Raw genomic sequence first — 121,896 nt, 5'->3', positions numbered from 1 at the left:
AAAATAGTCATAAAAACTGGACAATACGAGTCGCTGCAGTGACATTTTAGAGAATTCAAATGTTGGATCAACCGTTGTGTAGGAATAAACAGTTCAAGTTGTCTTCATTACTAAAGTAAATGTTGACAAGTGCTCCTTCTGTATATAGAGTTATTTCTGTAGGAAATTTTATTTGGCTTAAAATTGGTAGTTAAATCTATAAAGCACCGCAAATTCAACAGTTCTAACATCGTTATAAATTTTTCAGACCTTTCTATATATATATTTGCGATGCAAATTTTTGGTCGTTCCCTCTGCGGGACTCGAACTGTTGTGACATCTATGGTAACACCGCCTGCACGAAGTCCAGCGCCCTTGACCACCCGCCCAGCAAGGCTATATAAATTGTAACTTTCGCTGGCCGGGTCATTCCTCCTCGTATGATTAACCTAGGTCTGTAACTAAGTCCACGATGTATGGTAGTATGGGACAGCTCAATTAGATGTTATTATGTAGGATAGAGGATCAAATTAATGATGCATCTCACAACAAATCAATATTATACAAACGTCTCAGAATGTGACGATTCTATTCGCTAGACTGCTCCATCGGATCAAATTGATGCAGGGAAGATAATGTAAACGTATAGAAAGGTCTGAAAAATTCCCAACGATGTTAGAACTGTCAAACTTGCGATGCAAGTATTTGGTCGTTTCCTCTGCGGGATTCAATCGTCTAAATAGAAGTCAAAAATCACTCTTATGAATGGGTAGGAATGTCATTATACCTGTATATAAATACAAAGCAACGTGTACTAATAAATTAATGTGTGCTCTTTGTGGTAAGAAATATATCCCTTTTTACAGTAGATAGTTCTTGATTTTATAATTTAAGTGGTCAAAATATGTCAAATAAACTTCTGTTCCTTCTGATGTACTAAGATAAGCCATAGTCAGGGTATACAAATATTAAGTACATGCAGTTAGTTCATGTATATGTATATGGCCATATTTTATAGAAACCTAGGTACAAAGTATATGAATAGGTAGGGAAAATTTCCAGCCCCACCTGAGGTCAGGTCGCTAATCCGGAATTCCCTGTTTAAAATCTCCCCTGATCCCGGGATCAGTCTATGATTAGCTCCATCATATTCCACTGATGAATAGAAATATATATATATATATATGAAGGTTTAGAATTTAAAGTATCAATAAATTCGACTTCGTCCTGTTACAAGTAATAAATGCCTCATATTAATTAAATAGTACAATGGTGGTTTTATATAATAAAACAACATATACTGAACATTCTTTTGCGTGAGAGCATTGTCGTGAAAGCCGATCTATATTTTGAAAATTGAACAATAACAATAACAAAAACAAAAGACAAAAGACAAACAAACATCAACAGAAAAACAAAATTGCATGGAAAGTCATGGTCAACATATTTGTCGAAATTGAAATGAAACACTTGAACGTCCGGCAGTTTCAACACAGTAAGATAATCTGAACAGTCTATTCATGACCCCGAATGTGTGTAATGGTTAATTATATGAATAGTTTAACACCTGTCGACAAGTGGACATGATTTTTAAGGAACACATAATAGATAAATAGGGGTCTTGTGCTACCTGTTGAACTCTTGTGCTTTTCATGTATTTAAAAATTCAAACGCGACTAATTTATAGCTTCACGTGTTCAGCTTACAGGTCAGTAGTTATGAGCTTTCTAAATATAGCTTGGTCAACTGAAAATCAATTGTTGTTTTGTACAGACACAGTGTAGTGTGTTGTTCGTTGTTGTTTTCATTTGTTTATGCTTTACATGTGAACGGTATTTCAGAAATGCTGTATATATTGGCATTGTCTCAGTTTTTAACGATATTTTTTTTTTACCATAGAATTTTGATCGAAACCAGACAGTTGATAATTTAAAAAAAATGTTACCCACTGGATAGAAAAAGGAACTTCAGGTAACTTCACGGTCAGCCACATGTAAAGGAACAGTCTTGTTTCAGTCATACGTAATTTTAATGCCATGATTGTTTTTTTAATTCTTAATATCATTGTAGGATGAAAATGTATCGATAGATCAATTACATAAATTAATTATTCAAAACAGAAAAAAGCATTGGAGTACGTATACATGTAGCAACAAACTGATAAATCTTATAACAGTGACAATAAATACGATTTCCCTAGAAATCGGTGACCAATATAAGCACCTACAGCTGATGTCAGAGATTATGCCATTTGATAAGTTGTCTTTACTTTCTATTATGCCATATTGTTTGGATAGCAAGACACACACTATTAAACATGTAACGCGTTGAATTAATTGTCAGGGGTTTTATGATTTTGGTAGAACTTGTAGAGTCGTGCATGAACATATATCTATATAAATACCTAATTGCATATTTATTCAGATGATTCCCCTTTCAATAGAATTTTATTATTTTTTTAAAACATTAAGTACCAGTCCATGTAAAATTCAGACACTGACCATATTAAAGTGATTCGTGGTGACGGAAAACCCACCGAACAAACAATGGTTTTTTTTCAATGTACATAATTATGCTATACTTTTACATAACAGCTGTTCTTTCAATATTCAGATCTCTACTTTTGATAAAATCATACATTTATCTCCCACTAAAAGCAACCAAACCGAACAAAATCAAGAACGATAACGCTTACAAAGTGCTAATTTCATGTACAATCTATATAAATTTTATCTCAAAAGCGCAACACCCAAATGAAAAAAAAACTTTGATTATGTGGTCTGTAACAGATTCTGAATAAGAAATAAAACTGAAAGTTGTGGGTTTTTGATATGCATGAACCACATCCTGTCTGATTTTTATAAAGACTGCTACTTAAAACAAATACATAAAACAGAAAATTTAAGAATAAAATATATGTATCATCAAACTCGTGATTTGATCATACAGTATTTTTACAGCTTTAATATAAGGAAATTATTGTCTTCATTGTATTGGGTAGATTACCTATTGTGATAATTTGTTATAGTAAGTAATATAGCACAATAGTCTATTGAGATTATATTAAAGTTTAATATGTTACATGTATCTCATTATTTAATTAAAGCTGTAATACAATGTACATGGGTGTAGTTGTTGGTTTACCAATGACAACTGCTTTACAATTTAAATATCAAAATTGTCATACATGTTCACCCATTTTTTCATATCAGTCCTGGATTTGGCTTTCTATTTGGTTTTCAGATGCTAGTATATCAACTTTGACGAGTAAAAACTGTCCTGTTTTAATTACAAAATGTACATGTATGCATTGCAGAATGACATCTATTCAGCTTCGCCGTGCGATTATAACGAACCTTAGTCAAATACAGGAGGGAATTTTTACTTGTACTACAAGATCATCAGCTTCTGCTGCCATAGAAACTGGCCCTCCAACAGGCAGAGAATCCGTGAAACCTTTCAGGGATATTCCTGGTCCTACTGGGTTATATGATCTCCCTTACATAGGCATTGCATTTAATTTCAAGCCTTTCGGTTAGTAGAGTAATTATGTTTTTCAAGTAGAAAAATGTAAAAGATATTTTGCAAACATACATAATGTAAATATACATTGTTCATGTTTATAAATGCTTTATGCACAGTTTGTCGCAATGCGCATTATTTGAATAAAAAGGTTGAAAAAATATAAGAATGATAATAAAAAGATTGATTTTTTAAGGTGTTAAAAGACAAAGAATTTTTATATTGGACAAAAACATTTAACTACATATACATCTGAAATTCAACATGTTCCGCAAGGTTCCAAACCACTAATGTTAAACTGGCATTAATTTCGGAGTAATGACCTGAACCATTTTGAGATAAGGGTATGGAAAGAAAAAAAAAACGTTTTTGTGGTTTGCAATAACAGTAACTTTTCAATGGATCTTCAGAAATTGTTTATCACAAGATATCATTTACTACAAAAAAGTTTCGATTGATTTCGGATGTTACATACAAAGGTAATCCGAATTCTTTATGAATAAACTCATCAAAAGCAATTTAACTGTTGTACGTTTTTAGTCATGTGCATTTACATTTTAAGGTAAGCACAACCCGGAAGCCATCCATGACGTAGTTGAAGATATGAAAAAGATATATGGGGATATTTTTAAAATGAGATTCGGCAGACAATACATGGTATACGTTCACCATCCGGACGACATAAAATCAGTCTTCCAGAAAAGTTATGACGAACACAGAAGACTTCAACCGGAAATAGCTGCCATTACTGCGGACAGAAATAACAAACCCAAAGGCCTACCTGTCTTGTAAGTATTTAAAACACATTAATATGTGGGACACTGGGTTGCTGGAAAAAGGGCCATGTTTTTAAATGTGGAATGCAAGGGTGTTAGACTTTCGAAGACATCGCAAAGAAAAACCATATTGAAAGCTTTAGGAAATTCATCAACTTACTGAACAGTCGTTAAATTTATCTGAAGGACCGTCATTATTTTTGCTGATTCTAATTATTGATTACTTTTATTTCATCAGGAATGGACAAGAGTGGTTTAATCGCCGAAAACCGGCACAAGACAAAATGCTGCGACCCGCGGTTGTGGCGAGCTATGTTCCTTTAATAGAAAAAGTGACCAATGACTTGGTTGAAGTACTACGTAGCAAGAGAGAAACCCACGATCTCTTGCAAGAGATAACTAACTACACAATTGAAAGTATGTAAAATTTGTACAACGATTACCTTTATTAAAAATATTTTGCCTGTATCATTTTTGAATTTACAATCGTGATTTTTTTAACAAGTCCGACGACAATTATCACCATTATTTCGGGATCACTGTAGTACTGGTGGCAATTTCTGCCAAAACCTTCAAAAGTGCATTCTTCACATGTTGTCGAAAATGTAAACAAAATGAAATAGTAACTGTTCTGTCGTTTAATTTTTTAACGATCTGAAATTTTGTTTTCTTCCTCAAAAGGCCCAATGTAAAAGTTCTTCGCACAAAAGTGAAGCCAATAGCTTGTTTTTCTTTTTTCTTTTTGTTTTTTTTCTTTTTGGCTTATCTTGTTCGTTTTTTTTTTTTTTGGATTCAGCATACATGCAGAATGTAGCTAAGCAATCGTCTTGTGAGTTTTCTGAAATATGATGAATCAGACGAGCATTAAAAGGCGGTTTTAAAATTTTGATATTAATAATAATAACAATAGTTATAATAGTAATAATAATAATGATAATAATAATAAAATGATAAAAATGGCGAGGGAATAATTTTTACGCCTCTAACACAGTTACGATTTGAGCACAGCTCTGATAACATTCAGAAAGAAAAAGAAACTAGTAAGATACAACGAATTATTTCATATAGGAAACTCATTTTAGGGCACTTTTCCATTTAATGAATTTATGAACTTCCATTATTTGGCCTGGAGTTTTATTTAAAAGTAAAAGTACACTCACGGCTAAAACCAGAGGAATTTTCTCCTGCAGTGTACTACCAAAAAAGGTAAATGCAGAAATAATTGTAATTTAATTATGTTTTTATTGCGAAAAATGAAATAGTTAAATATTGCAAGAATCAAAAGTCGCATTTTTTATCTATATTTTAACTTAAGGAGGTAGACCTAGGGTAAGGGACATACATGTGACTCAAAAATCAGTAATTTGTTTGTATCATATTCAATTTCACCAAAGCCTCTCAAGCTTTCGTTTGAAGCAGAATGAAATGAATCCATGTTAATTAGATGCTTACTTAAGATTGACGTAAAATGCTGAATACAAACGTTCCAATGATTTTTAAGGGTTGTGTCTCTTATCGTAGGTCTACCTCCTTAACAGAGTTTACCCCTGATAAGATTAACAGCATCTTCGACTTTTATGACACAATCGAATTAAGTCGGGTGTATGTTCTTTAGTTGCAGTAAGTGGCAGTCATTTGGGTAACAACTTTATCTAGATTTCTAATGCGTACAATTGAGCGTAAATTTTAAAAATAAGAATGATAGATTGCATAGTTAATTTGTTTATGTATGTCTTGAAACAGAGCTAGGTCATATAAGTACTTATGTGGACAGAAATGTGACCACAAAACCGTAATTCATTTTGATTTTTCAGGTGTAGGTATGCTATGTTTCAACAAACGACTCGGATGTCTTCGGTCTGGAGAAAACAAGATTTCAGATGTCACTCTCCACATTAATGAAATGTTCGATGCTGTACAAAAATCTGTCTTCTCACCAACGAAAGGTTACATGTACTTTAGAACCCCTCTGTACAGACAATTTGAAAAGGCCACCCTTGGAATGGCGAAGTAAGTCAATGAAAACGACCAATAAGTACGTACATAAAACTATTCATAAGAATCCAAAGTAACAGATAAAACTTGTGTATGCCAATCATTTCCTACTGTCTAATAGATACAGTGAAACATTAACCCTACCTCATATGGACAGATATTGTAATAAATACAGTGAAACCTTAACGCACCTCATATGGACTGAAATATTGTAATAAATACAGTGAAACCTTAACTCACCTTATATGGACGGAAATATTTTAATAAATACAGTGAAACCTTAACGCACTTCATATGGACTGAAATAGTGTAATAAATTCAGTGAAACCTTAACGCACCTCATATGGACTGAAATATTGTAATGAATACAGTGGAACCTTCACGCACCTTATATGGACTGCAATATTGTAATAAATATAGTGAAACCTTAACGCACTTCATATGGACTGAAATATTGTAATAAATACAGTGAAACCTTAACCGTACTTCATATGGATTGAAATACTGTTCGGTTGAAGTAGTTGTACCAATCTATATGGACATCGGAAGATTTTTAATTTATTTTTATGTTACTTATGTATACAGGGGTAACTCTTTCACTGTACCTGTGTATTATGATGTTTTGGGGCCAGCTGCAGCCTGCCCTGCTGTATGAGGGTTTCCTCGTCGTTCATTGAAGTCCAACGGGTTGTCTTGGGCTGACAATTTCTTCCCGGTGGGATTGTTGTCTCATCGATATATTCACCGTACCTTTTCCCGTTATATTCTTGTTTATATAGATATATTTCCTTGTATTATAAACATTTATACATACCAGTCCCCCTCCTTTCATCTACCATGCATATCTTTTTTTCGTTTTTCTGTGGCATTTCCCTTTCCTGTAGTAAAATCGACGCTTAGTTTAATGAAACTTTTGCATTTTCTGTTTAAGTTTTGAAGCAAATTGGCCAGAGAATTATGTTTACATATGCATATCATATGCGCTTACACGAGCGGACAATAACAAACATAATCGTCATCATGAAATATGTTTCTTTTTTGGTCATATTTGTTGGTATAGGACACAGTGTATATTAGAAAGGTTCTGATCAATTGAGGGTGGAAATAAAAACGGTAGGAAAATAAGTTCCTTTACTTTTCCGTTACTAGACTGAGCTTCTTTCCTTTAGGATTGTTTCGAAAGAAATCAAGGCACAAAGAGCGTTCTTGTCCAAACTCGAAGAGGAGGGTAGATTGGAAGAGTACTTAGAGACTGAGCCAAATTTTATGTACTCATTACTCGCTGACGGACGTCTCACTGACGATGAGGTCAACAGTATAATAAGTGACCTGTTTGGTGCTGGAATCGACTCGGTGAGTTGTGAAAGAGAGCATAAAGGCAATTCAAAAATATCTAATAATTCTTCCTGCCTGTACCTAACTACAAACGTTACAATTTAGCCTCACAATTTTCATCCACATTGCATAGCACGATATGTTTCATCATTATTTATATTCAAATACTAAAACAGGGCACAATGAAGCGAAAATGTGGAATAAAGGGCTAAGTAACACTTTACAGAATTTAATTTTTGACTGATTTATAACATGTAGGTTCGGATAATGTCGAGAGAACAAGCAAGATAGTGGTTTGGAATGGCCTTACTTGCGGTTTTCATTCATGTTAAGTACAATGTTAGGCCTGGGTGCCAATTTTTGAAAGTTTGTTTTTGCTATAATTTGCCAGGTTGACTTTTCAGACTGCAAACACTTTAGTATTCCTGTTGGGCCATTTGGCTTTGAATTCTGACAAACAAGAGACACTCTACAAAGAAATAGAACAGATTGTGGGCGACAGTGATATATTAACTAAAGAACACTTAGCGAGGATGTCCTATCTTAAAGCTTGTGTAAAAGAATCTATGAGGTCAGAAATGTAATAGGCTTGGAAACTGTACGATTGGAATGATTACAGACAAACACAAATATTTTGAACAACATTTTGTAATTATTTAGCAACTAAATGAATACTTCAGAACAAAACGAAACAAAAGTATAAAGAAATGTTGAAAACAGGTTGCGAGAGGCATAACTATGTTCGCCAGTTGATGAACGTCTAGGACTCTTCCTAGTAGTACACTCATAACACAGAAACTTAACTCCTTGTCTTTCAACTCTTTTTACATTATTTAGACAAGATACTATTTTTCTTTGGTATCGGATTACAAGATTAGAATGTCGAAAACATACATGTGTACAAGTAAAGTTAGAATTGCCATGATTACACTAGCAAGAGAAAAATTCTAACCACACTTTACATTTGATATTTGTTTTAACCCTGAAGCAAACTCTGATATTCTGTGGAAGTGGAGAACTTTATTTTTTGTACAATATTAGAATTTTGTTGGCAAAAATTCAAAAGAATATTTGTCAACCATTTATTTTAGGAGAGTTCATCCGACTGCATTTGGGTCTATCCGGATCCCCGAGGAGGATATTACAGTTGGAGGATATCAGATTCCTAAAGATGTAAGATTGTTCAGACAGTTGGGACAAGAATTACATTTGTTATATGCAATCGGTTAATATCTGGGGGTTTCGCTAAACTCTTACGGAATCAGCCGCGTTACGGTGACTGTTATGCTCTAGTTCTGCACCCATCATCAATAGTTTGTCAAAATGGAAATTCAGATTTTTCTAATTTGCCTTTACTTTCTGATGCTTATGGAAAATTGTCCTTAAAGACGTCATACTTTGAAATAACCTTAGATGTAATACACACAGAAAATAAGAAGAAATCATTTTCTCTAAATTTAAAAAAAAGAATAAAACATAAGAACTTTCGACATTGATTGTATACATGTACCAGCTTTTTTTGGTTTCGTTATTATTATTTTTTATTCAAAAGTTTGTCTGTAATTGAATTTACATATTTATGTATTATTCAAACCAAATTCTTAGTTAAATTATAATCATTCCTTATATTTTTTCTACGTTTATAGAGTTCGAGTTGTTTCTTTTTTCAGAGTGTGGTTGTTCTGAATAATCGATCGCTCTGTATGGACGAACGATTCTTTCCGAAAGCCAACGAATTCATTCCAGAGCGCTGGCTTCGAGATACAACGGGCGAGGTAGGAAAAAGTAGGGAGCACATTTTTGCACATAAACCGTTTGGATTTGGTCCAAGATCGTGTGTGGGGCAAAGATTTGCAGAAGTTGAAATTTATATTTCGGCTGTAAAGGTAGGTAAAATATAAAATGCTGGTATACTTACAAAACGGAGTATGCATTGCCTATATATAAAACTACACTGTTTCTAACTGAGCTTTAACAGACTAGAAACTTCATTTTCACCCCTTTAGCTCTATCCATATACGTCTTAGTTTTAGTGGGTTTAATGTTTTGTTTGAAGTTATCTTTCCGGATGGTAGATTTTTTTCAGAACCCAAGACGTGAACTAAAGATAACCATATAAAATATTTGGTGCAACTGACATAAAAATACAAACAAATAATGATTTTCTTCCTTTACTATGGAAAGCTCTCCTTTGATATTTATATATATATATTATTTTCTAAGCGGGTAAGGTTGTAGGGCATTCTTTACATTGTACATTAACGGTAGCCTAAATAAATGTTACATCTGTGTTGAGTAGATGCAGGTAATACTTGTTTATACATTTGGGTATTATACATTAATTTCTTCATATTGTAGATTATAAAGAATTTCAGAATTTCGATGCCACCAGGAGTAGATGAAATTAAATCACACATCCGAATCTTCACAGCACCTGTTGATAAAGTTAAAATGACTTTCACTCAACGAAACAAGTAAATATGTAGTGAATATTAGTTCATTTTCAAATTGTTCTACACGAATGAAGATAAATATCGTATGAAAAATCTCCCAAACCGAGTCATATGCCTAGTATATACATCGTCATCCCGATGTCAGCCAAGGGTCTGATAATTGTGTTGTCAGTATCTGTCGATTAAGTACCATTCTATGTAAGAATCAGGCAATGGGTTTCACATTATGTTCCTCAATTTGGTCTTTTATTTTGCCTCAGATATATTCAATATATCTAGAAAACAACTGAACAGCTATTTAAATTTATCCTGAAACATCTGTGACGTAGATATTTTTTGGCTGCTTATACAAGGAAAGGTGCGGAGAAAATTTTCCGCCATTTTTCCATCAATATCTTAAAAAGGCAAAATTTACAAACACTAAGATGGTTATTTCTGGAGGTTATCGGGTATAAATACTTGGTTAATGCAATAAAATCGCTGCTTTTTTCCTTCATGTGCCACACCTTATGCACATTTTGCCTGATTCTTAGACGGAGAAGTACTTAAAACAACGTTTTCGACTTTTGTAAAAATTACTGACAATAGTATGCATATATTTATTGATTTTCGAAAAAAAAAAAAAAAATAGAAATGTAAATTAAATATGAATTGGTAGTAACGCCATTGTGTGACTTCCTATTGTGTGACATCGATTTACCTATAGTATTTCGAGTGCGTTTGTGTTCGCAACATAACTTATTATAGAGCGCGAACCAAAGAACGAAAAAGTACTTTTTTAAACTACACGATATTTATTCACCAATAGCTAATCTCTACTTACCTCAATGTTAGAAATGCCTGCACTTAAATGAGAAACATGATTTTTATTTATGGCATTGCTCGATCGTGAGAAACGTTGGTACAAGCTTGCGGCAATAGTTCTGCTTATACAAATATGTAAAGTAAATTATAAATAAAAAAATACTACTTTTTAATCTGTTGAGTCCTGCTCATTTACTTTTGTTACTTTGTATGTGTTATTTTGGTGATTGTATGTTCTTTGTTGTATGTGTCTGTTGTCCTTGGACTACATTCTTTTGATTCCTGCTAAAATCATGGTTCCTTTGATTACTCTTTGAAAAATGAAACAGTAATAAAAAGTCATTGCCAGCATTCGAAGCTCTGTTTACATGGTTTAAGGGTGAGTTCACGAATACCTGTTATGAGTACGATTATGCTATTTCAGTACTGCGCATAAATTCGCGCGACTATAACATGTATAATAATAATAATAATAATAATATCCTGTATTTAAACAGGATGACCTATTTAGTTACATAATTAGTTTACAATGGTCCTGCAATAAATACATATTTACAACATAAATTATAAAATTGACATTAAACCGAATGAAAATTACATGATAATATTACTTTTAAAAAAATAATTAACCAAAGCACTGTTCTATATATAAGTTTCTACAATTGTACATTTTTTTTTAAATCATCATAACTCATTACACAGATAGCTACTGGATATAATGGAAGAGCACATAAAACATTCTGTTGTACATTTTGTAAATTAAAATTAATTTTGACTGCTCTGTATGGTGGATTTCTTTCTAACTTGATGAACATATCTAAATACACTTAAACATTTAGGAACGAATAGATTTATGGACCTGAAAACTGAAATTGCATTTCTATATAAAAATAATGAGGAATAGCCATCCATTTAAGTTTGTTCAAAGTACAAAAGATGGAGTCATGACATTTTGCTCATTTTAAATAATCCGAGCTGCTCTTTTTTGTTTAAGTTTAAAAATCTTATCAATATTAGCTATATGTTGTGCACCAGACCAAATAGTACAACAGTGTTTAAAATGAGGAAAAAATACGGAGTTATAAACCTTCAGTAAAGCATTGCTAGACATAAAACTTTAATCTTTGTAACACACCCAGTTATTTCGATATCTTCTTAGTTAAAACATTTATGCGAAAAGATCATGTCAAGGAACAATCAATACTTACTCCTAAGAGTTTTGATACATCAATAGTTTCAAGAATAACATGATTAGTTTCAGTACATGTTTTTGTTACATTTTGACAACCTTTGCTTTCTTCTAGTTAACATTTATTGTGTTTTCTTGTCAATTTATTTCTTCACACCCATTGCTTGTAATTAATCAGATCTTGTTTTAATTTGTATTCAATGGTATCAAATGTTTTTTTTTTCTGAAACAAAAAATCTTGGGATGCATCTTTTGCATATATTGTATCATGTGAATATTTTAAACATTTTGGATCATTATTCACATATAATATGAAATAAAAAGTAAATGTCCAAGTATATAACCTTGTGGGACAGCTTTAGCTATATTTTTAGGCTACTACAAATTACTATTCCAAGCAACACATGGTTGTCTATTACAAAGATAGGATTTAAACCATAAAAAGTGAATTATCACAAATACCAAAAGATTTCAACTTATATAATAATACGTAATGATTTACAGTATCAAAGGCCTTGCTTAGGTCAATAAATAATACATCTGTTAATTTAACATCATCTATATGTTTCAGCCTCTAAATGTGTAAATATGCATTTATGGCAAAGGCCATCAACCACCATATTGTTACTGATCATAACTAGTCAAAGGTACAAACAAGACTAAGTGCATATGAATTTATGAACGGAACAGACCTCTTTTAAATAAATATATATATAGAGACGCACCACCTACCTATTTCACTATAAATGAAACCACCCGAAGATAGAATAGATCGCAATGAAACGGTCATACTGAATTTTTAGAGATTGTAACCGACAAGCCAGTTATAAAAAATAGTTTGGACAATTTTGTGTTCTCTTGTCTTTGTCTTTATAATTTGAAATGAGTGTGTACAATTTAAATAGTTAACTGAACTAAATTTATGCGTTTCGTGTATAATTAGCATTAGAAAACAGAGCTCTAGAAAACTCGTTTGAAATCTTGAACTTACTTTGAAAATAAAAAAAAGAAATATATAAACAATGTAATAGAAGGAGACGATGAACTTTATAGACCTACTTTGTTTTGTTTTGGTATGTGGATTTAAAAAAACTACGTGATTCCAAAGTCATTCAGTTCCATTCATTCCACATGACATTATTTAACGAGGATATTTGTACTGTTAAAAAACTTTAAGTACTTTTAAAGTCGCAAAAATGTTATGCCAACTAAAACAATTCTAGGTTTACTCGAATTGATGGATAATAAGGGGTTGACCATTTGATTTTGAGAGGTAAATAAGTATTTTAATCAAAATAAATATTTCGAGCTCCCCTCAATATCAACTGGTCGTCCCTTTACGTTCGATCAATCATGACGAATGGTTCACTGAACTCATCATAAAATAAGTTTATTAAACCCTTGATTTACCTGGAAATGTAATTTACTGCTATACAGTTAAACCAACAAAGCTGTTACTGATATATCAAAGACTATACCTCCTTTTGGTGATTGTTTGTTTTAAACCTTATGCGACGCTATAAATTTTACTACAAACACTAATTGTTATTCTCTAATTTGACAGTCAACTTATGTACGACATAAATTACAAGATTGTTTATATAAGTAAAATAGCAAACTCATCATACTGACTTAATGACTAACACTCATTTCAGTTTATAGATTTTTAATATGATTTTTTCATGTTGAAATGGTCAAATATTACGTTATCTAATTAAGAAATTATTTATGGTATCATACTCATTTACATATGGATTGAGTCTCTGTATTCAATAAATTTATACTTAATATAAACGCGTGTGTAAATTACTTCAACGCCATACCTAAAATCAATGTCGTTTGTAGTAGTCAACGATAAAAATCCTTGCTAACAATAATTATTTATTATAACATGCCCAAAAGGAGGTTTTTTTTTTGCATCAGAATTGTCACCTGTGTTACCAAGGAAAGGTTTAGGTGCAATAAGACAATACATATTTGTATCAAGTATTATCATTACATATTATGTAATTCATATATGCGTTTATAATTACTTTTTCCTTTCTTTATTCATGTGAAAATCTCTGCTTAAGAAGGCATAACACACACATATATATATATAATGTCTCAGAATGTGACGACTCTATTCGCTACACTTCTCCATCGGATCAAATTGATACAGGGAAGATAACGTTAACTTATAGAAGGGTCTGAAAAATTCCCAACGATGTCAGAACTGTCCAATTTGCGAAGCAAATAAATGCTTTGATCGTTCCCTCCGCGGGACTCGAACTCGTACCGCTGTGACATCTATGGAACACCGCCTGCACTAAGTCCAGCGCCCTAGACCACTCGGCCAGCTAGACTATATTAAAATACAGCTTTCCCTGGCCGGGTCATTCTTCCTCGTATGATTAATCTAGGGCTGTAACATAGTACACGGTGTATGGTTGTATAATATTGATTTGTTGTGACATGCATCATTAATTTGATTCTCCATCCTACATAATAACACCTAAATGAACTGTCCAGTACTACCATACATCGTCCATTACTACCATATATATGTGTGTGTGTGTGTGTGTGTGAGTGAATTGTTGATCAGGATGACAAAACTGATGTCGTTGCTGCAGAGAAACAGGGCACGTAAAGAGGTAAAGGGCAGAAAAGGAAAATTCCTTTGCCCAATGATGCTCGAGTGACATGAGATTACACGTTTAACATTATGTCAAACTAAAGGAAAGCATGATATTTATGATTGATTTATTTAATAAGCAACGTCAATAAATTAATAAAACAAAAAAGGTATTAGTGGGACTGGCACATTTGACTTTACTTTGATTTGATTTACTATTGGTAACCATGGCGACTGTAACACATAAACTTTCAAAGATTTGCAGAGATAATGAAATTAATAATACAAAACTATATTTCGTATAGCAAATTTACAGTTGCAAAGTATTGATGCCTAGAAAGTGTTAGTTTTCGTCAGGCAAAATTGAAGAATTAATGAGTTTAGTAGCAAAAAAAACAAAAAAAAAAAGCAGGATGTTTTCGTATCAATATAATGTGCATGAAAATGGAAAACCTGATTTGCCCCAGGTACCTCTATAAGTTTAAAAATCTCGTTGCTGCTCACATATATCATTTGACGTTTTTAGGACGTCATGTCATTATTTGTTATAAAAGTGCTTTTTACAGGATTTCAAATACATACACGGAAAAGTTGCATTTGCACCATTTAAAAATTGCAACATACACTTAATTTTCGCTAACTTACGAAAGGTTCTAATCTTAGATTATCTACCGTTTCTGCCAAAAAATAATTACGGTTAGGACCATTTTATAATTTACATGAACATATCACAGGTAAAAAGTACTATGTATCGGATTACAATTGAATATTTTGAAATGAAAATCCTGTACGAGGGAAGCTCCTTTTTATGTATCGGATTAAAATTGAGCTCCTTTCGATATTAGGCTCATTGAAAGAGACAAAACATGGTATAAACAGAAACAAAACAGAATATAGTGATGATAATAATAATAACAATAATAATTATAGAATAATAGCAAAATAACAATAATTAAACAAACAGAAATTGTGGGTTTTTTTAATAAAAAAAATGAAAGTCAGGTGATAAATGTTTGACTTTGCCTTGTTGGGTTGGATCAATAAAACTTCCACATGTAGAAACATGAAAGTAAACTATTAACTAAAATATCTAGGCTGAAATCTGAAAGACGGATATACATATCAGTGTTGCATAGAGAGTTATCTCTTCCCTATTTCAATAATAAACACCATCCGACAGTGGTGCGACAAAATCATGACTTTATGTACATTTAATTTTTAAAGATATACTGTTGTTTGGTAAACCATTTATTCGAAATTTACAAGAAAAAATGACATTTAAAATGTTCCATTTAAGGAATCACTAAATTTTATTATCACTTTTTTTCTGTCTACGAAGAAATGACAACAATCATGTGGTGTACACAAAATAAAATATGGAGAAGTTTATTTTCAAGTGTGCACTACGGGCAATGAGGTTATTTTGTCATATAAATTGAAAACAGTCACTCCTTATAGTTTTTTAACTGTAAAAATCTAACGATAGAAACATTAAAAATAGTCGATAACGTCACAGTTACTTTCCAAAAGTTGGTCTCCGATATAAAGGACAAAACATTAATCCAATCAGAAAGCTTTTTAATTTTTCAAAGTAAACTATTAAAGGTAGTTACAAATTTTCGCCAAAAAAGTACGGAACACATGTGTTTGTACATCATTTTATTTTTGCAGCGAGTATTTGCAATATATGAACCATCGAATCTGAGTCTAAATTGTGGGATTTTACATTATTCAGAAATAATGTTACATCGTCTTTTATGTCAGCCGCAAAATGTTTTGGATTTAACAGGTGTTTAAAAAACGCCTCATAAATGTACCCTGTGTTTAAACGAGCATTTACGCCACTACATACACCAATATTGCACTGATTAGGGTCATTGCAATATGCAGCATCAATGAAATTATTGTTCCGTTTTTTACAGGTGTAGTTAAATATACATATAGGCTCTTTCTCGTCTGTTTCTAATTTACAGGGGAATTCGATTCCATGTACAAAATCTAAATCAATTAGTTTGATGGTTCCGTTGACCATAAGAAAATGGCTACGAGCTTTGAAGTCTCCAATTAAAAGAGGCCCTGCTGGCGAATATTGCATATATCTGATTAAATCGGCCAAATTCAGCGCGTGTTTTAATCTTTGTGTTGAGTTGAGTTCCAATAATGTCACATTGAAGTTCTCTCCATACTCGTACACGGCCAATATACCAGAGCTTTTTGGGTATGTTTTATATTCTTCCGATTGCAGGTGTGTAACACAAAAGCCCATCATTTTGATCAGAGCAGGATGATCTAGTTGATCCAACAACATAATTTCTTTCAGAAATAAAAGCTGCCTAAAGTCGGTACTGATGTCCGGTTTTTTGCGAAAGGATAGTCTTGATTACAACTTTCTCTCCATCAACGAGGCCAATGTCGACTGCCTTTGACCTTCCACCTCCAACATCGCGTTTGATTATCTCAATAGTATTGATATTCTGGCAGTTGAATCTGTATTTAGATTGTTTTTGCCGAGAATCCATCATGTGTTTATGCACTTTTTGGCTTTTCCAAAAAAACTGTTCGTGTCAGAACTATTTTTAGCCTTTTTTATATTTAACTTTGATACGCGAACTAACATTGCCACACCATAACAAAACAACAAGAACGAAATAATTCGTTTGAAGGCAACGCACAATTTTCCCTTCATATCAACATTGATTTTTTACTAAAGAAATATCTGTCAATTGGTTTTTATGGCCTCTATCTGTAATACAAGTTAAAAAAGCCTATTTTTACATGGCATAATTTTAAAAAAAGCGATGAAGTTTCATTTCAATATACTCTTATAGTCCTTTCTTTCAAAGAATCCTTATATAGATTGGTGCATGTTTTATTGATGAGGTGTCTGTTATATTAATAACTGAAATTTTTTCCCTTAAATATTAATGCATTTCAGGCGTCAAAACGTTGCTCCAGAAAGAATGTCAAACTGTTAAATTACTGATTGTCGTAATGATATTGAATTAATTGATCATTCAGTTCACATTTTACGCGAAAGATGGAGATTAAAATTTGAAAATAACAAAACACTTTTTAAATCCAAGATAAACATATTTTTTTTAAATATTACATATAGCGTTTTGTTATTTTTTTAGTCCTCAGCTAGACCACCAAGCAGATATTACCTTCATACTAAATAGCATACAATATTAAGAAATGTCCATGTAAAACAAGGCAAATTCTATTATATGGGTAAAAAAACATATTTTTCCCAACTGAAAATATATATAAAGGTATGAAAAATTCCCAACGATGTTAGAACTGTTAAATTTGCGATGCATATTTTTGGTCATTCCTTCCGCGGGATTCGAACTCGTACCGCTGAGACATCTGTGGCAACACCGCCTGCACAAAGTCCAGCGCCCTAGACCACTCGGCCAGCTAGGCTATATAAAAATATAACTTTCGCTAGCCGGGTCATTCCTCCTCGTATGATTAATCTAGGGATGTAACTAAGTACACGATGTATGGTAGTACGGGACAGCTCATTTAGATGTTATGAGCTGTCCCGTACTACTAGTTTACTAGTGCATTGTACAAATGTCTATTACTAAAAATATATTACTTACCTTACAGTCACGGTATGTAATTACATTTTACAATACGAATATATTAGTTGATTATTGAGATTATTCCATTGAAGTTTAAGGGAAATAGTCCGGGTCAAAATCTTGTTAACAGTATAATAAAATGTCGTAGACGAATTTCTCTTATCACGAAAAGACAATATATTCAGATACACAAAGAACAGAGAAAAAGGGAGGATGAATTTAAGATATAGAGTTTGGAAGCAGCTTGTTATCAGAGATAGACAGTGTTTTAAGATCCACTTATCATCTATTATCATACAGATAATAAGATAGCAAGAAGTGATATCACACAGAATGCAATGTGAGCTGGCTTACCAAATCGAGCATTTACTATCTGAAATTATAACAAAAGTAATTAGCAACAAATATTGAAATACTGGTAGTAACACTATCAAATTAGAGAAAACATATCAACAGCTGTTTTGCCAGTAAAAACAACAACAACAATAACAAAATAAACATTTTTAAGCATATAAATATCATTTGTAGCTGTCTGTTAAATGTAAAACACTCTGATATTTATCAATTATGGACTTATAACGCAGTTAATACGTTATATAATCTAGCAGGTCCATATATAAAATATTGACTGAGTGAAACTCCTTGATTAGTATATTACATATATAGATAATGAATTTTGGATATAAACTTGAGGGTTCTGCTTCGTCTGTGGCGCTTCCCCAATGATTGGCTGAGAGTAAGTACGGAACTGGATTGTTTACACCCGGGTCTAAATGTAGTATAGCGTCAATATACATATAAATAGAAACATAGCGCGTCAATATATTCAAAAACAGAAACAATACTTCATGCACGTGGAATATCCTTTACACCATATGATCATAAAAAAAAATGAACAAAGAAGACTTCTATACCATATGTAATGTCAAAGCATATGTGACACAATATCGGAAATATGTTGATTTGTCATGTCTACAAAAGTTAATTGATTGAAAATGATGATGATGATGAAAAATTATATTTTGAAGATACCTTGTTCTTATTTATAGTAGTATTGTTTTTGAGACAACATTTTTTTTCTATTTATTTCATTAATGTCTCCTTACTTTTTAGCTCACCTGGCCGTAGGCCATGCGAGCTATTGCCATCACTTGGCGTCCGTCGTCGTCGTTAACAATTTCTCCATACTTTGTAACTACTGAATAGATTTGCATGAAACTTATAATGACTATTCCTTGGAGTATCCTGCACAAAATGACTGTGTGGATTTTTGATCGGTTAAAACACATGGCCGCCGTTCTTTAAAATAGAACATAGGGGTGATATAGCAGATGTTTGCATATATCTCCGGAACAGTTAGGTATAGCCAACTCTGATAGGAGTAAAAGTATTCAGCATGATAAGATCTACCTGTGGTCAAATTTTGGTAGAAAACTGTTGACCTATGTTGGAGTTATTGCCCTTTTTGGAGTTTTTTTTTGCTATTTTTTATGTTATTACTTTCAAAAATCTTCTCCTCAAAAACTCCTTTACAGAATTCAATGAAAATTGGTATGTTGTTCAAAGTTGTCACACGACTCCATGTTGAGTTATTCGCTTTGCCGTCGACTTTTTCCAAAAACGAATCCTACCATACATACAGGAAGAATGTGTTTAAATAAAAAGGCGTTGTGGTAAATACTTGCTGAGAAAAATGTGACGAAAATTTCAAAAAAAAAAAAATTATAATCCATAAGGACCAGCATCACTTGAAAAGGTTCAACAATTAATTATGTACATAAATAATTTTATAATTTTATATATATACATAAAATTAGTAATGCCATATATATGAAATCTCATTGTGGATTCTGATAACGAACTGTAAACAAAAAGTACTCATAACATCAATAATAAAATCGGAGTAGGAAGCCAAATCCAGCATTGAGAAATACTACGTGTAACAAGTATGTTAATTATTTTTGTAACTTTTAATTTAATTCAATTATTTGGTGTTATCAGGGTTGATTACTTTTTTGTTCTTTTGTTTTCTTTTTGTTTATGTTTTTTTTAATCTTTTTGTTTTTTGTTTTTTGTTTTTTTTTGTTTTTGTTTTTGTTGTTTGTTTTTGTTGTTTTTTGTTTGTTGTTTTGGTTTTTTGGTTTTTTGGTTTTTTGTTTTGCATTTCATATCTTGTTCATTGGAATCGGTCACAACTTTTACATTCTGGATGTCGATTTAACCGTACAGGCAATTTGTAATAATTTGGGTTACATACTACTAATTCAGCCATTAAGCTTTTAGAGCGTACGCAAACATACTGCTACACAAGTACACTTTGTTATATTGCTGTGGAAAAAGTGCACAGCAAATCTGCACATGTGAGTTGTTTTTTTGTTGGGTTTTTTTTTTTTTTTTTTTGCAGAGAATCATATTTTCTTTATTTCTTCATAAAATTGTTACTGTAACTTACTGAGTTAATATCTTTTATGAGTTTTGCATAGAATGCGGGGAATTCCTATTCTATTTTTAGTTCATTTTCGTCACTGTGTCGCACTGCAAGATAGTAAACTCCACATTATATTCTTAGGGCTTTGCAGCTTTTAAGTGATGTATAGTCGTCTTCACTTTGAACTTCAGGTAGAAACTCCATAACACCTAATTTAGTCAAATCAGCATTGGCGCCTATGAGAAGTGTTACTAGGGGTTTGCAGGCAATCAAAACAGTATTCTGATATTGACTACGGTTATAAAAACATTCAAGACGATTAATATCTATTAATGTTTATGTTACAAAATATCAATAATTCAATATTTTCTTACATTTGAGACAGAGTATTGTATTGATTTTCTTAAATGAAAAGGTAAAACAAATTGAGGCTGTTTTATGAAGTATTTGCTCTACGTTCAGCACAGCTGGTTGTCCTTGTTTTCTTAAATAAATCAACAGACGGGAAAATGACCGCAACTAATTCCTAACTTTCCCGCGTAAACTTTCTGGTGGAACATTACTAAATACATTGCCAATAACAAAAAAATCCAAGTTTGTGGTTTTGATGTAGTCTAAAAGATCTCCTTCTGCTTCATTGGCGTTCTTATTTTTCTCCGTATACATTTCATCCTATAAAATATGATAATAGAAGCATCAAAGTTTTGATTAGACATATAAAAAGACCCAAATGATGGGGCAGGGGGTAATACGGCATAAATCTAGTTGGTATCATATATACATGTTATCATCGTGGTTCTTTTTAGTTGTTTAAAACTTAGTTAAATTTTTAAATGTTAACTAAATTAAATGTATAAAATAAAATTAAAATTCTGAATACTTGAAAAATGTAACCCCTACACCAAATGAAAAAAATGAAAAGTGTTTGCGTATGAGACGTTTAAAGTAAGATAAAGCCCTAATGAACAGCAAGCTCATTAGAGACTCCTATGATGGTAAGAGAAAATATAACAAAGCAGGTAAGGGAAGTGTAATGTAGTATAAGTATTTAAATTATAAGATATTGAATATTTTTTCAATGTTTTTACTATTTTAACCGCGAGCTTTCAGAATTTTAAAGTTTAGACCTCATTTAAAGAGACTTTGTTGAACCTTGAATGGTTTTACCTCAACCGCTCTGTCTGATTTGAACAGTTTTTTCATCGTTACAACTGTTGATACTACAGCAAAACACCCAACAAAAGTAACTGTTAATACTGCAATAATTCTTTCAACTACAATAAACCAGAAAAATGGACTTTAATCTTCGATAAATGAAGGGTACCACCAAATTACCGAGCTGATAAAATCTAGAAATAATAAAAAAAATGTACGTATAAACCAGGGCAATATTAGAGTAAAATCAGGAAAGTTGTGGGGGGGGGGGAATCAGCTCTATGCTATATTGTACAACAATGAGGTAAAGCTTTTAAGGAAAACAATATTGATAGTTATAACTTTAATCTTGTGTCGTTGCCCTTTTGTATGATTTCACATGTAACAGAGATGATCGATAGAGACGCTACCTTCACATCTTAAGATGAGGATTTATGTATTTTGAGAAATGCAACATATAAATTGGATTGAATGTAATGAAATGTCAAGGTCTCAAACTTTCTGTAAACGATTACGAAACTTTTATTCAAGGAACAAAATAAAGTTGAAGATAATTTTGCCCTTGGTTTGTCAACCATGAAACAGGTTTGCTTCATGGCCGAGAACAAAAGTTGCTTTAAATAATTGTTTTACAGAATTATAAATGGATCAGTGATGCAGGATATAAAGGTATTAAGGTTTACTGATAATCGAGGAGACTAAAGGTTGTGGTAATGATATTGTCTATGATACTGATACACAAAACCATTCTAAAAGATTTTTTTTGTAACATAGTTATTACGATTTTTTTAAATACTATAGCAATTGAAGTCAATGAACTTACGTATGTAGTCGAGTGCGTCAACTGTTGTGTTTTTCTCGTCATACAGATCAACTGAATATGAAATAAAAGATATAACCACATTTCTCTTTTGCAGCTGAAAATGATTTATTAAGATGGTAGACGCAAGCATGATCGTTTGATGTATTTTGCCACATAGATTGATTTTGGTAAGTGTGGTGGGTTAAAATACGATGTATGCTGTTAAACGAAGACAAGTTTAAAATATAGCTCTTCCAACTCCTGTCGAAACCCCTTATACTTCGTAAATAACAAACATTTGTCATATATCAAAAACGGTTTCGGAACTTCATGTTATATCAAAGTCATCAACCAAATATTTATAGTCATGCAAGTATTAAGGAAATGGCTGATATCAACATTCCTTACCTTCTAAAGACATCATAATTACTTAAATGTGTCATCCTGTATGAAGACATGCAATAATAAATTTAATAAAAAATGATATTTCAAAGACCTTCATACAATGAGTTCAATTGATAGATATAAAAGCATGCATACCAAGAGCTTGAAGTGCAAAATATGTCACTAAGCCTGGATCGTTTCCTTTAATGATTAGGTTAGAACTAGTCCCTTCTATATTTAGCATCAAATTGCCCATAAATGTCACACATCGACCGGTTTCAATAAAAATCTTATATCCTTTACAGATAAAGCCATTCATTAAATCATTTTTACATAAATTTTCGCATTCTTTTTGTGTTGCCAGTAAGTCACGAAGGACTGTTTCTTCAACGTCGTAGATTATATTTGATACAGGGTGAAATACTGTTTCATATACGGTGGCTGAAAGTTAAGAGAACATCTCTGAAGAACAGATCAGTAATAAATTTCATAGTCCTTGCCTCCAAAAAATTCCTTTGTGAAAAATGTTATATATTATACATGTTACTTATACATTTTCAAGAGCATTTTAAAATAAGTCTTAACTTTTTCTTTAGCATTCGATCTTTTCTTATATTATTATATTATCATATTATCATATTAAGCTTTAGTGATTATAACGACCTCTAAACACGACTCCTATACGCTTAGAAAAAGGTTATGTAACCATGATCATACCAAATACTATATGTAGGACTAATATAGCATTTGATTCAATATAAGTATCCATAATAATCTATGATAAATATTTCAACACCATGTTCAATATTTAAAAAAAGTTAAATCAGAATTTTATACTTGATAAAGACATTATTTTTTTGCGTGAAGTTTCCTTTTTTTTCTTTTTAACTTTTAAAGCATTCTGGTTTTGTAAACTGTATTTGTGTACAACATTATTTATGTTATGTGTGATATTCAAAATACATTGGATCAGACTGTAATACTAGGTACATTTCAGAACAGTTGACACCATGTTAAGGGTTCCATAAAATTTACATTACTGTCATTACAAATTGTAACAACTAACTATTCTAAATCAACACCATGTACATGTTATGAAGATATTCTCAAGCAGGAAGAAAATTTAAAAAGAAAACAAAAATTAACTGTTGAAACAAATAAGACAGTTAAATACAAAAAATACCAGTTTTATATATTGTAAATTTCGATATGCTGTACACTTGTTTCAAGGAGTAACCTCTCATCAGTAGCATTAAAATCAAATATATAGGAAGATCATTATCAAAATATTAGTTGTATACAAGAAGTACTCATAACCAAAACTATCGAAAGAGGAAGCCAAATCCATCACCGAGAGGTTCTACCATATGCAATGCAAGGAATGAAGCCTCGGTGAACTATATCATTTTGCAAAATAAAGAAAATGTATCAGTATTGTACTCGTACAATATTCTATGAATCTAGAAATAAGGAACACTACCTCATAATATATACCATAACATTCATCAAATGTTACCTTTCTTACTACAAACAAATGGTAATTTTACAGTACATGCATCGGTCGCCCATGTCACATCGAGGTTCAATATATTGGCATAGACACAATAAACTCCACTGTCATTGATTTTATCCATACTTGCAGCCAGGGTTAATAATTCTTTAACTTCAACATTACTTTTTAATCCCGTCCATACATGTTTTCTTTAAAACACAGGTAAAAGTTGTAATATATTGATAAGGCAACAATGCATGTTTTAGTCTAAAAAGTTTACCATATATTAGAATATTTAAAAAAAAATACTTTTATAGCACGACGTGTCATTTGAGTAATAGTAAAAAAGTAATGTCCTCAAAGTAATAATAATTAAGATGATCTGAATCCGCTGTATCTTTATACAGTCACATGTTCAGAATATTATTTGTTTCTGTGTGAAGTAAAGTCTGTTTATTTTGTTTTTTTGTTTTGTTTTTTGTTTTGTTTTTTTGTTTTTTTTTTTTGCTTTGTTTTTGTTTTTGTATTATTGTTTTGCTATGATATAGCATGTTCGATTATTGCTTGCACTGCTGGTTTCCTGGTGGTATTGTACGATTGGGTCCAGTGTTATACAAAATATCGTATTTTTTCAGGTTTTCAGGCAATTATCCAGCTATAATATTAGTCGACATTCTTTATATAAAATTAGAAGAAAATACATAATTTCAGGATTAATTTTCATAAAAGCCTTTATCATAGTAATCCACGTATATGACGATCAACATCTTATACTGCATATATAAAGTGACATTACAGCTGTGTTTCATCATCTGCATGATTAACCATCAAAATAGTCAACTCATTTATTAAAAGTTCACGTTAAAGATTTCATGCGATTTATGTAATGACAATTACCCCATATTAATATCAGAACCGGTTATCAACAGAGGTTCATAAAAAGGGTTGAACAATGCTGGTGAAAATTCAACCAAAGTGCTCCCTTTCTGCTTACAAATTTGTCCTGCCTCATCGACGTTGACTAATTTGTTGTAATAAGTATAAACATCGGTTTCTGGAATTAACAAAATATCCTCATAAGGAGTATTCAATTGCAACAACTGAAGACCAAAAAATACGACCGACACTATTTATCGTTTAGATGCTAAAATGTTTTGTCAAAGAGCAGACAAATATCTACTGGTGCAAAGCTGTTACTAAATTAGCAGTTTTCATTTGTAATTTGTACTTCATATATGTACGATGAATTATGCGAAGAAAACCACGCGATCTTCGATGGTAGATTTAATTACTTGTTATCTAAAAAGAAACATACATTGCAGTACTTTATCCAACACACTACTTACTTTTACTTACTGCAACATTACAAGCAAATCCCATCAAATCAGAACATTCTTTGGGTTCCCATTGCAAATGCATTTTTTCATCGACATAAACAACCACAATACAATATAAATCATTCGATATGTAATTGTCAACCGGAAGAGGGGTGCTGTATCTTGTTCCTAAAGCTACATTTGACCTCTGAACTTTATGAGCGGTCCAAAAGAAGAAAGGGCTAAAATGCAAGTACGAATTCATTTTGTAAGACAATGAAACATATTTGAAGAAAAGATTGGCGTAAAATAGTCATGATTCTGTTGCAGATGTTTTGATCAGCAAACATTGTTTACGCTTATCACAAGGAAGAGTATTTAAATGGTAATTTCAGATTACGTATTAGTATGTATTTTAATACAGCATATATTTGATAAAATATTGAGCAAAGAAAACACCCAAACTAGACACGGTAAGGCAAATCCTATTGTTTTGTGTATTAAGAATTTACGTTTACTTTAGACTACACTTGATGATCAAAGCTCGTCTTATTGATTTCAAATAAAGCAATTGAATCTAAGTTATTGGAGAATGTTTTATTCCTATCCAACGAAATATTTATGCTTAACTCATGGAAATGTGTCATTACCACGTGTATTGTCGGTATGAAGTGTATAACTATGATTATTGTCCAATGTTTACCGTTGATCAATTTGGTTTTCTTTTTTACCTTTGTGCATGATCGGTGTGTGCAAATGAGAAAGCAGTTTGAATATTGATGACATAATTCTTTATCTGTCAATAAACTCAAAACGAAAAGGATGTGAACTTAATTCTGTCTAATCTTACTCAAGTCAAGATTTTCCTTCACTTGACGTATTCGTCAGATGGTTTTCTACCTTTGTTGACAAAATATAAACTAATTATCGGTACAAGTGTGGAAAAAAGAAAACGTCTAGAAAATGTAGAATTCGTTATCTGTCTAGATTTTTAAATCTTTTTTCTATATTGTTTACTTACCTCATATGACCGACGTCGTTATATGCAAAAAATTCGTTGTAGAAGTCAATCAGTCTATCTCTATGGAAGTACTCCAGAGCCATACCCATCGACTGACAATAAGTACCGGCTTCCTCCCATGTCTTGAGATCACCAAACACAACTGCGTCATAATCTGTGTTCTCCGTTTCTTTAAAAGATCATAATTCGAAAGTCCCAGCGATTGAATAAAATAGACCCTTTCATGTCAACTGCCGGAAAGACGATGAGTGACATACACTTTCGCTAAGATGGGCTTTGGGAAGAACAAAATAATAAACCTCGCAAAAGTGTATATTAAGGAAGATCGTTAAATAACACGAAAGGGTCAATTACTACAATGTGTAATAACGTCAATTTAGATAAATTTTATTTATTTTATTATATTTTATCCTTTAGGAAATAGCATGCATAGGACTAGTAGTTTATAAAGTCTATTTAACAAATCCCCGACAATGGACATTATTAGTCGAATTATTTTGCTCTGTGACAATCATCTCAATATTGGCCTAGGTTTACGTAGATTTTTTTTACATCTTGCAAATAGTACAAAAGCAACTATATAGAATCAACAGAACAACGTAGATTAGTTTATCAATTTACTTGAACTTACCTTTCGAACTTTTCAACATGAGAAAATCAAATAAAATAATAAAAGGAAATCGTTTCTTCATGCTTAGTAAGTTCTGACATTTTCAAATAGAAGAATATACAATTTGAAGTGAGAGAAAAAACGTTCAAGACGTATAAACGCATGTGATAAAATGAATCACTATTTTTTTAAAGGTCAGGTTATTGCAGCTCGTCAATAATTGATGGCAGATAAAGTAGAAACGATTCATGTTTCCTTCATAACACAGTTAAACCAAATAAAAACTTATTGTTCAAATGTCTCCGATAAACCCTACTCAACCCTACCACGGGTTGTCGTGGGTCCATGTAAAAGGAAGTCTGTAATATTCAAGTTCTTGTAAAAAATCAAATCAATGAATGAAAATTCTTTTTTGATGCATCCATCTTCGAAGCTAATTGAGCCACACAAAACATTAATCATTGTTGCTATCATCAAGGTAAGCATGCTAAATAATGACGCCTTAAGTAATAATTAGATAGTTGATTTTTTAATGCCATCCCCTGTGCTACTGAGTACTTTTAAGTGTCATTATCTGTAAGAATCAGGCAGTAAATGGAACATGGTATAAAAAACACCATTTTGATAGTTCAATTCGACTATTTTCAACATCAGAATCAAGGGAAACAGACAAGATTTTTCATATCATACTGGACCATTGAGTTACAATCTCATTGAAATGCACCGAGAATGAACATTTCAAGGGCAGATAACTTTGCCACAAACTTCATTTTCTAAGATTCTATTAAAAGAATTTCGAGCAAAGCCAATAATGTAGAGATCAAATAATGGTCTTTTCAAAGAGAGAAAGAATCCTTGAGTAATATTTTATCGTCAGATGGTGAGGTTTTGACATGCATGTTCATGATTTTTCCATTTTGCCTGATTCTTACAAACACTTACACTTAAAAAGTAGACCGTTTGTAGACATCGAAATCAACAATTCTTTTTTGCAGTTTCATAACAGTTGATCTTTGTCAAATTCCAATCAGTAGCTCTGGCTACTTGCTTGATCAAACAAATATGAAAGTCGTTTGTAGGACTTCGTTTATGCATTATTCCTGTCAAGATTAGTAATAATTGTTCAAATGATTTGTACAAAAAATCACGAGCAAACTTAGAAAATGTTCCGGGCGACGTATGCAAAACGATGTCCAGGTTAGTAAAAAAAAATGTGAGAAAGACAATAATTCGATTTCATATGCAAATATTATCCACATCTTGATAAAAAGCTGTTAATTTTTGTAGTTGAAAAAATTTTTACTGCTTTATTCTTAAAGAAAACTATATTTGAAAATCCATTTCAATAGACACTGTAAGGGATCTGCAGGTGAATACTTGACAATCAACAATGCCTGCGACGTTTAAGTTTGAGAAAGAGTAAAAGATTTACAGAATAGAAATTTGTATATGTTTATTTTAGACATCAGATTTTATATATTTGTGTACGTGTATGCATTGCTTAGATATTGTTGTTATGGTATGTGCTAAAGCTGTGGAATACGTATTGCCATTTTAGCGCGTGTACAAAAGAATTATAAGTTTGTTTTCTTGGTTTGTAATGTGTTGCATGTATTTATATTTTTATAATGTACGTTAATTACGTATTGACTTTTTGCTTGGGGGCAAAACTCGTTTTACATGTACCGCTGTATACGTGCATTTCGGTTGCTACAATGCAATGTTATTTGAAAGTCTTGTCTCTTTTTCACGGTTGGTTTGTCCCGACCGATTAGGTGAATAATATGCTTAATTTAAGCTGAATGAGACTTTACCTACAAAAGCTATTAGCGTATCTTAGTAAGTGACACTGCTGCTGTCCTTCCTGGAAAAATGATTGTCAACCCCAAAATTCATTCACATGGAAAACATAATAAGGACTGACAAGGCATCATGTGTTTAGTAGTGTGTTATACCTTTAGTCAAAATGTATTCAATGGTTTCTGAAGAGTGTTGGATTAGACCTTGGGACAAACAGTTGAACAAACAAATTGACGAATAGCATGGCAACTATATACATGCACTTCCTGCTTTTTGATGTGTGTATAATTAAATGGAAGACAAACGTTTTTGGTTTCACTGAACATATTTCAGCAAATTTTAAAGGAATGCATGATTAAAAGATCTTTCCGTTTTCCTTTTAGGATCTTCGTCTAAACCACCTTGATCTTGATTTCCATCTTCTATACCTGTCACGGACTCTTCTCCAAAATCCTTTCCATTTCCTCCTCTGTAACAACAATATAGAAAAGAAAATGTGAATGTAAGTTTATGATATTTTTTTTAAGTTTACCATAAAAGACAATGTTACAGAACATATTATGGAATTCATGCTCAAAATGACAATTTTAAACACACAATTACATGTAAACACGTTATGCCACCTTCTACAGTTGTCCTGTCCATATTTATGAATAAAAACGAACATTTAGAGTACGCTTGGAAAAAAAATTATATGAAATGGCTTTATTATCATGAATAAGATTATTTTCATAGTTTTCGATTTTGAACCAAAAGTTCCAAAGATTTGTAGTTCTACACACACCATCGAATATTAACCTGATTTCGAACTTAATTTCTAATTACAAATGTAAATTGTTTTGACCAACCTACAATAAAAAAAACTTACTACTTTTCCCCTGATTTTTTTTTCCATTTACTTTTTTCGGTCCCCCTTTTGGCAATTTCGTCTTCGGACTCGACTGGAATACAGATTGATTATCAGTAATAAAGCATTGGTGTACAAGATGATCTTTACAGTAAAAAAAAGGTTGTTAAAAAGTACATTCGCAAGACAAACTGAATTAAATATTCAATAATAAGCCTTAATTTACAAACATGCTTTTATCAACATAACCAATGACAACAATCTATCAAACTACACCTCTAATAGTAGTTAGCATGATCAACGGAGGGGGTTCAGGGAAAGCATTTCACAAAAAGTATTAATTCATTGCATATGATAGTGTTTCATACGACATTTAAGAATAAAGTAAGCATACCTTCTGCTACTCGATCGGTGTTCGTCAATACCTCATCATTTAAATCACTGTTTTCTGACCGTTTATCGATTTCGTCCTCTGCATCAACGGATCTTTCGTCCATCGATTCATTTTCATCTGTCATTTCTTCATTAAGATCATCTTCGTCTACCGACCGGGATCCAAATTCCTCGTCATTTTCATTAACAATTTGTTCTTGTCTTTCGTTTCTATGTAAATCTAAGGAAGAATCATCAAAATCTTCGTCATGTGTCTGACAATGAATTGGACCGACCACAAGGAAAATATGAATTAGGTACGATGTTCTCTGAAAATAAAAATAGAAATGCATATCAGTAACATATTATGGTACAGTTAATAGCATTACATGTTCGAGTGTTTGGATACAAAAATCGAAACGGAAGCAAAACTAAAACAAGTAATCCTAGTTTGTTTTAACTTTTTTTAAACAATCAGTTGACAGTGAAACTGCACTGATTTTTAACTCAAGGTTAACAAATTCATAACCTAAGACACAAATGCCATTTATGACTACACACAAGCGCATTCCTATAATAAGATACACATTGATGACAGGGAAGATTGAAGTAAGGACATGGTTTCGTCTTATTATATCATTTATTGCGCTAATATTAAACTACTGTACATGTTTAATTGTTTACAGGGACAAATACAATCTATTTAATGAGAATATATATCATATTTTGCTTTAAAAAAATATGGAATGAAAATAAATGAAATTGACAAACTGAACATAATTAACATTTGCATTTTTGAATAATCAAAATTTCAATGTTAGTTTAATTGTATATAACTTACCATATTTTACAGTTGATCAGATTGCGGATGTGCCAAGTTAAACAACAAATTGCGATTTAGCCCAATCTACATTAAAGTTTCAGATTTCATTTAAATTACATGATCACGAGGACGTTATTTTCTATATTTTTCATAACTTATACAAGAGAAAGAAATAATAAATCATTAATTTTTGTATTTGAGTCTCTGGGATTTTTGTTGTTGTTTTGTTTTTGTTTTTGTTTTTGTTTTTGTTTTTTTTTTGTCTTTTTTTTGTTTTTTGTTTTTTGTTTTGTCCCTTTTTGGATATTTTCTTTTAATAGTTGTATAGCAAACCGATTACAAAATAATTATAAGAGCCTTAAATGAATTCAAATTTGCGTTATCTTTTTTCATTCCTCATTGAATCATTGAAAGTTGTATGATGTCACAAATTATGCAATATGAGCAAAAATGATAACTGTAGATTCTGTTTAGTCTTTACTGAAAAAAAATGACGTTATGTGTAGCAATTTTGTAAGTTATATCGAAGAGTTCCTATTACGAGTGATTTGATTGGATTTTGGATCCGGGTTAAATTTAGGTAACTCACTAGATGGCGCTGGACGATACCCGCTAAATATGAATGAGTGATGTCAGGGGTTTGAGGGAGCGAGGGTGGACTTGGGAGGATGAATTCCTTTATTCCTTTAAGATTTGAAACATACTTCTTACCATAATGTATGTAAACCATTCTAATAATGTTCAACGCACCTTTATCATTATCAGATCTCCAATAGAATATATTAAAGTATTTGTGGAATGTAAATTCGGGCATATCATATAATTCATATAAAACATCAAAAAAAAAAAAAACAAAAAAAAACAAAAAAAAAACGCAAGATGGTGCATGTATCATACAAAACAACACTATGAAACAGATCATTATTTGAAATTTCATACGAATACGGACTTAACTCTGTGAAAGTCGGTGACTTCGACTTTTCATTTGTTAACATATCTATTTATTTGTAACTGTGCTTCAGTTTGTTCAAGAGTAAGAAGTTTTATTCTACAATGATATAACTCTGGTCAAGTTTAACATAGAAATAAGACTAGTCCCCCTCCACAAGTTCCACGCCGGTCACAATTAGCGAACTGCCAAATAAAATATGTCCATTTCAAATACACTTATCATTAAAAGATGACCTTTTCCTTTCCCTGGACACTAGCAGCATAGCAGGTAGCATCGGGAACCAGTCATTTTTCGAAGCATTTTATAATTTAGTTCATTCCCACAATTCTTGGGATTTATTCGGTTCATGTCTGTGCGTAAGTTTTATTTCTTTTCTGCTATGTGATGTTATGTTCTTTCTATTTTTATTATCTTACTGGATTATACTCACTCGTTATGTGACAGGTGAAATTGGCGGAGGAAGACATGGCTACCCTTCGGGATCAACTGATGTCACTCCCGCTTATTTTTATATTGGTTGTGCTTTAGAGTTTGAATAATGTCAGTGTTTACCTTATTTCCAGTTTGATTTTGAACTATCCGAATTATCCCAATACAAATGCTGCGGCATTTGTTGCCGATTGTCAGATTGATTTTACATCGTATATTATGCGTATTAAGGTAGTTCTAGATACACATTATTAGTATTGCCAGGTAAATACATCTGATCATATAAAACCAGTAATATAATGTCTCCACTGGCTCCATGTTGCTTTCCGCTGTCAATACAAACTGTTGCTGTATGATTTTAAAGCTCTAACCGAGAAGGCACCATATTATATCCAAGAACTAATTAAAATTTACATACCATCGAGCCCCCTTAAGATCGAGAGATAGATCTCTTAGCTATACACCAAAAACAATTTTATTGTGTACATTTCAATGTTAAGTATTTTCGTACTCTTGTGTTTCAAATTAACCGTTTCTAGTGCCAAATTGTTTGTTTTTGCTTGTTCTTTATGTTTTATATATTTTTGTGTGTTCTTTTTACATTGTTCTCTCTGTGATTTGTACAGTTGTATTATCTTAGGAAAAGATAAAAACTCGCCTTTCAGTGTGGTAAATCATATGAGTCGAAGGTAAATTTTCATTTTCGTTCAAAATGAAGTTTCCATTTCATACTTTTCAAAAATTTTGAGTCGAATACGCTACATGTTCACACATAATTAATTTTTTTTAATTTGTTTACAAGTTCAATGCTAACCAAACAATTTTTTTCTCTAATTCTCAATGCCGTAAATGTGTTATTATTTGCTTTCCAGAGATTTTTGTGCCTTTGTCAATGGTACTTTACCAAGTAAATCCTTGCAAAATTATGTAGTTTAAACAGTTGATTGTAGCAAAAGCAAATACGTACGTAGATATTTTTGATAAGGATAAGAAAACGTATGTCTGTTTATGGTTATACTAGTATTAGATTTTTAAAAAAAGTAAGTAGGTAAATACATTTTATTATTATTATTTAAAAATTATTTTGTACATACACTTATGGGAGGGCTTCTCGGTTTTAAACGGGCTAGAATAAAAATGATAGCGTAGCGTACTTTCATAAAAATACCAACATAGTGTGCTAGGGTAGGCAGGTTTGTGGTATCTGCTTACATTTTTATAATCACTTTATTTTATATTCGTATTACTACTTTCGTGACAATCGCTCTATTTCTGGGAATTTTATACTTCGCGTGGTTAATATGCCTCGTTCCAACTATTGTATAGGCTTAATCAAAATAAGACTGGTATTGTTGAAAATACCACGTTGAACATTAACAAATCAAAAGACAACAATGAATTAAGCCCAAGAATAAAGATTTCCATATCTTTGTCGATTCATTTCAATGCAATACATTAAACAAACATATGAAAGACATAATAACTCATAGTCATACACTTTTTATTTCAGTAAATGTTGGCATCTGTTTTGAACCAAATTCATCAATTGCCCCCTCTTCTGGCTTTTCTTTTCATTGCACGCCTCCACCATCCCTTTAAACGATACCTATTATTTGGTCTTTTCCCACCTTTACGTGATGCCTGTCTGATGAAATTTGATTTTCTCACACTTGCCTTATTCTTACTTTTCACAAACCTTGAAATACTGAGCTTTCTGTAGCCTTGACCGAATCTTGCTTTTCTGTAGCTATCTTTATAAACTCTCACCAAGTATTTAAATTTTTCTTTTCTAACTTTTATTTTTCTTCCGAGTCTGCTTTTACTTGGGTTTCCTTTCCGACCTCTAAACATTTTCTTTTTTTGACGATTCCTCATTCTTGAGTTCGATTTTCTTGAATTTAAAATGCGCCTAATTCGTCCTCTTCCTTTCCTTTTAAAACCCAATCTTCCTTTCCACACTTTCCATCCGTTGTACCATGATAAAGTATAATATCCAGACCAATTCCATCGGCTAATTGGGCTTCCTTTTGTTGGAATTCTCCAAACTCGGCTATTCTTCACTCTTGACAGCATTCCCCAACGCACATATGGTTTTCTCCACTTCCGGTCTTTGCGTTGGTTTGAAAACAACCTCCACCGTCGGTTTTTGTTGAACCTTATTGGCCATCTCCATATTCTGCCTTTACTGGTTTTGATAAGCTCTCGCCATCTAAACCACCGTTGTCCTATAGAACCATTCCTGTGTCTACGTCTCCGCCAACCTTTATACTGTCTCTGTCTGTAATAGTCAGTCCTCAATCTCCTGCTATTTTTATTTCTGTGTCGGTACCTGGCCTGGAACATTTGAATAACAGTTTGAATACAAATGTTCCATCTTTTTTTTCTTTTTTAAGGGGGGGGGGGGGTATATGGGTTTCTTAGCTTGCGTTTTGTTTATTTTGCTTTTGCATGCTTGTTTGTTTTATTTGTTAGTTTTTTTTTACACTGTATGACCTTTTGACTTCAGAAAACCGATCAAACAAGAAATATTAGAAAAACATATGTCATTTTCTTAATTAGAAATTAATTGAAACGGACTTTTCCACACTTTATGCCATTTTCAGTTCTTAACATACCGTAAGAGTGAATATTTTTGCAAAACATTATTTGGGTACGGGAAAAAATTGGTACGGGTTACACATTTCAGACCATACTCACCTCTAGACTTCATTGACAATAATTGACGTAAAGTTGAGATATAAGATATAAGGAACATCTGTATCATATGTGATATCAAGCCTCGATCTATACCGGCCTTTGGGGTGATATAGGAGTCTCGGGTTGATACCGCATGTGATACAGATTTTGACTTGTAGCATTCATTATTAACTGATGACTTAAAATACAATGTAAATTGCCCCTTTAATACAACAGGAGGTTTTAGCAACCATAATTTATACAGGGCAATTCTGGCCCTGTATAAAAGTTAAACTTGTCCGCCATTTTGTTTGAAACAGACTATAGAATTTTGTTTGCCAAAACTTACTATAAATTTGCAGTGTTATGTGGAATAGACCATAACTCTCGCTTTGGGATCACTTTATGGCTAAGTTCTATATGTGAAAAAAAACACATTAACACACAAAAAATCATAACTGTATAATGATCTACACATTAATAAAATTCGTGGGAAAAGCTAAAGAATGCATTAAAAACCTAATTTGAGAAGGTATCAGCAAACTTGGTATATTAATATAGATCTATATAGAAAAGAACAGTTGGGGTGAATAAATGCATCAAGAGATCTGGAGTGTTACAGTCTTCACTAGGAAATATGTCATACTGAGCTGTATTTAAAGGTTTGTACAGATAACTCCTGTTATTTTAAGTCATCAGTTAATAAAGGGATCATAAAATGGTTATTTTCATATTAATCCTGTATTATGTCCTCGTACAGTCGTATTGGGTTTCGACCACTTGTATTGGCCCGATGATACGGCATAGTTGTACAATGTTGACATATATTTTTCCTTAGATTATATCTAATTTTAGATTACTGTGCAATATCAGCCATATTAATGTGTTCACAACTAGTACAGTTGTTACCTTTCTAGTCATCTTGAGCTCTTTCCATAGATCTAATATTTGTTTCCTTCCAAGCTGACACTCTAAAAAAAACGTGGAACCGCGATATGATACAATCCTCTTTAATTTCCTTTTTGTAATGAGCATTTTTTACAGTCCCGTGCAGGCCAGGTGTCAAAAGGATAAGCCTGCAGCAGCGCTAAGCATGTCGTACAATGCTCCTAAATAGAATGGGAATACTAGCCGTGAGCTAGGGAGCTCTGCCCAGAATGGAGTATCCCTGGCATGTTAGATGCCGGGATCTTCAGATCATAATACGGAAAACCTGACTGCAAACCATAGTGGTGTACCGTGTTGGGAAAAATGTCGTGTTCCTCGCACGTTAAAGAATCCTGCTGTGGTATTCTAGAATGAGCCTCGGCTTTGCTTCAGGAGGCTAAATTGTCCAACTTTACTCATCTCTCCTTTTTTCCAGTGGCAATCAAAACTAGCCTACACTATTATCCTTTTGTCCCATCCCATTTTTCATTTCATCATCATTAAATTCATGCTCATTTTATCATCTATTACATGTTCACTGCAAAGATACAGCTGAAATATTGCTGTTTGGTAGTCAAACACCAATTAATCAATAAATCAACTTCTTCACCATCGATGGTTTGTGCCTGACAATGACGCCATACTTAGTAATTGTTGAGCAAATACGTTATTTACATGTAAATAGAGTTTGGAATACCCACAATAGTAACAGCTGCATCACGTTTACTTAAATTGTTAATGATAGCAAATACTCAGATGGATGGTAATACTATCAACAGCCCCTCCCCAATAAAAGCAAGAAAAAAATGTTAATTGAGGGCAGTAAAGTGGTACCCCATCACTCCACCATTCGATAACATTAACCTTTTGTCCTCCAAAATGAAATGGATCAAAATTTAAGATAAAAGGTACATAATGGGAATATGTAATAAAAGATTATATAAAAGTTGCATTAAATTCCATTCAGAGGTGTAGAAATAGTGACGGATAAGATTGGTATCCCAATGTTCCAAAAAGTTCATGTTTTGCGAAAGTTAAACCGCCAAATGATTTGAATCAAAATCTAAAATAAAAGATGCACAATTGAACAACTGAAATATGAAATAAAGATTCTGTGAAAGTTTCTTTAAATTCTAGTCAGTTTGTATAGGAGGAATTACGGATAAGAAATGGGTATACGTATCCTTCTGTGTAATGGAAGGAAGGGAGGAAGTACGGACGGACGGAAGGAAGACATACACTCCTATAACTATATATCCCACACTTGCAAAGTGGGTGGTATAATAATGAAAAAAATGGAAGTAAAGTAAGTGTACGTAATTAATTAGTGAACTTACCCCTGGATCTTAGCATCTGTGCTTCTCGTTTACATATCGCCTTACATCTCCAATACCGACACATTCTTGAGCCTAACGTAGTGAAATGTTCTAAATTAATGCATATATATAATATAAAGTAAACATTAAAAAGTTGACACGGTGTGTGATATTATACACGCTGCGTGATATTCTGTCTTGTTTCAAGAAATGGCAATTATTTCCAGACCAAACTATTACTTACAAATATAACTGTATTATGCTGACAGTGTGGATTCTATACTTTATAAATTGTAGCATAAATGTGCACCATTAAGAAATTCTATCTTAAACTCGTATTTGTAAAACCTACTACGATGCTTTTTTTCTTCTATTTCTATTTTCACAAAATGATCGAACGATTTTCATAATTAGTCATTTTAAAGATCGTACGTGCCTTTACAATTAATCTGGCATAATTTGCATCTTCTGAAGGGAATAATATTTAATTTTCCACCACAAGTTTCAACCTTTTCAAAGAATTCCTGCTTTGCCAGCTTCATTTTCTTCCACAGAACATCAAGGGTTGCACGTTTTCTCCTTGTTCTAATTTCTCCATTTACTGCAATACAAATTTAAATTTTATAGTTTTCAGTGAGATTTCTTTCGGAATCTTTCCCCTTTTTCATTTTACACTAGTACCTTGCGTGGAAGGCGTGAGGTATAATGTGATACTAGTACCCTGCTTTGAAAGCGGGAGGTACAACGTGATCTTGGTGTCCGTTTGTTAGTCCGTCCCCACCTCATCCTCCCAAGTCAGGGTTTTGAGTCCACCTTCTTGCATGGAAGGATGTCCCAACCATTTTCGTCACTGTTTTCTATGTACAAATGTAACTACTTAGTACAGTAACTTGATCTTTTGACAGAAGCTAGCTTTATGTAGGTATAAAATATGTCATATCGTTGGATTCGATTTCATACTGTTCAAGCGATATATCGAATTCCTGTTTGACGACTTTGGTTATGTTTTGATTGTATGTTTTAGAAACGGATGTATCATTTAGTGAGCTTTGGTCACAGTTTTATTCTAAGTAAGTTTATTTTCTTTTTGCAACACTGTTTAAAATCTTGCTCTGTCTTAAAGGGGAGAGTTAATCTTCTTTGCACAATATGAACAATACTTAATATAATCGACCGTAGAAAATATGTGAAATAAAAAAGTCAATAGAATACAGAACAATCAAGTCAATATACTTAGGTGGAAAAATTCAGTTCATTGGATAGGAAGTCATTGAGCCATAAAAAAGTCGGGATCCCTCTAAAGCCAGTCAGGAGGACCCCTCTTTTGAGAATATTTTGATCCTCCTCTGGTATATACTCAGTTTGTATATATATTGCTCATTTTGAACGATCCAATAAAAACAAACTTCAAGCAAAACAAGTTAACATGATATACATGTACTACTTGTACATTAATTTGACTGTGTTCTTAAACTTACTTTGGTGGTCGTCATTTGAAGAAGTAATACTTGAATAATCATCCACCAGACGATTTGACCTTTCGTTAACATTCTTTCTGTGAATTTCTGCATATTCATTTGACCTTTGCTGTCTATCAGTATTAATGCCATTGACATTTCCATCTTCATCATCTATTTCGTTGGCAACATAGTCGTCGATTGCTCTGTCCGACAGGTTCATTTCGTCTTCCGCTTCTTTGTTTATTCTTACATTGTTGTCGTCGCTTTTTAGTATTTCAGTAACGTCGTCGGGTTGACCGGAAACTTCTGGATGACTACCAGAAATACCACAGAGCAGCAGCCAGAATGCTAACCTCTTACGGATAAAAATACCACACATCAATTAAAGGACACAATGCACAATTAATATGCATAAATATCAAACGCATCAGGTATATATGCAACTAATTTGACGAATCTGCATTTTCGTTTAATTATTTTATCTTATGGGTATTACAACAGTACATTTAGAAAATTTAATATTTTTTATTATTGTGACAACAGAGTTCTCCTTGAAGTGTTAAAATAGCAATATGAACTTCAAATATATCATTGGAGTAAATGTAGATAACAGACAGACGAACAGTTTATTTAAGTCTCACTTCTCATATACAAATATACAATAATTGTACATGAACACATGAACATTAAAAGTAATAAGAATACAATCAAGAGGCCCGTTTGTAGAGTTATAAGAGACATATATCTACAATAAAAACCTACACTATTTATATACAACATTCCTTCTATGAACTAAAATATCAATGACTGATTTTCTCAGTGTAAAAACATACATCTTCATTTTTCAACAGAAATAATGAAAAAAAAATCGTTTAAATTAGTATAATCAGTATTAAAACAAGCTGGGTTAAATAGCTCATTACGTAATTTGGCATATAATACAAGTAAAACATTCTTCATTTTTAAAACACACTCTAATATCCACTGCTGAACCCTTATATCTACCAGTTTCCATTTTATGGGTGCATGTACGCCACATCTACAATTAGCAAATGCACTTCTATATCTAACTGACATATTACGCCTACATATTGTCCTTTACCGTACTCAATTTTAAACAATCTGTATGTTCTAAGTTTTCAATGGTCATAGGTATATTTACAAATAAAATCAAATCGCACTTTTGTTTAATTTTGGGACGACCATTTATTATTCCGACCCGGGCGACATTCCAATTAATTATATGTAATAAAAAATTTGGATAGTGGAAATACTTAAGAATAAAAATTTGTTGGTTTATTTTATACGTCCGCCCGTCCGTCCGTCGTCAACACTTCGTACAATAATTCCAAAATGCTTTTAGCCATGTAAATAAAACTTTATTCAATTGTTGATAATGATGGAAAGAGCTCACTTTAATTAGGAACTCTTAATTTATGAGTTGTAAGACTTTTTGCATTGAAACATTGAAAGGGTTTTTTTTTTTTTTCAGTTTTTGCGCTCCAACTGAAATACGCTTTCACCAAATGCCATGAAACTTTAGGATATTCTTTGTATCTATGGTCCTACATTTTTATGTAGGGTATATTTAATTCTATAACATTTCGATTTAACGTTTTCGATTTTTGGCACTTTTACATAAAAAGGAGGTGTTTTTTTTTAATTATTCCCGTGCTCAGCCGATGGGTTATCATACATTCATGGCACAGCGCTTTATTGCATGTACCTAGAGCTACATTTGGTAAAACAAATTTCGAAACTGCAAGCAATGATGGGGAAAATAAAAGTACAATGACTTGCATTGATCGATGGCACAGGAAAAACGCTTAAAAGTAGGTGTGGTATACATGAAATGATAATTCAAAATGCAGGTGTAATTTCCAATACTGTAACATGTATAAATCAATGATGTGTACGAATTAATATTGTATGCATAATTATCTATTTGCTAGATAAATAGCAAAGTGATTAATGGAAAATTATGGAAGTCCTTTCCCTACATCAACTAATCAAATGCAGTACACAGTCGTTTTTTACATGTATGAGCATGTATAATGTATAATGTCTAGATATTATATTTCCATGTTATGAGTAAGCATGAAGTCGATCAAAAATTTCGTTTTGTTATTGATTTACATTACCTTATACCATTATAACAAATTAATTAATTACACTTCACTTATCTATGTGTTTTACTTACCATTCTGGATTTAGCTTTGTCAACAATGATGACGATAACGTTTCGAATATCACAGCTATCAGTATATACAGTTTCATTTTAATGACTGGAGTCGAATTGAATCAATGCATACAGTACTTGTCATGAAAATATATTGGAACTATTGTACACGTGTATACATGTCCAACTCGCATATAATTGAAAACAAATTAAGACTCATTGTGTGAAATTGGAAAAAAAAACAGGTATTGCTCTTTTTCAGCCCAGTAAACATAATCATTTAATCAAATGTCTACTTTCATGCAAAATATATGGCTCAACGCAGGTATAACAGATTTACCAGGGGAAACGCCATTAACAGAAACACGTTCAGTACACCGCGGCAGCTCATTGGAGCCTCTGGTTTATACTTAATATAGATTTAGTTTTAAATCTTTTGAAAGTGTCAACCTTTTAATCAACAAATTCCATATGGACATTTTGTGTATTGCACCAGTGGAAAGCTAGAACCTCTTTTTTTTATATTCTCTGGATCCGCGCCCCTGCCCCCCTCCCCCCACACACAAACACACATACACTAATTCCAATCACAAGTAAGTTACTTTTCCTGATCTTTCGACAAATTTAGCCTATATATAACGAGACATACAGATTCTAAAGCAAAAGTTCAGCTTGACTTTAATCAGATCTCATTGAAAGTTTCTTCCCAAACTTCTTCAACCTACAACTACTACATATTGTACACTGTACATTCTGTTTTTCAATTTACATCTCGACGTATTATTTCTAAAATAATGCATCGAAGTACTATAGACAGGCGTAGATCTCCACGTATGTATAAAATGATAATGGTATACACATGCATGTGATATAATTTAAAAGAGCATACGTAATTTGCACTCCTCAACCAAGAAAATGGCTGTATACATGTAAGTTATAGATCGCTGAAAATTAAAGTTTGCTGTTATCCTTAATTGTTTGTTTTAATTTTGTTTTTTTTTTACGGATTTGTTTTCTTTGGGGGGGGGGTAGATTTTTATATTCATTTTTGATTTACAGATTTCTTTTGTTGTTTGTTTATAAGAAATAAATCACGGAAACTCCATTTTACCATTGTTTTACATGTACCACGAGCTGGCCATTTATGTTGCATTACTTGTTTTACCCCGAGCAAGAAAATGGTTAAATAATAATGTAAATGGATAGCCCGTGGTAAAACAATGATTGAATGGGGTTTCCATGATTTATTTATTTCGATTCTGATAGGGATAGTTTCTTCGTATGATTGAATAGACGCAGCCTGTGTGTTGCACGAAATGTTGGTATTCTGTTTATCACTTTTTTACCATGGATGTGGTCTAAAGAGCTTTGAAGCACGTTTGGCATTGAGTATTTCTTTTGCATGCATATGTTTCTTTTCTTTTTTAACGCTCATTAAATTTGTTTCGTTTCTTGTTTTACAATTACCTGGAAAATGGCGGCACTTCAAGTAGGCAATGACTTTTTGGTTTTATTATTATTCAACTGCTTAGCTGTTTGCAATTGTATATAACACATTAAAAAACTGCATTCTCTTTTAATACACAAATCTTTCACATAATCATACGCATACTGTCAGTGAGATCGGTTGAAGGTAATGTCAGTGCCTCAAGACAAGAGACAGGGAAAAGGGGAATAACTCTATACGGCTCATTCATGTGCATGAAATGTAACATTTCTCTTCCATCTGCATACACTTACAGTGCTGCAGACGGCTAAGGATTTTTCGAACTTTAGTGGGCTTAGAGGGTATAAGGCTACATCACATGTCAATGGAAAGATAAATCAATGTAGTCTTTTTTAACTGAAAAGTGTTTAAAAGTTTGCATTAATTTGAAGGGGAGGTCAAAGATCAATCAACGTTGATTAGTGATTTAAGTCAAATTGCTCATTGTATGAATCAGAAAACAAATAACATGTAAAGTTCACATGTACAGAATTTCAAAAATGTGAAAAAGAACTTTTTCCAACAAAAGTTGACAATATGATCACAGAACAAATATGCCTCTGAAATTGGTTGCATTTTAGTGCATTTTCACCATAACCTTGGTTTCCTTGATTACTCTTTCAATGATAAAGAGATAATAAGACACCGCAGAATATTACAATGTATATCTAAATACTCTTTATTGAATAACAAATAAAATAAACTACGTTCTTGATGCGATCTGCAACATGGGCTTTGCAAAATGAGTTTGAAGTTGCAAATTTTCTCATATTTAAACTATCAATCATACTGAAATTGTATAACACAGAATCATTTCTGGACAATTTGTCTAGATTCTGGACTGTTTTATGAACAGAGACTCATGTAAAGTATTGAGTCTACCTTAAGTTTTGATGAAAAGACTTTTAGATTTATTTTGTACATACAAAAATCATACATATTTTTTTTTGCATTTGTCTTTATATCCTTGGATTTCAAATAAAACGTTAATTTTTATTTAAGCATGAATCAGGGATTCTCAAACAAAACATGCGACTCTGGGGTTTATGATAAGGCTGGATTTCGTAATAAATTTGACAATACATAAACTGTGAACTTTGAACTTTGCATGGAAGCATGTGCAAACATGTACATGCATGTTTGTCACAATATTTATGTTTTATGATGTTTAACTATGCACCTGGCTGATGCTTGTAATGCAATATCCTCTGCAGTGGCAGATCCACTATGTGAAAAGGTGGGTGCCAGGTGGGGGTCCTCAGATAAGGATGTCTGTGTTTATCATTTTTTGTCAATTTTACACATGAAAATGACAACATTTCCATTAAAAAGGGAGGGCCAATCCCATGCACCCTCTTTGGATCCGCCGCTGCTCTGAACGGATTATACAAATATACTAAACGAGTTGATAAAAACAAACCAGATTCCTTGTAAAAATTCTAAAGCAAAAAGAAGAAAGAAGTTCAGCCGCAATAGATTTTTTACCTCTCAAAAAGACTTCAGTTTTAGTAGCCGTATGAATAGGACACAATGGTAACATAGTTGTTATAGAATATTAGTTCAAAGGAAACATCGTTCTCCAGGCCAGGGGCGGATCAAGAATATTAGAAAAGAAAGATAGAGGCTCGGATCAAGACGTTTAAAAACGGGATACAATCTATCGTTCACTACATTTACTGTCTATATGTCGTTATAAACTAACTTTTTTTGCGGTGTAAACATGCATTTACAGAGCAGTTGTAGTAAGTGGTTTGTGCATTGAATTGTGCATTACTTTTGTTGTCATATTTTAACAAGGTACATTGTAGGAAAGTTGTTTTGAACATTTACAATGTCATGGTTTTAATTTTTGGGCAGCTAACCATGTCTGTCCGCTTCACGCAAAGAATTCTGATTTTTTTATAATCTAAATACCAATATGAATTAAACTGAATTTGGGATCACAACTATAAAAGCATCTTTGCTACCCTAGAGTTATGATCTTGCCCCTCCCTTCACGCAATGGGAGGGGCAGGACCGTAACCCTTACCTAATGAAGATGCTGTAAAATCGAGGAATTGGAAATAAGCTACTCATGACTTGGAAACTTTTCAGTCTATGTAATAGTAAAGGCCAATTTTATTCGAAATAATTAATTCTTTAAATTTATGTACATGTATGTTAATCTTATGACTATTTTTGTATTTTTGGTGCTTTGTCTTGACTGAATATCAAGTTCTTCATTCCAATTTCCTCAAAACGAACATTGTTGAGTGCTCGATTATTAAATAACAGAAAAAAATATGTCAAACTCTTTTTCCTATCTGCTTTAAAAGCACTTAAAATATTTATAATGTCAAAAAATAACTTACTTTGGATAATGTTCATACTTTTCAGTTGTACCAACAGTTCGGAAACAGAACAGGTTGTCTAGAAAATGATTTCGTATTTTACCATTTTAGTATGAGTAGTTAAAATATGTGAAAATTTACAACTTCAAACACATTTTTTAAAGCTCATGTTGCAGATTGAATCGAGAATGTTGTGTTTGTTTTATTTGTCATTTAGTAGAGAATATTTAGATATATATTGTAATATTCTACAGTGTCTTATCAATAAATGATTTCACTTAAATAACTTATCTAAGTCTATTGGGGTCGATTGATCTTTGACCCCTCCTCTAATTAATGTGAAATAGCAGAAAACTTTACTGTTTTAAACTTTGATAAGTATGATATTCAAAAACTACATTGATTTATCTTTCCATTGACATATAATATAGCCGTATACCCTCTAGGCCCATTAAACTCGAAAACTAAAGCACTTTTTGATACCTGTCTGCAGCACTATTACTTCATATGTACATATGTTAATTCATGCATTCCTATTTGTTTTTTAAATTGTTTTTACTCTCATGCCTCATCTGAGCTTTTAGCAGAGTTTTAGCTGAGACAGTCACATATGATAATGCATAGAGATATTATATTAGAAACTTGTTAATTAGCTAATTTATTGATAAAGTTTTCACATGGCAGAGAACGAAATTACTCAAATTTTCCCAAAAATTGTGATAGATTAAAGTGAAAATTATGCAAATTAATTTTGAATCATTTTCAATGAAGGATTAGAATTTTCAGTTACAAATGTAAGAATTTTCAATGTGAAGTATTTTCAATTGCGAAGTAAGGACAAATGCCCGTAATGTAATAATATGGGGTAGACATTGCCTAAATCAGCAAGCACCGTGAGCTTTGCCATACATGTACCATCTATGCGAGACTCGTGAAAATAATAAAGGGCATTACAGAGAGAGGGGGGTCGATCTTAATGAAAATTTTTGCTTCGCAAGTGCAATATTTTTATTTATATTTAAGCAGCAGGCAAAATCAATATTTCTATTTGAAAATTAAAATTGTTAATTAATGGGGGAGTTTTTTAAAAAAAATGAATAACTTGAACAATTTTTTTCCCAAAATTCCAATCCCATACACCCTTTCTCCTTGCTTTCAAAATAGTCAATAACTTTATAGCACTTTGCAATGCTCATTTTCTATCCCTTAAGGCATCTCTAGCAACATCCATTTCAGTTTTGGCCTGTCTGTTCAATCTGTACCAGAAATATTATAGTTCTCCACTGATGGTGGGAATATTTTACACATATATCTTGGGACGTAAACAAAATTCAGACAACAGCTGCAAATTCTAAACAATAAAATTATTGCCTTTCCTGTCTTAGAAAAGCTACGCTTTGATTTTGATAATATAATCGGAGTTAAATTTTTTTCCAAGGCGGGTTAGGTTCTTGACAACAGCAACAGTGAAACAGCGGAGATACATGTACGTACATCCACATGTTTCTCGAAGTTTTTAAAAACATAACATTCACTTCTTTAAATTAGTATAACAAATTAAAAAATGTAGAAAAATACTTGAAAACAACAGAAAAGATGAGTCTGTTTTTACTGAAACGTAATCTTAACCTATTTTTTTTATATGTTTGATTGAAGGAAATGATGAATTTTCTCCATAAGGACAGTCACTTTTTGTTACTTCCTTGACATTACTTTTTTTTTCGTTAGTATATTGGGGAACCTTAAGGGAAATTTAGAAAGTATGCATAATAATGGTATACATGTAGCTCACACAGCTTCGCGACGCTCAGTATTAATGCTGATTCTGCCCATGTGGGTTGAGAACCACAGTACATCATAAGTTATACTATAAGGAAACAACCTTTGTCATGCCAAACACTGCTTTTATACATTGTATATTAAGTGTGTTAGTTCCTATGTGAAGACCATATGACAAAAACAAAATTAATACCAAGTACATGTAAGTACTATCTCTAATAAAGATAACTGACACATTTTCTCACTCTGTCAGTCTGTTATTAAAATACCCAAATCCTATTAAGATTTTGTGCTGAACTGTATGATCATCATGCTATGTTTCGGATTTCAGTTACATCTAATTAGTTAATTACATGTAATTCAACATACAAACCAATATACAAGTATAATTGATAGTAAAAAAAAATGTTTTTGATTGAAAATATTCTGGACAAAAATGTCCCCACTGGATCCTGTAATTTCACCATAGTACATGTACATGCACAGTTGTCATCACTTTTGTCCAATGAAATACAATGTTGTAAGCTCAACAGGTTACATGTTTGTTGCCATAGATACATGTAAGCATCATATGTATCACATAACTCACATGATGTCAAAACTGTTTGTGTCGAAAAAAATAATTCAACAATTTGACAACAATAGCATAACTATATCCCTTATTAAGCATTTTCAATATTTTAGTTTGGTGAGTATTGGGCTTTCCATCCTTTGTGAGAATATTATCATGAAATTATGGAGGGGAAGGAGGGGGGAGATACCCATATTTACTAATAATTTACAAGTACATGTATTTGTATTTGGCAATGAGTTTATTAACAGCTGAAACATTTTGTGAATGTTTTTATGAGTTTGTGATATTGAAAACCTTTATCTAGTTACATCCATTTCTCATTTATATAAAGATTTCTTTTTTATTAAATTGGTACCATTGTTACCAGCTTTAATATACAGGAAGGGTTGTGATCACCCCAAAGTACTTTAAACCCACCACATTTTTTGGGCCTGTCCCAAGTCAGGAATTTCTAGCCTTTGTATCTATTGTTTTATTTCCACTTTCAGTTCACTTTAATGTTAAGTATTTCAAGGCAACTATCTCTTTACCTGTGTATAATGATAATTTGGAGCCAGCTGCAGCATGCCCTGTGGTGTAGGACTAACGATATACAATGAACATACTTCACGATACGATGCGTATCGTGATACAAGGGTGACAGAATGATACATTATGATATGGTACATTACAATACGGTACACAACAGCATTTTGTCCTATATATTTTCTTCAATTTGGAAAAAAATATTCCACCGATTTAAAAAGGATGAATTTTGTTTTATCGTTTTGCATAGAAACGTCAGTCATATGTATCGTATCAAGACTTAAAATATCACGATAACTCAGCCTTATGATGAACAGGTAAGGAAACTCACTCAAATTCTAGCCAGTCCAGAATACAATTTTTCAATATATTTACTATATGGCTAAATAGATTTTTGCTAAAATTAGCCAGCCCTGCCAAAAAATAGCCAGTCTCGGGCTGGCGTGCACTGGCTACTATTTCTAATTCTGTGAAGAATCATTTCACCCTTACTGTTGTGCGAAGGTTTCCTTGTAGCCTTGAGCAGACATTTTTCATATTGTGTTGTTGTCTTTTTGACATACATGTACTTATTATATGTACATTGTATCTTCAATATCAGAAACGTACAACCATTGAAATATGCCATTGGAGAAATATCACTCCAATGATAATGAGATTAAAGGCTAGGATTTTTATTTAAGAAAATCTGTTCAATGAGTTGTTTTACTTCTTCCAGGCTGAATCAGAAGCTGTGTAACAGCTGTGCTGAAATTAGATTATTTCAAGTAACCTATTTTGGTTATTGTTACAAACAATAAGTTTTGCAATTTCTGGTCATACTTTTCATCTACATATACATTATCAATAACCAGTTTATCAGCAGCTCCATATAGCCTAATAGGGTACAATTTTGTATACCAAATTTGACATTTCTGTCTTAATTGATATCTCTGAGTTAATATATTCACCATGTTTTGTTTTTATTGTAGCATATCCCTGATCAGAGACCAGGCTATGAAGCTTGCATCATAAGCAACCCAACATCTAGAAAAAGACAAAAGGTACTTGTAAATATAGTTGGGTTTTCCCAAACCATGGTAATGCACGAAATGCTTAGCTATTTTTTTGACTTTTTGCCTGAATGTTCACCTGTTAAGAAAAAGACAAAACAAAAGCTTGTATTAAAAGATATAGATTAGGTCGTTCACATTAGTAGTTTTATAGTTTAAAATTTTATATACAAAATATGTTTAACTAAAAAGCTTGTACATGTATAAGAATTTAATTCCTACACTAAAGACAACTGCTCATATGAAAGTTGGTCTTCCATATCCAACATTCATATACATGTACATGTATTGTATGAACTGCTCAACTCTGCACATGTAGTGAATAAAAAAAATACAGTACCTACATGTACAGGGTTCGACATTAATGGTTGCCCAATTGCCCGGGGCAAGTAAATTGCCGGTCTGGGCAAGTAAAAACGACATCAAAGTTGCCCGACTGGGCAAGTGAAAAAAATATGTGCCCAAATTACATTATTTCTGATCATTGCAGCTCTAAAACATCGAAAATTACTTCTGTATAGTTCGCCGTTCTTCTCGACCTTGCTGACCTAGATTATCATTGGATAGTTTTCTGATTTTCCCTTTGCCAAAAATAGATCGTATGATATTAATGTCGACCAATCGGATGCGTCCAATTGTACATCTATTTTCGTTATCCAATTGAACATTGCGATTTATTTATGGAATTTCTTACTTTGGAAAACTGTAAGAAATCTGTATCGAAAACTTCGAAAATATGAGAGAAAATTCTTAAATTCTTTGATGACTCATTATGACTGCTGATGTTTGAACTTTACTTTCAGAGAAATTCGTACATGTAGTAATTAACATGGTTTCTGAATTCATATACTAGTTTACTGAACATTTTTTTGCAAACTTAATTTGTTGGACAAGGTATTTTGTGTCTTTTAAAGGTCTTTTAAAGGACTTTCACAAACTGAGTTGTCTTGAAATATGTTATATCCAGGTTCATTTTAATTTAGTAAAATGTGTTTACAGTTATTTTTATTCAATTTTATTTAATTCAATGGTAATCAGTATTACATAGGTTCATGAATATGTCATGTTGTATTTGGTGCAATTCTGACAGGACAACATGAGCTGACCTTTGCCATCACTTTGTGTATCCTTTGTCTGACTGGTACATTTTCTATTTGCCTTACAGAATTCTCTGAAAATAGTATACTCAACAATGTTGATTGATCATGGTGTCTAACTCTATGTATCACTGTAATCGAATCTTAGAATGGTCAATTTATGTTAAACCACTGTCATCTGCATTATAGTTGAACAGTTTCTTGCCATCCACGTCTTATTAAACAAGGGTTTCTGGTTTAAACACTATATAGTGACACAAAGTTTTGGGCAAGTATTTCAATATTTCGGGCAAGTGAATCACATATGTCACTTGCCCAACTGGACAAGTGAATATAAAAGTTAACGTCGAACCCTGATGTACATATTTGAGATGTAATTGGCTCACTCCATAATAGTTGATTTCTCCAACCGTATATTTCTAACCTTCCTCAAAGTGGGGGTACAGATGTAGATGTCTGTCCATCCCTTACGTTTTCTGTCCTTTATTCTGTCAAGCAGATGTGGTACCCATTTCGTATCTCTTTCTCCTCTTACGCCATTGAATGAAATTTGATAAATCTTCCACAGAGTGTTTATGACATATTTCTTTTGTTTACCTCCTATGTAAGCTTTTTATTTATATCAAGTTAGGGCCCTGTGCAGGTCTGGGTGTTAAAAGAATAGGCCTGCAGCAGCCCTAAGCTTGTCGTAAAAGGCGACTAAATAGTGCTTAGAACCCTAGCCGGGGGCTAGGGCGCTCTGCCCACAGGGCAACTGGGATGTGTGCCCCAGGTTGTGGAATGGGGTACCCCTGGCGTGTTACATGCTGGGGTTGTCAGGCTATAATACGGAAAACCTGACCGCAAACCATAGTGGTGCACCGTGTTGGGAAAGCTGCCACATTCTTCGCACATTAAAGAACCCTACTGTGGTATTCTCCCGGAGCAGGAACCATAGGGCTCCGCCACAGGAGGCTAAATTGCCCGACCCTACCCATCTCTCCCTATTTCCAGTGGCAATCAAAATTTGTCGACCCCGATGTCCTTGTGTCCCATCCCTTTTTCATTTCATCATCATTTCATGTTCATTTTATCATCAATTTCATGTTCATCGTCTGAATATAGCTGAAATATTGCTGCATGGACGTTAAACCCCAACAAACAAACAACAAGCAAATATATCAAGTTAGGGTTTGACTATATAGATGTCAAAACATGGCCTTTGTCATTTATGAATATTGAGACAAGGGAATACAAATCTTATATCCATTGCTCCTCCTACAGTGTTAAATAGAATTTTATGAAACTTTCACATCCAATCTTTATTACTTATTCCCACTGTGCACCTCTTATACTGAACTTTGATCCAAATCTCTTTGGAGGAGTCACATATCAAAACATGATTTGTTTTTCATTTATAAATACAAATGTATGGGAACACAGGGGTACTTATTTCTTGCATGTACATGTAACCTTGTATACCTCTGAATAGAAATTTAATGACAATTTCTCAGAATCTCTATTACTGTACACATTTCAGTTGTGCATTTTTTGTTTTAGATTTTCATCCAAATCAATTTGAAGGTCAAAAGGTCCATGCTACATGTATGATGATGGGTGACAAGGGATATCAATTTAGTGAACACTGCTCACAATTTTAAATGAAAACATTAAATCAAGTTTGAAACTTGGAAAAATATCATTCTGTTGATATAAAGAATGTGCTTACAAAATGTCACACTGACTTTCCATAGTTTGATCAGAGTGTTTTATCATTCATTTTTAGATATGGGGAACCACACAAGCAGACCTACAAACAGTCTATATTACAATAAAGGATTCTAACATCTACAAGACTAAAATTCCAAGTAAATTTTCTGCAGTTTATTTCACATACTATACTGGGTTAAAGGACCAAACTAAAGCCATTGTTCAAACATATTACAACTGTTGTCTTCATACTTTGGCACACAACATTGAGGAGCATCTTGAGGACATTGATACCATTTTAAATCCATTGAAAGACCAAATTATGCCATTGAGAAATATGGTTCATTCCTTACCAAGAGATCCAACCACCTGGAATATATTTGAAGATGGTAAGTCTTTAAAATGATTTGAGGGTAGGTTTTATGATTTAAGATATTTAAAAATGGGTACCTTTTGAGATTACCACTTATACATTAGGCTTGTAATATTAGGGAAACCCAGTATTTCATGTACCCGTATGATATCAATTTCAAACCCTAGAAGTGGAAATGCTTATTCATTATTTTATTTTAACCAAAGACTTTAAAATTAGTATGCTTCCCACCAAACATGCGTTATATAGGAGATAGAGTGAAGACTGATTGGTTCAGAGTCAGAATAATGTGTTTGAGTGGGATCGCATACCTACCTTCCCACTGTTATGTATGTAAGCATGCACAGTGAAGGGTTATTTTGGTCTCTATAATACTTGTACAAAGGAGGGGCTATTCCATTGGTCAACCAATCTCATCCTTAAATACATGAAATATCTGCCATAGGAAGTTAAACCATAATCAATCAACTAATTAGTTCATTTTCTAAATGTTTATGCAGAAATATTGTTTGGCAGTATAAAAATGTTTTACAGGGCTTGGAACCCCCTACAATGTAGATCCACCACTGTACTTAACTTGATAGTTACATGTATTGGGGCTTCTTAGGTGTGAAGAGTAAATTACATGTACATGTATACATGAAAATGGCGTTTTATAATATAGATTTTTCATTTTACTTCCAGACATTTTGCCTCTTGGTCTATGCAGGACAATTCGAACTGCCTTTCTATTCAACATGAACGGTGCACATGGGAAGGATGCAGTGTGTTCCTTGCTTACAGAAATTATTAAATATCTTAACCTCGAGCAAACCTTGTCTGTTACCTCAAAAGGGTCTTCCAGCAGTGTAAATGACCTTGCCACCTCTGTTTCAATGAAAGTCGTCCAGGATATATCATCAAATAATACAAAATTTTATGGAGATGATAATAAAGTAACAACACAATTAAATCTGAATTCTCCAAAGTCTGAAAATAGTACAGATAGTTACTGTAAAAAGAAATGTAAAGAGGATGTTCTTGTTTATTACTCACCTGAAACATTAGATGCACCTATACAAACTCGGCTTGTAGTTATAGTGAATCATGGTCACAGATGTGACGAGACGGCTATTCTCACTGCATTAATGTCCCGTCTGCCGTATCAAACTGGGGCAATTTTCGGCTTATCCATAAATGCTATAGGAGCAGCTCTATATTCTGTGGAATGTGTAAAAGACCATGAAACTGACTCGGATGTAGTGAATATTAGTGTTTATCAAGAGTACTCTTTTAGTCTTCCAAATCAACCTTTCTCTGTGAAGTCATTCTGGAATATGATAAGGGATATTGGATTCATATTAAAAATACAGTCTTCCTTTTAGACCTGCATTGTGTAAATGTATAAGTCTACATGAACATCATTGTACATAGTTATGCACTAATTATAGCTCTGCTAGAAACTAAGTTTCATTAATTTTATTCGCTTTATACATTGTACATTAACATAACCTATTGGGCAGTTATTTGGGAATCAAATGCACAAATTAAGTACTTGTAGTTCTTACCATGCACAAGAGTGAACAGTCGCTCAGTAAAAGGGAACATTAGTACTACATAGTTCTGCATGAAAGATCTGGATTGCCAAGTCTTTTGTCTCAATATGATACCTGATGAAAAACGGTTTCCTTCTTATTGACCCCAATTTTAAAAGCATAATCTTGGAAAACCACCACAACTAAAATTAAGGGGCATTTTGTTTTACACTCGTCTGTCTGTCAGTCTGACCAATTAAATTGAAAATTTCAGAAAGTGTACATGTAGCCTTTTATGGAGTTATGACTCCTGAAATAATATATGTTTGTATATATATATATATAGCCTTGTTGGCTAAGTGGTCTAGTGTGTTGGACTAAGTGCAGGCAGTTTTGCCATATAAGTCAGAGAAGAAAAAGAGTTTGAATCCTTCTGAGGAAGCACCAAACTTGCATCGCAAATTTGCAGCCTTGCGTGATTCTGTATTTCGTGTGTAGCTTGAATTTATGTATAACCCAAGTTGAACAAAGGTGTGCAGAAAAAATAATTACTTGGTAAATCAATACATTGTGACGTTTTGATTTTTACTGTTTCCATGTTGCTACTGTCTAGTCAGTTGGAATCAAACCCTGTTGCAGTTACTAAAAGTGGACCATAGGGTTCAAACAAGTTTTTTTTTCTTTTTTTTTACAAATATCTAAAAAAACATTAGGTGTAGACATATAGGGTAATTTTGTTCAGCAAGATTAAAAATCCATTGCGAAATTTCCGTGAAATTGTGTTCACTTGATGGAGGTTTTGCACTTTTATGCTCACCTTGTTGAAAGGGCCATGTGATCTATGAAGTGCCATCACTTGGCGTCCGTCGTCGGCAACATTAAAAATGTCATTTATTTAAACCTTTCCTCTGAACTTACATGACAATATTCACTGAAACTTTTTTTTGTTTTTTTTGGTAGTATAATTCCTTATCTCCGTGGTGTCCTGCACTCTGTTTATTGCGTCAACAACGTGGCCTCCGTTAAGGCTTCTTAGGCTCTTCAATTCGATTATATGACCCATACATTTTGTATCTTCCTTGAAAAGATTTAAATCGTCTTGTGTCTGTGGTAACATCAAATAGACCATACGTGTCAAACAGCTATCAGATTCATTGTACCGCAAAAATATGAAGTGGTAAACTGTATTATAATAATGCTATCGTCCATAGATTTTGTTTTCCTGCCATAAAGCGAATTTTAGTTCGTTGATCTTTTAAGTTGAGAGCAAGGTTGCAAACCGCGAAAACAGAGTTGGTGTTTATTTTGGTGATTAAGGCCTTTGGAATTGGAGGCTAAGAGGGGTAAAATAAAAAGACATTTCACAAAATTGAACTCAATCATTTTTTCGCTTGGATGCTAAGTGGCATAAAATAAAAAGACATGTCACAAAATTGAACTCCGTTAAGTATAAGCTTCAACTACATGTATATTTTTTTATGATTTATAATAAGATATTGTTCCACAATACTCGGTACCACATGATTGTTAAAAGTTTTATATGTAATTGTGAATTAATTTTCAAACGGGTTTAAATATTTAATTTGCTTTGAATGTTTTGTATTTAAATGGAACAAACTTTGTGAATATAAACTGCAAGTGGCTACAAGAAATATAATTTATCTGAAATCATTATTCAGCTGGAAAAGAGAATTCTGCAAGAAAAATTTGGAATTACTTATAATTTACACATTTTACATGCTGTAATCTTTGAGATTCTGTACTTGTTGTAGCTTCATCAAAGGGATGCTCGTATAATTTCGAATATCCATTTGATACGCACATACTGGAATAAAGAAGTGCTGGTTATTTAAGTGTTGAATAGTTTATTGCTCTTTCTTAAACGTATTTAGTCCTTTTTTTTGTTTACACTTGTCATCGTCTCGTCACCAAAGTGTTTGCTGAGTCAACTAAAATCTCAGAATTCGAAGTCAGAGTAAATTTTGTTATTTCAATAGTATTTAACTCGACCATTCCTACTAATTATCTAGCCATTAGCTTTGTAAAATTACATTTGCTTATATTTATTAAGATTATTAACGATGACTAATTATATTATTTTGTTATTATTTGTTTTATCGTTCATATCGTATAAATCAACGAGAGGAATTTAACATAATGTGAATATTTTAGACAACTCTACTACAATAGCTATTCGTTGATAATTGATGTACACGTTGTATGCACTTTCCTGCCATAGGATTGGCGCTCTTATGACTATTGAAACTGACATCTTTAGGTACAATGCATATTATTCAAATAATGCTTGAAGGAATGAATTTGCTAGTTAAATGTTCTTGTTTGTTAATGAATACTCTTATTGTGTGTGTTTTTTTGTTTTTTGTTTTTTTTTGTTCTTAATACATAATTAACATGTGACATTTGTGAAAGGTTTCCATTGAAATATTGAATGCATCTGCATAACGACGTTTTAATAGTGCAATGTATTATAGCGCCAAGAACGTCTTATATACATTTATGTGAGGGGTCTAAAGCACCTATGTGATTTTAGTTGATTTGAAAGCAGAATTAGAACGGATGCTCTAAGAAGTCATGCATATTTTTCGACATCACCATGTAACAAAATTGCGGTTCATCATAAACAAAGTCGTTAATAAATATGAAATATCTCTGTTAAAAAATCCAAAAAAATAATCATACTACATGTAACATTAAGGTTTATCTCAGTGACGTGACGTCAGTTACACTGGGCCATCTCTTAAGATATTTGTAATTAGCATTTGTATTAATTTTTCTTATGAGTAAAAAAAATCATTCATATGTTGGGTTTCCAATAGGATTCATAGATCAATCTAGATATTTAGACTCGCAAATACAAAACACTCCTGAACTGAAAATTATTTCTGGGGCATTACAAAGAACACGTAATAACAAATAATAAATAAATACAAATAAACAAAATAACACGTACAAGGGAACAGGAGGAAATGAGCAACAGTTGCATAATGGACTTTTTTTAGTGAAAAAAATATTTGTTGATATGCAAAACAGGTAATTTTTAAAGAGTTCTTATATTATTCCTGGTCTTTTCACGTGTGTCTCATTTTAGAACTGGACGAACGATAATAACGTCATGATCTGCTTATTTTTTTACTTAATGAAATCAAATTACATACAATATAAACTTTTTATGTTATGTGTTATATTTGTCTCTTCTAATAGAACTCTACTGGAATTTGCATATAGTACAAATCGTTTAATTCAAACCATTTTGATATTAACTGAACAATTTAGTACATTCTAATCTTTGTTTTCGACAATAAACTGGAACATCTAGGAACATTTTAAAGAAGTCAACGCACCGAATGTCAAACATTCATTTGTTTGCTTTCCACTTTCTTTAACTCCCATAAACACTATGTCAATTACATAAAACATGCATAGACAACACAGAGCAATTTCATAGGGTGTTTATAATGAAATCAAAACAATCCTTTGTGGTAAACTAAATTCTATTATATGTAAAATTGTTATGTTTAATTTGTTTTTGTAATGTGCGTTGTCAAGTTACGTATTTAAAATAAATTGTTGGTAATTTGATATTCACAGAGAGAGAGAGAGTGAGAGAGAATTTAAAATAAATGTTCATGTACAAGGTATCGTGATTATCATCACTTTTTATTGAGTCTCAGATGTTTGAGCATTTTATGTATCGTTACGTATCCTGGGGAGTTGGTTGTAAATAACAAAGCCTAACTAAGATATTCAAACCATCTCGTCAAGTAAGTGAAATATGACAATCTGGAGTGCAGACAACTTTGACTATTGGTACTTTTAACGTTATTGTCTCTGTCATCAAATATACTTGTTCAGTTTGTTGGTGCAGTAAATGGGTTATTACCGCAGCACGTCTCGTCGACAGACTAATTTTTCAATTATATAAGAACTGTATGAAACAATTTTTAATTCCCTTCATTTGTGAAAAAATCATAATGCATTTCCAGGATCACATACTGACATTAGACGGTCTAATGATTATGAAATTAGGGACGCTGCATGTTGGTTGAAATTATAAGTGTTGTTTAGTTAATACTAGATCTTTAGCCCTTTGTTCTACGTATTGTCATATCAAAGTGATCATTTCGACCACCATAAATTAAGTTTACAGTATTGTGACTACATAGGAGCGTCATTAGTTTTTCAGTATAGGTTAACCAAATGTGATTAACATTCTTTTTTCGGCAGTAATGAGACTCAACATCATTTTTATATTACTTTAAAAATCCAACATTTTAGGTAGTTTTTGTATTCATTTTATCTCGACTTCTGGAGTGAAAAACAAAACAAAACAAACTAAAAACTCAAACAAAACAAAAACAAAACAGACAAAAACAAACATACAACCATACAAAGAACAAATGAAAAACAAACTATTTGGAATTGGGAATGCCAGAGTATAAGAATACATATGAGCTCAAGGATGCCGTATAGTTCAGACGAAAGAATTTCAAAATTGTCGTCGATCTAAAAGTATTTAATTGTAATTAACATACCAGAATATGCCTTCAATATAGCTTCATTCAAAATAATCATTTAAATGATTAATTTCATAGGATGCATACACTAACATGCATTTTATACAACAATAGAAGAAAAAAACCTGACATTCTTTTGTTTTTGATTTCTTGTACTGTAATTCTAATGAATTGAAGAAAATGAAATATGAAAAAATCTAATTAAACAGTATTTAAAATATAAAATCATTGTATCCTTTCATTCGTCTTCATCCCAAGGTTTTGGTCTTCTTCGTCATGCACTGTTTTATGTATATTTTAATCAAACAATATTGTGAAGATCTGAGCGAAAGTCTTTTTTATTAAATCATCCGATATGATTGTTGTTATTGACATTATGTCTCAATAAAATCGTTAATGTCATAAGAGAAAACACGACAGTAATTTACCTTATTCTCCAACAAACATACATTATATTATTGCCTAATAAACTATATATCTTGGTTTCATTGACGAACCACGTTTATATTGCTTCCGGTTTGCAATGTTATCATTTTTTCCCGTTTTTTAACAAAGAAGGTTTAATTAAGGTTTCGTACATTGCTGTGGTAACCAGTGATATTTTGATATTCCGGAGCAGAGTTGACAAAGCCTCCAGCTACCATAGTAGAATGTTTTTTGCTATGTCTGTTTTTTTACAATATAACTCAATGTAGTCGGACGGGTAAAACAAAATTAGTACCAATTCCATTTATTTATGAAAATATTTTTTTTCAACTCAATGATGCGTATAAAATTTTTTTTATATTAACTCTTTAGTTTGGATATTTGGATGTTTTGGATAGTAGAACTTTCAAGATTGTAAACTAAGACTTTTTTCTACTTAATACTGAATCAGTAAAAAACTGCTCATTACGGTATGCTAAAATACATAGAAAGATCTAAATCAAATATAAATTGTATACAATAAAAGTACTAAAAAACAAACAAACAAATAAACAAGCAAACAAAAAAAAACAAAAACAAAAACAAGAACAAAAACAAAAACAAAAAAACAAAAAAAACCTGCTGAAACTAAATGAATATTGCATGATTTTTTTTATTGCTATAAGCCAATGATAGAGTTTAGGTAAGTCACACTTATATCGCGATTGTCTCATATTTCTACCTTTAAACTTGTTCGTACTTCTTTTAAAATTTTGTCATATTTTATGATAACGCCGTTAATGATTATTTTTTCACTGAACATTTTTCTTTTTCTGAAAATCCAATTACGTTCAAGAAATTACCAAAGAAAAAAACTTAGTTTCGTAGTCAGTTTCTTTTTATTGTTAAAGAGCAAAGACAACATTTTGTTCTCCATTTTTTTTCTATTACGTTTTATTTAATATCATTAACATCTCAAAACTATTTTCAAAGTATCATATGTAGTGAATTACAAAACTTGAATAGATAAATAAATAACATTGTATCACTATTCAAAAGGATTTTACTGAAATCTTTGAATTAAATAATCAAACAAGCTATATTCATCTAGCTATTGTCAAAATTTTGTTTAAACATCAACACACCGACTATATCTTTTTATTACTTAACGTATCCTAATTATGCATAACATTAAGACAATAAAAGGTAGTAGACGGATGTTGTTCATAAAACCAAAATATAATTATGGATTATGTAAGCATTTCCACAATTGTCAAAACATACTTATGATTTAAAAAAGGAATTGTGTTTCAAAATTATCCAATTACAATACCGCTTTTTTCAAGACGCCAATAATCTTACTGGGCAGTTACGTGGAAAATATATAGGACCTATTCGGGTTGATATAACACGTCTTTTAGGTTCTGGTATTCCAATTTAAGCAACAATCATGTATGTTAAAGAAATTTTATTTTTTTAATTGTGTCTTTATGACAGTGTGGCGCCTGGAGAATAGAGACTACACAATTAACATAAAAAGTGAGTAAGAGTAATCAAGAGGAATCAAAAGAATGTAATTAATCCAGGGACAAAAACCAGACATGGAAAACAGGCAAACACAACAGTGACACACAACAAACAATAAACACATAAATAACTAAACTAATACATACAAAGTAACAAAATTAAATGGGCAACTCGGACTACATTAAAAACTGGGAGTATGGACCAGGTGCACCGGTAGAGTGAGCGTCCTCTGCTTCTCTAGAAACACCCGCCGAGTTGCTCATAAAAAATTCGAGGTAGACGAAAGATGAAAGGAAAACTATAACACGTTGAACAAATTATTCTTCATAGTGCAGATTGATACACCGTAAATCTCCACGAGTTCATAATGATGAAAATAAAACTTTTGTGGTAATGACTTCAATCGTGTAGCAACGTAACCCTGTTCCGGAAGCATAATTGAAAGAAGTCTAGCGCGATACAAAAAGTCTGGATAGTTACGGCAAGTTCTGCAATAAACACATTGTACTATATCAAAATGTGGTATTAAAAATTCCAAAACATGCAACATTCTTATAACCGACCCTTGCTTCTCTAGTTCCCTTACAAACAAAACCTTCCATACAAGAAATCACGATGACGTAAGTTGCAAATCAACAAACTTAATATATATGGATTAGTATGCAAATTATGTGGTCTAATATATATCGGTGAAACACAAGAACGATTAAACAAAAGAATGTGCGGTCATCGTTTGGGAATAAATACCACCAAATTCCTTACAGTTTATCAACATTTTAATCAACAAGATAATTCAATCCTCTCTATGAAAGTTCGTATTTTAGAAAAAAAATACCATCCTTCGAACAGTCCCGTTCTAAGTAAAAACTATCTTAGGGAAAGAGAAGAGTACTGGATACGCAGAATACGTACTACAATACCTTTTTGATGCAATGACAACTTCAAAAGTATAGGAAACCTTTTAAGCCAATATAACTTTAGCATACATGTGATGAATTTATTTGACAAAACTCCAAGACGGGAAAGGAGATATGGCCATCGGCACTATACGTCACCTAAATTACATGATGTCTCAATAGATAGTCTCCTGCCTTTCATACAAAACCCCTTGGACTTCATCACATTAGAACCAAACTCTATTCTATACCTCTCACTCTAGTACACTCCCTTTACAAAAACAAGTCTGTTTCTGACCCTACCTCATCATTATATAGACTTGTTGCCATCATTTTGGATATTGGTTTCCACAGACTCTTTAAACCAGTTTGTGTGAAAAGTCAATTTGACGAAAAACGATAATTTCTTCCACTACTGTTTGTCAACAAATGTATAGATGCAATTAATTTGGCTAACATCCTCAATCACAAAAACGTTACCTACAAAATTCCCCCATATTTCAAAGACAAATCCATACCAATTATTTCATATTCCTATACTTCTGGTCCTTGTCCCTGGATTACATTCTTTTGATTACCGCTATAACCTTGGTTTCCTTGATTACTCTTTCACCCATTGCATCCAAAATTTTCAAATATAAAAGGCTGTTGCCGAACCTCGAAATTAAAGACTTAAAGGCTAAACCACCTGACTGTTCTTGCAAAAAGTCTCTATTCAAATATGGTCCTTCCGGTCACGTCGTTACGGGAGATTTATCCATCATCGGAAACGAATTTCTGCGTAATATCCTTTCTAAAGGTCCCAAGTATTGTGAACCGCGCTCCATAAATTGGAATTATCACTTTAAAGTTCTTATGGATGCCGTGGTGGATTACGCAAGAAAATGGATAAAACGAGAACAAGAGGACATTGATTATCTGTCTGAGTGGTTAAAGGCCGTGAGGTCCTTAATTTTGAAACGAATGAAAGTAGGTCAATGAGTGCCAATGCTACAGCAGTTTTCAAGGGCCCTGATGTAGCAAAAACACTACTATACATATACAAATATGTTGTCGTACCAGAAGACAAAGCCCAAAAGCAACATTGTTTTTGTCTGCAAAACGTTTTACATCCAATGTTTATTACCAGAGGTAGACGTAGAAAACAATAGCAGTGATAAGATCTATACTGCTACTACACTCTCCAAAGAAAAAATCGTGGAAAACCACAAATCTGTGCTACCCTCTTTTGGTCTCTGCCAAGCACGATAACTGTGATTTACCGTCTATGTACTGGACTCCTAAACTCCACAAGGATCCATACAAAACACGTTGGATCTGCAAAATGAGCCTCAAAACTTTTAAATTCTATACTCACAGCTGTAAAAAGGGGTTTGCAGTCCTACCACAACACTTGTTACTCCCGTAGTGGTATTAAATCAATGTGGATCCTAAAAAATTCGAAAGATCTTTTGACAGTCATAGACAATCAGTTCAAGACTATCATCAGAATATGATAGCATTAAAACCTATGATTTTTCAACACTGTATACTTCTATTCCACATACTCACTTAAAATCCCGACTCAAAAAACATTATACTTCGTTGTTTTTCCAAAAGCGATGGTACACCTAGATACAAATATATAGGTCTTGGTAGAGATTCCTCATACTTTGTAAGAAATAATTCGAAATCATCTTCCAAATATACAAAAGAAGATGTTTACAAAATGCTGGAATTTTTAATCGACAACATATTTGTCTAGTGTGGTGGACGCGTTTTTCGACAAACGGTCGGCATTCCAATGTGACCGAATTGTGCTCCTATTTTCTGACCTATTCCTTCACTCTTATGAAGCTGACTTTATATCTGATCTGATCCGAAAGAAAGAATATCGTTTAGCTAGATCCTTTAATTTCAGTTTCCGCTATATAGATGACATATTTTCTTTAAACAATCCTAATTTTGGGGATTTGATACATTGCATCTACCCCAAAGAACTTGAGATAAAGGATACTACAGACACTGTGAAGTCAGCCTTATATCTTGACCTACACTTAGAAATCGATGGTAAAGGAAAACTATTGACCAAACTTTACGACAAATGTGGTGGCTTTGCATTCACAATTGTCAACTTTCCTTTCATCTGTGGCAACATCTCTTCAGCACCGGTGTATGGAGTGTTCATGTCACAACTCAAACGTTATGCCAGAACTTGCCGAGACTACGCAGACTTTCTGTAACGCGCTAGAATTCTAACAAATAAGCTTCTGGAGCAGGGTTTTAGGGTTTTGTTGCTACAAGATTGAAGTCATCACTACTGAAGCTTGATGGCCGTCATCATGAACTCGTGGATCTGCGCCATGAAAACTGATTTGTTCAACGTCTCATGGTTTTCCTTTCCTCTTTCGTCTACCCCGGACTTGACTTTTAATGAGCAACTCGCGGGTGTTTCTAGAAAAGCAGAGGACGCTTTCTCTACCGGTGCACCTGATCCGTGCTCCCAGTTTTAGTAGAGTCCGAGTTGCTCATTTGCTTTTGTTACTTTTTATGTATGATTTTAGTTACTTTATGTTCTTTGTTGTGTATTTCTGTTTTCCATGTCTGGTCTTTGTCCCTGCATTACATTCTTTTGATTACCGCTTTAACCTTGGTTCCCTTGATTACTCTTTCTCATCCACCATAATGAACAAATATGTTGTCGACAAAAGATTCCAGCATTTTGAAAATATCTTCTTCGGTCTAATTGGAAAATAATTTGGAATGAGGAATCTCTACCTAAACTATAAATTTATATCTAGGTGAACCGTCTTTTTGGAATATCAACGATGCATAATGTTTTTGAGTCGGGATTTTAATTGAATATGGGGAATAGAAGTATAAAGAGTTGAAAATCATAGATGTTAATGCTATTGTATTCTGATAATAATCTTGAACTGAGGGTTTCCAGCATCCTCCCAAGTCAAAGTTTTGTGTCTACTCTCGCTCCCTCAAACCTCTGACATCACTCATTTATATTTAGCGGGTATCATCCAGCCGATTCTGATTGGTTGCTTATCCGGTTGAGAAGCACAAATGAAAATCGATTTAACATGAAATGTCTGTGGGAAAGTAAACAATAATACGAGGTAATGGACGATCCGATATAGTAACTGAAAGTTGTATGATTTCGCAAATGATGCAATATGAGCAAAATTGATAACTGTAGATTCTGTTTAGAGTCTTTACTAAAAATACTGACGTTATGTGTAGCCACTTTGTAAGTTATATCGAAGAGTTTCTATTACCAGTGATTTGATTGGATTTTGGATCCGGGTTAAACTGAAGTAACTCACTAGATGGCGCTGGAAGATACCCGCTAAATATGAATGAGTGATGTCAGGGGTTTGAATGAGCAAGGGTGGACTCAAAATCCTGATTTGGGAGGATGGGTTTCCAGAAGATCTTTCAAATTTTTCAAGATCCACATTGAATTAATACCACTACGAGAGAAACAAGTGCCGTGGAACAATTTTCAGATCCAGCTATTTACATTATCATCGTAGCAGAAGTAGATTCCAAATCTGAATACTTAATAAGAATCTCAAAGACTTTGGTATTGCTATTATGTTCTAAGGTGACTTCAATTCTATGTTAGAAACAATTACTAGTAATTCACCGTAAGCGCAACAGTAAAAAATAAATCATTGCTACTTTTTTATCGAAACAAAAATAAAGAAACAATACAAGGCGAAATTTGTCACCATTTGATTATTCTAACATTTTGTGTAATTTACAATCTTTGCGTTTATTCTTTATATATGTAACTCTCTCTTTCAAAAATTATGTCGTCGTTCAGCCACTTCCTTTATACTTGGACATAACATGAAATTAGAAGGTAAGTTCGGTGCCATATTTCATACCGATTTTAATGACAAAAATGTCATTATGCTATTTCATGTATAAGTATATGAAATATTTACTTTGAATATATAAAACACTTGTATGTGAGGGGTATCGTTATTTGCCTTGATAATGCCATTTTGTTATATAAACGGACTTTACTTTTGACTATAATAAATGATCGTTTTCATGTGATGTTTAGTGTTTTACAAATTCCTGACAACCATGCAATTTAAATACAATATATGCGGTATGAATAATGAAAACCTACTCTTTGGAAGATTTAGTTGAAATATATTCTAGAAAAAAGAAAACATTATTCATTACCGCACTACAATCTTCCAAAATCTTCTCAGATAACAGAAATTTGTCGAGTTATATGTACAAAATAGCCTTGACCTGTTCAATGAAATTCAAGCAAAAAAAGAATCATAGTTAATTGATTTCTGTTCAAAACCTTACCAATCCTTGCAACACAGATTGGTTTCAAACATATAAATCAGTGATATTATTTATATAATGTATGGTAAAGATTGGAGTGATCAACGTAAATCTTATTAACACTGATTCTATGATGACAATAATTAAAAAGAAGTCCAAATCAAATTATCTTAGGCGCATAATTGAACACACACACACACACACACACACACACACAATTATATCATACAGAAGACAAATGATTTTCATTATTGTTCTTGTGATGTTTTTAAAGGATTACATACAGTAACAGTTGGTTTTCATAACCTTCTCGAGACAAACATGTTTCCTTTGACAAATAGTTTATACACGACACAAATTGTATGAATGATTCTTTAATTTGTTTCTCACTTTTATAATGTAAACACAATACATCATCATCAGCGATTTACAATTACCGTGTTTACAGTTCATAAATCGGTTTATTTATATCATTTATAGGGTACAAATCTAAAAAAAATAAAGAAGCTAACTCAACTTTACCAGTCTACGCTACAAAGCTGACTTTATAGCTTATCTGACCCGAAAGAAAGAGTATCGTTTGGCTAGATCTTTTAATCTCAGTTTCCGCTATATAGATGACGTATTATCTTCAAACAATCCTAATTTGGGGATTTGAAACATCGCATCTTCCCCCAAAGAAATTGATAATAAAGAATACTACCGACACTGTAAAGTCAGCCTCATATCTTGACCTGCACTTAAAAACGATGGTAAAGGAAAACTATTGACCAACGTGATGACATATCATTCAGAATTGTCAACTTTCCTTTCATCTGTGGCAACATCTCTTCAGCATCTGTGTATGGAGTGTTCATATCACAACTCATACGGTTTGCCTGAACATGCCGTAACTAAGCAGACTTTTTGTATCGCGCTAGAATTCTAACAAATAAGCTTCTGGAACAGAGTAATGTTGCTACAAGATTGAAGTCATCACTACAGAAGCTTTATGGTGGTCATCATGAACTCGTGGATTGTAATGGTGTATCCGTCTGCTCCATGAACACTGATTTATTCAACGTCTCATAGCTTCCCTTTCCTCATTTATCAGTTTTAATGAGCAACTCGGCAGGTGTTCTAGAAAAAGCAGAGGATGCTTACTTTACCGGTGCACCTGGTCCATGCTCCCAGTTTTTAGTAGAGTCCGAGTTGCTCATTTGCTTTTGTTACTTTGTATGTATGACATTAGTTACTTTATGTTCTTTGTTGTGTATGTCTATTTTCCATGTCTTGTCTTTGTTCCTGGATTACATTCTTTTGATTACCACTATAACCTTGGTTCCCGTGATTATTCTTTTAAATACACTTTGTGATATGAGAGCGACGACACTGAAACTCCACATTAATTAGATTCTGTACCTAACTCTGTTTCTGGTCGTATGTTAACTTTGTTAGCAAAATGCACACATGGTAAGAATAAAAACTGAAGGTGCATTTATTGATCGTTCTTTTTTCCACTGACTTTAAAATCGCGATGATGTAATCACAGAATTAGAAAATTACATTATGATGAACGGTCTTCAAAATTAAAGATTTGCGCACTATCTTCGTAAATAAATACCCTTGTAATCACATAATAAGTAGTGAATTTATCTGAGACAATGTCGAAACACATTTTTGTTTTCTTTTATCAATATTGAGGTGAAGCAGTTCTTACTTAAAACAGTATACATTGTGATAACATTTTCAGGGGAAAGAAATTTTTCTCTTGTTTGTCATCTTAACTGTATTTTTGATATTAAATTAGTAGTATATTGTTCATTACTACTCTTTTACGTGCAGAAGAGCTGCGTATCTGTTTAACTTTTAAGTTGGCTTTTTGAAGAAAAAAAAAAAAAAACATCAGGGAATAACAAGCGTTCATACTGTTGTTTGCTTATACTCGGCGTCACATAAATAACATACTGTTAAAATTTGAATAAAAATATTTTCTACGACTTTATTGAGACCTACCGTCGTTTAAATTGTCTTAAATGACTTGCTCATTCGTTTAGCCAAACGGCTTCTCCCTGAACAAGTCGCTTTTAGCTTAAATCATGCGTAACAAATCCTTACGGGAAAATCCCATACTAATATCCGCCATGTTGGTTTCTACGGGACGATTTGTTTACAAACGAAGTTCGTAAGTTCCCGTCGAACTCCGGTGACAATCGTCTGCTTGATTAACTTCTCGGTATTGTACGTTGTTCGCGTAAAATAAATCAGAGATATCCGAAATAACGCCGAAATGCATTCTGGGTTCTTCGGTTTTTGGACAAACCATTTAAACGTAAACAACATCTCCTAGCAACCCGATCACTGTAAACATGGCCGACTTTTTACAATGTAAATATTGGCACCTAGAATTAAAATCTGACCGGAATTTAACGATTCAATGTTTAGGGAGAAGCCGTTTGGCTAAACGAATGAGCAAGTCATTTAAGACAATTTAAACGACGGTAGGTCTCAATACAGTCGTAGAAAATATTTTTATTCAAATTTTAACAGTATGTTATTTATGTGACGCCGAGTATAGTCTGATTTTATATCTAGGATAGATAATTATAGATAATAGATAGATAAAAATTACGGTTGTGATTATAAATGTTAAAATGACATTTTAAACTATAGTGACCTACCAAGTTTAAGCCTTTTGTATTGAGTCACCTTTTCATAAATTCGAAGATAACCTAACAACAAATCACCATGAAATTACTCTTACAGATAATTGCAATACATTCAGAATTTATTGCTCATACCAGACTTTAATTAAACAGTGATTTACTGAATAAAAAATTAATGTGTCGGGCTGTTGTGAAGATAAAGGGATTTTGTAATTAAGTTGTAATTAAGATCATGGCGAAAATTGTCTATTTTTCCTGAAATTTTAACACAAATTTGTGAACAAAACAGATTGCTTACCAATGAAGGATATACTTACAAGGAGATAAACACATGTTTAACAACTGTATTTTATAATATTACATTTTGTTTCAATTCACATAAAAATATAGGATTTTCCGTAGATCTACCAGTTATAAATTAATGAAATACAACAATATAGAACTTTTCTATAGTGTTTTTTTGCACATCTTACGATCCATATAGTAAAGGTTTTTCTATATTCAATATCAATATTTAATATGAGTGTAATAGCTTTAATGAGTAACTGAAAGAACAAGTAGTTTTTAATAAGATTCATTACTCTGCGAACGTCAATAAAAAATCAATAATATATATATAATATACAATTTTATATAGGTCAAGAGCTTACTGCAATATTTAAAATCTACGATAGGAAATTAAGATTATTAATTAATGGAAAAAAAAATAATCACGATAACCCTGTAATAATAATTACAAAGTTTGTAAACGCAGTGTGACCTTTACGCATTTGTTTGTCTTACATTATGATCTTTAAACCTTTTAAAACATTTATCCATATGTGTGGATGTCAGTTAATCATAAAATACTGTTAAGCAAACTTTCATTTCAAAGATTTTTATAATGTAAATAAAAACTTATCATTAGGTTTCTTTGTTTCGAATCACCAGAATGTGTCTAAATACAAAAGAATAATTCAACATTCTTAATCTATGATGTAATAAAACCTTCGTATAGCTCGTTTAATGCGCAGTTGTTTCATGTATTCTCTCCATTTAAACTATTTCATTTATGCTAGGAATCATATTTATGTATTTGTATCCATCAATAATACTGCTAGAATTAATCGGTCTGCAGAACACCGATAATCGCAACCCATGTAGCTACATTCTTACAAAAACACGAGCAGGCAGCTCATCATTGGTCAAAATTAATTCATACAATCTGGGATTAAAGTCACGCCCAATTTCAATGTATCAGTTGACTGAAAACCTTCAAACATTAGTAAATTCAAATTCAGGCAGACAAGCAAAATTTATGTTAATGGTCTTAATCGCTGTAAAAAACATGCTAATTCAAATTCTTAGAAAAGAAAAAAAAAAACTATCAACTTTAACTTAAAGACTCTCGATTTACCTTTGACCGTGCGTTTTTTATCACAAAATGCCAGACAAGAAACGGAGGCGGAGTTGGTCGATTTTTGAAAAATCGTAAAAGAACAAAGCTTGCCACCAATGAAACACAAACGGAAGACTTAAACAATAAGGAGAAATTAGAATGGAATTTAAAAAGAGAAGGATAATTTGTTGATTTAGACTATAAGTCCGTTTATATATTTTGATAGTATTACTGTCTATGTAAGCAGAGTGGTCCTGCAATTATGAGAATGATAATTAAAACAAGCATAAACATTTAATCGTAGATTTAGGGCATCCCATTGTCTCAAAGAATGCATAATCCGATCGTTGTAGATGGTATTTACAAAGTGCTGTCTATCACGTTCGCGTGAACAGGGAAGTAAAACAATTTATGGATCATAGTATAAAATATCGATGTATAATAATTCGATGTTGAATATTTACAAAAATAAATTGTAAAAAAGAAATCATAGAAAAATATTCTGAAAAACAATATGAATCATTAGTCCAGATAAACCTGACGATTTTATAATATGACCACGGGTGTTTGAGGACAATATTGATGTAGTTTTTTTTTTTTCACTATTTTTGGATAAATGTCTTAATTGTCATATCAAGGAATCATATTAACAGCCCACCTGTGGTCTTAAGTGATTTTATCGTCTTTGATACTTTATTGTATATCTTCATATATTCTATATACACAGTTGTAGAAAATAGAATGGCCTTAGAATACATAATTGTGCCCTCATCTATGACAAGCCAAATTGGACAAAAATAGATGTTTTCTTTTTCTAATTAAAAAATGATTTTTATTATTACAAGTTCATTTTTTTAATATTACAATATTGATTTCTAATTTCACAAAACCCTTTTTTATTATTACAAATTCAATGGAATTTCTGATATTAAAGAAAATGGTTTTTTATATGAAAAATTGATTTTTTAATAGTAGATATTAGTTTTTAATATTAAATATTATTTTTGTAATAATAGATATTATTTTTTTAAAATTAGATATTAATTTTCTAATATTATAATTTTTTTTAATTACAAATTGATTTTCTTATCAGGAAATATATTAGATGTATTCTGTTACTATTTTTGTAATATTACAAAATTGTGATATTTATAAAATTATTAAATCAGGAATTTTTAATATGTGAAATACTAAAAATAATAATGTTCAAACATAAAAAAAATATTTTCTAATAATAAAAGAATGATTTTGTGATATAAACAAATTATTTTCTGTTACACAATATTGGTTTTTGTCAACTTTGGCTAGCATACTCATTATAACAATGCCATACAACATGGTTGGTGTCATTTTGTTAGAAACTAACAAATGTCTGTTAAGAAATAAAGAATAACAAAATAAAATCTTCCCATCCGCCATATAATTATTTATAACTTTATAAGTCAGCCTCATGTCTTGACCTACACTTAAAAATCGATGGTTAAGGAAAACTATTGACAAACGTGATGACTATTATTTCAGCATTGTCAACTTTCCTTTCAACTGTGGCAACATCCCTTTTGCACCTGCGTATGCAGTGTTCATATCACAACTACCCCCGGACTTGACTTTTTATGAACAACTCGCTGGGTGTTTCCGGAAAAGCAAAGGACGCTCACCCTACCGGTGTACCTGGTCCATGCTGCCAGGTTTTAGTGGAGTTCCAGTTGCTAATATGCTTTTGTTACTTTGTATGTATTATTTTGGTTACTTTATGTTTTTTGTTGTGTTTATTTGTTTTTCATGTCTGGTCTTTGTCCCTGGATAACATTATTTTGATTTCCGCCCCAGTCTTGGTTACCATGATTACCCTTTTCTTAGGCACCAGTTAATGTTTTTTTTCTTCAGTTTTTAGATTGCAGAGAAACAGATCTGAAAAAAGATATACTTGAAAATGTGAAATTTGCAAAAAATGTTTTATTTACTTTTTCTTTGTAAAAATGACCCATACAATCGACGTTTTCAATGCTAAAAATCTTTATTAGAAGGCACTGGTCCATAAGCCCTTTAAAAAAATTAATATTACGATGTAATTTGATGCGATGAATGCACATGCACGAAAAAGTAAGATATAGACATTCAGTAGCGTCTCACCCTAATAAGTTACAACAGACAACCAGTAAACAGGAAGGATAGAATCAAGTTGAAAATCTGAAACCAGTAGATGCTGTAATATGCTAATGCTTGTGTTTAAATTATTTCATATTTCAATGGAAAAAAAATCACTGAACATAGTACCCGCGTACTTTCAAAATGCTGTGCAACTTGAAGTTCTCTTAAAATGCACAAATGCAACGATTCTGTGTCCCACAAGATAAGGCAAGTCATCTCCCCTACACATTTCCAAAAAACTAAATTATAACCACATTACATGTATACTCAAATCTTGAATTTTAAAGTTTTGGCGACCAAGCCAACAACTACTTTCAAATGGTGTTTAAATCCTTAAATTTAGGTTCAGCGTCATTTTCATTCAAATCGGAGCACTTTAAATTTTTTTTTTTGAGAAAATTGGTTGCCATGGTAATTGATATTATAATAATACAAAAACGGAGTAAAAACAATAAGTCACCGACATTTCATGGTCGGCGACTTAAATAGCAGTCTTTCGGAAAATCAAACAGAAGGTGATTCGTGCATATCAGAAACCTACCGAATTCATTTCGTTAATTTCTTGTTAAGAGACAGTAACTGATCACATAAATAGTCTTAATTTTTCATTTGATTGTTGCGCGTTGACAAAAAAATTATAGATTGTACATGGAATTTATACTTTGCAAGAGTTATCGTTCTTGATTGGGCTACATTGGGTTTATGTTCGCGGGAGATGAATGTATGATTTTCTAAAGAGTGCAAATCTGAATGCGGAAAAGCTTATCGTTATGTGAAAGTATAACATATGTATACTGAAAAACGCTTCGTTCGTTTAGTGGGTTTTTCTTCACCATGAATCACTCTACCATTGGAAGTGTCTTAATTTTATGTGGACTGGTACTTAATAATTGGTACTGTTTCGGTGGCTGGAAACAGAAAGTAGTCTAATATGATAGGAGTAAAGAAAGAGGAGAAATGGACTTTTGGATATCTTAATATCATTTCAGGAATAACAATGACACGATGGCAACAGTACGAGTATGCGTTCTAGCAACGTATATAACGAGGACTGGACAGGCTATTGTTCAAACCTAAGACAGTTAACAAAAGTTTCAAATAATCAAATTGATTGATTGTCTGTTACTGTAAAGGTACATTTATTCGTGAGTACCAATTTTCATGGTGTAGGGAAAAATGATCAGATCGTTGAGTCTTGAATTCGTAGATTTGACAACTCTATCATACAAACAAGTGCAAAATTTCCTTTTCGTTGGAGACCAAAGTTTCGTGGTTTACCAAACACACGAAAACCATGAAAATTTGTTACAGACGAGCAATGATTCTTTCACTGTGATTGAAATCAGGATGTGGATATACTTTAATGTCAAACTCATGTGAATGTTTATTTCAATAGATTTATACATATATCATGGCCAACAAAGGTTGAAATACCAAACCAAACTGTTCAACAAAGGGAAACATACTATTGACGAAACACCCTCATCATCCGAATTTAAAATATGTATGGGCGGGTTGCGTCAGTTTTTTCCCTTTATTTCAACAAAGTATTTTTAAAGAAAATCTGTATTTACAATGTTTTATGTTCAACAATACTGACTGTCAATTTTTGATCAGTTTGCCATTTGACCTGGTATTACTGACATCACGCAAGTGTACGTCCAGTTACAATACTGCATGAGTTTAAAATGTCTTGATCATTTTATTACAATTTATTTCAACATAGAGACATTCCAAAGGCATTAAAATTGAATGTAATTTGCTCAATCTAAATACGGTGATGTAATATTATCTTCAGCAATTTAGATTCTATTCGATTTGTCTCTGTTTTGTTTATTTATACCTAAACAATTTTGTTCACTTTACATAATAACCGGAATAAACGGCAAGTAAAACCTTACAGACACGTAATGATTTCAAGATTTTAAGAATATTATTTCATTTAATGGAGGAGTAATCAAGGGAACCAAGATTCTAGCGAAAATCAAAAGAATGTAATCCAGGAACAACGACCATACATAGGATACAGAAAAAAACACCAAAAAGCATAAAGCAACTAAAGCATTACATACAAAACAACAATAGTAGATGAGTAACTCGAACTCTACTAAAAAACAGGGAGCATGGACCAGGTGCACCGGTAGTGGAAGCGTCCTCTGCTTTTTTAGAAACACCCGCCGTGTTGTAAACAAATATCAAATCATGAGTAGACGAAAGAGGAAAGTAAAAATATGACACGTTTAACAAATCAGTTTTCATGGGGCAGAACACACAGACAGGGCTAGTCAAATGATTGATGCATCAGTTGCATCAGATGTTAATGCTGCTAATGCAGTTTTGAAATTGCAATATCACTTTTCGGGCAATACTGCATGGGCTTAAAAATGTCTGAAAAGTTTCTTTCCTGTACTTTTCACACTAAATGCATTTAGAAAACACTGAACTTGAAAGTTATTTGCTCTTTCAAAATATAATGATGAAATTTTATCTTCGACATATCAAATTCTGTTGAATTTGTCTCTGCCATCTTTATTTCACAACTACAAGATTTTCGAGCACTTGACACAATTACAAGAATAAACTGCTAAGATAACATTACAGACACGTTATGTTATTATGTATTTTCAGAACACTGTTTCTGTGGACAGGAAACACGAGGTAGTCTTATGTCTTAAGCATCAGAATGGAGGGACAAAATTGGAGTTTTGAATATTTAAATATCAGATTTAGGATAATAATGACACAATGTCAAGATAACAGGTATGAGATTTAGCGACATGTCTATATCTCTCACGACAACGATATCTACATGAACTACGAAAACATTACGTTATGGTTGAAAATGGTTGAACCATACTATAGACGAAACACCCTCTTCGCTCATTTTAAAATGTTTATAGTCGATTGTGAGCGATTTATTTTTATTTATTTCAACCCATTCTGTATATGTATTCTAACATTTTGTACAATGCTAACTTTCGACGTTTGAACATTTTGTCACCTATTAACTTAGGTCTGACCATCAATGAAATCAAGAAAGTATACTTAACGTTAAAATACTGCACGCCTTGAGAATTTAGGAATCATAAACAATACTGTTCACCCTATATGAATTTCTAAAGGATTAAAATTGAATGCTATTTGCTCATTCTAAATACGATGATGTAATACAATCTTCGACGAATTAAATTCGATTTGTCTCTTCCTTGTTTATTTTTACTAAAATATTTTGTTCACTTTACATAATTACCAGAATAAACTGCAATGATGCCGTTGCAGACACGCATTAGTTTTATTTATTTATTAATAATGTTTTATTAGACGAATCACGCAGTGACACTCATATGTTTGATTACCATTTCTATTTGCATCAGATGCTTATGCTGCAGATGTGACAATACTTCTTAAAGCATTTGTACAAAATATAAATTATTGGTATTTTAAAATGTGCAAACTAGAGATCACAAAATGCAGTTTGAGTACTGAGATATCATTTCGGAAAATACAAAATCAACTTGAAATGTCTGTAACATTTCATGTTTACACTTTTCACACAAAAGGCACTGAGATTTGCTTAAATTCTGTTCGACATGTCTCTGTCTTGTTTATTTTGCAACGACACGGTTTTTTATTCACTTGGCATAATTACAAGAATAAACTACGATGATAATATTACGGACACGTTATAATGTCATGTATTTATAGAATACTACTAATGTGGGCAGAAACCTCAAGGTAGTTTAATGTAATAAGAATCAGGATAGAGGAGAAAAACGAAGTTTTGAATAATAAGAGATCATTTTGTGGATAATAATGACACTGAGGCAAAAGAACGGGTTGTGATCTAGCGAATTATTTGTATCTCTCATAACAAAATGATAGTTACATGTACTTACGATTGTTCCAGACCTTTGAAAAGTAGTATTTGTTTTAAATAATGTTATAACATATACTCATAAGCCATTACATTTTCTGGAAAGATCATAGACTGAAATATCAAACTTTACAACATGGGGGAACAGACTGTAGACTAAAACACCCTCATCACTCATGTTAAAATGCTTATGGTCGGAATGCGAGCAATTTGATTTCTTTATTTAAAAAAAAAACAAAACAAAATGCATACGTATTATTCCATTTTTAGAATGATATTTCGACTGTTGAATATTGTGTTATCTGTTAACTTCAATTTACCTGGTAATGGAAGTCTATTTCCAGTTACCATATTTCAAGAGCTTAAAAATTCTGAATTATAGCAATACAATACTTATCACCCAGGATACATTTCAAAAGCATTAAAATTAAATGTAATTTGCCCATTCAGAAGACGTTGATGTAATATTATCTTCGACAAATTAAATTTTATTCGGTGAATCTCTGCCTTGTTTATATATACCTAAAAATGTCGTTCACTTGACATAATTACTATACTAACAGACACATTATCATGTCATATATTTATAAGTATTGTTTCATTTGACAGAACACGCACAGGTAATGAAATGATTGAACTATCTGTTGCAGAATAGGAAACAGATAATTCAGTTTTAAGTATTTTAATACCACTTTTCAAACAAACGGAAACAGTGGAAGAGTATGAGTGTTTGTATGCTGTCAATGGAATATTCCCTTAGACTTTTTATTAATGCTATTTATCAAAACTACAATGTTTGGTGTAAATGACAAGAAATATACACACGAAATAGTGGGCTTAATCTAGGCTTTTTAAGGACGACTTTACAAAATAATGTGGCAAAAAAAAAAGAAGGTTTATTAACCTTAATGTTCTTTCTTTCTAGATTTTCCTTGAATACAAAATCATCAAATGAATTTTCAAAATCCTGATTGCTGGTTAACCAATCTGATTTTTCCGGTCAGGAAGTACATATTCTGAAATGTCACTGGAATTTACTATTATTCGGTTGAATTAAGAAGAAAGAGTGCGCTGAAATGTTCAAAATGATGTTATTTTTGCATATGACTTGACCATGGTCTATACCATAAAAACTGATTTTGCGCTGGAGTAATTATCAATGTATTTTAAAAAAATGAGTGAAAGTTATTGTTCAGTTAATAATGGGATAGTGTTAAAATTCGTCCGATTACACTATGTTTTCGCATTTCGTCAGTGTGAAACTTTAAATGATTGCAGATGTGACACCGAAATTCAAAATTATATGAATTATTGACTACCATTTGAATGTTAGACCAAATATGATAAAAACTGACAATATAATACAAAATACAAAAGTTCGCCAATATGGGATTAAGCCGCCTCATTCTGCCTTGTCCTGTCCAAATCATCGTATTGGCCTGGTTAAAATGCATATTGGCCTTGGCCAAATTAACGCATTGGACTAGTCAACACAGATATAATTCCTTTAGGTTTTCCATATTGGCTGAGTTATTGGTGCTTGCTAGCCATATTGGACTGAGGCTAACCTCGGATCAATAACTAAGCAAATATGGTAAACCTTACGCAATAACACTAAAAACAAAAACAAAACAAAAAGGTGCCCAATCATATGCTCACTCTTCAGGCCATCTATTCCAGTGCAGACATTCTGACTATTTCAAAATAATAAAAACATGTTCCATCACTTTAAATGATATATATGACTACAAAGATGAAGAACCACATTGTACTATATCAAAATGTGGTATTAAAAATTGCAAAACATGCAACATTCTTATAACCGACTCTTACTTCTCTAGTTCTTTTACAAACAAAACCTTTCATACAAAAAGTCACGATGACTTAAGTTGCAAATCAACAAACTTAATATATGGATTAGAATGCAACTTATGTTGCGAGTTACCCTTATGTGGTTTAGTATATGTCGGTGAAACACAAGAACGATTAAACAAAAGAATGTGCGATCATCGTTCTGGATTTAATAGCAACAAATTCTCGACAGTTTATCAACATTTTAATCAACACGATCATTCAATCCTCTCTATGAAAATTTGTATATTTAAGAACAAAATTTACCATTTATTTGACAAAAATCCAAGACGGGAAAGGAGTCATGGGTATCGCCACTATACGTTACCTAAGTCACATGATGTCTCCATAGATGGTCTCCTTACTTTCAGACAAACCCTCTAGGACTTCATCACATTAGAACCAAACTCTATTCTATACCTCCCACTCTACTACACTCCCTTTACAAAACAAGTCTTGACACTACTGTTTCTGAACCAACCTAATCATTATACAGACTTGTTGTCATCATTTCGGATATTGGTTTCCACAGACTCTTTAAACCAGTTTGTGTGAAAAGTCAATATGACGGAAAACGATGCAATTAATTTGGCTAACATCCTCCATCACAAACATGTTACCAACAAAATTCTACCATATATTATAGACAAATCCATACCAATTGTTCCATATTACTATACCTCACCCATTGCATCAAAATTTTCAATTATAAAAGACTATTGCAGAACCTCGAGATTGAGGACTTCAATGCTAAACCACCTGACTGTTCTTGCAAAAACTTTTCCTTCAAACCTTCAAATATGGTCCTTCCGGCCACGTCGTTACGGGAGATTTAACAATCATCGGAAACGAATCTCTGCTTAATATCCTATTTTACGGTCCCAAGTACTGTGAACCACGTTCCATAAATTTGAATTATGACTTTAAAGTTATTATGGACGCCGTGGCGGGGCGGGGGGGGGGGTGGGGGCTACATAAGGAAATGGATACAACGAGAACATGAAGACATTGATTCTCTGTCTGAGTGGTTAAAGGCCGTGAGGTCTACTATACATGACAAATATTTTGTCGTACCAGCAGACAAAGCCCAAAAGCAACATTGTTTTTGTCTGCAAAACGTTTTACATCCAATGTTTATTATCAGAGGTAGACGTAGAAAATAAAAGCAATGATAAGACCTATACTGCTACCACACTCTCCAAAGAAGAGATTGTGGAAAAGCACAAATCTGTGCTATATTCTTTTGGTCTCTCTACCAAGGACGATGATTGTGATTTACCATCTATGTATTGTATACCGAAACTCCACAAGAATCCATACAATAACGTTACATAGCTGGTACCACCAAACCTCTTTCGAAACTTTTAACTTCTATACTCACAACTATCAATCCTATCACAACATTTGTTACTCCCGTAGTGGTATTAATACAATCTGGATCCTGAAAATTCGAAAGATCTTTTGGAGACAATTAGTGTAAGACTATTATTAGAATATGAGCATTAAAACTTACGATATTTCAACATTGTATACTTCTATTCCCCATACTCAGTTAAAATTCGGACTTAAAACATTATACATTATTGTTTTTCCAAAAAAGATGGTACACCTAGATACAAATATATACTTCTTGGTAGAGATTCCTCATATTTTTTAAAGAAATAATTCGAAATCATCTTCCTAATTTATAGAAGAAGATGTTTACAAAATACAGGAATTTTTTATCTACAACATATTTGTCCAGTTTTGTGGACGCGCTTTTCAACAAACAGTCGGCATTCCAATTGTGCTCCTCTACTTGCTGACATATTTCTTCACTCTTATAAGGCTGATTTTATAGCTGATCTGATCCGAAAGAAAGAATATCGCTTAGCTATATCCTTTAATCTCTGTTTCCGCTATATAGATGACGTATTATCTTTGAACAATCCTAATTTCAGCGATTTGATACATCGCATCTACCCCAAAAAACTTGAGATAAAGGATACTACAGAAACTGTGATGTCAGCCTCATATCTTGACCTACACTTGGAAATTGATGGTAAAGGAAAACTATTGACCAAACTTTACGACAAACGCAATGCCTTTTCATTCAGAATTGTCAACTTTCCTTTCATCTGGCAACATCCCTTCAGCATCTTCGTATGGAGTGTTCATACATTATGCCAGAGCTTGCCGACTTTTTGTATCGTTGATCTTTTTGTATATAACAAATAGGGTTCTGGAACAGGGTTATGTTGCTACAAGACTGAAGTCATCACTACAGAAGTTTTATGGTCGTCATCATGAACTCGTGGATCGCTGCGGTGTATCCATCTGCGCCATGAAAACTGATTTGTCCAACGTGTCATAGTTTTCCTTTCCTCTTTCGTCTACCCCGGACTTGATTTTTATGAGCAACTCGACGGGTGTTTCTAGAAAAGCAGAGGACGCTTACCCTACATGCATGAACGACCGAAAATAGCTGTTTAATCCTTGTAATTCTATCCGACAGTCGGTTATATTTATACACTGTGTTTGTGTTTACGCTTCAATACACACGCATTCCCTTGCACACGTTTTACACATAATCGTCTGTAGGACAGTGATGGCGTCATAGACGAAGTGATAGTTGGAATATGAGATGTGAACATTTCAACAGGAATATAATTATTAAGGAAATACATAACGAAATAACAACACGGTTTTTTGAAGGGTTCAGTCAGACCCAGTTATAAGTTTCTTTCCCCGAGCTGAAAATAACTCTCTGTAAACAAACTTGGCCGGTAAAAGCAATGTGCATATAATAAACTATTCTTACGGTTATATTACGCCGTTCATTTCGTTGTCACCCTTTTTCGTACTACACGGCCGCCATATTGGTTTTAAGTTGACTGGCGTTCATGCATGTATGAACGATCTGTTGCTCTGGCAACAACGTTCTCGACTAATCAAACGGCTATATATATATAGAAAGGTCTGAAAAATTCCCAACGATGTTAGAACTGTCAAATTTGCGATGCAAATTTTTGGTCGTTCTCTCCGCGGGACTCGAACTCGTACCGCTGTGACATCTATGGCAACACCGCCTGCACAAAGTCCAGCGCCCTAGACCACTCGGCCAGCTAGGCTATATAAAAATATAGCTTTCGCTGGCCGGGTCATTCCTCCTAGTAGGATTAATCTAGGGCTGTAACTTAGTACACGATGTATGGTAGTACGGGACAGTTCATTTAGATGTTATTATGTAGGATAGAGGATCAAATTATTGATGCATGTCTAGGGCGCTGGACTTTGTGCAGGCGGTGTTGCCATAGAGGTCACAGCGGTACGAGTTCGAGTCCCTCGGAGGGAACGACCAAACATTTGCATCGCAAATTTGACAGTTCTAACATCGTTGCGAATTTTCCAGACCTTTCTATACGTTTACATATGTTCCCTGTATTAATTTGATCCGATGGAGCAGTGTAGTGAATAGAGTCGTCACATTCTGAGACGTTTGTATAATATTGATTTGTTGTGACATGCATCATTAATTTGATCCTCTATCCTACATAATAACATCTAAATGAACTGTCCCGTACTACCATACATCGTGTACTAAGTTACAGCCCTAGATTAATCCTACCAGGAGGAATGACCCGGCCAGCGAAAGCTATATTTTTATATAGCCTAGCTGGCCGAGTGGTCTAGGGCGCTGGACTTTGTGCAGGCGGTGTTGCCATAGATGTCACAGCGGTACGAGTTCGAGTCCCGCGGAGGGAACGACCAAAAATTTGCATCGCAAATTTGACAGTTCTAACATCGTTGCGAATTTTCCAGACCTTTCTATACGTTTACATATGTTCACTGTATCAATTTGATCCGATGGAGCAGTGTAGTGAATAGAGTCGTCACATTCTGAGACGTTTGTATATATATATATATATATAAAATCAAATAAAAGATAAAAAAAAAAACACAAAACAAGTAAAAAGATATCTTATTTTACTTTTACGTGTGGTATCAGGGACAAAATCGCTGTTTGGTTTCTTGTGACTGCTAACACTGCAATTCAAATTTCTCGTGCAACAGAAAAATGTATTTAATAGTGTAACGTGTAGCGATAATTAATGCTGCTACATTGTTAAGTTCTGTTATTGTAGTTACACGATTCGAACAAATAAATAAAACGACAAAATATTATCTGCATTTGCTTACACGTTAGCGCTTGTTTTTCATCAAAACGTGGAAGCAGAGATTTATTTCTAAATGCATTTAATTCAATCTAATGGTTCGAAAAGATGAGAAAATGGAAAATATGAAATCTAAATCCAACTTTCACAGATAACCAAAAGTTCTTTAATACATTTTTGTAAGTAAGAACACACCCTTAAATAAGGCCCCGAGAACAAAGTAATTAAGTAGCACTCCAGCTAAGAATCACGCAAAATGTGATTCATGGGTGAAAAGCTTACATATTTCAATTTTTGATATTTTGTTTGAAATGTCATAGTAAACAGAAAATAACGTGGTTTTTCATATTACCCGTGCTCTTAGGAGATAAAAATTATGTAGAATGCACTTTAGATTTCAAAATTAAGGGAGATAACTCTGTAAATGACGCTCAAATACAATAGACTCTACTGGATTTTCAATGTTGATTATCTTCTAAGAGCAAACCGATTTGAATGAATAATTACTCATTTCACAGTAATGGCCCATAAAACAGCTTAATTACAAAAATAAAAATATGTAGCCTTTTTTGGGGTGTATAACATTTTTCGGATTTTGCATAATTTTTACATAGACAGCTACTTAAATTCGTAGTAACTGAACTATGGCAATTCTTCAACATTAAACTAAAAAGTAATATAACGACATATTAATGACCAACATTTGGACGGACACATGAAATCTACTATTGGGTTAAACAAATTTAAAAAGCCTTAACCATCCTCCTTCAATGTAAGGTCAATAGGTGAACCGAAACAACAAGCACTGCCATCCTGGAAAATGTATAACAAAGTTTCAATTCTATTTCTTTATAATATATGTAATTGGAATGAACTTTAATGAGCTGAAGGATCTAGGAAGTGCTTCCAGCATGTGATCAATTTCAATAATTAATGTTGAATATTACACTTTTGTCCTAATTACTCTTTGCAAAGCAAAACAAAATAATGTCCTAAATATCTTGGCAAAATGCTTGAGGACTCCATGTATATAAAAGCAAACAATAAACAATAATTCACTTTGAATATGCAATCAATATTCAATCATATCAAACCATTTGATAGTTAGTGTAGCTGATGACATATACAAATATTAATTTTAGCATTTTGTCATGTATAAATCTGACTAAACTTTTATGTATAATATTACAAATACTGAAATCTTCTGAAAGGTCATTGTAATTCCGTGAACATACTGGTATATGTGATAGTGTAAATGTAAGAAATTTATTCAGTTACAATGTCTTATACATCTGAAGTAAAATATGTTTTGAATTACATTATTCTTACCCTTTATAATAGCAAAGGTTGTTAACTTTTAACAGAGTTCAGCTTTCTCAAATTGCCACCTTTAAACACATTACAATGATATTTCTTACGACAATTTCAATTTCTCAGTGCAATTAATTTCTTTTCTTTTTAACAGAACGATTGAGTAGACAAAACTTCATTTTACATTTGTTTTGCAAAAAAAATTACTTACAAAACAATTATTAAGATGCACAGCTACTTGAATTCGATGTGATATTTTACCGTTTAAAATGAATAAAAATATATGCCATAACTCTTTTGTACTTTGTTTATTTTTATTTAAAGGATTGGCCTGACGCAATGTTTATGTACAACAAATTAGAAAAGAACGTCTTGTTTTTGATTTTTTTAATCTAGATACAAATAAGAAATGTTTAGTGACAGAAAATCAATGTAATATTGTCTAGAAATGGTATGTTTTGATTTCATGTCAACATCATCGATGATTCGAAACCAAGAGGGGTTTTGATAAAGATGTTAAAATTATTTGATTTTCTAATTTACCAATGAAGATGTTAGCATACGAAGGAGCCATTTTCGTTCCCATAGCTGTACCTTTGATTTGGAGGTAGTGTTCGTCGTTGAAAGTGAAACTAAAAACTAAAACTAAAGTGAGTTAATTTACTAGGCAGTCAGTAGGGGAGGGTTCCAAAATATCTCGTGATTCCCAAGCTTCTCTGTAGGCTTCTATACCGTCATCGTGTGGAATATTAGTATAGAGTGAAGTGAAACTTTTGTTTTACATTATAAGAAAAGAATGCCATCTTTATAATACATAAATTCGTAGCTAAGTATTAAGCTTTCTTTCATATAAATATAAATATTGACATAGGTATAAATGTTAAGCTCATGCAATTTATGCAAATAAAAGTGACTAGAAGAATATCAAATACTACTTCGATCCATAACTTTGTCAAGTCCAAAACAAATCTTGCAAAATAGATATCACACCACCGGAGCAGCTGGTACCGCAATGTTCCTGACAAAAAAATAAATTGGGTTACAGCGCGCTAAACTTTCGTCTTCTCTTGCAGCGAGAATATGCTGGTGGTGATTAAATAGTATTTGCATGCTTTTGCTTCATAATCGGTAAATGACTGATATCTAAAAAATAATAAACCGATAAGATACTATACCTATTATAATTAAACTACATAATATCAATCAAATTACCATTATCAATTATTTATCGGTATAATATATCATTTAGTTTTCATTTAAGATATACATATTTGGTGTACTGTTTGTATTTACTGTACCCCATATTACATGCCTTTTTAAATTCAATTTTTAAGAGGCTTACAGCAAACATCCTGTCACATATAAATAAGTGCATCTTAAGTGCATTTTGAACAAATGTTGAAGTTAACCTCACAGAAATAAGAAACGAACAAACAAAAGATGAATCAGTGCGTATTGCACAAGAAATCCTTGTACTCGATAAATGTCGAGGGGAATGACACTTTAACTGGAACGGAACACTAAGCTCAATTTCAACAAACACCTATTTATCCTGCGGTCCCTTGTATACAGATAATATGAACGCAGAGATATTCTCTTTTTATTACTGATAGTTACAATCATCACTAACTGAGTTTTGATGCTTTGAAAAAAAATTACGTAAATGAAATCATTCAGAAACTTTTGGAAAAAATATAAAAGTATTTATAGATTACGTGACCTAAAACTCATGCATTTTATTTTGCTGACAGTTGATTGGCATTTTCGAAGTAATTTTCAATTTCTGAATGTGTTTTTATCTCGCACTGTGCACTTAACAAAGAGGACATGTGTCAAAAGAGATTGAAATGTCGTGTTTTTTAATGTTATGACTGATCGTGCTGGGTAAATCCAAATCTGAGCTGGCGTTAATATCGAACAGAATATTTGCAGTATATACATTTTAATAAACAAAGGCAGAATGTATTCTTTGGCATTCGCAAAGCGAAACTGTGGAATATATCCCAAACTTCCGATGCTACAATTTTATTAAAGTGCATATAAAAAGATTTTTTTCCAATACGCAATAATATAATTTAAACAAACATTTTTATTTCTTTGAAATAACACAAAAACTGAAAAAAAACAAACAATAAAATAGCAAGATAAAATAATGAAAAAAAAAGATAAATAATAAAAAAAATATTAGTAAATAAAATAACAAATCCAAAATAATCTTTGGGCTGGGGGTTGGGGGAGGCTTTGGATATTTATTTGTATAATGTTTATCTCTGATGAAAGATTATTCCTTTCAATTGTTTGCTTTTTTCATATTTTGTTTTTAGGATTTTGGATTTAAATACAGTATAAAGGGGTTGTCATACCATATGCTTTAGTACAGCTGTTTTACATAAGGTAAAAATATCGGCGGAATGACCGTAACGACGAATGTGGAATGACCGAAACAGAACAAGAGACTAACGAACGGGATGCCAATTACGAAATATTGACCAAAATATTGTAAAAATATTGATATGGGTAAAATAGACTGGTAAAACAGGAGAAACTACATCGGTCTGATACGTGTTGAAGTTAACATTTTGAGAATTTTTGTGCTTTTAAATTATTTTTTAAAAAAATCCCCCTTTTCTCTCTATTGTTTGCTACATGATTATCTCAATATCAAATCAAGTGTAGTATTATGTAAAGGTGCATATCATAATTTTGTAATATCTTATGTTATGTAATAGAGATGGTATATAACAATGATATATGAAAAATAAATTAAACGGAAGCAAAAATATCTAACTTAGTTGGCAGCGTAGTCAAGTGATTCATGAAAGCATTTACTGCCCCCTCCTCGATCATTGTACATAAGTATTATTCTGTTGAAGGCAAAAAAAAAAAAAAATAAACAAAAAAAATAAACAAACAAACAAACAAACAAACAAAAAACCTAAGAAACAAAACAAAACACACACACACAAACAAACAAAAATAAAAAGAAAAGCAAGTAACAAGTTTGTTTAAATTTTCATATAAAAATATGGTAGGTAGGTAAAATCATTTTATTTTTTAAATTATTTTATATCGACAGTTATGAAAGGTTTTTTTTTATAACTTCAACAGTGCTCAACTAAGAAATGATAGTTTAGCGGCATTTTATAAAAAATACCATAATAAATGTGTTATGGTAGGCAAAGAAATATTGGCGCGGTAATGTAATATTAAAAAGACATTTTTGTCTTGGTCATACGATGCCATAAAAGTAAATGAAAGTTTGGAATATATAAAGTCAATAAGAAAAAAATGATGGGAAGTCAGGAATTTCATGTTTTTCAATATATTTTGTAACATGCATTTTGATGCTATTACATACAATTGCACTAGCTTGAACCAATAGATTTGTAGCAATTAAATTTACCACATGAATCTGCTGAATCACAAAAAACGCTACTACTCAATATTCTTACATCAATATTCTACATCATTTGATTTGACCAATAGCTTACTTCCAGGTATAGCTGTTTCTCATTTCTTTTATATGATCATATTCATAACAGTTCAGATCGCACATAAAATTATATAATGAAATAAGAAATTGTATGCCACACATATACTCCATGTCAAATGCAAGCCACCAATATTGCCTAACATACGCGTCAGCCATACATACACACTATCACGATGTTTCTGCTTTACTTAACAGGGAGATACTTGCTGTTCGGCTGTTACGTTTAAGATTTTCGCTCATTGGAAAAATCAGGAAGTTCTTCAAAGATGGATTTTTTTCAGTATTTGTACAAAACACTGGAATTAATTTATTAAATATATCAATTTTAACATAATGCAGTGAAATCTGTTTGCAATTCAACGTTTGTCATTATGGTAAAGTACAATTCTCATAACGATATATTTTTGTTTCTCATGTTGCGGACATCTCTTACCGCATGTTACGTTCATCCTTAGTAAAAGAAGATTATTCGTCACGGTCATCCCGCCGATATTTTACCTAGTAATTTCTCATCAATCATATATTTCACCCATATGCTTCTCGCTTCAGATATCAAGCATTGACGAATGACTGACTATTTGTCATATTTATTTTGTTGAATAACTTAAATAGACAAAATTATCAAAGAAAAATATTCTGACCCGAATTTCCATCCTTCATCTTGGAATGACAGTAACCGCTTTACCCTAATAAAAATACTTCAGAAATATCACATATTTGAAACTAGCTACGAGGCTTAGCTTTTCCAGACTAGACTACTGTGTGAAATTAAAATTACATATATTTACTAAGAAAACTAATTCTGTCTGTTTACAATTTGCTTTCATTTTGATATTATATAACTGGTAACTAGCATGTTTTTAACTGTTATACTTTTTTTGAATTTTCATTAAAAGTATTATTAAAAGGAAAAGATACTAAAAGATATATAACGCATTCTTAAGAAACTGCAATACACAAATATTCGATAAATTATGTTGAATATCTTAAGGTTATAATATATGTGGGCACCGTATGTCACAAAACCTACATGTAGCGTCTGATAGAATGACTATATATAGTTTAATATCTATGTAAATTCCTACACCCTATTGCTTTGTATTTGCCAATTTGTTTTTTTTTTCTTCAGTTCAGAATTGTTGTTTGGTAGTGTTTCATGTTCATGTAAAAAATATGTATGAAAATATATTGAACTGTTTTTTTATAGAAAATATCAATCCATTGTCGAAGTGATCACCTTACAACCCAATTTAGATGTAGAGCAATTTCATCTAATCCCTTGTGTCGTTACTACGGAGCTCGAATTTGATACATGATACATTAACTAGTCCAAAAAGGTCGTGCAATTCTTAACATGTTCAAACAACATCATCGGTTTCAAATATATCACTATGTAACTAAGTCTAAAAAATCGTACAATCCTTAACATGTTCAAACAGCATTATTGGTTTCAAACATATCAAAATGTATTTGTACATGTTTTAAATAAAAAAAGATATTTTAATTTTATTTTTTAAAGTTTTATTACATGTATTCTAAATCCTACTTGAATAACATGAAATATGCTTTTACTTTTGGTTTTCTACATTTCATTTCGTGCATCGAATATTTTCATTCTATAATTACATACAGTAGACTTGTTTGTTTTCAACTTGTTTCGTTCGATGTATAAATTATAATTTAACTTTACTTAGCACAAGAATGTTATTATTTAATTTGAGTCATTTCCTAAAATTTGTTACACACCCCTTCCGAACTCCTTGCTATGTCAATAACTTGATAACTGAGATAAAGGCGATTGCTATAGAATAACAACATTGTACATGTACGTGTTGGAAAGTACTTTTTAATTTCGTCTGAATTATTTTTGTAATAAAGAGTGTTTGAATACACGTGCTTTCTCAATGTGTATCATTTCATTTCAAAAAGATTTCCAGACACTGATGATTTATATATCTCGTTAATATTCCGACAGTGTCTACTAACCGCACTCAAATCGCTTATATTTAAAATTACTCGATTTAATTATTGTTGCTTAAATAGTATGTAATCATATATCCTTGAGTGATATAAATGCAAATTGAAAAGGTATGAATTTATAACAGACAAAAAAAAAAAAAAAGAATAATTTCATTAAAAGGAATAAGTTCTGGAAATATTCATTACAATTATATGTTCAGGCTCCTTCATTAAGGAATGCACGAGGAAACATCTCAATGTATGTTTGTTATGTATATATTTGTAAACCTAATATACCAATTTTAATCTCAGGTTTTTTGAGTATTTCTCATTTAGCATTTGTGCAATCATATGATTGACACGACAGCATGTTTATGCAGTACTTATATTAGTACCAGACCGACTTAGGGACCTCACGAGCTAATCGACAGCTATCGATGTAAATCAAAATAGTCTGTGTATTATTATCAACAATATCGATTCCTTCTGATAGAAGAGTTTTGCAATTTTTGGCTACATCTTTGTATTTACAGATATCTAAACGCTTTCCAACTTTGCATACTTTGCGTCTTTATCAAAATCGCATGATACATAAAAGTGTTTTTTTTTTCCAATTTTTTGGTTATATGTATTTGATGTTTCATAATTTCATAATGCAAAGGTGGTCTTTTTCTGTTAGTTCTTGCAAAATATCGTTAAGTATGGTAACGACTTCTTATTTGATTTACTATTTACTTTGATAATGCTTCAAAATATCATATATGAAACAAGATTCGTTTTCAATTGTCAAAATGAACATAGGTCATGCTCAATGACAGGAACGACATGTTTTTCTTTGTATGCTCCGCTGTATAACATCAAAACCAAAAATTTGTTTTTATTGACTTTAATTTAGAGCAAGAATGGCCAGTGACGCGTGGTTTTCCTTGATTTCATATCTATATACTATGCATGAATGAGATGAATGTTCTATATGCAGATTTCAAATCTTAATTATTTCTCCTTAATGTTTTGAAGTTTTAAATGAAACTTTTATATGATATGCATGTAGATATTTTGTACTACAAAAAATCAGCAAGTTGATAACCAATGAAACTTTGTATGGCTAATAATTAAATGTGCACCAACAAGTCATTAAAATGTCAAACAAGAGCCGAATGTTATGTAATATATACAATAGAATATAAAAAAAATTAGAAATAATGTATGTAAATATTAACCTTAATTTATACTTTCATTGCCACAAAAATTATTAATGGACACATGTGATGCAAAATAATTACTAATTTAGTTCCAGAACACGAAGTGTCTGGGATTTATGATTTTTGCACGGTTTCTTCTGTATTATTATTTTTTTACCATTGAACTTGTCTTCGCGTTTTCTCGGTAATAGGTGGATGAATAAGAACGAAGTTTTAGCGGAAGTTTGGTCTGACCCAATATATGAACATAATGCTCAACAAATTGATGGGCGCTTCAGTAGAAAAGGGAATAAATTGTAATATAGGATATTGCCATATCTCGGAAACCTAGGTAGCCAGCAGCTTGCAAATTGGTGTGTTGGTAGAATTTCATGAGCTACATAAGATTACGGAAATACAGTGAATCGATATTTTATGTTTTACCATGGTACAACAAAAATGTTTTTTTCCCGATGTTTGTGAATTTGCAGATGCCTTTCCTTAATAAGTGAAATACAACTTGAGATGTCTTAACCAAACCAAACTTGACAGACATATAGAGCTCTCTAAGCGTCATTTAATGCATATGTGGATTATTCAAGATAGCCACCAAATGAAAATGGCCAATAGTAAAATTAAGGTGCCCTAATTTAAATTTCATCACAATGTTATGCATTGGTTTTTTTTCAATAAATGGGAGCTATTGAACAAACAAATATTGGGTTTAACAGGACTTCAGATAACATGTAGTCGGTTTCAAAAGTGTAGGCTGTGAAAATTTCTATCGTCTACGCGTAATGGCCCAAGTACAAAAAAAACCTTAATTATCAGACTGTACTACTATTTCGGGAACCGAGTAACAGCACTTCCCAAAATATTTGTACGTTCACACATAATAATAAAAAAAAGACTTAATGACAAAAAAGGTAAATGGTTCCATTTTTGAGTGACGATGCTATTCATATTTTACTTAAAAACCGTAATATATGAATACATAATAATGCATATGCAATTTAGTATATAGTAAAGTATTGCTATTTATGTATTGGTCGCTTGAGTGTGCCATAAACTAGAACATACTGTATCGTAAAATATAAATGCAAATAAATCTGCTATAAATATTCCGTTGACGTTTTATTAGCATTAATATTTAGGTGCAAAGAGTGCAAAATAAAGCTAACTATTCAAATGCAAGCTAGAACATTTTATTAGCACTATAGTACAATATAAAGCAACATATCCTGTTAAAATTTATTGTATGAAGGATGTCAGTTTCACTAAATGTCGTCGATCAATCAAAGCCTACATTGTTTTTCACGAAGGAGAACTCAATCTATCAATAATATCGAAAACGTTATTGTATTTGGCTTCTATCTGAAATTATCTCTCATTATCTCTTTCTTTTACATGTTTTTTTTTGTATCTACATTGTCAGCTGATGGGAGTTCCTATCCTACATAAAACGGTCATGGCCTTTCGTAAGCATATGTATTTAATACGTTATACATAATTCAGAGATGTGGCTTTTAACCCTGCACTGTACTAATATCAAACTTAAATTGTTATCATGGAAATATCACCCATCCAGTCTAACACATTTATAAACTGATTATATATGATTAAATTTCAAACATATGTGGGTGGGTAAAAATTGACAGTTTAGAAGAGTGCATACATCGTAATAGGGGTCTGAGATTGTTTGCGATTTTCAAAGCAACGGGCATGATTCTTAGAGTAACATTTTAACATATACACATGAAAAATAATTTTGATACATGAAGGTTTCTCTTGTAGCAATTTCCCATTACACTACGGATTTGATTAAAATGATAAATCTGTTTCAATTGATTACAGTTATAATACACTGACTGTTAATAATCGTAAATTTGTCTATAATTTATACTTTTGAAAGAGTAATCAAGGAAACCAAGGTTATAGCGGTAATCAAAAGAATGTAATCCAGGGACAAAGACCAGACATGGAAAACAGACATACACAACAAAGAACACAAAAAAAAAACAACTAAAATCATAAATACAAAGTAACAAAAGCAAATGAGCAACTCAGAAGAGTTTCAACCTGTTTATGGGTATTTTGGAAACGGTTAATTTAATTGAACAGTCGCTTTATTCTTATCACGATAAACATCCTTATTGATTATTTACCATAACCAATTCCAATAAACATAAGGGATATATGGCAAGCAATTGCAATCATTGGGAAACAAAGTTTAAAAAACGGCAATAGGTACAATTAAAAAAAAAGGAATGTGTTTTTTGTATTTAAATTGACTTTTTTCTGCTGTTCAGTATATATGTATTGCCAACTTAAACCTCAGGTGCATTTGATGTATTCATAAATGAGTACATAAAGGTATTAGACATGGATACGTCTTAGCACAATGTGATTAAGAGTAATTGATATATTAGACAAAGAATTATGGTCCATTTATCATTTGTCGAAAGGTAATAAGGCCACTGTTCCTGAATAAACTAGGCTTTGGTTTTGTTGTTAAGATAAAAGTCAATTACTGTTTGTCCAAGCGCATTGTAAATGGAAGAGATTATCAAATAGGCCTTCGGCAAAAACTTTTATTCAATACAAGTAGACTTAAATCTAACAACTCTTTGCAACCCTTAGATTGAACCATTTTGTATTATTCATACTCAGAAATAGGAATTTATACTTAAACAAAATAGAATTGAAATGTATATAACTGATTATTGGTATATCAAAACAATCAAAATAAATATCAACATGTGTGAATTTTAAATATCGCTTTCATCGCGGTATATGCTTATTATTCATGTTATTATATAAAATACAGTATTGAAATAAGTTGATAATTATTTCCAATACGATTTATTACGTGTGCATATATACTCCTTCAACGGGTTATTGTTAACGGGGTTCTTGCAGATATTGTGTTAACAAATAAAAACCGGTGATGTTCAAATAAAAACAAAAACAAACTTAACACCTCTTCCCAAACAAAATGACACAAAAGAAGAAAACCTGTACATTACTGAACAAGGAAGGAAAATATATAATGTAAAAACTAAATCGTCTCGTTGCCATAAAGTTTTGTAGTGAGCAAATTATTGGCTAGATAAGGGAACAGAAGCCATTCTTCAAATTTATATTTATGCTGTTTAAGTAGTGAACATCGTCAAAATATCGACATATGAAATTCATGGATATAGCTTCTTTTACTTTCTCATCTTTCACATCATTTGCACATGATGCGTAAGAAGACACCTGACTGTCTGATTTTCATATTAGTTATAAACCTGATCTAATAATTGTGTTCTAATGCAGCATTTTGTTTCATAGATAAGTAATGAAGCTGTTAATTAGATCCACACTTGTCTTTAAGCAGACACAATCCATATTTCTGTCTGTGTATTAGGAGAACGACTTTTCTGCATTTTAATATATACATCTGACCAAAAATGTAAAGTATTGTATTGTAAATATTGGAAAGAAAAGCAAACCAGTAAGATCATACATATAATGAATGTCTTGAAATATATCAGTCATTCACAATGTTGCTTTTAGACAAAAATGATTTTGGGATTTTGAATGAAATGATGAGAATGAGTTTGCTTTGAAGATATGTGCAAACAATTAATCAGTCCTGGCAATACCAGAATTTTAGTTATGTATTGCACTAGTTGAAATATGTGTTGCTTAAGTGTAAATAAAATATGTATAACAGAAATAAATGTTACTCTATTCTGTATAAACAAAACTATCCTATCCCTCAAATAGTGTAATGTATCAATAGGGAACGAGATCTATACAAAATTTCAAAGATGCTGAAACTAAAACAAATACGTCCAGAAAACGGAAAATTATCCTGAAATTTCTTCGTCTAATTGACAACTGTGGCAATCAAATATAATACAGGAACTCCTTTGACCGATTTCACGGTAGTGAAGTCTAAGAATAATTGAAAGGGAAATATGTAGTAACAGTACTATATTACAAATACTCAGACGTATTAAATAGTTACAAGATTGAATAATACAAGCAAATGAATGAAAATGGCAGACATCAAGTAAAAACAATATAGATTAATAAGTCAATAATGTAACACAATAACAAAAGTTTATCAAGTTTTTGTAACAAATAGCAACATTTGTAAAAACTTTTTTTTGATCAAACAAACCATACAACTTATTGATTGAAGGGTGATTTTTTTTAAGAAATGGATAATGTTGTGTCTATCAAGATTCATTAAAAGACAGTTTTGTGCACAGAAATATAGTTTTTAAAATGACTTCTGACAAAATTAGTTGACCATCAAAAGCGAAGATTGTAAACAATTCTGAAATCTACATTTTCATGGCATATGCGATAAAACCTACGTAATTTAACTTTATTACCACACCAGGAACACCAAAAACATATGTATGCATACATATAATAATAAATAAAATTGATTACAAGACGGATAAATGGTATTGCTTAAAAAAGATGAATAATATTTGTATTTCACTTTAATTCTGTAATAGAAATACGGTCGTACCATGAACATTCTGCATTGTGAAATATCAAATGCTTATACATTAAATCTTCGTGTGACCATTTATTTACATACACATTAGGTGAAAACTATCCAACAGCAAGCTAGAACATTTCATTAACCAAAGCAACGGCAAACAGAGCAAAAGACCCTGAGAGAATAATGCTTATTGTTTTCAGTATGAATATTTCACCAAATGCCTTCGATAAATCAAAGCTTATATTATTTTGCACGAAAGCGCATACAATCCATCAATCATTCAGAAAACGAAATTGCATCAGAATTCTATCATGATTTGTTTTCGTGATTTGTTTCTTTTATCAACGTTGTCACTTAATGGGAGTGCCCTTCCTACGTAAAATATTCATGGCTCTTATAAAGTATGCTGAACTTTTGTAAGATATATATTGATTATTAAGGAACTTTCACCGTTCTAGTTACACAAACATATGGGAAATTTGTCAAGGATTCAACCCGGCTCGAATCTAACAAATTTATTAATGAATATGAAGTGTTTTGTAGGATATCTTTAGATTGAAATATACGTGAGTACCAAATTGTACACGTTTGAAATAGTGTAAGCGTTGTAGTAGCGTGTAAGATGATTTGTAATTTCCAAAATATGAATATGGATTACAATATGATTGGGGGTGTTTTTTTTTTTTTTTTTGTTATACCGAGCACTCCGGTGGCACCGGGCATTGCTCTGAGTTTAACAAATAAATATATAAATATACAAAACGATACAAAACAGCTTAGCAATAATATCTGATAATCTACTGTTATGTTAAGATGACTTATTTGTATTTACATAATCATTAAGATTCAGATATTTAACGTTAAAAATAGGAATAAATTTATGAATAAAATACAATGAAGTCAAAACAGAAATATAGAAATAAATCATTTATTGAAAGCACAATCATGATGATTCAGCAGTAGAAAGAGCGGCTTTATACACCAAAGTTGGTTTTGTATCTATTACTCAACTTACAACGGAGTTAATTCTATAGTAAAATACGCATTTCCATTTATTTCAGAAGTTAAAAAAAGAAAAAAAAAACAGCATTGTAAAATGTCATTCCATGTATTGCCAACTAAAACTTCCTGTGCATTTAATACCTTCGTAAATACGTACAACAAGGTATTAGGGTAACTCCTTCTATTGTAATTCGAATTGAATTAAGGCTGGAAACTATTTTTGAAAATACTTTATTTTCATTTAGCTTTTATTTTGTCTCTACGATAAAGACCGATTACAGGGTAATGAAGTAAAATAAAGATAATTGCATATGATATATAACATGTTCATAAATCAAGGACGGAATTACAATTACAACTGAATAAGAGGAGGGTCCACTGACTAACAACAGAGGGCATGAATGGCGTCATGCCATCTATATTGTGTGTATCTTATATACTTCGGTAACAGGAAATGAACGACTATGCCGTTGGTAGCATACAATAGTGTAAATGAACTTCTTTGCTAATGTTACTGACTGACGGACGAAATAAGGAGATTACACTCTCGTTAGCGCTTTTGTCTTATTTGTTAAAATTTAATACATGACATACAGGTTGATTTAAACAAAAATGATTAATACAAAAAGTAAAAAGGAAGGGTAAACATATCAATATGTAAAGGGTACATCCTTAACTTAATATAAATAAAGGGATCATGACGCTTAATAATCGAAGGTCGAATTATACAGTTTTCAGTTTCGTCAGAGGCGAGAGACACCAAAAGGAAAAAGGCATTGTTTTCATTTCCCAAAAAAGCTCAGTGCAATGAGAGTCAATTGCTTTAAAAGAAAAATGTAAAGATCAAGTTTCAGAATTGGATGTAAACAGAGATATATATTTTAATAATTAAATGTGATTCCGCTTGACACCCATTTGATGCGTGTGGAAAGTTCCAAGAATATATAAATCATCCGTTTAAGGACAACAACAAACAATAATACAAAACAACAAACAAACAAAACAGCATTACACACAAAAGCAACAACAACAACAACAACAACAACAACACCCCTTCTGTTGCTAGCGTTAAGCAATACTTGAAGATAAAGTATACAGATGTACAGATTATGGAACAATTTGTTGAAGAGCAAGTGTTATGTAATGCTTTCAACATTAATCTATTCTTTTCTACTATAATCCAGCATGAACTTTTCGAGAACCTTTTGTTATTTTCATTTTTTACAAGCACTTGTACAACATTGCATTATTTTTGTTCAAGAATTGTGTCTATATTAATTCCCTTTCTAATGTTAAAGGACGCGTGATCTGTTAGACAGGCTAAACAATTACTTATTAATGGTCAACAACTCTCTAATGTACTGATATGAATAGAATTGGATGTAAACAACCGTCTGTATTCGGAGTCTAATGCTATTACCTCCTAGCAAAAGTGCAATTAACAGACGCAGCCTTTATTTAGTCACGTTAGTTTAAAGATTTAGATAATGGACAACAAGGCATCTATTTATTTTTGTTGATATATAAGGTGATAATTACGCTCCTAAAACTGTCAGCACAATTACGTGCGAAAAGATCAGTGAATGTAAGCATAAAACTGAAATAATATGGAAAATCATTATCCACTCACCACCCCTATTGATATTGATATAAATAATTCATTTATAAACAAAAATTATTAACATGTTATGAAATCATGTATTGGTGTCTATAAATAGCTGAATTAATAACGTGTTGATAAAGATGGCGCCACATAGGAGCTTTATTCGTGATCAAAAAAGTGTTTGTAATTCTTATTATCATTAACAAGGTAACCAAGCGCACGGAAGATTAAGTTTAAAGCGCGAAGTTTTCCAGTTGTTTGTGTTTACAATATTTGCCAGAAGATTACTATCAAATCAAAGTATGGTAGAGAGTTTCAACGCTTATCGACCTAGTACAGGTGTGTTGGATCATGTTCACGCTGAACGAAGGTTGAACATATTTATGACGGGTTTTATACTCTGTTTTTCAGCTGTCAAGGGCGGAGTGGAGCAATTTTAAGCACGTGCATTTGTTTCATATACATACAAAAATTGGAAGAGGAGGAGACCACCAATCAGGGGCTGCTGTAGCTTTCTAAATTCTGTCGCCAGAAAAATGACCAGCTGCCAGTTTTTGTCGCCAATTTTCAAAAATTAAAGCCAAAATGGTTGCCAAAATATTTTTTTTCTAATTGTTAAGATATGACAGTATTAAGTCCAGTGATGTGTTATCTTTGTAAATTCATCAAAATAACCCTATCATTCATGACACACATGTATCGATGATTCATCCTTGATGCATGTATAAAGCAGGTTTTTAGCCCTAGTCTAAGCCAGGATCTAAAACCATTAGTCACTTTTTGTATGCAAAATATTAAAGTGCTACTGCAGATTTTTTCTTTGTATTTGTTTAGATGATGATAAAGCTTTTACGCATAAAACACATCTGTCCAAAATAGCTTGTAAATAAGCTTTGATACTTCTAATAACTTCACCTTTTGTAAAAAAAAAGGCTCCCCCCAAAGTCTTTTAATTCAATATTAAGCAAACTTTACCACTCTTCTTCGTCTTTAATCCCCCATCTTCTATGTCAGCTATGAGTGTTACATTTTATCTTTTCTGTTTTTCAATCCCATATAAAACTGTAAAACATTCTATCGAAGTAAATAATAAAAGATAGATTTATATTAGGCAATGCAGTAAATTAATGTATAAGCTTTGGATGTGCTAGATATTTTATTACACAGATACTCCGTCTGATTTTATCTTGAAGTGTCAACTTATGATAATACCATAGTGCTTAAATGTAATAAAAAATCTATTCTAAGATACCTAAAGTTTGAAAATGACCAATCAAGTTTTATGTCAGGGCATAAGATCAAATTTGAAACTTTTTACTACCTACCTGTAGCACTTTTGTCCTCGAGGTGTTCATTTTTAGCCCAGATATCAAATCAAAACAATTAAAACATTTAAGTGATTCTCTTAAAGAGGAAATTTTACCATCTAGTAATAAGAATGCATCATCTGCATATTGGCTTAGTGTAGTTTTACTGTCAGCCACATGTACTCCTTATATACCAGATGTTAATTTCATGTTCCCAGTTTTTAGTGGAGTCCGAGTTGCTTATTTACTTTTGTTACTTGGTATGTATGATTTTAGTTACTTTATGTTCTTTGTTGTGTGTGTCTGTTTTCCATGTCTGGTCTTTGTCCCTGGATTATATTCTTTTGATTACCGCTATAACCTTGGTTCCCTTGAATACTCTTTCAGCTTCATAGCTGACAGTTCAACTCCAATTATAAACAAGCAAGGTGAGGGCGGAATACCTTGTCGACAACCTCTTTCTATTTCAAAGAAATTTGATGTATCCATTCTTTATCAGACAACCTTTTGCCCCTTGATAAAATATCAACCCAGTTGCAATGAGATTCACCAAAATTAAATATTTGAGGTGCTTTTTTCATGAAATCCCATTCAGTTTAATCAAAAGCCTCCTCAAAATCAATGAGTAACAATAGACCTTCCTCCTTATTTTATTCTAAATAATGCATCAGGTCATCAAGTAATCTGGTATTCTCTCCAATGAATCTACTTTCCATAGACCTTTTTTGAGAATCACTTGTTTTTTACTTAGCAGGACCTGGCTTTGGGGCTATATGTTGTACATATCTTTGGTTTAATAATGTTTCATATCTATTTAAAAAAAAAGACATTTACTGGGGGCAAAAACCTCAATACCTCATTGTACTACTATCAAACATCAATATCATATTTTTGTTTCATCAACATTATCAATGTTTTGTGTTTCATTGTTTTTGCTCTTAGCATATAAGTACAATGTACATGTATTTGTATTGATTGGTGTACACTATCTGCATATGTGTAATTATATTCAGATTGTACTTCGCAGTCCAACACAAGCCCAAGTATTTTACATGAAGGAACTGTTTATCTATGAAGGCTGTAGAGTGTAGAATAAGTCCAGGTTAAATTTAGTGACATAAGCCAGATGGAGCACACAAGTACAATAGTCAACAATGAAGTTAGTACATTTTTCAACATTTTTCCCTTCTTACAAATATAAAAATCTAAAAATGTCAAAACGTTTTAGGTGAAAATACACTATTTTCTTTAATACAGCTTTTTGGAATACATTTACCAGCTACTTTCTCTAAATTAAAGTGTAGAGAAAATAATAGACTAGAATTAGAAAATCATATAAGACATTTAAAGTGACTAAGCAGTCAATTTTCTATAGTCTCTGTGCTCTGATTACAAAAAGAACACAAATTTGAATCTTTTATATGAATCTTGTACATTTGTGCATTTGTTTCACTAATGGACTCAGCTTCTCCAAGTATTATGGATGTACATGCAAACAACAAAATTTGGTGTGATGTAGTTATACCAACAAATATTCAACATACTGTTCATGTCTGTAGTACATGTATCATCTATGTCAGAATGAATTTTGAATTTTGGAAATATGCTCCAGTGCATGTACTGAATTATAATGAACATTATATTTATATATATAAATATTAATGAAAATGATCATTTTTATAACGTTTTATATTTTTATGGCATCGAAAGTGATGATAAATTAAGTAATAAGGAGCATATAATATATGACACGTACATGTATCTAATGTAACTGTAAGTTTTAAAAAGAAGAATTTGAATGTGTCTTTTACGGATGGTAAATAAATCGAGTTTGCATATATTTTTGTCTTAATATTCTAAAGAAGGGCAGAACTTAGTGGATTTACAAATATGAAAGGTCAGTCAAATACTGGACACAGAAATGAAAGTTGTAGATATATATTTATTTACCTGTAAAAAGTGGTGTATATTCAACAAATAATATCAAAGGCGTTCGAGGATGGTTTCAATTTGCATAACTATATTCTGCATATATACTTGGCAACCTAAAGGAAATGGGATTTCATTTTTATGACTAAGTTCTCCGTTTTGAATCCACATTTATGAGAAAAGGAGTCCGGTGATAATCCCATTTTCGTTTCAAAGTAAAGGGATCGAACTCCATCGTATCTCAACACAAGGTTATTGTTATTAATGGTTAATATTGAACTCTTTGTTTTCTTTTTAAATTCACCATTCTGATTTAAAAGGACATTTAAAAAAACACACACACACAAATTCACGATGCATCGTATCACTTCGCTAGTTTGCGTTATCGGTTTACATTGAACACTTAGATGAATGTACACTAAATTCTACTCAGTGCATAATTGAACTAGTAACTACTATTTGATCATTCCCAGTTTTTAATTTTTCAGGTCGAAATTCGTATAAGTCACAATCACTGAAACAAATAATATCCTTAGATACACAATCGTCTCAACTAACTACATGTCTCAGTTGATAAGTATTATAGCTCAAGTGCTACAAGTTATTCCATAGACATCTATGTGTCACGTAAAAAGCGCTTAGTTTCTGGATACATAGTTTTGAAAGACAGGTACATTAACATACCCATAAACGATAAACCCGTAGAATATAATTTCAAAAATGGTATCTAGTGCAGGAACATTGGCTATAGCTCTATTATGATTACTTACAAATGGCCAAAATAGACTATCATTATTAACCATTCGTTTATCTTTAATCAACCTACCAGACAGAGTAAGCCGACTCGGGGACAATTACACTTTACAAGATGCCAACTCACTAAAGTGTTTAAATAGATGCAAAACGTATTATATCAAGTCTTTGACAAAATACATCACTTCGAAAATTATATTAAACTGTTAAACTCAACCTCAGTGTGCACTATACAATTACATTAAGGCACACTGCTTCGCATATAAAGTTACCCCTATATGTTTTGTAAAACTTAAATTTAGAAGTTGAAATTTGGTGGATATATTGTTTAAATGTAGATAAGCATTTATAAATAGACACTTGTAATATATGTTATGGTAAACAGGTGTAATTTAAATGAAGAATGGTATCCGGAACGTTTCAGTCCCCTGCCGTATTAGGTTCTCTCCTCAGCATCAGATGGCTGATTTTCAAAATACCTTATATCGCACTAGAATTGTGAGAGAATGAATTGAAAAGGGTCTTATTATTTTACCCTTTTCCACCTACACCATGCACGCTTTCATCCTGTGGTAGTGTCTACGTGCCGGATATTTTATAAAACATAGTATTTTGCTGTAAGTTTTGGAAAGGCACCTCTGAGTTATACTAAAACTCAGTAATATTTTTTTTTCCCAGTATGTTACCACGGCTACTGGATTTTATAAGAATAATCACTAAAGTACTTATAAATGGCTTGAACCTTCACACACCAAAGATTTCCAAAATATGCACTTTTTTATAACATAACACTAGAAATGTATGTGCGGACTGCCTCAAAATAGCGTTATTTTAACAAAATGAGACCAAATTTTCAGAAATGACCTAATTGTATTGTACTACCTCAGCATTTGAGCAACCAGTAAGAATCCAAAGCTGGTATTGCTGGCTTGATATATTCCGTGATTGTATCTTAGCACGGTAAAGATTTTCCATAAATGTCGTACTATCCGTCGTCTTTTAAATGCGCTTTGTACGTGCCTGTTTCATTTGGTACATCCAAAGGTCAGTTCTCTCAAATAATTTCAGTTAAACTTGAAAATTCTTTCCAAACGTGGGGTGCCTGCATATTGTGCCAAACCGATCTTTTTTGTCTAAGCCCCTTGGTTTTACCAATTCCTGTAGAAGATTTGACTCCTTTACTTTTTATAGCATTCTTATATTTGTTACAAATACCTGCAACGATACGTACAATGTCTACTATATATTTTAACATAGAATTGGGTACAATATTGGCCAAAAATTGGCATCGCTTAAGGCGACCACTCGCGGACTCAACAAACTATTTGACTTTTGTAACTATTTGACACATCATTATTCTTGCCATCTACCAAATAATATCCATGCACACTAACAATGAAGCAACAACAATCATTGGCTTAACAAGGGGTCTATTTTTGGGCATGGAGTAGGACCTACGCTGGAAAAGGTAATCGCTACTTTCCTTAATGTACACATATGTCCCGTCCATTACCAAAGCTGCCAAATAATCGTGTCCATCGGCAAGAAGTTCCATTGCAAAGTCAGTGGTGTGGTCCTTAACTACTGTTTCACGAGACACGTGAGAAAAACCAACAGTCGAAGGGACAAATGTTACAAGAAGGGATTTCCGTACAGAATGAAATATTTTGGAAACAATTCTTTTTCCGGACACAGTAAATAATGTAGAAAGTACTTTATTGGATAATCATATTCTTAATTTCATAAGAAAAATACCCAGAGCTTAGCGCTTAGAACGAACTGAGGATGAGCGTATGTGTAAGTATGATACTAAGTCATTGAATCGTATCTTGTCTATACCAGTGAGAGTGTTAGATAAAAAGGCAGGATTATCAAAGTCTAATGTTTTTAATGCTGCAAATGTACAGGCATGTTGTCTACATTGTTGTAAAGGATCAATGATATCATCGGTTGTTATACTGGTAGAAGTATTTTTATATCGGTCTTTTGGCATTGCGAGTGATGTATCTCCCAAGTTGTTTTTCAGGTGAGCAGTGCAACACCGTGCGCCAGCTGGAACAATAATATTTTGCTAAATTTTATTGTTTTAACAAATGCTTACACATGCATATTTATAAGTGGTGAAGTGTTGTCCAAAATATCTCGAAATAAAAAAATCTACAACTTTTTAACAAGTTTTTTTTCTTATAGCTTACTTCCGTTAATTTTATGCTCAATTTAAACTGTTGTTTAATGAAAATAACTGATAATATATTATATTAAGATTGTGATGGCATACAAATGTAAAAATATACTTGTATTTCCTTATCCTTTTCTATAACCTCTATAACCTTGGTTCCCTTGGGTGAACAGTTCTATTACCAGATTTTTTCATGCCAGATCACGAACAGTGTAACTGGATCCTTTTTTATAGTATGTCCATCATTGGTTTGAGTGAGTGATTTTGACTTCTCACCATTGAGGAAAAACAGCCAACACGTAATTACTTTTCCTGAGAAAAAGGAAATTACAATAACATTATCTGTCACATTTTATTTTAAATAGCATGTCGATGCATGTTCATGTAGATAAAACATTTTAATAGAACGGCAATAACACCAGAAATATATTAGCAAAATATTATAAATACAAGCTGAATGTTTTGTCCTGGATTTCTACGGTATTTAAAGAAGCCTGTTAGAATAGAGTACACATGTCAGCCAATGGAATTTCAAATATCTACCTTTTGTGTACAAATGTAGATGGAAACCAGTTAAATACCAAAGATACTACTGTCAACATTCAGTTGTCCGATTTACATCTATAGAAAAACAAAAAAATGACCTCGTCCATTGTGCCATGCCGTCAAAATGGCCGTCAAAATATGAATTATATTTCGGTCATGTTTGGTGTTAAATAGAATTATGATGGGTGTTCCTGGAATCGAATTTTGCGGACAATGGTATTTACCCGCCATATTTTTCCCTTAACTCTCGCCGACGAAGTGCCTGACAACCCAGGTAAATTTTGAAGAAAGTGGGCATAGACAAATGTTGACAGTATGTCAGTCACCTCGAAAAATATGCGTTCTTATACAAATCGGTTTATCTGGACCTATTTTTTTTTTATAAAACAACACAATTATCAGAGCCGCTCGATGTAAACAAAACTCAACTGCCAAGACCATACTAGCGCCGCCACGAAAGAATCGGTGACGGGCTGATCTTTCCGGTGGATATACAATAGACTACTTTTCTGCCTCCACCGAACGCGGCGCTTCGACTGTATGTGTGCATTTGATATGTGGTCGTTATGATTACATTGCTAGCACTCGAAAATAATTCGTTGAATTCTTTTTATAAAAAAAACGTGTCATTCCCAAGTCGAAATTCATTGAAAAAGTGTCTACCTTCTAACATGTGCAGTCTTTCGTGAATTGTGAATAACCCAGAGTGCGAGTCCTATATTGATTTTGAGTATTAAATGAACATCAGTTTGATAAATAGGATATAAGTAGTCTTCCTTGTACCTTTGTATATTCGTTCGGTTCCAACGTTTGGTAAACATCGGCATGGATCTGTATAATTGCATATATCTCAATGTGGCGGATAATCTGTCGGTATGCATCATATTACGTATAATAGTCAGTCTATTCATAACTCGAAATCCTCTTGGCCACTAAAACAGGCAAAACATAGCGAGGCGTCAGCAGTGGGATGATTCAAATACGTTAAAGTTCAAAACATGGCCTGACGGTGAACAAATGAAACAATGAGACGATCGAAATACATCATTGAAGATGAAATAGGAAAAACAGAAGAGCGCTGCTTACGCAGAAAATATTATCAATTTAACGTTTTTAGTGAGAAAATATTTTCCAGATATTAAACCACTCCTAAAACGACTTAATGCGTATGCATTTGAGTTTGTTAACCTAAGTGAATTGTTTCTTGCCAAAATAAATTGCGCGTAAATGTCAAATCGTATTATACAGGAAGTAGTTTGGGTTATAACACCTCAAGTCAGAGCCTTAAAATTTGAATGAACTCGTTTGTCACACGTAATTGATGTTGATTTTTAGTTGACGGTAGCAATTAAAATTTAACCAAAATCAAAATGATATAATCTGGATTTATAACAAATTCTATGTACGTTTCTTTATACGTAGTTATAATAGATTCTTTCTGTGCATTTATATCGAATATAACTATCTTACATTATTAATAATAATGTTAATAATTATAACAAAACTAAAATGAGTATTAACAAATACAAATGCATGCCTATCTGATTATTATTTATAGCAAGCTTTTGTATATTGTGCTTCTAGTGTGCGAACTTAACTTAATCCTTTAAAACCTCGTGGTGATGGATTTGGCTTATCATTTCGATAGTTTTAATTCTGAGTACATTTTGTATACAATTAATTGTTGGATTTAGATCTTCCCATATATTAGGTTTTAATGCTGCTAATTAGAGTTTACTCCTTCAAAACACCTGTACAGCATTTTTGAAATTTTTGAAATTTGCAATACATATGATTAGTATTTTTTTTTGTATTTCGAAAGGATTTGGTCGATTAAAGCTAAAATATAGCAAGACACTTTTTTGAAAACACGACATACGAGCAATCTTCTTTTGAATGAATTCATTAACGTTTTAGTTTCGCTTACATGTACATGTACAAGTACATTACAATTAGTTTCCAATTATTGGCCAACTTCAAATGGTCGATGGTGTATTATTAATTGTGAGTCACTGTGATTTGGGAATTTAAGAGAGGTCATTAGACCAACCTAAAAGTTAAAGGCATTTTTGAAATGGTTATTTAATAGAAGTGAGCGCCCAGTGTTTACCTTTTAACACTTTGATGACAAACCTAACAGGTGGAAGAAAAACATAGGTTTCATTTATCACTTCGATATCAGAAATAAATTAAGGTTTTCTCCGAAGCTTTCCATTTCAATGGAGCCATGACACATGTCAAACACAATAATAAATACAAAATAACCACAAAGAATGACACATGTCAAACACAGTAATAAATACAAAATAACCACAATGAATGACACATGTCAAACACAGTTATAAATACAAAATAACCACAAAGAATGACACATGTCAAACACAATAATAAATACAAAATAACCACAAAGATACCCACCAATGAGTTCATTATAGCGACCAGACATTTTGTATAATGTTTTTAAATCGTGTTTATTTAGCCACACACCCCTGGTTCAGAATAGTAAGAAGTCTAACATAGTTCAAATTTCCGCGTTGTTTTAGTACGCCCTGGTCTTACATGTGAGTTGTGATATGAAAACTTCATACGGAGGTGTTTCAGATATGTTTCCATTGATGAAATGAAAGTTGACGACATGGAACGTTAATTCATCGCGTTTGTTTATATAGATTGGTCAGATTAGGTAAAGTTATGACCTCTTAGTGTCTGTGGTGCCCACGTTCTTTAAGGTAGATGAAAAAGTAGTTGAAATGTATGGAATCCTCGACACATTTAAGCCTCTAGTTGCCGAATTCACATTGGTAGATCATATATAATTTTGTCGTTGACTGGTTTGATTGTTCCATTGATATATGATTAACTTGTTCATTTTTGTAATGACAGAAATTGAATAAAACTTGTTTGAAATGTCTACATCAAAACGTAATGTAGGTTTATTAAGAAGACTTGTGCAATATTGCGTCTGAGAATAGACCTCCTTTTATACTGTGGAATCTAACTTATTTCACAAAAGTTGATTTGTGAACTCCCTATCGACTTTATTGTTAATTATTCCACTAAATTTGTAGCTAGCCTAACCTTGTTAGCATTGCTCAAATCATGCACGGAATGACATGTAAAGAAGTCAATAAAACTATAAAGTATGAGTATATTTGTCAGTTTTCATCAGATTTGCAGGTAATTTGACAATGTATATGACGTTTTTACATTACTTATGTTGTAGACTTCCTTAATTTTGTTGCTATTATTTCCTCTGATAAGAAGGGTCGTTATCTCTTTAGCGCATTCTCGGTTTTGACCGTTAATTTCAAAGGATCAAATTAATGATGCATGTCACAATAAATCTATATTATACAAACGTCTCAGAATGTGACGACTCTATTTGCTACACTGCTCCATCTGATCAAATTAATACAGGGAAGATATATAAACGTATAGGAAGGTCTGTAGTGAAAAGAGTCGTCACATTCTGAGACGTTATATATATATATATATATATATATATATATATATATATGTATATATATATATAAACGTCTCAGACTCTATTCGCTACGCTGCTCCATCGGATCAAATTGATACAGGGAAGATAACGAAAACTTATAGAAGGGTCTGAAAAATTCCCAACGACGTTAGAACTGTCAAATTTGCGATGCAAATTTTTGGTCGCTCCCTCCGCGGGATTCGAACTCGTACCGTTGTGACATCTATGGCAACACCGCCTGCACTAAGTCCAGCGCCCTAGATCATTAGGCCAGCTAGGCTATATAAAATATAGCTTTCGCTGGCCGGGTCAATCCTCCTCGTAGGATTAATCTAGGGAGCGACCAAAAATTTGCATCGCAAATTTCACAGTTCTAACATCGTTTGGATTTTTTCAGACCTTTATATATATGTATATATAATTGTGTTCATCTCAAACTTGACCTGTTACCTCACACAATGCAAGACTTACTTTGAAACTGGTGTCGTCTTGAATTATATTCATGAGAAATACCGATACATTCATTCAATATAAAAGGGCTCTTTCGGAACGACCTAAATAACGAAACGTTTTGAGAGCTGTTAGGTGCGTAGAAGTGTCTCTCTTCAATGAGCGTATGTCTAACATGAAGCATTGATGATGCCCTTCATGATGTTCAATCATTTGATTAAATTGATGTACTTACGGTGTCGAAGCACAATTCAAGTTTTAAGTTCCATTTTAGGAATGATGTGGAAATCCCTACGATTAATCTCCTTGTCTGTCTTGACACAATCATTTGTAGAAGCAAATTATTTTTGTGCTTCTCACAGACGTTATAAAGCAGTCTTTCGAAGTACAAGTGTATCAATTCGTTCACCGTGACAAATTTAAATTAATTAAGTCTGGAAATAATTAATGTTACCAACTAGAAGCAATTACTAGAATGCGTTCAGAAAGGTAATCTGTCTGTCTGTTTTTTGTTTATTATTTTGTTTTCATTTACGACGAATACAATACATATTATGTAAAACGTAAGTAAATAAGTTATGCTGTACATATATATTTATCAAATTAAGAGAGTCCTGTTTTAGCAACGATTGCAATAAATCGAGTCTTAATTATTCTGATTCCTGAAGTTAGAATGGCGCTACTGAATATAGGCGGTAGTAAATGCGTGGTGTTATGACAATCGGGAAATCAAATTGATTGAGTATGTCAGAGTCTAGTTTTCTATTTTCAATACAAAAGATATGATCAACTGATCAAGTTAGGGTATATCTGAAGTGTCATTGATATGTAACTGTTTGAGATGCTGAACATACATCAATGATTAAAAAATATATTTAAACATTTTGACATTTATGGATGACTGATTTTTAATATACATTTCGTTTCTGCAATTAAAAAAAATAAAAACTGTATACTACATTGCATTTCAGGTATATCATTTCATCTGAATAATATAAAAAATACACAGAAAAAAAAATAAATGAGAAATGAGCAATTCGGAGCCCACAGGAAACCGGGAGCTTGGACATGGTGGCCCTATTTGGAAAGCGTGCTCTGAAACACTGTTCAAGCTGCTCAGTATTATTCTATCCGTAGTATTGTTGACTTTTAAATAATGTGGAGATGTTTGCCGCTTCTATCAAATTTCTGTTTCTGATCAGGACATACTATTTTGTTGGTGAAGGGTATATATTTCAAATATCTACCATCAATTAAATGCAATATGTACAGATACTTTTTCCTCTCCAATGGACAGAAGTTGTACTGTCACATTAAATTACTTATATGTAGTGGAAGATACTTTTATCAGCAATATATGAAGGATATAAGAAATGGCTTTTAAAAAAATATTTCGAATATCGGTTACAACGAAATTGAAATGAAAATATGTTAAAAGTAACTGTAAAAATGAGGCTTTAATAAAATTAATCAAATTACAAGTGTATGCCAAAATGTTTTCAATACAAAACTTGGTACAAATGTCCTCCTTGTAGGCTTTCGTTTCACTTTTAGAGCTGTATTTAAAATAAAAATCTTATTTTACCTTTTGGCAGTTACTTTTGTTTTGTTTTTTGTTTTGTTTGTTTTATTTTTATTTTTTTCGTTGCAACAGTATATCTAGCTAATCCCAAGTGAGTCCAAATTATAATTAACACCATAAAATATTGCAAACAAAGCAAACAAAACCCCGATAACCTAAGATTTTATCAATTGATTTTAACGTAAGAACTGAAAACTCAGCAAATTTACTTTTAAACACGTGTGTAAATTTCAGATAGTGAGGACGGGGCTAAAGTAAAATGTTGTGCCATTTTGCAATATCTTTTAGTTAAATAAGCTTTAAATTTCATCCATTTAGGTTACTTTTATGAAATTGAATGTACCAAAACGTGTCTAGTAACATGTATTGTTGTCATTTAAATGCACTGTGAAAGAGTGATCAAGGAAACTAATATTTTTGCAGAAATCAAAGGAATAAAATCCAGGGACAAAGACCAGAAATGGAAAGCAGACACACACAATAAAAAACATAATAATATAAAGCACCAAATTAAATGAGCAACGTGGACTTCATCAAACATTGGGAGCTGTGATTATTGAATTTTGAAAGCGCTTGATTGTGCATTTTGCAGATCCAGCTATATACGGATTTCTTATCCGTAGAAAAACATGGCCACCGTTACTAAAAATAGAACACAGAGGCCAGAATATAGTTTTTCGTATATATCTTCAAAACTGTTAGGATTTGCAAAATTCTGACACATGGTAAATGTGTTCAGCATGTTGAGATCTATGCTTGGATAAATTGTTATTTTAATCTGATAAGCCATGTTGTTGCCCTTTTTTGACTTTTCCTTGCTATTTTTAATGTTATTTCTTTAAACATTCTTCTCCTATGACAGGTTTTTCGATCTGTAGAAAAACATGGCTGCCGTTACAAAAAAGTAGAACATAGGATCAGACAGTATTTTTTCGCATATCATATCTCCAAAAACGTTAGGTTTAGCCAAATTCTTTCAATTGTTGAAATGATCCTTATCGTAAGAACTACGCAAGTCTTCAGTTTATCAGACGACTCATTGTAAGAGTTGTTGCCCTTGAAAAATGAAAAATGATGGTGTTTTTTTGGTTCTTTTTTTTTGGCAGTTATCAGCCAATATCATGAAAACTATAATATATATAAAGAAACTTTTAATTGCTGAAATGATCATTATGATAGGTCCTATCAAAGTCTTCTGGAGTCCAATTGTTTAACAAAATATTATTAAATTCATTGCCCTTGAAAGGCAAATTTAACCAAGTGAGCGATTCAGGTTTCCGGGAGCCTTTTGTTACTGGATTGTGATTGTGTGTCCTAATGAGACAAGTGATTTAATGCTAATGATAATCAAGAACAGTTCATTAATCATTGCTCTTTGTTTTCTAGAACTATACTATTTTATCAGTAAAAAATGAAAAAAATGTATGTCATCAAGAAATACCCTGTAAAGTGAAAACGTGTACACAAACAACCACTACAAATGTTGTGAATGCAGAAACAATCATCGACCATTTCCGGGTTATACTAGACCTAGGATGACTCGAACCTCGGATAATTCGAACATTTGTGCCTGGTCCCTTTGACTTCGACTTAAAGAAGTTCGGCTGTAGTTCATAAGCACTTATACATTATTAAGGATCTCATTTAAGAGTTACTTCCGGAATTCCGCCATGTTTGTCTGTGAAGACTATTATTGTCTTTTAAAGCGATAAAAACGGATTGCCTTCCTGAAGAAGTTCCGCTATACCAATTACTTGGTTTAATGGCGTAACTCAGTTTTGGCGGTTAGATGTATACAATCAGATCAGACAAACGGAACGGATATTGCTTTGTTAAAACTTGATTACTAGTTTTGAAATGTTAACAGTTTTGTATGAGGATCTTTCCTTATTCTATTGACATTGATATGATATTTTTGCTGATGGAAATTTTCTCATTTTTCTCGTAAGACTTTAATTTGATGGCTGGGTAAATTTCTGATATTGAAATTTAGTTCTAATGCCACTGATGACGGCTTACTACCACTTACATTTTAAGAGGATAAACAAACTAAAAGAAGAATTTAAAATCACTGCTCAATAACTATCATAAATTCATGTATTAAAAAAAAAACAAAAAAAAAACAAAAAACAAAAAAAAACAACCCGTTTATGTAAAATGAATTCATCAGTCTCTTTTAGCTAACTATAAATTTTATTAAGATTTTTAAATGCAATCGATTATCATATTGCTTGACAAGACATTATTGTGATCCAGACAAATACCCAACAAAGACTATTATACCACAAGCAGAGGTAGATAATGAATTAATCTTAAAATATGAATCATTATTACTCATTTTGATCCCTATACATTAGAAGAATTAACTAACTTTTCATATATTATACTAATAATACAGTCTACTATGACCCTAGAATAAGTTGCTCAGCGTTATTTATATACAATAGACTATATGGTCAATTTTGTCAAAAGTCGTCAAGAAGGAAGTTGAAGCACGAGTCTGACATCCGATCTCTGACAATATTGTATATCCGTACTATGTTTCTGTCAAGTATGACATAGCTGCTTGACATAATTGCAGTTTTTTGTTTACCAAATATCAAGATTTAGCTATTAGTAGTTTGATAAAAAAAATCTAAAAGGGTGTTAACAGAATAAGAGAGGGACAGACACATGGACATTTTCGTCTTGATCACTTCAAATGTAATTGACGACCAGAGCAAATCTCAGTCTAAGATTCTCCTATTACATTTGACACTATTGTTTCTCATTGATTTAATACTTACAATACACGCCAATGTAATACGACTATCAGTATGGCCTTTGGTGTCCGTAGACTTTTATGGTGAAGTTTCAATCATTTATAAAAAAGTAGATTTAATGAACAAATATATACCACTCGATTTGTAGATAATATTATCACCTATGATGATTTCACTTTTATTTTTTTTTTTACATTTTTCGCCTACGAGGAGTGTTAATGGTCATTGAAATATATATATATTTATATATATATGCATAGTGCAAAATTTGTGAAAACAGTTCTTTCGCATTTCTATTCGTGATTTCAGTTTGATGGCACTTAACGTGATTTTAAATATACATGTTATCACTGCAGGTCTCAGAAAATATTGCTTTAGGGGAAGCAAGTAATAAAAAAATCACGATTTTTATAATTCAAATCCAGTAAAAGAAAGAAGAAAATATGATTCGTGCTGTAGGACACTGTCTTTTAGAAACAAATCATTTGTATTTGATTCAATAATACAGAATTTAAAAATAGGAAGTAAGTATACAAATATTAAATGTTACGAAAATGCCACTGAGTTCCTTTTCTGTCTTAAGTTAAGTTGTCACATACAGCGCAATATGATGACATTTAAGAAGACATCTAACTTTCCGTGCAGCATGAGTATTCAGATGAGAACGTCAGACGCCGCAAACAATGCATTATTAACACAAATAAATTAGAAATTGACGATATGTAAAGTCATCCGTTAACTTCCTTATCAGATTTACATCAAAGTCATATACAGACTTAATAAAGGGAAAGAAAAAAAAAAGCTATGTTTGCGAAAATCACCGATTAAGAAAAGAATAACCTCGGTAAATGAAAAGATTTGTTTTACAGAAAAAAAAGAGATAAAAGGATCCTCTCTAATTCAGCTCTTTCTTTTAATAGTTTGATTTATTAGAGCAAACATCGAGTAGCAAGATTGATAATCGGTTTCCCCAATTTGTATTTCCATATTAATACTTACTTATGCTACATACACAAGAAAGGATGGAAAACAAAGAATGTAAATGTAAGATGAATGTTACATAGTTCTTTGAAATATGGATCACTGAATAGAGACATATATGTTGACTAAGTGTATTTGTATTTTACGTCCCAATTAGTAAACTATTGAAAGTGTGGAATTCTACTTTTAAAACAAAAAAGCATGATGTGAAGAACTGGTACTATCGAAATTTCGCTTATTGTAAATTAGTGTCTGACGTTTTACTTTGGAATGCACAACGACTTAAACTGAAACAGTAAGCCACATACAGCACTTAAAAAGCATTCCAAAACAACAGGTGACCTTGCCTGCAATATCAAGATTAGCATTAACATTTGCAACCGTTTTCCCTTAAAGAATTTAAGACGACATTGTAGTCACCATTTTTATTCTTGCTATCAATAAATGTGACCTAATTTGCAATTTGTCATGTCCCATGGGATGAAGATAAAGCGGACAATAGACGGGAATCTAATCTGTGCTTAAAATGTTTATTGGCCGAGGTGAAGCTTTCACAACCTAATTGATCAGATTTATTCCAACTTATTTGTACACATTTAATCTACCAACTGTTTCTGAAGTAAATGTATACCTCAACACAGAAAAGGGTGCAACATATCAAAATAATGCATTCGAATTTGAAACGATCAATTTTTATCAATTAAAGCGAACTGGTCTGCAATACTGAAAACATGAAATTGGAGTTTATACAAATACGGTATTTGCAGTGCAATATATAAAAACAGAAAAACAGGAAAATTCATGTACGTCAAAATCAAAATACAAGGACGTGAAAACAGGAAACAGAGATGTGAACTAGGATAATAAATACAATGTACGAACTTTGAATGTCATAGTAAATTTAAACTCAAAACAAGCCTTACCTTCATTGAAACATAAAAAAAAATGATGATGAGCAATAAAACATGTTTTATTTTTAATTTAATCATCTAAAACTGGTAACTCAGGGGTTTTACAAACTTAAGTAATAGAGAAAACTTAATGTACATATAATGTATCAGAAGTTTTCTTTTATAAGGGCATTGACACCGTTGTATCACGCTATTTGTGCGTGATGGCGTTTTCTCATTCCTAAATATCAAACTGTGTTATGGTGATCGTATCAGTTTAAAGGTTTGTTTTGATTGTTTGTTTGTTTGATGGAGTTTAACGCCCGAGCAGCAATATTTCAGCTATATTCAGGCGATAAACATGAAGTGGATAATAAAATGAACATGAAATGATGATGAAATGAAAAATGGGATGGGACAAAAAGATAATGGGGTCGAGAAATTTTGATTGCCACTGGAAAGAGGGAGAGGTGGGTAGCGTCGGGCAATTTAGCCTCCTGTGGTGGAGCTCTATGGTTCCTACTCCCGGAAAATACCACAGTAGGGTTCTTTAACGTGCGTGGAACGTGGTATCTTTCCCAACACGGTGCATCACTATGGTTCGCTGTCAGGTTTTCCGTATTATAGCCTGACGACCCCAGCATGTAACACGCCAGGGGTACCACATTCCACCGCTTGGGGCACATAACTCAATTTGTGGGCAGAGCGCCCTAGCCCCAGGCTAGGGTTCTGAGCACTATTTAGTCGCCTTTCACGACAAGCTTAGCGCTGCTGCAGGCCTATTCTGTTGACTCCCGGACCTGCACGGGTTACAGTTAAAAGGAATAATACATCTGTTTGTTTGGCATAATATGGAACAACATATCACTGAATGAAATGGTACGTTTATCATTTGGTTGTTGCATATCAATACAAAAACTGTGAAAACACGTATGCTACCATAAGGGGAGGGGTTCAAATGTGTTAACTGAAGCAAATGACACTGTATCTAACTCAACTTATTACGTGCACCAAATGTATAGACATCAATAGAGTGAATTATGTCACCAATGTAACCAACCATTCGACAAGTTCATGTTAATGCGAACCAATGATTTTGTGTTTACTTGTTAGCATCGCTGAGTTTTTACTTCTGATCCTTTAAAAAATTCGAAGAATCTCATCTTCATATTATATCAAAAGTTAAGTATCACTCCAGTTAAGAATCATGCAAAATGTGATTCATGGGTAAAAAGCCTACATATTTTTAGTTTTGATATTTTGTTTGAAATGTCATTGTAAACAGAAATTAACATGTGGTTTTTCCTATAACCCGTGCTCTTAGGAGATAAAAATTGTATAGAATGCACTGTAGAATTCAAAAGTAAGGGAGATAACTCTGTAAATGACGCTCAAATACAATACAATCTACTGGATTTTCAATGTTGATTATCTCCTAAGAGCAGGTAGATTTGAGTAAATAACTACACATTTCATAGTATAGACCCATAATACAACTTAATTACAAAAATAAAATTTTTAATATTCTAACCTACATACTTTGCATACGTTTTCCGTTTTTGTATTCAGCCAGTTCTTAGTGTTAATTTTGTTTAGACATCAAAACGGTATATTCTATGGGCAAAATACATTGAAATATCGTGTGATTAATTTCAATCACACAAAAAGTAAAATATCAAGATCTCTAACTTAAAATATGTTTTCAAACCATACTTTAAATTTTAATTATTTTTTATTGAATATAAGCGAGAATATTATTGAAGAGAGTATTACATGTAGTTAAATACTTAACTATTTATAGTGTCAATTAAAAGTCAAATTAAGGATGGTGTTAGAAAAAAAATGAATTTGTTTTGCATATGCAATTACCAGAAATATATCTCGTAATTATTCCGTTGTAAAGAAAACTGTGCATGCAATATAATACGATGAAAATGAAATGAAACGATGTTTTTTTTTTCTTCATTTTCAATTTTGGTGACTCAGGTGTCCTGAACAAAAGTGTATGACGTTATATTTTTAATATATAACAGCGAATCCCATATATTATCGAATGACAGGAAATGTACAAAAGAGTCTGTGTTATATTTCAATGTTTTCTGCCATAGATCGCACCTGTTGACAAGAATTTTGACATCCGCAAAAAATTCCCGCTATACGGTACATTTCAGATATATATTTATTTATTTTTTTTTATTTTTTCCTCTAAGATTATTTCAAATAGCATGTACATAGTCTTACCAATGTAATTAACAAGTATATAGATGCTATATTAAACATGAAAAGATCACTGTGTATGTGCTCTGTAGATAGCTATCACTATGGTACTGTCAATACAAAAAAAACATCACTAAAATACTGTTTAATAATCTTAAGATTTTATAGGTTAAAAGTTATTTAAGAACGAATTTTTTGATGTAGTAGATACTTGGATGGTAAAGGTTAATTAAATGTTGGAGAAGTTTATTATCAGTTAGAGATGTCTTCTAATAAGCAAGGATATTACATAGTATTCAACTAATGTTAATATTCATCTACACGAAAAGAAAGGATTATAAAGAGTTGCTAGTTATAAGTCAAGACTATTAACCTTGAATATGTTTGTTAAATTTCCCTTGCAGCTGTTCTCTGCTTAATTTCATGCTTTAAAGGGTATTTTATGCATTTGTGAACTACATTAACAAACTATTTATTGTTTTAAAAGATCAAAAAGTCATGTTCCTTTAATTAGGCTAACAGTTATCTTAAATTTGCTTAATAAAACAGTATTGCCAGCAAATACAATTTACAATTAGAGGCTTTTGATGTAATTCGTGTTTTGCACTCTTATCATTAAGTTATCAAAATAAACATTAACTTCAGTTAAAAATAGTGAAATTTTAGTTTTCTTTCAATTTGACATGTTTTAATCATTTTCATCTCACTGTTTTGTGTTTCCTCTATTTTTTACGCACCTAATGCTTTGAAAGAGTTGTAAAGGGAACAAAGATTCGAGTAGAAATCAAAATAATTTAATCCGAGGATAAAGACCAGACAGTAAAACTCACACACACTACTTGAAATAATAAAAAATGATGCATATAGAAGCACAAATAAATGAGCAACATAATATATGTTCTGATTAGTATATGGGAGAAATATTAGTATAAGTAACCCTGCATTAGGTTGACTAATCTTATACCCTATTGAAATGAAAGGAAGAAATCTGAAGGTATCAGTCTTGTATTACATATTCCTGAGCGGGTGTACGTCAAAACATGGAGGCTAAAAAATATAGTGCTCTTCCTTTTTGCTTTTTTCTGTTTTTGTTTCTCGGCAAATGACTATCATTTTTCATCAAAAGTACAGGGTAATTATCAAGCTATGACACAAATAACTTGTTTTTGAATATTTTCATGAAAAATAATGCTTTAAAAAAGGGGTCTATTTTATGAACTTAAATTAAAAATGAAAGTAGAAAAAGTCTATTTTTAGTTTGACCTGTCCTGATGTACCAAAGTTTGTACCTTTTTTTGTCTAAAATGGACCTAAAGTTTATTTTTGACATTTCCTTAATTGGAAAACTCCTTGTTTATTTTTTTTAAATCATGAAAATTTAAGGTATACTATAGAAGACAATGGGCAAAAATACAAAACTGAGACCTGAAAGGACAGATGGTATTACTGACCAATTTCGGTCAGATTCTGTTAAAGTATGGTTTAAAAAAAATGTTTTTTTATAACTTGAAAATACCTAGTAAATAAAAATGTAAATGGACTGCATATTACAACCGAGGGCGGATCCATAGAAAAAAAAACGCAAAACTTCCAGTACCTTCAATTTTTGATAGTGGTTGAAAAAAGATAATCAACCCCTGTTGCCGTGTTGATGTTTCGGTCTCTTTTAATGACAGAATTCTACAGCAAAAATGTTTTTTGGGCCTAGCTTAAATAAGACATTACTGAAAATCTTGAACAATATAGTATTTCGCCTATGGCAAAATAAATACTACCGTTTTTCATTTATTGGTAATTGCCAAAAAAACAAAAAAACAAAAAACAAAAAACAAAAAACAAAAACAAAAAAAAAACAAAAAAAAAAACAAATCGAGCGAATCTTAAATTCAAACTATAAAAATAGATTTTTATTGTATGTTGTGATAGTTGAATAGAATATTTTTTTTGCAATCAAAGTAATTTGTATTTCTCAATCTCAATTACGTGGATCAAAGTGTACATGCGAAAATAATTATTTTCAGGACAAAACTATCCTTATACCATAGTAAAATTTTTGTTATTGTAATATTTGTAAATATGCCTACTTCTGTTGGAAAAAAATATTATTAGATTTAAAACAAACATTCGATTGGCTGGTTCCTCACATTGCACCCAAAGTTGTCCTGCGTTGCAAAATATAAATCGGTAATTAGGGGTTCTGGTTGACTATTGAATAAACAGGGATTTGTTGCTACAAAAGTGAAGTCATAACTACAAACGTTTTATGGTCATCATCATGAAGTCTTGGATCGTTACTGTGTATCCATCTGTACCATAAAAACTGTCATAATGTTCCTTTCCTCTTTTGTCTTCTCTGGACTTGAATTTTTATGACCAACTCGGCGGGTGTTTTTTTAAAAAAGTGAAGGACGCTCACCCTACCGGTTCATTTGTTCCATGCTTCCAGTTTTTATCGGAGTCCGAGTTTCTCATTTGCTTTGTTACTTTGTTTTTATTAAATATTATTTTGGTTATTTGATGTGATTTGATATGTATGTCTGTTTTCCATGCCTGGTCATTGTGCCTGGATTACATTCTTTTGATTTCCCCATGAATCTTGGTTCCATTGATTACGTTTTTAATCATTTGCCATGTATTGCTTTTAGTGGGTAAGATAGTATGATTTTCCGTTGTGTTGCAAAGTAGCTGCGATATGGCCATGACATATCAACAGTCGACAGGAAATATAATTTCCATGATTGATTTAATAAACTTTACATTTGACAACTTCGGTTCTAAGAACAAAGCAGCATAATGTTATTACATAATATATATAGTTTTTATTTTATTTAACAAATCAAGGAACCAAACGATACAAATGGAACGGAATCAACACCCAAAAAATCTTTAAAGCATAATTATTTACAGGATAGTTGACAGGATATCACAGGAAACACTAACTAAATTACTTAAAGGCATAAATGAAATGCGCTGAGCAACTCTATATTTCATGTTATCTGTGTAGCCAATGCATGTCTACTAAGAGATCTGCAAATGGCTTAATAAATTGCAATACGTGATAGAATAAAACAGTTGCTATATAGGCGGAATATATAGTTTGATTTGGCGAATTCATATCGTGTTTTTCTCAAGCTAGAACTATTTTAAATCAATCTTCAAACATCCAGATAATATATATTTTACAAATTGATTTTTACGATGAAATAACTCTTACGAAATACGAAAAAATTAAAGTACTGCTAGACATAAACACTGACCTAACTTGTCAGTTTCATTTAATCTAGCAAACACTTTTTTCGTTCGTTAGCTTTATATAGTAAAATATGCTTTCAGGCATTTAATGTGACTAAACCTCTTCCTATATATGCCTTTAGACACATTTTGGCTTAGCGGAACATCATTAGTATTTCGTAAACGGTACTTTTATAGTCTCATGGGAGATATTAAAATGTTTCTTTAAAGTAAAGTATAGAATAATTTACAATCTATGCTGTCCATTTACCAGATAATTTTTTTTCAGAAAATTCGTTTTTATCAGCGTCAACTAAGACTGCAATTGTTCACTGCAATTACCATTAGTTTGTCTAGGAGAAATTGAAATGAACTTGAACTCTTTGTTTCTCAATTTACTAGTATACATGTATGACAAAAACAATTGAAAATTATTATCATAGTGGTAAACGTAATTATACTTGTACAATCCGTGCATCGGTTAATCATATGTGTGCTTAAAAAACGTGTAAAAGATCATATTAAAAATTTTGAACTAATACATTACATATTTACATATATTGTGAGAAAACAAAAGGTATACAAGTACAATAAAATTCTCATTTCATTTAATCAAAGAAAGAGTCCCTGATTGTGAGTTGTAACTTAACTAAAAAACTTGAACATAAAGCGACATAGATCGTGTTCATAACCAGTCACGTTTTATGAGGCTGGCATCATTTAGAACCAAGCAAAATACAATATACGCAATGTTTTATTTGAACAGCGATTTAGAAAACAATTGCATAAAATATTTTCAAATGATTTGCTAATGATATTGGTTCGTATTTGATAGGGAAACAATTTTGTTTGGATATCAGGTTAATACGAATTTTAAATGTAGGTAGCTCTTTAATGTATAGACAATGCTCTATCACGACCAGGAAATTCAGACACAAAACAAAATAGCTAGCAGATGTATAATATCTTCTATCATCAATGAAACTACTGAATTTATCTGAAAGGATTTAAAAGAGAAACAAATGACGTAAAAGAATCTGGAAATGGTGTCATGATTTCTAAAATTACTGTGTATCAATATGAACACTTGCATCAAATATCAAATATATAGGCACATTTCCGTAATTTAATACCGTGTAACCGAACAATTACCATGAGATCTTGTCTTTCAAAGTCACTTTCCAAGTAAATAGCACATAAAAGGTTGGCAAATAGACAAACAATTCCTAGTGCTTTTCTGAAGGAGAGTTATGTTGATGAGACAATCTAATTCTAGTTTTTTCACTAAAAAAAAGGATATGAATTTAATCTTTGCAACGTTATTGAGGAAAACATATTTGTCGTTATTTTACCACTAACTATACTTGTAACATTTTTACTTATTAGTTATTAAAAAAATATCAGGTTAAATGTTGAAAGTTTTGGTTTAACTTAGAGTATGCCAGTGTTATTATGTAACTGAATTGCTTTTGATTTTGCTAGGTATAGTAAATACTGAAGGTTATGATTATATTGTCGTTTGCTCAAAACTGAATAGTGTCATGGTTGTGTCATTCATTGTAAATGACCCTGTAATAACTTAAAAAAGAAAGATTCGTGACGCAAAATAAACAAATGAATAAATAAGTAAAATCAAATACAGCCGTACGTGATTAATGTCTCGGAATACGTAACAAAAGACATAAAACTAATTGTATTATTTCATTTATTAACGTAAAAGCATACATTTTATTGAAGCAAGTAGTCACAAATACGATGGCATTTATGCAACGGGGTGACTACAGTATTCTTGTTACAATGACACTTGACCGATTTTGTACAATTGTTAATGCTATCAGGTTCCATTCCAGAAAAAGGTCATACCGCGTTAATTTCAAGTGTGTACCACGAGCATTGTGGTTATTTCAAATAGACTAAAAATATAACAGTCATTCCTTAATTGGATGTGATAGTACTTTACAGTTTCGAATAATTGTTCAGGCATTGTTACAATATAATATTTTGTGTATATATAGAATAACTGAAACATTTAATAAATAAACTTTAACCAATACGAATTATCATTGCGTTTCAAAAAGCCATTTATGTACAATGACTGTATTAAATAGTTTAAGCTATACGACAGAAGTGACCAATTTGCCAAACGCTGTGTCCTCGAGGTGCACTATTAAAAGGAAAAGTTTTATGTTTCAGTTTTTTCTTCATTTCCCAGAGGAAAATTGTAATTGTGCTTTCAGATCCCGAGTTAACACTAAGGATGACTTACCAGACATCTATAACAGTAATGGAAAAAAATATGATAAAAAAAAACTAGTTTGGAAGTTAACTTTTTATCACAGCGAATCTCTTTCTGTTCAGTTCATCTATATCGTGTCAACTTATAGTCAAAAATATATTTAAATGACGAAAGTGCCGTGGGAGCTTTCAGGAAATAATTCTGTTTTCGGATGAGATTTATTCATTAACCACTGGGTCGATTCCTATGCCGGTGATCAAAATGTCTTCTCTGGTGGTATTTATAAGTTAGATAGTCATGAACTTAACTATATGATAAATTATTTACCAAAATTCAATAAAAGTTCTTACTCCCTACAATACTGAGGCGTAATTTTTTTTTATCTATTTTTATTTTGTACATAGGTTTGGTTTCCCGTTAATATAGTTAATGGTTTTGCACTCCTAGTGTATACAGCTTACAACGAGATATATATTTTTCTGTGTATTTGGTTTTAAAGTAGTTAACAAGAGGCTTCCTAATTCAACGCATTTGCAGCATATTAAAACTTGCAATATTTACATGATTGGTAAATGTGTACCATAAGTGATGAAACATTTTATATTAAGTGATTTTTTTTAATCAAGTGATTTTGTTTTTTAGCGTGTATGAAACAGAACTGGTGTTATGATATCTGTTACAAGTGAAACGAGCTGCTCTGCGTTGGACCATCTCTAATTGGTTAATTTGTTTTTTTTTATTTTGTGGGTCCCAAACGAAGGTGTATTCAAGGTTAAAAGTTCAATTGTCTGCTTGCATTTAATGCTATATTGTCTATATGTTTTTTTTTTCCATTTTAGGTCTGATTGTATAGTTATTCCTGGACTTTAGTATGTTTCTGTATTCAGCGGATGCCAATGAAGGATGTAGT

The 121,896-nt window shown here is 32.2% G+C and overlaps 4 protein-coding genes across 5 annotated transcripts; 2 read left to right on the top strand and 2 right to left on the bottom strand.

The window, feature by feature from the left end:
* The first annotated feature begins 1,490 nt into the window (after window positions 1-1,490).
* On the top strand, window positions 1,491-11,037 carry LOC148619744 (putative cytochrome P450 49a1). Of its 2 annotated transcripts, XM_088579976.1 has the most exons (11): window positions 1,491-1,687; window positions 1,879-1,950; window positions 3,296-3,513; window positions 4,064-4,289; window positions 4,516-4,694; window positions 6,092-6,287; window positions 7,442-7,625; window positions 8,012-8,178; window positions 8,699-8,780; window positions 9,278-9,493; window positions 9,966-11,037. In XM_088579976.1, the coding sequence occupies exons 3-11, from the start codon at window positions 3,297-3,299 to the stop codon at window positions 10,083-10,085; spliced, it is 1,587 nt and encodes a 528-aa protein (XP_088436102.1). In that variant the 5' UTR covers window positions 1,491-1,687; window positions 1,879-1,950; window position 3,296; the 3' UTR covers window positions 10,086-11,037. The 2 variants fall into 2 exon arrangements, with proteins under 2 accessions (XP_088436102.1, XP_088436101.1); XM_088579975.1 differs by lacking the exon at window positions 1,879-1,950.
* Window positions 11,038-20,999: 9,962 nt separating this feature from the next.
* On the bottom strand, window positions 21,000-41,333 carry LOC148619742 (uncharacterized). Its single transcript, XM_088579972.1, has 12 exons — window positions 41,268-41,333; window positions 39,086-39,422; window positions 38,044-38,208; window positions 37,629-37,700; window positions 26,856-27,024; window positions 25,865-26,076; window positions 25,416-25,572; window positions 24,543-24,727; window positions 23,183-23,467; window positions 22,664-22,714; window positions 21,853-21,959; window positions 21,000-21,357 (listed from the first exon to the last, which is right to left on the bottom strand). The coding sequence occupies exons 1-12, from the start codon at window positions 41,268-41,270 to the stop codon at window positions 21,205-21,207; spliced, it is 1,896 nt and encodes a 631-aa protein (XP_088436098.1). The 5' UTR covers window positions 41,271-41,333; the 3' UTR covers window positions 21,000-21,204.
* Window positions 27,031-34,218, bottom strand: LOC148619743 (uncharacterized). Its single transcript, XM_088579974.1, has 4 exons — window positions 31,326-34,218; window positions 30,507-30,813; window positions 30,134-30,206; window positions 27,031-29,734 (listed from the first exon to the last, which is right to left on the bottom strand). Coding segments are annotated over exons 1-4 (384 nt in total). The 5' UTR covers window positions 31,329-34,218; the 3' UTR covers window positions 27,031-29,733.
* Window positions 41,334-42,706: 1,373 nt separating the features above from the next.
* LOC148619741 (uncharacterized) lies at window positions 42,707-53,597 on the top strand. The gene is made up of 4 exons (XM_088579971.1): window positions 42,707-42,735; window positions 48,912-48,983; window positions 51,855-52,167; window positions 52,836-53,597. The coding sequence occupies exons 1-4, from the start codon at window positions 42,721-42,723 to the stop codon at window positions 53,513-53,515; spliced, it is 1,080 nt and encodes a 359-aa protein (XP_088436097.1). The 5' UTR covers window positions 42,707-42,720; the 3' UTR covers window positions 53,516-53,597.
* Window positions 53,598-121,896: the final 68,299 nt, after the last annotated feature.

The sequence above is a fragment of the Perna viridis genome, chromosome 4, assembly GCF_037379345.1.
Source record: "Perna viridis isolate PV_CMFRI_1.1 ecotype Kerala chromosome 4, ASM3737934v1, whole genome shotgun sequence".
Classification (NCBI taxonomy): domain Eukaryota; kingdom Metazoa; phylum Mollusca; class Bivalvia; order Mytilida; family Mytilidae; genus Perna; species Perna viridis.
This window is presented reverse-complemented; position numbering and strand designations above follow the sequence as displayed.

Bases quoted from the DNA above. Each gene is read 5' to 3' on its own strand.
- LOC148619744 (XM_088579975.1), top strand. From the start codon at position 1,632: ATGTATTTAAAAATTCAAACGCGACTAATTTATAGCTTCACGTGTTCA. The intron at 3,514-4,063 runs GTTAGTAGAGTA...TTACATTTTAAG, and splicing joins ATTTAATTTCAAGCCTTTCG to GTAAGCACAACCCGGAAGCC. The intron at 8,179-8,698 runs GTCAGAAATGTA...CATTTATTTTAG, and splicing joins TGTGTAAAAGAATCTATGAG to GAGAGTTCATCCGACTGCAT.
- LOC148619743 (XM_088579974.1), bottom strand. The intron at 30,207-30,506 runs GTATGCTTACTT...TCTGTATTCCAG, and splicing joins CACCGATCGAGTAGCAGAAG to TCGAGTCCGAAGACGAAATT.
- LOC148619742 (XM_088579972.1), bottom strand. The intron at 38,209-39,085 runs GTAAGTTTAAGA...TTTGTATTGCAG, and splicing joins TTCAAATGACGACCACCAAA to TAAATGGAGAAATTAGAACA. The intron at 23,468-24,542 runs GTAACATTTGAT...CTTAACTTTCAG, and splicing joins ATTTGTTTGTAGTAAGAAAG to CCACCGTATATGAAACAGTA.
- LOC148619741 (XM_088579971.1), top strand. The intron at 48,984-51,854 runs GTACTTGTAAAT...ATTCATTTTTAG, and splicing joins CATCTAGAAAAAGACAAAAG to ATATGGGGAACCACACAAGC. The intron at 52,168-52,835 runs GTAAGTCTTTAA...TTTTACTTCCAG, and splicing joins CTGGAATATATTTGAAGATG to ACATTTTGCCTCTTGGTCTA.